We start from the raw sequence: 102,318 nt of genomic DNA on the forward strand, positions 1-102,318 counted from the left end.
GTTTCCATGAAAGATACTTTTACTCGTACCAAAGAAAGATAGACATTGTCATGTTTATCTATGTACATTTTTTTAAAGTTTGAGATAAAACACTAGTAAACTTTTTCGTTTTTTTAAAATAAAACGTTAAATTTGATATATTATAAGAATTGTTTGTTATTTATTGATGTGTATTTTAGTGTTAGTTTGTTAGTTAAAATAGATGTTTGTCAACATTTTGGTTTCTTTAGGAAAATATCGTGGTTAAGGAATCAATTTAAAATTTGTTTACAACAATCGTAAATGAGACTAGTGAGTTTGCATAGAAATTACATGATAAAAAAAAGTAAAAAGATAGAGAAGTTCAAGTAAAAATATATACCAAATAAGGAAATCACATTTATTATTGGTAAATGTATATATACTATAAAAAATTGTAAAATATAATTAACATTTAATTTAACTATTTACAAATTACTATTTTTAAATAGCACTTTTATAATGTAGAGAGGAGTTTACATTTGTGTATATTATTATATTCAACTATAACAAATAATAACTATAAAGTATGGAATTTATTTGATGTGTGAATATGTTTGAGATTAATTTTTAGATGATTTTTCGTCTTTCCTAGTAATATTAATGTTTTCTAGTAGTGCTTCAAGTAGCAAAAATGACTCGTGGGAGCTTTTTTTGTTGGGGGAGTATATTTTTTTTTGTCAAAGATTATATTTAGTGTAAGTAATGAAGAAAAACACACATTTATTTTATCGAGCACAACATGAGAAAGAAGACATAATAATAATAAAAAAAACCAACACCTAAACATTATTTATTTTATTCAACGTGATTTAATCTTTCATCCTATATATCTACATGATTTGAACCTAGACACAATCTTTTCACAATAAGTTTTTAAAATAAATTGGATAAACTTACAAACCTTACCTTCCCTCCACATGACCTAACATTCTAAATTTTAAATGAAAAAAAAAAATATAATTTAAAAATTAAATAATATCTTTAAAATCTAAACAAATCATAAAACTAAAATAATATCTTCTAAATCTAAATAATATTATAACGATTTGAAATTACAAATTTATCTCCAACATTAAGTACTTGTTGATTTAAAGAGTAAATGTATGCAAGTAAAAATCTATGTACTTTTTCAAAGAGTAATTTACTCTTTAAATTATTGAGGTATTTTTATCCTTTAGCTTGACAAGAATGCATAGATTGGTAGAATTTTTCATTCCTATGCACGGATGTCGTATTGGAATTCCAATCAAGAATCGGATCTTTCCACCCAAAAAAAATCATGAATCGGATCATATTAAGAATGGTAAGATCCATGATTAATAAAAAAAAAATATAATGTTAAGGCTATTTTCGCTTTAGTCTAGTCCTCTTAAAATTCCTCTTAAAAATATAATGTTAAGAAAATATAATGTTAAAAAAATATAATGTTAAGGCCATTTTAACTTCTATTCGTGTTCGCTGACCTAGACAAAATTATACATGTTGATAGATGCAACAATGGTATAAAATAGACATCCAAATCCAATAGCCATGTCAGCATTTAACTACATCTTTATGGCAAGGACCAATGGCAAAAAAAAGTATAATAGGAACAATGTAAAAAAATCCCTATATTACAAAGTTAATTACACCATAAAATAAAAATACAAGGCTAAAACACTTAAGAAGTTAGAACAGATATTCATTAAGCCTCCCTAGTCAAAATAATTAGGTACCAAGCAGCCTGCCTAAATCATTTGCCAAAAAATCATGCAAATTTTCAACCATCCATCATCAAAGTGGCCACTTAATTATATTTCCAGATAGGAAAAGGAGCAAGTGAACAACGAACCTCAGCAAATTTCCAAAGAAAACAATGCCAAAGTCAGAGAGAGAAACAGTGAAGGAAAAAAACTAAATACTCTCATGTTAGGGAATCCATAAGAACACATATCTACAAATTGACAACTCAAGTGCAAAAGATAAATTATGCAACAAGTTCAACATGACTTATTCTTCACCAGTGTTCCTTTGAATGTCAGCATGCCATTGCCAACTGGTCAACCTGTGTCTCAGTGAAATTTGCACCCCCTCAATGGCCCTTACCGTTTCAGCAGAACGGTTCTATCAAAGATATGATGAGTACAACCCATCCATCCCCATCCTTCTATATATAATAAGGAAACATGGGAACCAAATATGTCCTAAACCTGTACATGCTAACAACTACTGTGTCCCTACCAGCCACACATAGTAACAATTATATAAGCTCCCCTGTCAAGAAAAAGAAAAGACATGAGGAACAGATCAAGCCGGGCCCGACATAAAAGGCCTGATTGCAAATTTATCACAAAGCTGCACATTATGACAAGTAGACAATTAAGGGTGAGGCAGAAGCCTCCATCATAGATGCAACTCGGCAACTCGCACTCTCCACATTTAAGATTTTTCTCCAGATGTACTTGAACAGATCCAAGGTTGTCCTTACGACATCGGTGTGATCATCAACCTGAAAACCATAATCAACAAGTGAACTTCTGATGTAGATCCATCAACTTAGCACTGTTTCTGAGTTCACATGACCGCCACTACCCCCAGTGTTGCTGTTAAATCCTACCACAGGAACAGAACGTTGAGCAAAATCCAGCAATAACTTCCTCTGGTGCTCGTCAGTGTGAGGGAGGCTAGCACGCAAGAGTTCGACAGGCATTTCTCTACCAATAGATTTGGCAGCATCTGGTCCAATGTCATCCACATTGGAGGTACTTTGTATAAGCATGGATTGCATGATACTATGATATTTATTCATGCAATACTTAGTGAGAAGGCCAAAAAATTCATCAAATGAGGCCTGCCAAAATGAACGATTACCCATATTGAAGTTGCAAGCAGCATGTGGATCAGTTAGAACTTCAGTAGCCCTCTCAAGAACGGATATTAAAACAAGGGAAGCACCATCTCCAGAGGTGCTTCCAATGGGGCGTAGAGGAGGCTGCTCTGCAGAACAAACAACTGCAGCAAGGCAGGCACTAAGAGCACCAAGATCCATTCCTCGGACACATTGGCAAACAACCTTGGCAAGGTTATTTGTAGTCTCTAAAGCTGCCGGATCTGAGGGGAGACCACCAAATAAGAATCTTAAATGACGAAATACGGTCATGCAGACTATCCTCATAAGCTCACTTCCAGGAGGAAGCAACTGAAGATACTTTGCAAGGAGCTTACGTCCCTTGGGAAGAGATACCAACCGAATGAAAACAAGATCATCCTTAGCAGCAAGCCCAACTTTGTGTCCATTCTTTCCCAGTGGGTCAACAAGTTGAAGTGAAGTTGCTAGTCCTTCCAACAGGACTTGCCTTCTTCGTCTTAAATGTGTTCCACCATCTTGTGGCTGATTAAACTGTAGGTAACGATCAATATCATCCACATCAAGAAGAAGACAAAGACCATCCTCAATTGTGACTCTAGCAGCAAACCTAGGTTCCTGCTCAAGAGGCTTCTCTGAAATCTTTTGATCAGAGCTAGAAGTGTTTGGAGGGTCAACCTCAAGAAGAGGGCGAGGACAGCGAATAGAAGAAAATGAAACCCTCCCTAGGGCATCAATCTGAACAAATGAATGTGGCTCAGTATTAGCACGGGATCGTGGAGGATATTCCCTTATTTGGCTTGGGCAAAATGGATGTTTTAACTTAGCCACATTAGGTTTTTTTGCCAGACAAGCTTGGTGGTAATAGTCATCTACATATGGGTCATTACTATGAGTCACAGCATGTTGCATTCTAAGAATGCTCTCTATTTCATCACTTGTCATATACTTGGACCGAAACTGAAATGAACCACTGTCACTCTTTTGGCTACTGGCATCAGAACCATGTAGGGAAAAACGAAGACTGTGTTTACCTTTATGAGTTGATTTTGGTTTATGATCTCTACCATCGGTAATTCCATGCATATGTTCATATTTGCTGATTACAGATGAGCCAGAGGAAGGGCGGGGATTGAATAAATGAGACTGGAAGCCTGATAAGTAGCCTGCAGATCGCTGACCAGGATGATGCAGTCTATGCTGCTGTTGTTGTAATTGAGTCATCAAGTGAGGAGCTACTGATCCATTATGAAGGTGTAATTGTTGCTGTAACATATTATTAAGGAGATTTGAATGATCTCCAGGATACAACCCTGCCTGGTTGACCAATTGATTCTGTATTCGCTGATTATGATGGGAACCAGTAGGAAATTGGCGTGTGCTTACACCAAAATGTGACCCAAGATTTAATGCACTCGGCTGTAGTGCAGAATTAGAGAAATGAGAACGATTTTGAGATGATAGCACCATCTGAGCTGCTCCAGTATGATAAGGAATGTTCAAGTGTCCTGTACTATGGCTTGGAGAACCCAGCTGAGATAGACCACCAGGGGGAGGATAAGAAGTGAATGAAGACTTTGGTACCAAAATTGGTTCACTAGAAAAACGAGGAAGCTCCTGTTGTTTTTCAGGATATGAAGATGTTCTGTACAAGGGCTTTGATTCTTGTAAATGCGCAACAGAGGAATGTGGCTGTGATGACCATCGTTTGCCATCATGATCATGAGCAGTTTCTGTGTCGTAAATATGCTGATCAAACCAGTTAGGAACTGGTTCACTAGAGCAATGTTGGAGGTGGTAGTGTTGCTCCTGCCTTTGCTGCTCGGGATAAGAAGATGTTCTGTACAAGGGCTTTGAATCATGTAAATGGGCTAGGGAAGAATGAGGCTGTGATGACCATCTTTTGCCATCTGTAGAACCTTCACTATCATAAGCATTCTGATCATACCAGTTAATACTATCTTCCCTTTGTGACCATTCAGAAGTAGAATCTGCATAAAACATAAAAATATCAACAAATCACTCAACTAAAAAATATTGCATATATTGAAAAAGGAGGAATAGAGTAGAGGTGCTAAAAACCCTGGAATACATAGTTAATTTGATAGCAAGACACATAAGTGACATAACCCCATCTTAAAGCATAATTATGAAGAGAATTTTACACACACAAGACCAGACCTTCTGAAAATTAAAGATACTAGAGGCAATCCCTCAGATGAAATGTCACATATAGCTTACAACTACATGCCCTTCCTCAATTATTAGTGTGATTACTACATAGCACAAGGAATTTTAGTAAACTTACTACATATTAAGTTGCCATCACGTTTGCCAGAGGAAGTTTTCTACTTAAACACCATCAAATAAAGGATAAGCTTGTAGCAGAAACCCCACTCCCTATCCATTAGGCATAGAAAAGTTGTACACATGCTATCACAAGTTGTAAATATATGCTTGTATTCATGATTTTATACATCCCCCGGTCCATTAGCATATGCCCACTAACTTAAGGTAATTTGCTATATTTGTCTATTGGAAAATAATATAAGTTGTGGCCTTGTAGGTGTGTTTGTAAATATAAATATGCCATGCTAAAACACTATTTAGAAGCAATATATAACCATAGAGTATGATAGTAGTATTGAGTCTATTGACAATGCAATTCTTACAAAAAAAATATAAAAAGGATTGCTTACATGCATCAATTTTTTTCTCAGCAAATGATCAAAATATAATAAAAATCTATAAAATAAATTAATAATTATAATTATTATTAAAAACGGAAGCACTTGATTTATTGAATCATAGTTTTCCCACAGCTCATGAATCACTATGTCTATTAACCTCATAAGAACTAAAGAGTAACAAATAGTGTATATTCAAAAAATCTATGGATATCTGTTACACTTGCACATAAACGAAATCACAAGTTTTCTTGCCATTAAAAATCCATTAAAGAGAGAGGGGGGAGTCTAATCTAGATTAAAAGTGCCAAACTGAAAGTATAAATCTGATATCGGATATCCAAATTCCAAACAGATAGTTTATAGTTTACACTTAAACAAGCAACACATCAGAGTATAACGGAAAAATATTTATTAGAAATGATAAATAAATAAATTAAGAAAGATAAAAGCAAAAGATATATTATTTTTATTTTAATAAAAGAAAGAGAAAATTGGTGAGTTCTTTACAATTGTTTTACTCACTTTCTCTTGATCCCCGTTCACCAATAACACCAGCACTTCTTGGTCCACTCACGACCTTGTTCAACTGAAATGAATAAAATAAAAAAGATTCTTAATCTTTGTATTGATTTGCATTAAGCAGAATTAATAACCATTCATGGAGACAACCAGACAAGCAGTATGATCAAAATCATAAAAGACGCTGAATAATAAAATAAGTACAGGTGGGGCATATATAATGACAATATAAAACAACTACTGTGATGCCAAAAACAATCAAACAAGTTTGAAATGCCAAAGGAAGCAAGCTAATCATATTAACCTTTCATTTAACTACCTCTTCCACTTTTCCTTTCCTTTTTCTTTAATGAATGAGAAACAGCTACATTTAAAAAATTAATGGAGTTACCAACCGCAGGAACTTATGTGCCAGTAAGCATAAAAAGGGAACAGAAAAAACTAGTATGCTGCACAGAGAAACTTAGAAATACACTATAATACCGACAGGCTCCATTAATGTGGTAGCACAAATAACTTTAACCAACAACTTCAGAAACTCAAAATTCTCAAAAATCTAGAGCATTTTACCAATATAGTTTCTTTTGGTATTTTTCTTTAACTTTCCAACTTTCAAGGTTAATCACAAGTGCAAAACAATTTGTTTATTACACTATGGTTCAAAAGCGGGGGCAGGAAAGGAGGGATTTTAATAAAGGGGGGCTGAGGGAAAGGGGAGGGGAATGAAGAAGAGGACCACCTTGTTTAGGGCGTATGGTTGAAGGGGAGGCCGAGAGTGAGGGGTGGAAAGGGGCCCCTTATTTGGTTTTTAAGAGGAGACGAGGGAAAATAATAGTATGATACTGTTAGATCCTTATAAGTATTAATGGAAGGGACAGGAAAGGATATAAAACCTCATCAAAAACTATAAACCACTTTCTCTCGCTCCACAGCCCCCAATACTAGAAAGGGGACAAAAATGGGAGGGGGGGGACTTTTTTAGTCCCCTCTCATTTAAAATAGAATAAAAAAGTTCACACTATTTCTTTCCACTGATCCAAACAACTAAAGAGTAAAGAGAATTTTTTTCCACTTCTTCCTTATTTTTATCCATCCAAACAACACCTCTTTTCTACTCTATTTCCCTACTATTTCTATCCTCCCTATTTCTTCCCTTTTTTATTTCTTCTCTCTCTATCTCACTTCTGATCCAAACAGAGCAGTCTTCCAAAATTCCCCTTAAACCTCAAAATTTTCAGCTGGGTCATGGCAGAGATATTTTAGTGATTTTCATGAAGGTTTTCTAAAAGAAAACTATACAGATTTTTTCGTATCTGAAATGAACAGACCTCTTTGTGTGATGCTCTGCCTCCTGTGTTTGATTCAGGCTTCTTACCCATGTTTACCAGCCAGCACCTGCATTTTCTGGCAAGCACATGACTGTTTCCGGTGAATCCAGATTCTGTTTTTGTTTTCCCCTTTTCTGGCAAGCACATGACTGGTTTCTGAATTCATATTCAATTTTTTTAATTACAAATGTTTCATGAATTTTGAGCAATTTAAAAAAAAAATAGCATTTATATGTATACAGTTACAGTATTACTAATTAGTTAATTAATAAATACTATTATGTGTAAAAATTTAAGAATCAAATAGCATGTGCACTATCCCACTGTAATATTTGTGATAAAGTATAATGTATTAATTTTTATTTAAAAAGTTATCAAAGTTTATTTTGGTCCCTCCTTTAGATGTTTTCTGGATCCATCCCTGATGTTGAGTGCAAAACATATTATGAAATCTGTCTATACATCCTGCTCAGACCAAAAAAACTAACCAATGGAAGGAAACCAAGATAACCTTCCAAGTTTCTGCAAAGATTCTAAAGTTGCAAGATCCATGAAATATAAACACACAGAAATAACAAAGGATTTGGATTTAACATCAGAAGACATACTAGCCCAGTAGCCCATCACTTATAATATTTTATTTTTCTTCATTTTTGAAGAAAGCATGTGCTGTACCAAGCAAAGGAAAACTCACTATGATCAATGAAGAATAAAGGGTAGTCAGTTAAAAAAAACAAATAAAACTGAACAATCAAGGAAACCAGAGGTTCAGAAATATTATTTAGTGTGGAATATTCACTTTTTTCCATGTCTTAAATCATATTTGAAGCATTGCATCAATCATATTGCAGAAGCACAATTCCTTTTTCTCTAAAATTTATAAATTCAAACATGTAAATTTTCTATTTTTAAATGCATTAGCGCAAATTAAGAAATTATCATCATCGCAAAATTTGTCACATCTAAAAAAATCTCAAGCATTAAGAGAAAGCATCATAATGGTGATTTAAAAACCCTACCTTCCAAAAAGTGGTAGTAAGATCATCAATATCAGAAAGAGATTTTACATCCTCAGCCTGCAGAGTGAAAGTATAAGTTAGTTGATATGAAATTTTAGCACTGTGTCTGTAAAGAGCTGCTGGACTAAAAGCATAAGCTCAACATGTTTATACCCAAAAATATTATAACCAAAATTTGAAATCAAAAACAAAAAATCGTCGTCATAAAAACTAAGAAGATTGAAAATTAAGTAATTAACCTCTTCTCTATTGAAAAAGAACTCCTCCTCATTAGACTCAACAATAGGCAAACAGCCATCATCTTCTAACCCTCCCAACTCAACTTCCTGGACAGCTTCTTTACCGAAGAATGCATATTGCGATGCGTCAAAAACAGCACCTTCTGCAAGACAAATAATTCCAGTCAAAGACCTAACAATATCTCAGAACAAAACTTAGATATGTAAAGCCAAGGAAAATAGCAAACATCATTGCAAGTACAACAAGTTTATTTCACTCTAAAAATTGGGAAACACATCAATGCAAATAACATTCTTTGACCTCAATCATCAACAAAGAGTAAGCAAACACACTACACAATACAGAGAGAGGTTATGCAGTCATGAAACACTATGCTCAATCAACTAAAGCAGCAAACAACGGCATAAACCTGAACATAACAAAAAATATTCTCAAAAAAAAAAGAAACTTAAAAAGCTTCATCATTAAGCTTCTGGGAGCTGAAGCTGAAAACCAAACAACCACCTTGAAATGCATCTTAAATCTTTTCCCATAATTCAAATTAAAACAAGTGATTAAACAACACCAGATCTACAAGACCAAGCTGAATCAAAGAACACAAAAAAAGACACCCTTAAAGAAAAGGGTAAGAAGAAGAAAAAACGAGATTTGAAACCTGAGGAAACATTCCCCAATTCCCTAAGATTCTCTGCGTTGGGAGCGCCACCAACACCACCCCCACCTCCAAACCCATCCATATCCAGCATAAAAACGAAGGAAGAACGAACCCCAGAAAACAAAAACCGCGAAAGATCAAAGATTTAGGGAGAAAAAGAGAATTAGAGAACCCAATGAGAAAAGGGTCGTTGTTCAAACTTGAAAGAAACCCCCTTTTTTTCTTCTTCTGTTTTTCTCAGAGCGAGAACGGTAGAACAAAAGGGGGGAGAAGAAGATCTGTGCTGACAATTGAACACATGGAAGAAGAGAAAAATGGAAGAAAAAGAAGAAGAAAAAAAAAGTTTGAGATTTGGATCAAAGAGAAAACAGAAAGAAAGAGAGAGACAAACAGAGGAGAGAGACAAACAGTGAGAGGAACCCTACAGAGGAGATATTATTGAGCCAAATTTATTACAGAAAAAAAAATTGTTCTTTGCTTTTGTTTTTTCTAATTTTATTATTATGTTGCGTAAAAAGCAGGACGAGAACGGGACATCTTGGCTTCGGAAAAATTAACTTTGGACAACTAAAAATATTTATTTATGAATAAAATTTGAATAAATGATTGATTTTTTTATTGGTATAAAGTTGTCCAATTAATAATTATTTTTGTTTGGATGTCAGAGTATATAGTAAATATTTTTACCAATATAATTTATTTTATACCAAATATCAATCAGGATTTTTATAATAAGTGATTTTTCATTTTCCTGTCTTTTTTTAATTTTCTTATCTTATTTCTTAATTAAATTTGAATTTAGTTTTGATAATCGCGCTAATATTACATGTTATTAAAAAAAATTGTTCAGCATTAAAAAATATATAATGGTAACTTTAAATTTAATATTAAGTCTAAATGCATATCTGAAATCTGAATAGTATTTATAAAAATAATAATATATTTAATGCCGTAATATAGTAAATAAATTTCATATTTTTACATAGTAAATATGATTTTTATTAAAAATATAATTTTTTTATATTTATATTTAATTATAGATTTATATATGGTAAATTTGTTAATTATTATGATAATTATTTTATAAAATGTAATTAAAATGATTTCTAATTAATAAATAATGTAAAAAAAAGTTGTTTTAAAAATTAATGTGAAAAATTTACACCAATTACATATGAAAATTAAATTCTAATATGTTTTTATCAATTTTTATTTGTTTCTTAGTATTTTTTAACTTTTCTTAAGTTTAATTATTCTACAAGTATTTATGATTTAGTTTTATATTATAAACTGGGACATATTTGTTTCAAATTAAAAAGTGTTTTTGATGGGGAAAAAAAAGATGATAATTGTTTTTCTAGAGATTTATATAAAAAAAACATAAGCTAATTTTTTTTAGTTATCATCATGAAAATTACTTCTAAGAAAAACAACATTTGTTTTTTTAAGAAATTATTGAAAATAACTTTGGATTTTCATTAGATTTTATATTTTTTTGTTTTTAATTATTTTGAAAGTTTTGAATAAATGCATAAAACATTAAAAAAATGAATTTAAAAAAAAAGTATGTTTTTCTTTTTATGGAGAAAAAAAAGTTACAACACGCTTTTTTTTTAAGAAGTTACAACACGCTTAAAATACATAACTTCACTCCCACGTTCTTTCAATTAAATATTCTAATTATTTTATATTTTCTTACGCTACTCTCGCAACTAGTAAAAAAATAGTTACATTAATAAGTAGGCTTTGGAATTATTTTTAAATAAGTCCTTTAATTATTTTTTTAGGCCTTTCAATTAAATATAAGTAGGTGCCTGTAATTAGTTTATGACTGGTTGAAATTACCAGAATATAACAATTTATGACAGTTTTAAAAAAATTGAAACTCAATTAAAAAAATTAGATGATTAAAGATTACTAATTTAAAAATTCTAAAATAATTAAAGAACTTACTTAGCAATTTAACCTAAATGTTTTTCTCTCTCAATCTTTTCAAGCTATTTTTTATTAGTTTTTATCACTAAATTGAATTGCAATATTTTTTTAAAAAAATCTACAATTAAAATAACTGTATATAATAAGCTAAGTTATTTATTATAAATCTAAAATTGTATTATATAGAATAAATATTATTTTTATACATTTAAAATTCATAATATTATTGAATATATAAGTTATACTATAATTAAAATTTATGATAAATAAATATATATATATATATATATATATATATACAATATTAGACTACTTTTATTAACTTTACAAGATAATTATTTCTATGTCATTTTGAGGAATCAAAGTCATAAAAAAATATACGGTAAGAAAATGCAACTAAAAAACATGATTACATGTAGTGGATTATTGATTTTTGACGTGGCTACTTTAATAATTATATCAAGTCTATGTGTCTAAATGAAAAAAAAAAGTCTTATGTGAATGCATTTATTAATTTTGGTATGTAGAATTGTAACGTTAATTATTCTCTTAAATTGAATTAGTATATGTTTTTTAACATCGGATCATTAATTAAGAAGTTGACCAAAATATCTTTTTTTTATGCAGTATAATAAACATTTTTCTTTTTTTAAAACCATAATAAACATTTTTCATTTTGAAGGGACTGTGCGTCTGTGCGAGTAAATTGATAAAATCAGCAAACAAGCTTTAGTGAACAATGAATTAAAATTTGTCTAAGGGAAACAGGATCAAATAATTTAGGATTTATTATTTTTTCCCCTAAACTTATTAATACTTGCATGGGAAGCAATTCTAACACCATTTCAAGGGAAGAAATGTCATAATAGGTGGTTGCTTATAAAAAAATTGCAAAAACACAACAATATAAAATAGACTTCATATGATTTTTTTTTTTTTACTAAAAAATAGACCTTGTATGATCTAAAGTACTCTTTATGACTTTTATCATATAATCTGGTGTACTCTTTTTCACTTTTACCATCCATCGGTATTTTGTATATATTAACTTGAGTGTGAAATTCTTGTAAATACTAAAATTTCATGCAAGTCAGATTGAATTAAATTTGATTATGTTTGATATTCAATCTAGTTAAATTTTCGCACATCATATAGATTTGAGTATTTTCATTGGCATACTAAATCTAAATCAAACTAATTATAAATGGGATAAGTCAGATCAAGATAATTGGACTCAAATATTTTTTTTTTATTTTGTAAAAAATATTTTTTAGAATAATTTATTTTTGTCTAACTCCTTATAAATATAGAATGACAGCATGTCTTAAAAAAAGATAAAATTAAAACTATTTGATTAATAGAATTAACCGTTACAATGTTAGTAAATATATATTTTTAGCATAAAAAAACATAAGCAAGGCACCTAGTAAATACATCATAAAAATTTGGCTTATGCTTGTTCAAGTATATTCCATTCAAATATTCCATCTTTAAGATTTGGTGTTGAACACATATATTACTTTCTTTTAGGGAGAACACATATATTACTTAAAACATTACGTGTCAGTATTATTTTTCTCAAACTATTCATATTGTTCTCCCAAATATAATAGTAAAATAAATACTTCCAGATTTCAGGCCAGGGATTATTTTCAAATCTAAAAATGTCTTAATGAACTTTTTAAAACTGTATATATAGGTATAATGGGTTAATTTTAAATTTATGTGTGTAACTTTATATATACTTGAATCTATAAAATGAACCAAGTGATATGTAGTTTAAGATTAACGTAACTCAGCGAAAAGAAAATAGTTTAAGATTAATCCAAACGGATTACAATACAAAAATTCTTTAACTTCACCTCATTTATATATATTTTTTTCAATTTCTTTGCTCCGTTGCTCTTTTATTATTTGAAATAGATAAATCGCTCAAAAAATCAATGCTTAGTATTTTTAAAATTGCCGCAGGGACTGAATATATTTTAAATTATTTTCAGTGAACAATTTAAAATTAATATAAAACTGTGTATATTTGAATGTTTCATTTTTTTTTTTTAATATCATCCTGTGACATTCATGGCAACTATAAAACTACAAAAGTAAAGGTCTTGGCGTCTTGCTATATTTAAGCTAAAAGAAAGGCTATCTGAAGCATTGTTTCAATGTTCGTACAAAAAAAATTGTATTTTTTTTTTATTGATGATTGGTTGGTGCTAACGTAGACACATGAGCAAGAACATGAATTTCACACTTTCGTAACTTGATCTTTAAGGCATGGCTTTAAGCACAGAAAAACGAAATTTTAAAGCTCTACGTTCATATAAAATTAAAAACAGTTGGAATACAATTCTGGCGACAAGAAAGTGAAATTTTACATTAAATAAAAATAAAAATCTGAACATCATATAAATAAATAAAAATATTTATAATTTTGAGTCTTATAAATTTAAACTAAAATATAATATTAAATTTATTTATGTAATTTGTTCGAGACTCATTGATAAATAAAATATTCTCTCTTTTTATGCACAACATAACTAGAAGATAATACTAACATAAATTTTTATTTACGTATGCTTAAATAAATCAATCTATTACACTTAATTTTTATTAATCCAAACCTAATTTATTTCCTAAGTCTAACATTTTTTAGGGAAAAAAAAAAGCTTAATATAAACTAGACCATAAACTCCTTTCAAACATCATGACTCAATTTTTCCCAGCTATGATTCAACCCAAACGGGTTGAGTAAAGCCAAAATTATCTCACTTTACAACCAAAAAAAAAAATGTATCACTTTACAATTTTGATGCTTATCTGAACCAGGATGCAAAATTAAAAACACTATAATGATAAAGACACTTGGCTCTATTTAATAAGATCTTCTTTTAAAAACTTTTATCGTTATTAGGTGACTAGCATAATAAGACAAGAGTACAAAACAGATTCCTGTATATTATCCAGCCTTTCAACATTTCTCATTCTATATTTCTTCTTTTTATTTTTATCCTTCATTTTATGATGACACGTAAGTATATGCAGATCAAGCTAGTCACGTCTAAAAGAACTTCACATGCTTCATAAAATGTTCAAAGAGACTACCATATAGTCGTTGTTTTTTTAGGGAAGACTATCATATAGTTATGTTCGGTCAAATAAGATTGATAAATTGGTTGAAAGTTAGGAGATTAATTTATAAATAAAAACTATAAAGTAGTTAAATAAATTATAGATTAGTCGAAATAACTAATCAAATGTATTTATACTTCGTTATAATACGATTAAATCATTTGTTTAAATTTGGAATATTTAGTGCATGCTTGATATATGTTAAATCAAGTCTTGGACATAGTGACCGAGGAGGAGAAGTTTTTTCAAGCTTGTTATCTTTAGTATTCCAATCAAATTTTTGAAGATAGACCTAGTAAGTAGTGTTGTAATATTGACTTGGTCGAGATGAGATAATAGGTTAATAGATTAGTAATCAATTTAATATGTCATTAGTTGATCTGATATATATTTAAAAAATTAAAATTTTATAACCTACTTTAAAAGAGTTAAAAAAATCATATCATAAATTAATATAATTTCACTCTAAAACATATTGGTTTAATTTTTTATTATTACTCTTCTTTTGTTTATTATATTATATGTTTTGTTTTATTTCATTTATTTTACAATAATTATTTGTTATGTTTCAAGTGAATTATTATTATTATGATTAAGTTTATTAGAATTTGTTTGTTATTTAATTATTATTTTGTTTTGTTATCATTCCTTTCACTATGTTAAATCTTTATATATATTAAAGTTGTCAGTAAACATCAGTTATTACAATTAGGGTTAGTGTCAAACAGTGCTGGTTCTTGTTAATATGTGGGAGCATTGCTTTGGGCCATGCATGTTTTTTGTATTTTTATAATTATTAAACAGCAACTTTTCTATTAAACTATGGGCCACGTTCTACTTTCCATAAACTCCGGTTAGACCACTTTCGAGTCCACCAGTTAAATTAAATTTTATTTTGTTTTGCTTTATAACATTTTGTAAGATATTTATGATTATTATTTTTCATAAGTCGGTAATAATACAGATCTCTGATCACATATTCTCAATTCTCTCTTCTCTTTCTAGTTTCTAATAATTTTAATGGAAGAACTAATGATACTTAAATCACTTCACTTTGCAGTAATGTGGTGACTAGACTCGAATACGTGTCCTAATAAAGAGGAAAACAATTCAAGCTCATAAAATTTGCTCTAGTTACACCATGTTTGCTTCAACACGTAGACAAAACATCCTTTTAGAAACAATGATTTGATGGTATTGAAATATATGTGTGCCTGTTTCTTTTTTTACTTGCTGTTTATTGTGTTGACTTACTGTATATATTTGAAGTTCTTGTTGATTCGTTTTATGACATAAACACTGCAATATATCATATGCAGTGTGAACAGCAAGCTCTTTGTTCCCAGAGCCTAATAATCCTTCTGGAACTCTACTGCTCATATCAATAAATGAAATTAATCGAATATGGAACCATAATAAATCAGAAACATGTGTCTGAAAACCAGGAAAAGCAAATGCATTTGTCAAAGATTATAAGTATTTGTCCCAAGATTAATACCCATCAAAATATATTAAAATTAAAAAAAGAGAGAAGAATATCAAATTATCAATACATTTGTCAAAAATAATTTTAACTTTTTAACTTTTAAATGTTGATGTAAAAGAATGACGTAGAAAACAGTTTTGAACAAGTCATAGAAATCGAGTAGAAATTTCTTCGGTTTGTTATCTTTAGCATTCCAATTTTTTAAGATAGAGGCAGCAAGATTATATGCATCATCGTCCTTTTGTTCAATTAGACACATCTAAGAAAAATATATATAAGCTAAGTTTAAAAAATAAAACAGAAAATGACTTGTTGGGATACAATCAAAATTCCACATCGGATAAACAACGGATTGAACATGGGTTTATAATCACAAGTCTCTGTTGGTATGATGTATTTTGGTTTCTAAAATTCGAATGATATCTGATTTATTTTCCCTTTTTACGTGTAAGTGATTTGGATTAAGTTGGATTTATTTATTTATTTTTGTTCACCCAATTTAACTCGATCCAAGGTTGGATTGAGTTGATTATTAGGTGGGATTATTAAAAAATTGTAACCTCTTTAATTATTGACAAAAATTTAAAAATTCATAAAACTCAAAAATAATAAGAATATTTTTTTTTACAAAATAATAAGTAAATTATATTGTGTCCAATTTCAAAGCTAGAAGAAGGTCGGATATGGATCTCATTGATGAAAGGCAAGCAAGATATAATAATCTCGACACCATCCTCAAATTGTTCAATGACAATACAATCCTTGGTGTACTGGACAGGTCGGATATAGGAAGAACCATATTGATATTATATGGTCTTTAGGTCCATTTTTCATAAAACGATTAACAACATAGTTAGTGGATAATCAATGATATTGTAAGGCTAATCTAACAAAAGTCGTGGATCGTTTAAGGTATTCTCTAGAAACTTTAAACGAAGTGGACAATGAATACGAAGAGATGGTGTTTCTTAAGTCTACTTTGGATCATTTGTTACACTGTACGGTGTCCATCGTTATTGGGAGGAAAAGTAGGCATCAAAAGTTAATCATTTTTTAATTGATTGATGTTGGGTAATTTTAAAGCAATTCATTTTTTAACTGTCTGATGTTGGATAATTTTAAAGAATTTCGTTATTTTTAATTGATTGATGTTGGGTTTGAGTTTCATTTTTTGGGCTCCAAAGTGTGGCAAGGACGTGTTAGGAGTGGTTGTTGGGATGAGATTTTTGCAACGGGTGATTGTATTTGTATGTCTTTATAACTAAATAAGTGAGGACCTTCTCACACGTAATCTGCATTTTGAGCCGAGAGGCAGTTTGTGTGATGATGAAGTAGCTATTGATAATGTTGTTATAGAGGAGGTTACTAAAGGATATTTTTTAAATTTAACAATGGGCGAATGTATGATGTGAGTGATTTTGTCTCTAGAATAATCTTGTCTTTGCATACGATTTGTGGCATATTTTGGTAGCTTACCTTGTGTAAACATTGGGGGGGGGGGGTTATAGCATATAGGCAGTGGAGAATAAATTTCATAATTTATTCATTTTTATCAATTTTTGGAAGCATGTTGGTTGTAATTGGATTTTGTCAACCCCATTTTTAAAATTTAATCCAATTTTAATTAAATTGGATTGAGTTGGTTATCGGATTAGGTCATTAAAAAACTATCACCTTTTTAATTATTGTAAAAAAAAAGATCAAACTAAAAAATAATAAAGATATTTTTTTGACAGAATAGGAGGAATATTTTCAAAAATATAAAGTTTCCCATGGCAATATTATTCTTGACCAAAGGGACCAAGGTAGAACCTCAATCTATCCTCTTCTATGTCATTGTTGGTTTTCCCCATCGGGTGACTTTTGCATGTTAAATGCCTACCACAATTTTCTTCCCTCGAAAATCCTTTACTTTAAAAAATAAAAGTAAAAGTAAATAGTGTTCAATGTAATACTAGAAGCTTCTAGAATAATATGAGTCGTCAAGAAAAGGGTTAAGATTGTGCAAAAAATTATTTCCAATTTCATTTCATTGCTCCTTGCATCACCCTCATACATAAGTTGTTCCTCTTTCCACCACCCTCCATGGATATGGGTTAATGCTCTTCTGCAATCGATGTCAAGTTGTGATCCCTTTCTCTTTCACACATAAGACAATCAGAGCATGCTTTCAACGCAGTCACTTATTTTGTCACGAGGGTGAACAAGCTGCCAGGTTTCGACGTTGTTGCTTCTTCTATGATAAGAGTGAACGAGTCGTCAGCTTCCTATGCAAAATATGATGAGTCAACGCCTCTTCAGACAGTGAAAAGTTATTCTTCCCTAAGATTGAGGGGTTTTGCCTCAAAAGTGGCATTGAGATCTGCCTCCCAAGAGGGAGGGATGGTTCCAATGTTGCTTCCACAAGGGGTTTGACGCTTAGCATTTTCAAGTGAACACCATCAAAGGAGACACTCATTCTCCCCTCTTCAGTTAATCTTTTATTTGGAAATAATCTTTGATTTCTCTTTTCGCTATACAAGGATCTTCGCACCATTCCCCACCTACCACAAGCCTTTCGATGCCATTGTATTTTATCCAATTAACCACCTTCTGAAAGTACTTAGTGTTTGCATCTCTATCTTTCAACCATTTTATTCTTCATTTTTTGGTGCAGAATATATTCAATGATTTTGATACATAAATCCTCTCATGGGTGTAAGTGGCCTAGTCTTGATTGAGTTTTATCTATTTTTTAACTCAATCCAATTAAACTTAATTGGGTTAGTTGTTGTTGAGTCATTAAAAAACTGTCACTTCTTTAATTATTTTTTTAAAAATAAAAATAATCCTCAAACTCAAAAATAATAAGAATATTTTTTTGGTGGAATAATAAAGATATTTTAAAAAATCAATATTCATAAACATTGCATTATTCGTATGATAAAAATAAATTATAAATATATACTCATAGTACCATTCAAAAAATAATGTATTATCTCAAAATAAACAAAAAAATAAACTCTAAGACAATTTATTACCTAAAAAAAACAATGTATTACTTGAAGAATGAATTAATAATTTAATTGTATGTAGATTGGATTAGGTTTTGTTCAAGTCTAAAACTCTAAATCCATCACCCAATTTAATTTTAATTAAATTCATTAAACTAAAATTAGTCCAATACAATGACCCAATCCAATTCACAAAATCTAACTAGGGTGGTTGGATTAAGTGAGTTTACATATTAAGTTTGATTGCCTAACAATGATCCAATACATGTCTTAAGAAAGTAAGAAAACAATTGAATTTCATAGCAATTGCTATAGTTAAACCATGTGTGCTGCTCCAACACAAAGACAAATATGTCAAACTCAGGGGTTGTGAGTTATATCACCGAATTCTTTAGGGTAATGACACCAAAACACCCTTTTACAAATAGTGATTTGAGGGTATTAAAATATGTGTGTGCAAATTTTTTTCTTGTTATTCATTGTGTTGACTTCATGTGTATTTTTTCTATTTCAAAATATATTTGAAGTTCTAGTTGATTCGCTTGATGACATAAGCAATGCAACAATTGTGCATGTTATTGAAGTATTAAGAACTTGGCTACATCCAAGTGTTGTGTCATCATGCTACACATTGATGTTTGTGTACACCTGCTTTTAAGATTGCTCATAATTTTATTTTTTTTCAAATTTGCAAGAAATTTTATCATTGTTATTTTTTATCATTCAATAATATGGATCTTTCGCACATTCTTAATTCTTTGTTCTTTATGATTTCTTATAATTTTAATGGAAGACTTAATGATGCCTAATCTACTTTGCCCTTTTTCCATTAATATAGTGACTAGACTTGGATACATGTCTTCCATAATGAAAGGCATTTTGAAAGGGAGTTTAGGCAAAAAGGATTTGGATATTAAGTAACTATTGGAGGTTATTTTAAGCAATTATTTGGATTTGGATTTTAAATAACGTCTTTAACAACAACAACCTTAATAAATTGAATGCATTTTATTATTTACTTACGTTTAAAACATGGGTAAGCATGAGTGTCTTTGCACAAATACTTTAACATAACAAATGAGAAATTAAACAAAAAGAAACAACACCACTCTCCTAATGGGGGCTACAAGAGGGACATAGGATTTTTCTATGTACCAGTCTCCAATTGAGATAATTAAGTCATTTATTATGTACCTCTTTCTTGTGAAACTAAAATATGATATTAAAATATTAAAAATTCATCCTCACAAAATTAAAATATATCATTACCTAAGTGTATATTGCCTATCCATAACGTCTTGAACACATGTACAAATTTTTTGACGTCATTTATTGTTATATTTTTTCGACAATACCTCTCCATCCAAACAGTTCCGCATCTATGAACCACTGTCTTTGTCCACCCCTAACTGGAAACCACCACCGACCACCATGCAACCAAACCCAACGACCACCATCAATCCCCCACTCAACCTTGATTTTTTATTTTTTTTATAAAGAAAAGTGATAAAGTTAGAGAACAACGGGTTACAATAACAACTTTCTAAAAAGTGCATGCTTCCTATGATACATGAACCCCACTGCAATTACACTCGAATCGAATATAACTTATACCAGAAGTAACACATAACTAAAAATGCTAAAATTTGGCCCTTAACTCTTCCCTAAGTCTTGATTATTGTGTCTACCTATTACCCCCTACCTGGCGTTTGATAAAAGGCGGAAGACAAGATTCAAAGCCACCTATTTTGTAATAAATTTGTTGAACCATCCTCTTGAGACTAGAAGCTCCAATCGAAACCCATAGACCAGTATCGTACCACTTCCAATATCCACAAGACCCCTCACCTCAATTTCGTGAAGCCAAACTCAAATCTAGAAAATGGAATTGAGCATTTTGGAATGTTTGGGCATGGAGATAGATAATCAACATGATGAAGCTCGAGGGTGCGATCCTCAACGTTGAAAACCCCTATGACACTGTCACGTAGAAGTTGGAGGGTGCAATCCTCAATGCCATCGTTTTCATCGAGGAACACATCAAGAAACATATTTTAGCTTCTTATTATGATTATTTGGGGAATAAAAAAGTGAGATATTCTTACTTCCAGGTTGACCCAATTTCCCTACACTTTTGAAAATAGTTTTTGGAAGAGCACCATTTTATACTCTTTGAGAATTAACTTAGAGTGTATTTGGATAGGATGATTTAACTAGGTAATGTATAATTGTTTGGATATTTTAGTAAAAGGAATTCAAAATTTTAGAATTTTAAAAGAGATTTTAGTTAGTTGAAAGAATAGAATTTCAAATGTTATCTTCAAGGGAGTGAATTTGAAAATTCCTCTCTTCGTTGCCGCCATGCCCCTCCTCTGCCACCTTCACCTCAGAGGCAACTTCTTCTCCAGCCATATCCCTTCCGAGTACGGCACCTGGCAGCACCTCGCCCTCTCCGGCAACGAGCTCGCCAACAACATCGCGCCCGAGCTCGGAAACCTCTCCGCCCTCCGCGAGCTCTACATCGGTTACTACAACATCTACTCCGACGGCATCCTGCCCGAGATTGGAAACCTGTCCAACCTCGTCCGGTTAGACGCCGCCTACTGCGGCCTTTCTAGCGGGATTCTGATGAAGCTAGGAAAGCTCCAGAATCTGGACACGTTGTTTCTTCAGGTGAATGTGCTCTCCGACTCGCTCACCCCCAAGCTGGGGAGCCTCAAGAGCCTTAAGTCCATGGACCTCTCCAACAACATGCTCTTCGGCGAGTTTTGCGGAGCTAAAGAATCTGACTCTGTTGAACTTGTTTCGGAACAATTCCTGAGTTTGTTGGAGAGTTACCGGCTTTAGAGGTGTTGCAGCTTTGGGAGAACAACTGAAGAAAGGATAATTAGGGGAGAGAGGAGAATTTGGGTTGGATTTGTTGGTTTTGGTTTGAAATCTAAGGTTTTCATTTAGTGATAATTCAGTGATTGTTGAAGAGAGAGGTTGTATCCAAACATACAATTTTAAAAATAAAAGAATTTAAATTAAAGCATATGAAATTATTTAAAATTTTAAATTTCTCCATCCAAACATACTCTTAGGATTAAGTCAATAATTACAAAACCATCATAATCATTCATTTAAATTGAATTTAAAGCTTTAACTTTTTTTATGAATTACTTTTGCCAAACAAAATGAACATAGGAATTAAAAAAAAAAGAAACAAAAGATAAAGGAAAACAAATACATCATTCGATAGTGTTGCGTACGTTGTCATAGGTCATATTTCTTTTCTTTAAGCCCTAAACGATGGAGAATCCGACATTACTAGTGTTGCATGATGCTTTTGATTGATGCACTTGTTCCTTGCACATGTGCCCATATAATTGCTCCTACATATCGCCCTCTAATTCGACGTACGTTGAGCTCCTGCATGGCCGGCTTGATGTATACCAATAGGATCTATTTCTTTAGAATTGTGTGTATCAATGCAAGCTGGTGTTTATGACTCCAATCACCTAAAGGTCATCATTTTTTTTTTTCTATAGTTAATTTTTTTTATTGTTGTTATTTAAATATTTGGTTCGTAATTTTTTGTGATAATTTTTTATACATTTGCAATGTCACGTTAAAATACAATAATAAACGTACTATAGTGAATGGAATTCGTTTTTATTTCTCCTTGCTCCCTTTTATTTCAGTTATAATGCAAACCGGTAGAACACAAAATAAATTTTCAAAATATACACATCCACGTAAAACAAGAAAATAAAGCCGTATATAACATTAATTGACAAATATATAGAACTAATGGAAGTAAAAATATTAACGGGGTGAGGGAACCCCGAAACGAATCAAAAGTTTTTTTTTTCATGTGGCAGGACGTTATCTCCATCGAAAATCATGAGTAGAGGTATTTATAAGTTGATAATTATAAGTCTGGATTTCCTAATGATGCAATCCAATTTAAATAAGTTTAATTATATTAGATTGAATTTTTAAGTGTTTGAATCAAATTCGATCTAATTAAGATCCGATCATATATGTATTTTGACAAATTTTACTTTTTTATTTCAACCAAATTTATATCATATAACTAAATTTATTATTATATAAATTAATTATTAAATAAAAAATACACTAATTTACTGCACACATAATTTATTAAATTAAACCATTTTTGAATTTTTTCTTTTTTAAGTTATTTTTATCTTTGTCTTGATTTTGTTTATATATTTTTATGTTAATACAATACTTTATTTCTATTTAAAATAAAAATATTGTATTAGCATTGAAATTAATAATTCTATTAGTTAAATATAATCATAATTTGATATTTTTAGTATATTTTGTCATTATATACTTACAAAATTTAATGTAAAAAATAAATTATTATTCTAAGAAAATTAATTTTTATAAAATAAAAAATAATTTTCAAACATTCAAACTCGATTAACTTAACTTGACCCAACTCATTTATGATTGTATTTGTTTGGATTGAGTTTGAAAAAAAAAACATACATACACAAACTCAACATGTGAACCGTCACTAAAGATAAATATTAATCTTCAACCATGATTTCATACTAAAATATGATTCAAATTTTAAACCACTTAATTAAAATATATAAATCACTGTCACTTATTTTAACTCTATAATAAAACTGTTATTTTTAACACTTTTTTTTTACAAAACAAAAGTGTTATTTGCCACTTGACGACTCTCATGCTCCAGTTGTGTTAATTAATTGTGAGTGAGAGTGAGTGAAGAATTTGTGAGGAAGAGACATAAAGAACAAATTATAATTTTCTGATGAAAGTTTAGTAGAGGAAATGTTACTTCAGTCCAAAGTAAAAGAAGAAATTATAACAAAACACTAACTATAAAAATGAAAAGAAAAGAAAAAACAACTCAAGAGTTTATATTATAAACTTAAACACTGTATAAAATAAAGTTTCAACATAAAGAATTTTTTTAACTTTTTATGTTATTAAAGATTTATTTCATTTTTTAAAAGCAGAAACAAATATAACAAACACTTGCCCCTACTTTAAGGGAAGGATGCTTTTATAAGTGCTCTATGGTGGTCTAGTTTTGTTAACCCATTGAAATTACAATTTCATCTTTAAAAATAGTGTTTTTTTTCTTTCCCACTTTTCTTCTTACAACCAACAACTTTTTTCTTCACTTCTCTCTGTAATCAACAAGCTTCCACTTCGTTCTACCATTTGAAGCCCGTCATCAATGACTCCGTCGCAGATCTACCAAACCATCGCACAAAGACGCTATCAATTATATGTTAGTGATTAGGTTTCTATGAAATCTAGGTTTTGGTATTCTTGGTGCGGGGTTAGGGCGGAGGACGCAGGAGTGGAGGGAAGCAGAAGAAGAAAAAGAAGGTAGCGCCGCTGTTGGGAATCGTCTTCGGCGGCGGTGCACGGTGGAGAACGCTGACGAGGGAGGAGAAGAAGGGTCAGGGAATAATAGAAAAAGGAATAATGTAATAAGGGACAAAACAAATATTGTGAACAATAATTTTAATTACTAAAATCAGTTAAAAGTTTAATCTCAACCGTTTCATATTTTATTGATAAATCTAATAGTGAAAAATAACTAGACCACCATACACCACTTAGTTAACTTCACCATCCTAAATATAACCATTTCAGACATTAAATGTAGCTATTTTTCTCAACTAATGTAAGAATTGTTATACAAATAATATTTCTCATATCATTTTAAAAATAATCTGTTATCACTTTCTAATATACATTTTTACTCTCAAGATTTATAAACTTCCATTTTTTAGTTACATCTTTTTAAATATGTCACACAAATTACATGTTCATTTAGTATTATTTTTCTCAAATTAATATAACAAAATATAAATAGTTAAATTTGTTTTTCTCAAATTAATATAACAAAATATAAATAGTTAAATTTGTTTTAGAAAGTATGATATGATGATAAATTAGGAATTAAAATATCAAAAATATAAATTTAATTTTTAAATGTGTACAAGTTAATCTTATATTTAAAATTGTGAAATGATTTTATTAATAAGTAATAATATTTGAGAACTAATTTAACAATAAGATGTATTTTTAAGTATTAATTTAACATTAAATTGTAATATTTAAAAATTATTTATTAAATTAATTTGTCACATTTTTAACCTATTTAAAAATTAAATTTTAATTTTTTATCTTTTAATAATTAATTTATTCACCTATCGTATTTGTTAAAAAAAGATCAACCCCTCGTATTTTAGAGAAGAATTTGATTATTTACCTTAAAAAAAAGACTGTTCATGATAGAAAGAAAGTCGAAATAATTTCCATTCCAACATCATCATTATTATTATATAAAATAAAAACCACACGCGCACACACCAACACGAACACCAACAACTATAGTATACACACTGAGCTTACTTTACTTTTACTACCCCCATTCCTATGCAGCTTCATGGGATTGAACTGCAATCACCACTTCAAACACCGTCTCAATTCTGCAACTTTTTCTCATTTGGGTTGAACTCTCTGTCTCAATGAGGCTCTTCTTCCACTCTTCACTCTGCTCTTAAACTGGTCTGTCTCTCTCTCTTGTTTATTTTTATTTTGGTTGTTTTGGGCAACTGGGGTTCTGTGGAAACCTGAAAAATCTTTGCTTTATGGTGTTTGATCGTTGAACTGAAGATATGAAACCATGTTGGGAATTCAACAAGGGCATGCCTTTTTGTCTGTTGGAGGAATACTAATTGTGTTTTCTTTTTTTTTTTTATGGATGAAATGTCTTAGACTTTAATCATGCCCTTTTTGCACTGTTTGGGATGCTTGAAACGTTGCTTAGCTTGATTTAATTGCTTTTGTTCATCATGGTGTATTGCTAAATTTGAAACTTTCCGTTTGCTCGAATCTGAGAATTAGAAGGGTTGTGGATGTCAGATTCCGCATGCTAGAGGAATATTATTTGTTTTATCGTGCCTCTGTCAGGTTTTTAAATGTTTTCATTCTTTGACTTGTTGATTGGTAAAGGATTGAGTGGGGAACGTCGAGGTTTTACTCTACCTAAAAGTGTATTACTCCTTTTGTTGGTGCAATTCATGGTCGTGAGTAGTGACTGTATCTTGTATGCTTTTCTGATTATGTAGTGTGGTGTTCAGTTTTATTTAAAGCAATATTAATTTCATACATATTGACCATAGATATTAAGTATAGAGTAATGCCGTGGGATCATTTTCTTACTCACCGTGTTACATATTGGACTAGTTCATAGGTGGTAGAGTAACCTTACTACAGCTACACTAATATAATCTGGTTTTTCCTTTAATCTTCCTTACCATTGCTTGTTGCTTCCTTTTCCTTTCTATTACTTGTTCTAAAAGCAATTTAGAATTTGATATTTTGATTTGTTGTTTTCTTCTGTGCTTTCTCCTTAATTTCAAATAACTTTTATTTATATATAGATATTATAGGCTTATGTGCTAAATCTATCCCATGCGGGTCTGAATTTTATTTAGTCAATTAATGGCTAACTTTTAGTTCTTTTGACCTAAATTGATGCCTGTTCTCACTGTCTTTTGAAGTTTGAATTAAGCTAGAGGTCCTATTTGCTGTCTCCTATGTTGCCAGTTTTTTTGCATTCTGAGTCCCCTTCTTTTTAAATTAAACATTATTTCAGGTTAATCAAAAGATGGAGCGCGCGAGGCTAAACATGAGAGGCCATTGCTCTGGTTCGACTCCCTCAGAAGAATCTGCTCTGGATCTTGAAAGAAACTGTTGTAGTCATTCTAATCTGCCCTCACTTAGTCCACCAACGCTTCAACCCTTTGCTTCAGCTGGACAGCATTGTGAGAGCAGTGCCGCTTACTTCTCATGGCCAAGCCGCTTGAATGATGCTGCCGAAGAGAGAGCAAACTATTTTTTAAATCTACAAAAGGGGGTGCTACCTGAAACCCTTGGTCGCCTGCCAAAGGGTCATCAGGCAACTACATTACTTGAACTCATGACAATCAGGGCATTTCACAGCAAGATACTACGTTGTTACAGCCTTGGAACAGCTATTGGTTTTCGAATTCGGCGAGGTGTATTAACAGATATTCCTGCCATTCTAGTGTTTGTTTCCAGGAAAGTTCACAAACAATGGCTCAGTCCAATCCAGTGTCTACCTACTGCTCTTGAGGTTCTCAGAGATGTCCAAATTGAACCCGCTTGATTTAATTTTGAAGTTTGAAATATTTATACATCACAAACAGTTTTAGGTTGTTCTCTAGTACCTAGGATGCTTTGGTAATCAATGTTCAATTTGTGAACCAGGGGCCTGGTGGAGTATGGTGCGATGTAGATGTGGTGGAATTCTCATATTTTGGTGCACCTGAGCCAGTTCCAAAAGAGCAGCTGTACACAGAGATTGTAGATGACTTGCGTGGGGGTGATCCATGCATTGGTTCAGGATCTCAGGTGTTTCTGTGCTTTCTTAGTTAATGTTTCGTATGGAAGGACCAATCCGGTTTACAAAAGATTATCTTTGATTCAATGACTATTTTGTACATGCGATGATTATAGGAGCATTTTTAGGCTTTCCACTTAAAAACCAGTGTAACTACTGTCCTTTAATTTTTATCAAAAATCATATTCATTTGCTTTGGAGGTTTGTTCTAGTCAGTCTTTTCTGCATGAGTCTAACTTTGCAGTTTGTGCTGTAAATTCAATAAAGCATCTTAAGTTTTCTAAAGACTAACTTTGACCTCAAAGAAGTTCATGCTGATATCTTGATATGTTACTGGGCTTGATCTTCTATTGTAAACTCTTGGTGATATAACTACTTTTGATTCTTGACTTCTTTAAATTTCAGGATCTTACATTTCAAGTTTCATAATTTTTTATGTACTAATCTAAAACTTCTTATGTGGTTAAACTTTTTATTTATCTTCCCTTGTTTTAATTCTTTACCAGTTTCTGTAGATGGATTTCTGTGCTTCTAAACAATGGTTTAAATATTTGATTTCCTCCCTGATTTGCATTTGTGGAATTCACGCACGCACACACAAAAAAAAACCATTTCAAATGGAATTTAACCATAAATCTGTTTCTGAATGTCATTTATTTGAGAATCTCATTATTGGAATGTCAATGGCCAGACCTATGGCCTGAAGTAGCTATAAATTTAGGAAAACCAGAAATGCAGACCTTGTGGTTTTGTTGGTCTTTGAAAGCAGTGATTTGAGATATTTGAAGTGTGAAATAGTAGGATCCTCAATCTCCTGTGATTTTGAGCTGGTAGAGTAGTAACAATATCTCATTCTTGCCAGGAAAATATTATGGTGTGCAAATTCAATGTGTATGATAAATTAAACTACTGGACTCTCACTTGACCATGATCCACCTGATAAGTAAAATTTGTGATGAAATTGTTAAATATAAAGTCTTATCTAGGCCCCCACAAATCTGGATTGTTGCAAAACTTTCCTTCATATACATCATCTACCTTTACTGTTCTTAAGTCAGCTAAATGTCAAGTTGTCAACATTCTAAGTCATCCATCATTATCTTAAAATAGCTATCTTGTTATGAGAGAACAGTTCACTTGGTGTTTTCAGAAATCAATGCAGTTCATAAGCGTTTCTAGTAGAAAATTTCTGTAGTGCTCTATTTGGTGAATATATTGGACTTCTGACCACTTACTTTCTTTGTTTAGGTGGCAAGCCAAGAGACATATGGAACTTTGGGTGCCATCGTGAAAAGCCAAACTGGCAGTCGGCAAGTTGGTTTTCTCACAAATCGTCATGTAGCAGTCGACCTAGATTATCCGAACCAAAAGATGTTTCATCCTCTTCCACCCACTTTGGGGCCTGGGGTTTATCTTGGTGCAGTAGAGAGAGCAACTTCATTTATAACGGATGAGCTTTGGTATGGCATATTTGCTGGAATAAACCCAGGTAACATAAATTTAGGAGTCTAATTGATTTACTTGGGTTACTTGCATTTTGTTCCCCACGCATGCTCCTTAGTCCTCGCTCGTCATGAGTCATGATGTGTTTCTTGTGCAGAGACTTTTGTGAGAGCTGATGGTGCATTCATTCCTTTTGCTGATGACTTTGACATGTCCACTGTTACTACTTCAGTGAGGGGTGTTGGAGATATTGGTGATGTGAAAATAATTGATCTACAGGCTCCAATTAGTAGCCTTATTGGAAAACAAGTGGTGAAGGTTGGAAGAAGCTCTGGCTTGACCACTGGAGTTGTTTTGGCTTATGCCCTAGAGTACAATGATGAGAAAGGTATATGCTTTCTAACGGATCTTCTTGTTGTTGGTGAGAACCAACAAACTTTTGACCTTGAAGGAGACAGTGGAAGTCTCATCATGTTAAAAGGTGACATTGGTGAGAAACCACGACCAATTGGGATAATATGGGGAGGAACTGCTAACAGAGGCCGCCTTAAGTTAAAAGTTGGTCAACCTCCTGAGAATTGGACTAGTGGGGTGGATTTAGGGCGTCTTCTCAATCTACTTGAACTTGATTTGATAACAACTGATGAAGGACTTCAAGGTTTGTCACTCGTTTCCTAATAGATCATTCTTGGGTTCCTCTACTCTCTCTTTTTTCCCTTTTTAATTTAGCATTCTCAAATAAGGGATTAGAATTTACATTAGGGTGTTCCTTTCTCACTTATGAGTTATGATATACCAAAGGCTGCTTCTACATAAATGAAGCTTAAAAGAAGTCCACAAAAACATCTGGTGCTATTGATGGTTGGGAATTATGTTGATGCTTGAAGGGATATTAGTGATCTTATTAGGGTTATCTTTATTTGCGTGTCTAAAACCAACTACACAAAATCATTTTCTTGAGATCATTTACTATATTACCAATTTACTATAGTACTGTTTATTTACATTGAAGATAGTGTGAAAATATGGACACAACTCATGTAGGAATAGTATGGGGACAGGGCTGAAAGATTGGTCTTCATATTGATTAGGATTATTACTAAAATCTGAAGTTGTTTTCTGCTGTTGTTTCTTGTAGTGGCGGTGCAAGAACAAAGAGCTGTGTCAGCCACAGTAATTGGCTCTACCGTGGGCGATTCCTCACCTCCTGATGGTGTACTTCCAAAAGATAAAGCTGAAGACAAATATGAGCCACTTGGTCTTCAAATTCAGTCCATTCCCTTAGGAGTTGTACCTAGTAGCCAAGACATGAAACCATCAATTATGGAGACTGAATTTAAATTAGAAGATGGAATCAATGTTGGTCCCAGTATCGAACACCAGTTTATCCCGAGCTTCATTGGGCGGTCTCCGTTGCACAAAAACAGCATACAGGACAGAACTGCAACAGAGAACTTGTCTTCATTGAGGAATAACTGTGATGAAGATTTGTGTGTTTCACTGCAGCTGGGTGACAATGAAGCAAAGAGAAGGCGTTCTGAAGCCTCCACTAGTACCGAGGAACCTCAGTGAAATGGATTATTTGCATAAGCTGGAAAAAGTGACTTATAAGTCTAATGACCCCAGAATGTGTTGTTTATGACCACTGTGGTACTGTGTTTATGCTTAGCAACTCTGACAATGTGCAATGATGTGATTGGAGTTCACATTGCGTTGAAGTTCAAGTAAATTTGTGCCTTGGAGGGCCATTTAGTTCCTGAAAGACTTGAATTTCTGAACTGAAGTATGTCACTTTTTAATTAACATGGGCATACTTTGCCAATTAACTGTTGCTCACATCACATGGCAATTACCATGGTTTATATGCTGTGATGAAACTGATGGGAGTTGGATTTTTATCATGTCCTTTTGCTTCCCCCATCCTAGGTCTGCAAAACCTTCCACATAAATAAAAAGAGTAGTGCTAGCAATTTTTTAATGCACAAAACTTAACATGTAATTCCATAGGTGCTGCTGGTGCTATTTTCCAATCAGAATTAGAAATTCACCTTGGTAACCTGCATTGGCATTTAATAGAGTCCTTTGTTACGCGGATTACTGAGGTGAATTTCCAATTTTGATTGAAAAACAACACTAACAACACCTATACAACTACATTTAAATTTTGCCCCTTTTGACGCATTTCTTCTGATATACTATTGTTGGTAAAACTTTATTTGAAACCACAAGCATGAGTGAGACTCATTCAATAAGAGGTGCAACTTAGAATTTTTGTGCCTTTTAATAAGTTTCATTTAATAATAAAGTGTATAAAATATGTTCTTTACTTTTCTCTAATAAAGAAGGGGGATATTTCCAAAAGAAAAAACATTTAATAGACTTAGTATGTGTTTGGTAAATTTTTATAGTTGAAATTCTTCTGTGAAGTTAGTAAAAAGAATTAATTGTTTTTTTTATATAAAAAAAGCTGAATTAACCACATTTCAAGGGAGAAAATATCTACTACTTTGTTGAGTTTTATTTTATTCTTTTGAAAATGGATCTTCCAGCTACATCCAAAATAGATTATTTGTCATACCAGCCTCGTAATTAGCCTATAATTTTCTTTTATTACTATGCTTTTATTTTATGTGTACTTCCTCTACTCTATTGATTATTTAAAATTTATTCTTTTTTCTTTTTCTCTTAATCATATTTTTTTTATTCATAAGACATGAACTAGAGATCTTATTTAATAAGATCAAATTCACTATCACTCAAATCAATGATTTATTTTTTATTTTATTTGAATGATATAAAAATGAACATTTTCTTATTAAAGCACTTTCTAAAAAAAATCTTATTAAAATACTAATACTAATCATGATATATATATAAAAATAAAAAAGGAAAAAGGCCGGACATGAAATATTGCCACGATCCGATTAAGACCCGAAATCTGACCTGCTCCAAAGGTATACTCCGGATTCCGGGTCGGGGCAAATTTTCATGAAAAAATCGTATCGTATGACGTATTACTTTGTATACGGTATACCGTATACGCTGTACGCATCGTTGCTAAACACTGTTCCCGTTTTTATCTTTTGGATTCCCTTCACAATCACATTCACTCCTTAGTCTGGTTCGAGGCGCGAGCTAGGGTTTATCGAGGGTTTCGTTTCTCTCTGCAACAACGATGGCGAAACCCGGGCGAGGTCGTCGCTCTCACTCCGGCTCCGTTTCCGGCTCCTCCTCTCGCTCCTCTTCCCCCTCCGACTCCCGCTCCTCCTCTCGCTCGCGCTCCGTTTCTCGTTCCCGCTCTCCCTCGCGCTCCAGATCCTCCTCTCCCTCCTCCTCGTCTCCCTCCCGAAGTTCTCGCAGCCGCAGCCCTCCCCCACAGCGCCGCCGAAGGTAACGCTTTTTTCCTCGATCGGAGCGCAATGTGTCTGTGTCTGTTTTTTTTTTTTTTCAATTTGAAAGCGTTCGATGTTCTCTTGGCTGTTGAAGTTTGAGAATTCTTTTTTAAAATTTCTGGATTCCTTGCTGATGAATGTTTTCGCCTGTGGTATTGATTTTTGAGTGCGGTGTGATTAGAGAACGCAGAGGTTCTGAAGGTTCCTCTAATTTCTGCGATTGGAGCGCGAAAAAGCACTCCACTTACTGCAATCTGATTTCAAAGCGTGCTTTGTTCTCTTGGTTGCTGATAGATGTTGAAATTGAGATTTGGGGACTCTTTTGTTTTTAATTTTTGGATTTCACGCTGAAAGTTTTTCTATTCGTGTCTGTTAAAGCGTGGACCGCACTCGACGTTCCGGGATTCGTGTCTGTTCTTCAAGAAAGCATAAGATGTTCTCTTAGCTGGTGATTGATGCTGTTGAATTAGGAACTCTATTTTTTTTTCTTTTTTAATTTTTAGATTTCACGCTTGAAGTTTTCGAGTGTGGTGTGATTGAGAGATATGTGGAAATTGAATCTTGTTGAGTCCTGCCGAAATCTTTGGTGTGCGAGATTGATTGTTCATTTTGTGTTGTTTCTGAAGAGGATTTATGGTCAAAGTTTTGAATTGTGCTGCTGTTGTGGTTTCGCCACAATAAGTTGCTGACATTTGTGGTTGCACTTGCGTTAGCCACATGGTCATGGTGACTCTAAAAAATCGTTTGACCTTGCAGTCAAAATTGTTGCAGTGACTCCAATATCTTTGACGTTGTACTGAAATTGTGGTTGCGGACATTTGAAACCTTGTCCATGGTCTCTTTGATTTTCTTTCTGCTGTTTGTTTTTTGAGTTGTGCCCTGTGATATAATTAGGTTGGTAAAGTGGGTTGGAAACTTGACTGTGGTAGATGTGGAAGTACTTTGTTTTTTATCTTTTGTCTATTATTTTTCTTTGTTTTTGTGTCCATTTGGTTTTGAAGACCACATTGATATGATACTACTATTTCATTTTTTTGTTCTGTAGTCCTGCTGATGCAGCTAGGCGAGGTCGGTCTCCTCCACCTCAATCTAAGAGAGCTTCACCTCCCCCAAGGTAGTGTGATTTCAAATTCTCTGTCGGTATTACTTTTTGGTGATAGTTCTTGGATATGTTGTCATAGAGACTTGAAATTTTTATGTCAATGTATGTTATTTGAATGCCATTGTGGTTGTGATTCTTGTTTAAGTTTGCTTGTGATTATTGTTAAAGTTTAACATGGTATATTGTGCAAGCAATGTTGTTAAATGGTGGTACCATGGTAGATTTTTTTGCCAACTGCCATAGGCAATTTGTGAAGGGAGGCCTGCTATGGCGGTGCCATTGGCTGCAATGGTGTGTTTATATGACAATTTTGGCCTTCCACTATTGATAACACTGTGTGCAAGTTGACACAGTTCTGTAGTGTCTGGTATTGACAGTCTCATGTTCCTTTTGTCCATATCATATCCTTCAAACTGTTGTAATAATTATAAATATATATATATATATATATTATTTTTAATTCTGGATGTGATCTATTAACACACTTTTTTCCCTTTTGTGTTACTTGTACTCTTGCTTATGTATTTATCTACTGTTTTTGAACTCAGGAAACCTTCTCCTGTACGTGAATCACTTGTTCTTCATGTAGAAAAGCTCAGCAGAAATGTCAATGAAGGGCATTTGAAAGAAATTTTCAGTATGCTTAATTAATTCTACCTTCTAGTTTTATCCTACATTGTGAATGCAATAATATATTATAGGCTCTCCATTATCCTCGTATTTGCCAAATAGTTGTAAGAGTTATTATTTGGCAATGCACATCAGCACATGTAATTGGTCTGGTCCTATTGTGGAGTAAGCAATGTCTCATGGAGGTAGAATCCATGAATTAAGCCTGGTGCAGCCTCTCTTTTTGTTCCATTTTCATTTATTTCTGTCATCAAACTATGACTTTCAATCATTGAGGCTTCAACTTAGCAATTTTAATATTAATAATATTAACTGTTGAGACATATTGGCTTGATGTCTTATTGCCTAATTAAGGAAAGAGATATTTTAGTGACCTTAAGGAATTAATATCAGTAATGAAAGAAAGCTCTCAGTACCCTTTATAAATTCAAAGTACACGTGCTTTTGTTGGCATTTTAGTAATCCACCTTTATGCATTAACTTTTCAGGTAACTTTGGTGAGGTTATAAGTGTGGAGTTGGCAATGGATCGAACTGTAAGTTTGCATTTACTTTGGCATCATAGTTATAAAGGAATTTAATGTGATATGACATTGTCATTTTTTTCTCATTTCCAGGTCAATCTTCCAAAAGGGTATGGATATGTGCAGTTCAAGACAAGAGGGGAGGCTGAAAAAGCATTATTGTACATGGATGGTGTAGGTTTCTGTGACTGAATAGGACTGATATCAATAATCAAACTTGCTGGCGGCTACATTTGTAAATTGATGCCTATTCTTTTTGTAATGCAGGCCCAAATAGATGGCAATGTCATCAAGGCAAGATTTACTCTACCTCCAAGGCAGAAAGTTTCACCACCCCCAAAGACTTCTGCTGTTGCTCCAAAGAGAGAGATCCCCAGGACTGATAATGCTAGCGCAGATGTTGACAAGGATGGACCAAAACGGCAAAGAGAATGTATATATGTGGTGGTGGGAATTTTTTGTTTGTATTTATAATATTGGTGGCTTTTATGCTTACTCAACTTTTGTTCGATGACACCAGCTTCTCCTCGTAGAAAACCTCCTCCCTCACCACGGAGGAGATCTCCTGTACCTAGAAGAGCTGGATCTCCAAGACGACCAGATTCTCCACGCCGTCGTGCAGATTCTCCTGTCCGTCGCCGAGTAGACTCTCCTTATCGTCGTGGAGGAGACACACCTCCTAGGAGGCGGCCTGTGTCTCCTGGAAGAGGTCGTTCTCCATCTCCACCTAGACGCCTTAGATCCCCTGCAAGGTTGGCTTTCAATTGAACACACACACACACACGCACATTAACAATTTCCTTAGTCAAGTCTACTCAGTTATATATAATCTCTGTAGGCTGTCACCTAGAAGGATGCGTGGAAGCCCAGGTCGAAGACGTTCACCTCCACCTCCTCCCAGGCGCCGGTAATTTTATTTACTGATTATTTCCCTTGTTTATCACTTTGCATTTTGCAATAGATTGTACATTCAATTGATTGCCTTTTTAAAAAATGAATATTTCCCTCCAGATCACCACCTAGACGACCACGTAGTCCTCCTAGAAGGTCTCCAATTGGTCGTAGACGTACTCGCTCTCCAATACGTAGGTCTGCGCGCTCACGCTCAAGGTCATTCTCACCTCGCAGGTAATTTTCTAGCATGCTTATGTTTCAGTAGTCAGTTTGCTAAAACAAGCTACATTGTATTTTTTGGTTCCCTATATGTCTTAATTTTATTTTTTTTCCATTTTTTTGGTTTTTGTGGAACAGAATATTTAGATAGAAGGCAAAAAAAAACCGTGAGATACTTGTGAGAATGTGAAAATATAATGCTTGTAGCTGGTGGATTGTGTAGTTATCCTGATCCTTTCGAATGATCATATATGTGCAGAATTAATGAAATTTGACATGATGTTTAATGCTAGTAATGAAGGGTTTACCCTTGCAGGAGTTAAAAAATGACTTTATTACCTGATAAATAATAGCAGCAGTAGAAGAGATTTCAGAGTAACTATTATGCTGATTAGGGAGAACCAAAGAAATGTTATTTCACAGAATACTTTCGGTATTCTTGAACATCTTATAACTAACATCTGTATGCATATGAACATGAGAAGTTTTCTGGACTTGCTATTTTTTATTGAATGCTTGAATGCAATTTGAAAATATTTGAATACTGCTTAAACTTTTTTCTATTGACAGAGGTAGACCACCGGTTAGACGGGGAAGGTCATCATCCTACTCTGATTCCCCAAGTCCACGCAAGGTATGTGTCTTCTTTCTCATTTACATGGACAAAGTTCTTTAAATTTGGAATGTTCTATGGCTTAGTCCTTTGTAACTTTGACAGGTATCCCGTAGATCAAAGAGTCGGAGCCCAAGAAGGTAATGCATACAGTATTTGATATAATGTTTTCTTGTTAAATATTTCTATTGATTCCTTCTCTTTTTTCGGAACATTCACTGTTTGATTTTCCTGGCAAGTTTTGATTTGTTTAAGAGCACTGGTCCTTTGTTCTTTTTATATTGCTGACGTGTTTTTCTTCTTTTTCAACTTACAAATTAATCCAATCATTTATAGTCTAAAGTAATATTAAAATAATTTCATGAAGAATTTCCACTGTTAACTCCCTTGGTACAAAGTTAAAGATTTGTGCTCCTTCAAAGAAAGACACTTAAAAAATATCATAAATGAAACACTGCCCACTGCATTGAAGGGTCAAAAGTTGTTTATGCCTTAAAATCTGCCACCTTGCATCTGTGCTTCACAAATGGCACATGGATGCTATCTTGATATGCTTGATGTAAATAGGATTGGTAAATCTTATCAATTTCTCTTGGTCAGTCTGATATTTTTCAGCAATAGGATTTTAGATATTAGATGATTATTCAAAGTGCATATATCTCAAGGACAAACTCCTATTTTTGGTTGTTGCAATAAAATTGTATCTTTATAGTTCATTTCAGTTATTTGCTAATGTGAATATATTTCCTAATTGTAGGCCTTTGAGAGGAAGAGGCAGTAGCAACAGCAGCAGCAGCAGTTCACCACCACCACCACCACCACCTCCACCTCGCAAGCCATAGATAATTCTTGTAAATCTGTTGTCTTTTTCCGTTTATGTATTTACCAAGATTCTGTGCCGGCTGAGTTCTAGCTTGATGTGCTTGGGGGTATATGTTGCTTTTCATTGTTGTCTATTAACACTTTTTTCTTTTCTTATTAGCACTTAATGTTGTTTGGAAACTAGGCGTTCCGTTTTCGTTTGGATCCTACTTTTGCTGTTACTTTGCTCAAAAATGGAAAATTTGAAAGATGATAGGTGCTCCGCTTTATTGTATTTCTAGAAATTCAGTGGAAATCCATTTAACTTATAGTTTCTTTAGAAATTTGATTATGCGAATAAAGTAGTAAATGTTCCGTTTGATTTAGTTTCTTAGAATTAGCACGAAATGCAAAACTGAGGTAAGCTAGATTTATCTTGCCACAATTATACAATGAAATTCCTTTTAAACTAGGTTATGATTTAATATCAATCCAGGTCTGATATTGTGAAGGCAAATTTTGACAAAAAACAAGGGGGGCCATTCAACAGATGTCGAGTGCAATTTCAAGTTCCGAAAATGCTAATAATCTGATTGGCTTCTATATTTAATTTTTACTCGTTGAAAAAGTTTTAAATAGATGATCAACTATGATCTTCAAATGAAAAATCAACTGTTAGTGTGTATTTATGTTCGCTTTTTTTATTCGGGCAGCTGAAATTGGTTGTCAATTTTTTTGAATTAGTATTATACGTGGCTAATTAAGATTCAATAATGATAAAGTAATAACTTTACCTTTCATGGAGCCGGATCCTTTGCATTTCAATTATAACTCTTCAGTAAATAGCTACACTTTACCTATAACCGGAGAGTTGAGATTAATTTCAATGCAAAGTGCGAACTTTGACAAAGGGCCCGTAGTTAAAATCCATAAATTTAACTGCTATAGCATCTTGTCAAAGCGCACAAAGTCCTTAGAAGATTGAATTTGTCATAAACACCATAAATTTAAGGGATTACCTCCTTCATATACAATTCTAGTAAAGTTTTCTTTGATAAGACCTACCTTTAATCTTTGTCAGATCATCGTTTTCTTAACTATAGCCATATACCTAAAGGAGTGATGTGTTTCTCCACCATATGAAAGTTTGTGACCTAAATCAATACCGCTCATAATTCCTAGAGAAAACAAAAGCATGAGTTTGAGACAATATTAATATCACGATCAACCAACACTTGGAGATCGACATGGAATTGAAAAGTAAAGTTCTGAATTAAAGTCTTGTAAATGAAAAATAAAATTAATAAAAAAAAAATCTTACTAAAGGTCACAAACTAAATTTCTTATTAAAAATTTGTCATCAATAAATTTTATGAATATTTTACATTAATATTATGGTAATAAAAAAAATATACTGGTCATTTTACTTGATGTTGAACTTATTTAAGATAAATAAATGAACAAAAACCATGGATCCAAAAAGTTGAATTCAATTGATATCACCATTAATCTAAAGGTCTGTTTGAATAAGCCTTTTTGTAAAAGTACTTCTAGGAAAAAAACATAAGAAATAAAATAAAATAAATTTTTCTAGAAGCTAAAATGATGGCTCAATTAGTTAATCATTAATTAATTGCATGTCTTCTTATTTTCTTTTTTCTTCTTCTAATTTTTTTCTTCTTAGAATTACTTTTAGTAAAATGCATCCAAACAAGCCTCAACTAGAAACTGCACCTCGACCCGATCCATTTCTACATCTCCCAGTACCATCATCTCTCTCTCTCTCTCTCTAGGGTTCAGTTTTGCTTTCAATTTTCGTTTAGGTTTTCAATTTTGAAGCATCGTTCGAATAATACTCTTTCCCAAATTCTCTCTCTCTCTCTCTCTCTCTCTCTCTCTCTCTCTCTCTCTCTCTCTCTCTCTCTTCGCGATCGCTGCTTCCAAAGAGAACAAGTTGAAGAGCGCACACTCGTCGCATAGCTCTTAATAATTGCAGAATGAAGAAGGCAGACACAACGAGGTAAAATTTGGGTTACCACAAAATTATATATATATATATATATAAAAGCCCTTCTTGAAGCTTGGATGTTAGTTGTTTGTCAATATCTTTTTTCCCCCTCAAATTTTGAGCTTGATTAATCTCCAATTTTACTGAAATTTATACAACTTCAAATTTTTATTTGGTTATTCCTGACACAGTTAGGTTCCTATCCATATGCAGTGTGTGTATGATCATAGTGTTGTCTCCTGTGCAATAGTTCAGCAGAAGAATTGATAATTCAGGTCCCAGCCTGATTTTTGAACCTGCTATTTTTCTTTGTCTCAACTTAACTCAATTTAATGTTTTATGTTTGCACTGTCTTGTCAGAATTTGAGGACCCATATGATGATGGTTTCGTTCGTTTGGCTCCAAAGCTTTTAGTGCTCATGTTACACTCATACATACAGATTTAACTTACTAGATGAAGCATTGCTTATATTTTTTTTTTATCTCAGATTTGCTGCTTTTTTCTTTCTTTTCTGTGCTGACAGTTTGTTGGTTGCACCTGTCTAGATTAAGGTAGCTGGCAGACTAAAGGGTTTCATGGCAGGCAGTGGCCTGCCATCTTTGGGTCGTGTGAAGCTTACTGATTTAGTCCCTTCAGACGGGTTGCCATCTGATTCCTATAAAATATCAGTTTCAATTTTGTCACAATCTCTGGCTCAGTTTTCGGCGGTCATCATCCAGTTTCCAGCAAGTGATGGGGCTCTTCTGAGATCTAGTTTAGAATCTGCTCGCCTCTATTTCCACCAAAGGGAAACATATCCACCTGCAGATATAATCCATACTAGCGAGTCTCGTGAGTGGTGCAAAACATCTGGTTATTATGCAGATCCTCATTTGTGGCAAGAAACTTATGACTATAGACCAGGATTGACTCCTTCAGAACCTAATAATTCAATTGAGTTCCCCCCGGCAGGTTTGCCAGACATATTTGCCTTATTCGGAAAAGCAGCCAGAGATATTCTGGATGCAATTAGCTACCATTTGAATTTGCGAAGCTCTCCTTTTGTAGAAATACTGGATAATGTTCCCCTGAGAAATAGGGAAATTTCATCTTCAGTCTTGTCTGTTTGCTGTCATGCAAGGCCGTCGTTCCAGGGGCCACAGCATCATAATATAACTACTCAAGAGGATGGCCCATTGATTATGTATCCTGACCATGACCACCAAGTTGATAAAAGCTTGCTATCACTTGTTAAGTCTGACAGGGCAGGTTTACATGTAAGAGACTTTCAAGGCCGGTGGATTCTTGTGGACGGAGATCTGGGACCTCAGGAAGCTATTGTTTATCCTGGGCTTGCTCTTTATCAAGCAACTGCAGGATATGTAAACCCTGCATTGCACAAAACTGAGATTAATATGGAGGCTAATATGTATGGACGATGTTCTTTAGCCTTCAAACTTTTGCCTAAATCGATGACCAATTTGGATTGTTCAGAAATGCGAGTGGCAGGTTACGGGATTGAAGCTCAGTTTCAGCTTCCTGTCCCAGTGGATGATTTTATGCAAAGATCTCATCCAACAGATCATCTATTTAACAGGCCTAGTCTTCAGTGCTTCAATTTCCAACCAACACATGATGGTATATAACATTCTAATTATATTTGGAATATAGGATTTGTTGTATACTAGTATAGGATGATAGGGCACTTGTTTATATTCTTCAAAACTTCATTTAGGAACATGTTTAATTTTGGATGATGCCTTTGTTGATTCGTAAATTAGGGGATGAATAAAAGGATACTGTCCATGAAATACTGGGTGAACAAAAATAAGTATATTAAAATTTTGTATCCTGCTCGATGTCTGTTTTAGTCAACATTTGAGACTTACATAGTGTTGACAGTAGAGTAAAAAACATTTTGAACTGATAACTGGTGGTGTTCTTTAAGCTGCATGCTTCCATTGCATTTATTCTCTTCTATAGTTTATTGCCATTTTTACATCTCAGGTGTTTTATTCATGAAAAAATGTTCCAAAGTGTCACACTCAACTGCAAGCTAAATTTAAAAGTTATAATCGTTTGATCAATTTGCAGTTAGATTCTTTCATTTATTATTGATAGTTCTAGGCTCAAAGGAATGACCAGATGGTAACATATTCAGATGTTTCTAGGAAAATGCTTATTTGCCTAAATAAGAATAAGGAAAAGGTCAAGAATTCATAAATTTTGCACTTAGATTATTTTTCTGGCAGAACCGTACCTTATCACTTCCTGATTGTCTGAAGTTTAAAGTTTAAACTTACTTTTCTGTATTTGGTGTTTCATGAAAAATTTTCATTGTTTTATGAGTATGACTGTATTGAGATTGAATCAGTGTCAATTCTGCTTTGAGAGTAGTCCTTAGTGGAAAGTTTTTAACAGCAGGTCCTTGGATCGATGAAATGCTGGTACAGGATCTATGAAGACTTTGATGCGGAGAAGGAAGCAAAATCCCAAAAGCAAACCTTTGCCACCATCCAAGAGGTTAAGGCTTGAGGCGCAGAGAGTTTTGAAAGAAAGGGTCCAGGATATTGCAGATAAGAAAGGCATCAAGCTGCGGTTCTGTAATCTTAAGGAATGTGAAAGTCACATTCACAGCGTAGATAGCCCATGTGCAAATATACGAATGGAGATAGGGTGGCCACTTGGCGTTCCATTTGTCCATCCTCATGACTTACCTAACAAGGCAAAGCTGGGTTTTCTAGAAGCATATGAACCTGGTTGGACAGAAGCCCATCAAAACTCAGACAGGCTAGTCAACACTCGGCTAACTTTAACTGTAACTCTCCTTTTGCAAGTTTCATGTACATATGATAAAATAGTTGTGGTGTATCTAAAGCCGAGAATTTATATATTTTTTTCAGGGTGATGAAAAGGTTAAGGGAAGTTGAAGCTTAACATAAATGATTAATTTACATAATTATAGTTTAGGCAAAATATGTTCATTAGCCAATCAATGTGTTTAATGCTATGATTAGTGACATGAAGAATGTTAAACACATTTAATTACATATTGAAAGAAACATGGAGGTTGCTGATCCTTTGTCATACCCTTTCGTCAGAAGGCTGTGAATCTGTGATCCTTGCCTCATCACATCCTTTTGTGTTTACCTAGTAACTTAAGACTTGCAACAATGCCAATTTCCCTAGATACTGTATCCTTTCTTAACCTGGAGTAACCAAATTGCCGTGAGTTACATACATCTCAGTCATAGAACATAAAATTCCAGCAGTGTAGGCGTGTAATGTGAAAGATAAAAAATAGGAAGTAGAAGTTTGCTAATGGGCACCTGAAATCCAGTTATATAATGATCGGTGGTTGATAGAAGAACCAGAACTAATGTTTTGGTAGTCTAACTTTGATATAATGATATACATTGCCTGTGTATTCTTGAATTGTGCAGAATAGTACGTATTGTGATGCACTTGTTTATAGGTCCACTAGCATCTGAGGAGTTCATTGTCTATGTTAATTAATGATAAATTTAACAATTAAGTTTAACAGATTATGTTCATGTTTTTGTGTCTGCAGGAATCAGTCCCCCTGATTTCCAACGTATGGGCGACAATGGATCAAGTTGTGAAGATAGCCCTATATAGTTCTCAGGGGGCTCTGAATCTATCTGTAGCTAGGCTTTAGAGTTTTATACCTGCTGTCTGTATATGCAACTTTTGAAGCTCTTAGGATTATGAGACGCTAATCCAATGAAAATGAATGGTAGACTCAGCTCTACAACTGATGGAGGTGTTGCTTACTAGTATCAACCATATGTAAAATGAAGACTATAAGCCTCTCTTGGTCATGAACATGCACGAGTCATGGAGGAATGCAGTCACTGTCACATGGTCTGCAACAAGTTTAGTTGTAACTTTTTTGTCCTTAAGTTATGTCAAGCTGGTTGAAAGTGTAAACAGGATAGCATTTTGTCACAATGTTATGTGAAGCTGTAGATTGACGTGTTTACTTATGCTGCGTAATTATAATTGTGAAATCAGAAGCGGTTGATACCATTACACTGAAATGCATTCACACAACTCGAATATATTATCTTCCGAAGAACTACCTACAAACGTATTCAGTTATCAACATATATCAATCAATAATAGTCGATCAAATTTTAACCAAATTCATCATACGTACACAAACTTTTAAGCTTGCTTGTTTATCAACCTTCAAACCTAGATGACTATTATTTTTACAATTTCTTGGCGTTGGCAAAATTTGGAAAAATACTTGATAGTTGACTTTTTAGTCTAAACTAAAATTAGAAAACAAAAGAAAAAGTAAAAAGTTCCTCTAAATCATAAACTTTCTTGTGTTCTCTTTCTCGTTTGAAATGTTAGAAGAAAAAAAAAAATACAAGATTTCACAAACCCCACCTAATTTTAAACTAGTTGAAATCAAATATAAGGCAGACAACTACAATCGTCTCTACTCCCATTTGCAACAGTTTTTTTTTATAGAGGAATTACCACTCTAATGTACAAGTTCAGAAAACAATTTCTGAATGCGACGAAATTGTGCCTTCACGCTTCCCATTGAGTGATTCTCCACTCTCATCCCAGCTAAAAGAAAGCTCAAAGTCTTGGGCTAATAAGCACATTCGAATGTTTACAATATACTCAAGTAAACAAACCAAGACTGGCAGTGATTAATGACCTTCTCAAAGATAGTCATCATATGTCTAAACCATCTTGAATTTTTCATTACCGACAAACCAAAGGCTCCGTCAAATGCGATATGGTGGCGGTTGATTTTCAAAAGGCAGCTCTACTTGTGTGGCATTACCATAAAACTCTTCCAAATTGTAGAAAGCTCTCTGTGAGGGAAGGAAGATGTGGACAACCACATCACCTGTTATCAAGAAACATTCACAAGGCCAACCAGGATCAGACAGTACTTAACAATGTTACCAAACCATACATTCTGGATATTACAGCCAAATGCAGAACTAGTGAGGCCATGTTTCCATTAATATATATAGGCTTTTTGGGAATTGGAAGCAAATTTTGGTTGATTGGTTAAAACGGTTTTAGTGGGATCAAAGAGGGTAAAATCTTCTTGAGGTATGCTGTATTTAGAATGCTGACTATGCATTTTGTTGGAGTACAATGTAATTTTAACTAGTTTTGTCTTTGCAGGTGTATCTTTGATACATATTGTAGAAGTATAATGGCCAACTTCAAGAGATTTCTTTGGTAAAAGGCAGGCAATTAAAAGGCTTTACTGTATTGATGTACTTCAGGTAGATATTTTATCCTTCTAGGAAATACAGTTCCTCCTTTTGTAAAAGTTTTCTTCTTTTCATCATAAAAGAAACTAGGTTGAAATCTGTGACTGAGAACTTGGAAACATGTTCTATAGTGTAAAATAAGGGCAAGTACCCATCTGGGTCAACTTGAGTGGCAGCACCACATAGCACCTGTTTGAAGGGCGGTTGGAATGTGATGGCACCTAAAACTTTATTGTTGAGTGAAATTGTGATTAAAGAATTTCTGTAGGCAGGTTATGCTATTACGGTGTAAAATCACTTACCGAAGTCCAACAGAGTCCATGAGTTGGGTTTTGTGTCTCCGGTTGGAATTTTTCCATATTTCTTCTCAGCTCGATCTCTAATTCTGGACCTAAAATGAAAATATCAACACATGAATATATCCTGCTTTCAGCACGGCAAAAAGACATCCTCAAACATTACCTGCTAAAAATAAAAAGATCAATGACACAGGCCATACCCGATAGCATCAATTTGGGGACGAGAAAATGCTGTAGCTATGATAAAAAATCGAGTCCAGTAAACAAGTGGCTTCACAAACAAGACCTTTATATCTCCTGCCTTAACCTCACTTGCAACCGTGGCCAATTCCACAGCAACTACAAACATGACAGTTAACACTTAGATAATACTTAAGGCAAAGTATATTTCTCTCTCTAAAATAGATTCATATAAACAAAAAGTAACTGAACTAGTTTTCTAACTGTTGAACACACAAAAGTATGATAACAAGAGCAAACCTAGAGATAGTATGTTAGTATTCAGATTTCAGAGGAAAATAACCTAATATTTTCAAAAGGATTCCATGGTACAGAGCAATTAAACAGAAAAGTAAAAATCAATGCACCCCAACTGAGAAGACATATTTACAAAGTAGGTCTTCAGCAGAGAGGATTTTCCATTGAGAAGCACGAACAAAATCACACAAATAAATGACAAAAGTTAAATTGTCCCAGTAAAGTTTCCTTGAATATGTTCTAACAACTGACATGGGCACAGCTTATTTTTAAAGTGTCCGTCCTTAATAGAGTTTCCACCATATCATTCAAATGTTTTATATATTTCTCTTTGACAATTATTATAGATGTACTCAAAATAAATTTCTCAAATGAAAATGCAATTCAAAAAAGAAAGCAACAACCAGTTACAGTGCCTGATTCCAAAAAGGACCAATGGCCAGAACATAATAGCATCTTTCTATCTACTACACACTATCTTTAATGTTTGCCATTAATTGAGGTCTAGGTTCAGTACTCAGGTAAAGGAAACCTCCATGTGAGGTTTACATAATTTACATTTTTTCTATTTCCTCTGAATGAATAATCAATCTAAACCTTTTCCATCTATCTTGCACTTTTGGTCTCTGAAGATCATATAGGTCACAGTTGAATCCCAAATTACATGCTCCTAATTCCTAAACCACTTAAACCTTAGAAAATTCAAGGATGTAAGTTTAAGACTGTGCTTCGCCTCTTGTCTCTCTCCCTTTTGTGGGTTAGGTATAGGGAGGGTGGGAGTTCAACCTAATCTCATTTACATACAATCAAAATTCATTCCTGGCTACAAATGGTCAATATTTGTTTTTGCCTAGTTTTTAACGGGATAAAAAAACTGCAAGCAGTGCAATGTATTAACTGTGTTCACATAATGACATAATATTTTTACAGAGCAGCTACTTACTCAACAATATGGTGGAGAGTGGCCGTCTAAACTCAGATGGAGGCATGTGAAATAGCATGATTTGTTTGCAAACACACATGATAACAATTACATTTATTAGTTGAAAAACATATCAATAAAAACCTTAATTTATCATCCATCAGATATTCTGACATGATTATTCTTAAAGAAGAAACCTTATATAATCCAAAATGTTGAAAAGAACAAAATTGTAAATAATGTGGAAGCAAAATCTTTGACAAAACTTCTTTTAGCTTACATGACAGGCTTTCAGCATCATCATCAATCTCTGCGCTAGCAGGCTTTTTGTCTTTTCTACTAAATACCACTTTTCCATAATTATTAATTAATTCATCATACATTTCATCGGTGTCTCCATTTACATCCTGCAAAGTATACAATTTATGTTACTTAAGCACCCCAAATGATGATCATCAATCACAATTCACTTGACAGAATTTACAGAAGTATCTAAATTTACTTAGAAGGGGAGCCAATTGAAATTTGATACAAGCATGAACCGTCACAATTATAAATTTGTTCTGCACACAAATAAAATATGAAAAACAGTCCTATAAAAGACACTGAATCCTGTATTCTCAATTGTTGTAAGTATTTTACATCCTCTTACACTCCTTTATAATTATTTTCGTAATAAGTTATAAACCTTATCATTGTCTGTGGATATGTACCTAAGCAAAAAACCTTAAACCTGTCGTCTCATTCTGTATCTACACATACCAGATAAATATTAATTATTAATATATATATATAAAGTTTACCAAAAAAGAAAACTATATCAGACAAAGGGGGATTCCTCAAGGTTTTCTAAATTGCACAAGTTAACATTCTATAAAAGCATGCTTCTAAATTGTCAGTACCTCACTTTTCTAAGAGGACAAAACTTAGCTACAGTTCCTTAGATACATTTGATGTTCTCCAATCAAAATTAAAGTTTTACATCCTATTATTCCCATAATAAAGTTTTGCATTAAAGGTTGGTACTAGGTAATCAACATAATTTACCAAGGTAAAAACTCCAAATTTGAAAAGAAGATAATACTTGCATCTAAGTTTTTCCTCCTTTGAACCCCACAATTTAAACTGAACCCAGAAGATCTTTTTTTAATATAGATACAAAAAGTTTTTTTTTTAGCATGATATTGATGTAAAATAGCCTTGCCGAAAGGCACAAAAAGATGGATACTCTCCTCCCAACTCCCAACACGATCTATGAATGTCCCCTAACTCATTGGGTCAGAAACTAATTCTGCTCACAATGCGTGCCACTAGCCTAAGGAAATTTTGCACACGGTGAGAATCAAACACGAGTTCTTCTGCGCTCAGTGGAGCCTTACACTACTTCGCCAACTCTATGGGTTAGCTGTTGTGCAAGTACATTAAATTAACCAACATAAAAGAAAGGAAATTGCAAAGAATAATATTATACTATACCGAGAAAAAGCTGTCTTCGGCTTTTTTACCGAATGCGAAGCTCGAAAGTGAGTTTCTGTTCTTCGAATTCAAACCATTGATGGTGTTTTGTTGTAAGGGAATCCCCTTTATGCACGAACGGCTGAAAACCTTTCTGGGTCTTGAAGAAAACTTGGTTTCGAGGTGACCCAGTTCGCCGGAAAAGCTCACCGGAACGCCGGCGCGGGTTCCGGCGAGAGATAGGACAGTGGATGATGGTAGCATTTGTCGCGGCAAAAAGAGATATCTACGAACAAAAGATAGGGAAATGAAAATGGGAAACGGGTCTCGCGATATTATTGTAATTTCAGTCATTTTATTTTATCATTTTAAAGAAAGAATTCAATGTTTCTTACTTTCTTCCTGTTCTTTTGGCCAATTTCACCACCACGAATCTATGAATTTATTTACTTATTCAGTTCTAAAGTTTGAGTTCTGAAGTGGATTAAAAAGCGTGTATTATGTGAGAAAACAATTTTGATAAACAAATGTAAATGATAAAAATGCATTTTAGATTAAAAAGATTGCTCTAGAAGCATGTTTACTTTAAAATTTAATATAAAATTTTCAACCAAACATAAAAATTACTTTTTATCATTCTAGTCCAATTGAAGCTTTGAGACAAAATCAATTTTATCTAACAATAAACCAAATATTTATATTTTTACTAAAATAAAGTTTTTTATCTAACATTTGTATAAAGTATCTAACAATAAATCAAATTGTTTTTCTAATTTGTGTCAATAAATTTGGTTGACTATTTTAATGGAGTATCATCTTCCCATTACATTTTTTTCATTGATAATATTTGAATTTTGAGACTTTATTTAAAGAAATTCTTTTGTAGCTTTTGTTGGATCCATGCTAAAGGATAAGAAAGGAGTTAACAAACATGTTATTAGTATGTGTTTTTTTATTCATAAAAATTAAAAATGGTACTGAAAAGTTTACAACATTCATATTTCATATGTGTGTTTGAATACACACAAGAATTATACATATATACTTTTTCCGTTACTAGATGGTAATTATAAATGCATGTAACATTGGATGGATTTCCAAACAAGGGTTAAATTTTCATTTCAGCGCTACAACTGCACAAGTTATAACCGTGGAACCTTAAAAAAATGGATAAAGTAATAGAATTGCCCTTTTATAATAGAGAAATTATTTTTATAGATAAATTTTGTATAAAAGACTATGAAATAAGGAATATTATCAGAAGAGAAAATTAGTAAAGTAAAATAAAATTATAGATGTAATGCAACGAAATAAAAATAATGTTATAAAAATATATTATTATTTTTTAATACATATCCGATCGAAATCAAAGGCAATTATTTAGATGGTAATTTGCTCACAAAGGCCTAAGAAAGTTTCTGGAGCTATTTTGCATTTATTACAAAAGAGATAGTGTTCAGCCACTATTCCACGTTAACATTTCTTTATTCACGTTTCAAAATATATGACAAAAAAATATTTTAATTAGAGTTTTAGTGCAAATTTAAATGTTTTTAAAATATTCAAGATAAGAAAATTCGTAAGAAGATATAAAATTCCTCTTATATACAGCTTTCCATTCTTCTTACGTAATGCGTGTTAACTTGCCGTGATAGAATAGAATCCATAACAATTAAACCACATTTGATGTCTTCATTTGCTTGCTCATATACATTACGCAATGATAAAGTTGTTCTGTTTCAAGGGATCAATTTTTTTAATCTTCTGCGGAAGTGCAAGAATTGCTTCAATGAATTAATGGATATTATGGCATTGAAGTATTATTAATTTAATTCATGACAAGGGTGTGTATGAGACTGGAAAAAAAATACTAACCATATAATAATTTTAAAAATTATAATATAATAATGAGCAATTAACAAATACATCACGAAAATTTCAAAGTAAGATGAGAAGAAAAAAAAGAACAGCTTCCAGCTTCCATCAAATGGATAAATACACACACACATATATATATATACTTATTCTTCTACCACTACAAAGAATACAATCCAAATGAGAGAAAGGAAAAAAAAATGTATATACTAATAAACACAAATCTGTATCTTGATTCAATTAGAAGACACAATCCAGGACACAGCAGCAACATAAAGCAGCACAACTGCAAGAAAAAGAAAAAGTCAAAACAAACATTAATTCAATGTTATGAAAAAGAAATAGAATTTAATATGTTTAGTGATTTTGGCTATATATGAACTTACCATCCCTTCCAGAAGCCATCACCCCTGCTTGTGGTTTCCTCTGGAACCCTTTGTTCTATAGAACCATTCTTAGAAGGATAACCCATAGGTGGTGGGGCAGTGACATATGGAGCTGAAGAATTGGCCTGGCCTTCTGGTAGATATGATACTGCACCATCATATAATATCATGTCACGTTAATCTTGGTTAAGAAAAAATTAATAATCTTTATTGATTTTGGAGACAAAAATATTCAGCTTAAGTAAAAATCAAGAATTTAACATAATGCGCTAACATTATCATTCAATCGTAAATCACGATTTGTATGAGTTTTGAAATAATTTTATATAAGTCGATAAATTTATCATAAATAATAATTTATGATAAAATGAAATTGTAAAACTAGTGTATAGTTTTATTTTCTGATTTTTTCAAAAACCAATTTGAACGTATATTTAAAAAGAAAAAAAAACACAGAACATTATTTATTATTGGGCATGCAAACATAGCCAATTCATCTTCATTTGGAGATAGAAGCATTTGCATAAGGTTTGTAATTAAGAAGAAGAACTCACAAGGGGTTTCTTGCTGATTGTTGCTAGAGTGATTCATGGTGATGATATGAAGTTGTTCTCTTTTCTGCTGAAGAAGTGATGATGATGAGAAACTGTGGATGCAAATATGTGTCTATATAGGCAAGAACGTGTGGGACAAACGCGTTGGATCAAATCAAAGGGAGAAAGCTAAGAAAAGACGGTGTCTCAATTAGTTTGAAGTTTCTAAGCAATGTGTCATGAATTTATTATCCTTGCTCATTTCAAAGTTGCACGCGTACGTTGCCAAACATATTAATTCGGACTTTCTATATGGATTGGGTTGAAAGACAGAGGATAGGAATTTGTTTTTTTTTTCCTTTCTTTCTACGTCAAAGTAAAATGGAAAAAAATAAAGTTAATTAAGTTTTTGATTTCTTAACTTTTTTAAAATTTTTATTTTTACTCCTTAAAATTTTAGTTTGACTAATCAAATCTCCGTCATAATTTTTAGTCTTATAGCTAATGTGTGCCATTAAATATCACAACTTTTGTATTTTGTCATGTGTCATTTTTTAATTATTTAATGTGATTTTCCTTTGTCCATCAGAAAATGGGTTGTGTTTGACCCACTACAAGATACGTTTGTTCTTCCAAAGCAATCAACCAAAATTAACGAGAAATGATGTGCTTGATTCGTCTAAAGAAGGAGAATAAAATCTCTCAATCAATTTTATATTTCATTCAAAAATCAAAGAGAAATCGAGGAAGAAGGCGTAGAGGAGAATCACATTTGGCAAACATTTTTCCTGATGTTTCTACAAATTCTCTATCATTTATGAATGAAAATTCATGTTCTAGCTTGGGTTCTGCTTGAAATTGATTGATCTACAGAGGTCCTTAATCAATTTTACAAATTGTTTACGAATGGAGTAGAAACCAAGGAAGAAATAAAACACGTTTTTGTGGACAACCCCAAAATCATTTTTCTTAAAATTCTCTCAAATTAGTGAAAGAAAATTTGTGTTCTTCAATGGCTTTTATTCAAAATCAGTGGATGTAAAACACGTTTTTGGAATTTTGGTTCCTTCTCACGTTTTCTTTTTGGAACTAATATTGACTTTGAAGATTGTAGAAACAATTTCTGGCGATTATCAATCGTATAACCGCCACAATTTTTTAATATTTGTTTAAAAACACTTATAAAGCAATTTTGGGTGTTTAAAAATACTACAAAATAAACCGCTTCAAAATGTAATATAAAATTAATGTCACATTATAATTTAATGATAAAACCTAATGATAAGAACCAAAAGTGTTAACAAAAGAAAAAATAAAAGGCCTTGACCAGTCAAATATTTGCTGGAGGACCAAAATCCAAAATTAAAAAAAAAAATCAGAAACTAAAAACTTAGTTAATCCAAAACATTATAAAATTTTCAGGTAGCAAAATAAAAAAATGATGTCACATACTAATAGAATATAACATCATCACTTAACGAACCTAGTTGACAACATATACTAAAATAAAGAAAAAGTAATAAAATAAAAAATTTAGATAGCAAACTCAAAATAATCCTAATTTTATTTTATATATGTTTAATGACATTCTATCCATTTATCTATACTAAAAAAATTATTTTAGCATAAAAATAATATATATATATATATATATATATATATATATATATATATATATATATATATATATATATATATATTACACAATTTAATAATATAGACGTCGCGATTTGGCCGTGTTAAGTATCAAAACAGAAATAGAAGGAGAGCAAAGTGTCCTTTTGTGCCTGCTTCTAAAAAATTAACAGGTGGGAATAGCAAAATTTGAAGTAGTAATAGCAACTCTCTTATCTTATACATTCTCAGCCCATTCAAAGCCCAAAATTCTTTCCAAACCCAAGACCCACTGGCTCACCTTCTGCACGCAAAGCAAAAACCTAACTAGCCACTCTCATCACTCTCAAACCATAAATTATTATTATACATTATTATTTAAAACCCATCTTTTAATTATTATTATTCATAAATGCCTTATTTATAATTATTGTAATTTATAAAACATTTTAAAATAACCAAATTATAAAAAAGTAAGTAGATTTGGGGTTGTTGCATGCTTCACCCGTATTATAATTTTGTTCAAGAAATTAATGCAGTTCATTCTTATCCAAGGAATATCACTTGAAATCACATTCTTCGTGAGACAAATCAATTTGCGAATGCTTTGGCCAAGCAAGCTGCTATGGCTTTAGTCCATTTTCAAGTTTTTGAGGTTCTTCCTCATTGTATTAGTAATGCCATTAGAGTTGATGTAGCTCATATCTGTTTCCAATGTTTGTGTAATTAAAAAAATAACATAAGTGCGATTACTTATCTAGTGTCCTTTTGTCAGATTTTGAAAAATTAACTGGTATGAATAACAACACTTGAAGTAGGAATAACAATTCCCTTATCTTCTATTACATACTCAACCCATTTACACTGGTAGACTTTCCTCGCATTTGGTTATTGTTATTATTGGTGTGGTACATGAAAAACTAAATGCTACAAAGACTAATGAATATAGAGCCAAATGTGTGTAGCTCAATAGGCAACACACTCTAAGTTTGTGGTGGAGGATCGAGTTTCATCCCCGCACAATATACTCTTGGAGAGGAGTGAATAGCTTAAAGTGTGATTAAGTTGTAGACCGATAATTAATCTAATAATCGGCCTAAAGAGTCGAAGTTTATGGGGATACTTCAGGGTCCCATCGGCAGTCAAATATCCTAATTATGGTGGTTAAATAAAAAAATATTAAAATAAAATAAAAAAACAAGTTGTAGGGCTCAAACAGATTAGGCCCAACCATACAAAACAAAACAAAGATAAAGAAAGACATCTAAAACCCTAAATGCAATAAGTTAACACCGCTAAAACAGAAAGGATCACAAAAGTTTAGAGAGAAGGAAACCAAGAAGGATTGCGGAGGAAAAGGTGTGGGACAGTGAAAAAGAAGAACCCTAATCGAGTCTTCTCAATTGACAAAGTAGGTTAGTTGTGCCATTGGTTTATGTGGAGTATGAACAGACTTACTCGCGAGTCTAAATGAGTACACACAATTATTATTATTATTATTTTCCTAACATGTGCAACTCCCAATGGTATAACTTTTTAAGCTATGGATCTCGACCATCATCGTTGTGGTTGGATCTCCTTCGTTGTCGATGTGACTGAATCTCACCCATCACTGTAGTGATTGGATCTCCTCTGTTGTCAATGTGATTAGATCTCCTCCACAGTTGTCGTGATTCGATCTCCTCCATCGTCATCGTGATTGGATCTCACCCATCATCTTCATGAGTGGATCTCCTCTGTCGTCGACGTGATTGGATCTCCTCCATCCTTGTTGTGATTGGATATCACGCATTAACATGACTGAATCTCCTCCATTGCCTCTGTGATTTGATCTCCTCCATTGTTGTTGTGATTGGATCTCACTCATCATCATTGCGATTGGATCTCACTTGTTGTCGTCGTGATTGGATCTCCTCCATTGGTTTGCCATTGCTAAAGTTAAAGTATAAAGCAAACAAGGTCATAAAAAAGGATTTAATCGAGCCCTATAGTGGGTGCCAAAGTGTTCTATAAAATGTTTCCTTGCAATGAAGGCGACCTAATCCATAACACTCAAGAGAAGTGTAATGCTTAACCTATATGTCCTAGGTCAAAGTGAGGGCCTTTTATCCTTTAGCTACTTGCACCCCCTCTGATATTCATGGATTAAGGCATTATGGCATATCAAAATGTTACTTCATACCCCCGAGAACTTAGGTATGTGATTATATCAATGTCAACCTAATGGCACATTTAGTACATATCATGAGGGGTGATCAGATCATATTTGGCCAAAAAGAGATACGCCATGCTGCCATGCTACCATACCCCATAGATGAAACATTTGATGAGGAACATTAGGCATGTGGAGTATGATAATTTATCCTTGTAGTGGTTGTGAAAGTTTGTTTTTCAACAATTTTTTTTTCCGAACACGACTAAGTTGTTTACTCTTATACCTTTTACTTTCAAAAGCAACTGTTCAGGTTGGTCAACAAGGGTATAGATTCAAGTTGGGGTGGGAGATTTGAGTTGGGGGGATTTGATTGGTGGCACATATAACATTGTCCTTGGTCGATACAAGTTGCACTTATTTAACTTCCACCACTTACACGCTAAACGTAGAATTGACTATTTTTTTTGTTTGTTTAGCTACCAATTTGCTATTCATTTTTGGTTGACGTCACATATCATTGGGGGAATTTGGACATTGAATGCTTAGCTTCAATCTTTGTAGCGATAGATGTTTCATAGATGCAAAGTCAATTTAGCGCTTGTTTTGTGTTTTAGCTCAACTTTTGGCCGACACATGAAATTCTCTTAGAGTGTGTTTGGATGGAGGAATTTAAAATTATGAGAAATTTTAAATTCTAAGAATTTCAAATACTTCAATTGAAATTCTTTTATTTTTTAAATTTTGTGTTTGGATAAAAAAAATTAAAATTACGAGGGTGAAAAAAATGAATAAAAAAAAAGAAAAGATATGATTGGTGTGCTAGTTATACGTGTTCCTCTATGTTCTCAGGCCCGATCGATGTTTCACAATCTCAAACGGTGTTTCTTGAAGAAGACGGTAAGAAGAGAATTTCAATTTCTCACCTTTTAGAAGGAAATTGAAATTCCAGATTTTTAGTTGTAAATTCTTTACAAAAAATATCCAAACAATGAATTCTAAATTACATAAATTCAAATTCTCTTATAAATTACTTTCTTCAGTTAAAATTCTCTATCCAAACATACTCTTAGTGAATTATATATTAAAAAAATACATTAAAAGTGAATTAGTTGAAATTCAAAATAAATTTTCTCTTATTAATTTAAAACTGTCCAACAGAAAAATATGCACTAAAATATCATTTTTGGTCCTTTATCTTTTTAGTAACACCTATTTTGGTCATTTACTTTTTAAAAGTTTCATCTTAGATTTCTTAAGTTTTTAAGATTACCGAAAATGATCATTTTGTTAGTCCAACAATATCACTATTAGTATTTTAATTTTTCAAAAAATTTATTTGAAAAGGTAAGGAACAAAAAGCAAATTTTAAAAAAAGAATTTGAAACTAAAAATACCATTAATCCAAAATTTAATTAGTTTCTATTTCACATAACATGATGTCCAAACTTCAAGAGCCACACACAAATTTAATTATTTTTATGTCTTCGATTAGACACAAATTTCACTATTAAGCGAAAATCTTTGTTTTATATTATTTTATCATGAGTGCCAAGAATATACTATCTAACACATTTTTTTTGAACCCTATGTTAGTCTACTAAATAAATAAAATATATAAATCAACCACAATTAATTTTGATATTTACTATAAATTATTACAACTATTATTTTGATATTCAAGATATAGGAATGCAATAAAATACAAATATAACATGATCTTTTAGCAAACAAATTATAAAGAAAAAGATAAAAAAAATAGTTAAAAAAAAGAGAAGTAACAGACAATGAAAAATAATAATAGACAAGTTATGATTATTTTTATGTTATTTTATTTTATTGGTGAAGGGATTATTTTTATTGTTATTTTTTACTTTCAGAAGTGTGTTGGGGGATCCAGAAATTTTTCAAGTTCTCTCTTATCAAATAGCAGTATATTTATTCACTTTGCCTCAAATATATTTTTCAATATTACAATTTTGCCCTCCTGCAAGACCCGACCCGACGACCCGACCCATCAAAGGGGTTAGGGTTTCGCATTTTCCACTATAAATACCCAAACAAGGGGTTTGTCGCCACACGTTCACATTCAGGAATCGTTTTCTTCAGAAAATTTGCCATCGTTGAGGGAAGCGCGAGAGCCTTCGTTGTTCAAGATGAGAGCTAAGGTTAAACGCTTTTCCTTTCATTATTATTCATCTTTCTTCCATTATCGCCCTCTGTTTTTTGTTTTTGTTGATTTTCTTTTTGTTTTAATTATCGCAATTTTATTTTTATTTTACTTTACCTGTTCCGAGCTTTTCAGGATCTGAGTACAATCGTGAATTAATTAGTCCACTCGATTGTTAAATGGGACTGATATGATCTTTGCAGTTTGTTGTTGTTTTCGATTTGAAGGAATTTGATGCACTCTTTGATTTTTGGAATTAAAATGAGATAGTGTTGATTTGGGTGTTGGAAGAAAGTGAATTGTCACAATTATCTAATTTGAAATTGATTAGATTAGTTTTTGATGTGATGTGATAGATAGGCAATGTTGTTCCCTATGGAAGCCCCGTTTTTTTTCTTGTGCTGCCTTTATCGGCGGAAGTGTTTGATTTCATAAGGAACAAACTTAGGTTAATTAAACATTTCTAGAATGCCATGGTCTGTCTTGTGAATTTGGTATTTATGCATTTGAAGTCAAATGTTTCTGATTATAAATGGAGGGGAGGGTATGATAAATTGAATTTTAAGGATAATTTTGTCAACACATTCCATTATTATAAATAATTTTTCTTTCGCTCTTAATTCCCCCTAATATCGAAGGGAGTTAAAAACGGTTGTAGGGATTTTAGCCCTCTTTTTTTCCTTCACTCTCTAAATTTTTTAACCAAACCATGTAAAATGTAAAAATTCTTCCCTTCCCCACCCTTCCTTTCCACTTCACTCTTACCAAATTCACTGTAAAGGAATGGTGAGGGATTTGTCATTGTGGAGAGTATTAAAAGAAGGATTTGGCTCCTCTAATGTGATGAGTTATAATTGTTGGCAGGGACATTAAAGGTTGGGATTGTAAGTAAACCCATGCACATATAGAACAAACTATGCAGTTGTTTAAAACTAAAGAGTTGTTTTTTTTTTTTCAAACAATGGCTGTGAATCATAACTTTTTTCCCCTGGCTTGAGTGTCTTATCCTAGAGGAGCTAAATTCTAAAGATGGGTGCTGCATTATGTCCGATATAGTTTAGCCATGTGTGATTTTTTGAGTAGGTCAGTTGTGGCATTAGTTTGTGTGTGAAGTCCTATAAACATTGCTTCATCAGCAGTATTAAAATTGTTTCGTATCATTCTATGCATGATCTTTTTGTACTTTACCTATTGTGGTTGTTGCCACAAGGTTCTATATTTTGCCTTTTTCTACAAGACTAACACCATGTTGCTATGTATCAGTGGAAGAAGAAGCGCATGAGGAGGTTGAAGAGGAAGCGCCGAAAGATGAGACAAAGATCTAAGTAGGTGCTTGAACAAGGAGTGGAGATGATGTGCTTTTCCATCTGCTACCAGCTTCATGACATTTTATGCTGTCATGGCTCTTATGATGATCTTGAGGTCTAGTGGCGAGGGGAGCTTCCATCTTGACTTTAGTTTAGCTTTACTGGTCTAAAGATTGCTGTTTTAGTGTGGGTTAAGTTATGATATTGAGAGTTTTGTGTTATCTAATTATGTACTGGTACGTTTTGTATACTTTTTGGTTTATCTTAATAGCTTAAATATTAGTATTTTGAGACGTGCATGAAAATTTGATCCTTTTTATGCATTATGTGACGACGCCTAAATCCTAATCATCAGCTCATATTAAATCATGTTTTGTGTGTAATTAGTTTTATGTAGTGTTATAATTTCTTTTTTGAGATAGTTATGCATAATTATTTTGTATTAGGATATGTATCAATGAATTTTACGCTGAAGTGGGTGTCATGAATGTAAAATATATTTTGCACACAACCAAACAAAATTATTGCCCGTTTGATTTAGTGGTGGCATAAAGTTGGATATGATTGATTTTGAAAAATAAGAAATAAATTGTATTTTATATTGTTTTTATACAAGAACTAATATTTTAATGTAAAAAAAAAATTGAAATAAAGAATAATTAATTAAGAATATTTTTCAAAGAAAGAGGTTAGGAAAGGTCGAAATCATTAGTTTAGGATCGTTATAAAATATGTAAATCACCCCCACCAATATACCCTTACAACATATTAGCCCCTTTCAAAAGCTGCTCAACTCAAACACGCTCACTCTCCCACCCAAAAGCATCAGCATCCATGTTGCATATTATCATATTTAGAAAAGAACTTGAGACTCACGTTTACTTTTTAGCATATTTTTTTTTTTCCTTATGTGAGGCACACTCATATTTCTTAGATATTAGTCCCTTACTATAAGCTTGAAGAGTGATCTCCAGTCTATTAAACACGTGTTCAAGAATCATTTAGCATTTTTTTCTTTAAAAAAAAACTTGGTTCCTTGTTTAATTTAGTACCTAATTTTCTTGATTTCATAAAAAAAGAACTATTTTCTAAAGTATCCTTAATCATATGTTCTAGATGATGCTTAGATTTGAACTTAAGATAATTTTGGATTAATGACATTAACGTAGATTAAATTAGTTGAAATTTACTTATATTTAAACTGTGTGTTTTAGAAATACTAAAAAAACTCAACAGATAGGTTAAACAAAAAATGGTAAAGAAAATTAGAAAAGATCAATTTTAATCAATTTTTTTTAGATCAGTTTGCAGTTTTTCTGAATTGGATTTAAACCCTACTTTTGAACACAAGATACATAATACTATGTATATAATTTTATTTTTTGGAAATAATATAAATTAGTATTAAACCAAACTAAGCGATAAAAACTGTTTACGTCTTTGAAAATTAATAAATATTTTATATCACTTTATAAAAAAAAACATAAAGATAAATAACATTGATTCATTATATTATTAACATAAACTTAGGTAACTTTTGTTTTAAAATATAATATTACATTTCCAAGAAACATATTCGCACAGATACTATATTCCAAAAATTAAAAATGTATTTGATTAAATTTTAATATTTTTTAAAATTAAAAGTAATTGGAATAAAAAAGAATAAAAGTGAAAGTTATAATTGAGTTTTTAGAATAAGTTCATATTCCCATAATATATAACTTTCTCATTCCTTATCATGAAAATAAAAATGACTTCTATTTCTATTCCTGTTATTTTATTCGAATAATTTGAATTTTCAAAATTATCCTTAAAAATATCAAAACTTAACCAAATGTAAATTTAAATACACCTAAGAATAATATTATCTATAATTACATATAAAAAAATACCAAGTTTTGATATACACATTTTTTTATCCCAATTTACTCTTTATAATTGCCTTTGTAAATCTCTTCTACCGTTCAACAACTCATACCAGAAGTTACATCCTGCAAATCACTCGCATAAATATCAGTTGTTGATTATAGCATGAACAATAAGTGTCAAGGCAATGTCAAGGCAAACTCCTAGGATGCGCTTAATGGTAGAAAATTTGAATAATATGCATAATGTCCCAGATTTGAATTTCAATTGTTGGTTATAGCATGAACAATAAGTGTCAAGACAAACTCCAAGGATTGACTTAATGGTAGTGAGTTTAGATAGATTATATTCAATAAAATATTTCAATTAATTTAAATTTTTTTATTAGCTGAAAAATTCATTTGACTATTCGGTAAATATTTTTTTTTTTTAGTAAAATTTCAGTAATTTCTAGCATTTTTAAAACAGTACTTGAAATAACAGTTTTAAAACGTTAATTTCTAACTTCTAACTTTTTATATTTTCTTTCACTTTTATCAACGATATATTTATTCATTTTTCTTGTTACCTTTTTCAAATAAATTTTGATATTATTATTTTTCTGTCATTTTACACTTTTCAATAACTTCAACGGCTAGTTTTATCAAACACTTCTAATTTAATAAACTAGTTTTTCAGCTTCTAACTTTTCAACTAATTTTGTCGACCATAACCATGCATAAGGTCACATATTCAAATTTACAACGTTGATTATAGCATCAACAATAAATGTCAAGGCAAACTCCTACAATTGGCTTAATGGTAAAGAATTTGGATAGTATTCATATGGTTACACATTCAAATTTCAGTTGTTGATTATATAGCATGAACAATAAATGCCAAAGCAAACTCCTAGGATCGGCTTAATGGTAGAGTTTGGATTGTATGTATAAGGTCACAAATTCAAATTTCAGTTGTTGATTATAGCATGAATAATAAGTGCCAAGGCAAACTCCTAGGATCGTCTTCATGGTAGAGTTTGGATAGTATGCATAAAATCATAGATTTGAATTTCAGTGCAACTATACACCAGCGCTTAATGTATAGAAAATGACACAAGAAAGTGGTTCATTATGTGTCTATTTACTGCTGCATACTCAATTAAGAAGCGAAAAGAAGGGGAAATTAATTTAAAATGATACGCATTCGAAGTCACGGTGAGGTCTGAGTTATATGTAAATAATAACATTACATTAGGTTTTAAGACATTTCAAAATCACCAGAAAATAATGGAAAACAGGGGATAATAACCTGTTGAGATTCATTTATAGTTTGCAGTAAGTGATAAGTTTCAACTGGAGAGGATAAGAGCATGTATTCACAAGGTAATCAGAATGGCATGGAAAGAAATTTATAAGCAAGAAACAAATCAACAAATGGACAATACAAAAATCATTAAAAGAACTCAGTTCTCCAAAATGGTGTTAAATCTAAAGCATGGGAGAGAATGCAGTCAGCATTAAATTATATGCTCGAACCTTTTTCATTATTCATCTCTAAACATTATATTCAGCCAAAATTCCAAGCATACGGGAACCTTTTGTTTACCTGACTAATAAAAAATCTAAAGGCAATCTAGTTGAGAAAACAACTCCATTCATATATGAAGTCAGTGATGTACCTCTACTTACTTTCTGTTATATACTTTGGGAGTACAGGTCACTGCCCTGTTGCTATTAATTCCTTGATGTCGTATTGCATGCAAAGCCTTTCAACAGTACTTTGGCTCAGAACCTTTTTCAAATATAACTCTTTCATCAGATCAGCTGCTATATCTGTCTCCTCTTCAAAAGCAAGCCCTTCCACAAGAATGGTATAGGTATTCTCATTAGGCACACATCCTTTGTTAACCATCATCAGAAATATCTCTATTGACAAGTCTGTTCTCTGAGCTTTGCAAAAACCAAGTATAAGTGCATTGTAGTTATCAATATCGGGCCTGTGGTCATTTTCTTCCAAAATCCTGAATATCTTAAGAGCCTCATCTAGCATTCCCTCCCTACACATTCCTCTTATAAGAGATGAATAAGTGTAAGAATCTGGAGTGAATCCATACTTTGTCATTTCATATAACATCTGAAAGGCTGGATATGTGTTCCCTTTCCTACACAGGCTTGCAATCAAATTCTTGTAAAAATCATGCATAGGGAAGTTTTGTTTACTACCCAAGCTTTGAATAATAAAGAAAGCCTCCTGCACCTTACCTTGCTCACTCAGCATTGAGATAGCACTGTATGTTCCTTCATTAGGATGACAGCGTCGGTGAATCATTTGGTCTAGACACTTGAGAACAAGATCCACCTTCCCTTCCTTGCAGAGGCGGGCAATGATCGGATTATAGCTAGTAGCACTCGCCTTGAACCCGCTCCTTGTCATTTCATCCAAAACCTTGAAAGCTTGTTCTGTTCTTCCATTAAGCGAAAGCGAAGTAATCAATATGTTGTAAGTGACCACTGAGGGAGGCTGGTCCTCTTTATCCATCTCCGCCAGAAGCTCATTCGCTTCCTCCCACCGCCCTTCATAGCACAAACTCCTCAGCAAAATGTTAAAACTCACAACACTAGGACTGAACCCTTTCACAGGCAATTCCTGGAAAAGCTTAATAGCCTCTTCGGTTCTCCCTTCCTTGCACAACCCAGTTAACAACACATTGTAACTAACCAAATTAGGCTCCCCACCCTTGGCAATTATATCATCCAGAAGCTTCATGGCCTCATCCACTCCCCTCTCCTTATATGCCGCTTCAAGAAGGAATGAATACGTGAATGCGTTTGGGATGAGCCCCTTCTTCGTCAACCTATCCAAAAGCTGCAAGCTCTGGTTTAAATTCCCATGCATGCAAAGCCCTTTAACAAGAGTGTTATAGGTAACAGTGTTAGTTGGAAAGCCATGCCCCTCCATCTTCTCAACCAGCTGAATTGCATACCCAACATTGCCCCTCTTGCACAGAAAATTGACCAAGTGAGTGTAAGAGGCTGCATCAGGTATAATACCTGAACCCACCATCATCTCCATCACCCTAACAGCTTTTCTAGCCTTGTTGAATTTGCAAAGATCATACAAAAGCTGAGTTGCTTGATTTACCTCAGGCTTTTGGCCCTTACCCACCAAATACTCCAAATGGAGAAAGGCATCATAGATCCTCAGCTCTTTACCCTTTTGGTCATTCCTCCCAACCCTCCAATTGGGGAGATTAAAAATGGTATCTTTTGGGGATATGGCAATCTGGGTCGATGCCGAAACCCTAGAAAAACCCTTGTTGAGGGAAAAAGTGCGGAGATTTGGAAACTGGGAGTGCAAAAAACCGCCACAAGTGGGTCGTTTTGTTTTGGGGGACAAATTTGCGGCTGGTGACACCGTATTCAGAAGTGAAGCCATGATTGAAGTAGGCAGTGATGAACAATGATTGTGAATGAATCCTAGTTAGTCAAGTTTTCAACCTGGAACAAAAATCAAGAAACATTGTGGATTGGTTCTACTAGGCAATGTTGCAACTAGTTTCACTGTGATGCTAACACTAGAGATTGATCACTCAAGAGAATTAATAAGCGAGTGAGAATGGAGAGAGAGGTACCAGTGAGGAATTTTGAAGTAGGGATTTGAATTCAGAAGCGTCATCTTCGTTCCGACCACAACTACGTTTTTTTTTGTGTGTTATCCTAACCCAAATGGTTGCGTTATTTTCACATTTGACCTAGACTTCTTTTTTTCATTAATAAACCACTAGTAGTAGTGTAGGACTACTAAGTATCCATTTTCCATTTTGAGGGATTAGTCTCTGACAGTGAGATGATGATAAATATTTGAATCTTTGATACAAGAATATTATTAGTGAAGAGTTAAAATTTAATCTCTTAAGATATTCAAATTTATTTAAAAGATTGATATCTTTTAATAAATATTTTTTCATATGAAAAGATTAATAATTAAATCCAAAATTATATGCTCAAATGATAAAATTATCTATCAATTATGTTATATTTTATTGATAATGATAAGATGAATAATATAAATAAATGAGATTCAAGGGAAGGTGTGTTGAGGAGGTATAACTAAAGTAAAGATTATTTTATTATTGAAAACAAAGACAAATTTTGATAATCATTGTAATTAAGTTTTTTTTTGGGATCTCAAAATATCTTTACAGATTTTAATTATTTAGATGGATTAGGAGACTACTTCACAATTTGAGACTTAGTCATTTAAAGCTAATTTTTCTCCCAAATCGAACATAAGTTTATAAGAGAAAGTGTTACTAGATTGATAACAAATTTTACATTTATTTCTATATATAAGAAGTAAATGTGGATATTTTTTTCCTAAATATAAGAAGACACTTACAAATTAATGATTGATTTTCTTCTATATTTCATTAAAAAAATTATTGTAAAGACTACTAAAAAAATTATATACATGTACACTCTAATAAATTACATTATTCTCATTTAACGTATTTAGATTTTTTTAAAATAATTATCTTCTTAGTTTTTTTCTGAAAAACTTTGAACAAAAAGCAATTACCTTTTTAGAAAGCAATACTGTTTTAAATTTTCTGGCACAATACAATGATATCATTTTAAATTTACCCGACCCGAACGCCGAATCCAACTACAAAAAAATGGATCCAATTGAAGAGTGTATAGCTGTTTAGTAGTATTTGGTTTTGTTTTGCCACCTTTCTTCAGCATCACTCACATCACACTCTTAAGCAAATCCTCTTCCATCTGGAAGCAGCTACCTTCAACAAAGGTGGCTCCTTCTGTGCCCACTAACATCCCATCTTACTTAGGTCTCAGGCTCCTCAAGGCAGCTCTAAATGTGGGTGATTTCAGGCGTGCCCAAAAACTGTATGATAATATTACCCAACCAGACCCCGCCACTTGTTCCACATTAATTTCAGCTTTCACCACCCGTGGACTTCCAAATGAGTCCATAAGACTCTATGCTTTGCTCCGGGCACGAGGGATCGAAACCCACAGCTCGGTGTTTTTGGCCATTGCCAAGGCCTGTGGTGCCTCTGGTGATGCCTTGAGAGTCAAGGAGGTTCATGCCTATGGGAAGTGTAAATACATCGAAGGGGCAAGGCAGGCTTTTGATGATTTAGTTGTGAAAGATGTGGTTTCTTGGATTGCCTAGGCAAGGCCTGACTGTATTTCGCGAAATGGGGTGAAGCCGAATTTGGTGTCTGTGTCTAGCATTTTGCCCGCGTGCTCGGTTTTGAAAGATTTGAAGTCTGGAAGGGCTATTCATGGAATTGCAGTGAGACATGAGATGATGGAAAATGTGTTTGTTTGCAGTGCACTTGTGAACCTGTATGCAAGATGTTTAAGTGTGAAACAAGCTAGGCTAGTATTTGATTTGATGTCTCATCGAGATGTTGTGTCTTGGAATGGAGTTTTAACAGCATACTTCACAAACATCTCATATGAGAAGGGTCTTGCCTTGTTTTCCCAGATGAAGCTACATGGAATGCTGTTATTGGGGGCTGCATGGAAAATGGGCAAACAGAGAAGGCAGTGGAGATGCTTAGCAAGATGCAAAATATGGGATTTAAACCTAATCAGATCACAATTAGTAGTTTCTTACCAGCTTGCTCTATTTTAGAAAGCTTGAGGATGGGCAAGGAGATACACTGCTATGTCTTTAGGCATTGGTTAATTGGGGACTTAACAACCATGACAGCGCTAGTATACATGTATGCTAAATGTGGTGACTTGAATCTTTCAAGGAATGTCTTTGATATGATACTCAGAAAGGATGTTGTTGCTTGGAACACGATGATCATTGCAAATGCAATGCACGGGAATGGAAAAGAAGTGCTTTTGGTCTTTGAGAGCATGCTTCAGTCAGGGATCAAGCCCAATTCAGTCACTTTTACTGGTGTTTTGTCTGGTTGTAGCCACTCAAGGCTAGTAGAAGAAGGACTCCACATATTTAATTCAATGAGTAGGGATCATCAAGTAGAACCTGATGCTAATCACTATGCATGCATGGTTGATGTCTTCAGTCGTGCTGGTCGGCTTGACGAGGCATACGAGTTTATACAGAAAATGCCTATGGAGCCAACTGCCAGTGCTTGGGGAGCACTTCTTGGTGCCTGTAGAGTTTATAAGAATCTGGAGTTGGCAAAAATTTCAGCCAATAAACTCTTTGAAATTGAGCCCAACAACCCTGGAAACTATGTTTTATTATTCAACATCCTTGTCACTGCCAAATTGTGGAGTGAAGCTTAAGAAGCCAGAATATTGATGAAAGGGAGAGGAATTGCAAAAACACGTGGCTGTAGTTGGCTTCAAGTGGGAAATAAAGTTCACACTTTTGTTGTTGGAGACAAAAACAACATGGAGAGTGATAAAATCTATAAATTTTTGGATGAATTGGGTGAGAAAATGAAAATGGCTGGATACAAGCCTGACACTGATTATGTTCAGCAAGATGTTGACCAAGAGGAAAAAGCTGAGAGTCTTTGCAGCCACAGTGAGAAGCTTGCTGTTGCCTTTGGGATACTAAATTTGAATGGATAGTCATCTGTATGGGTTTTCAAGAATCTGAGAATTTGGGGTGACTGTCACAATGCCATTAAGTACATTTCCAAAGTTGTTGGTGTGTCAATCATTGTTAGAGACTCCTTGAGGTTTCATCACTTCAGAAATGGAAATTGTTCTTGCCATGACTTGAGGTGATTATTTGAACCATGTTACTGGCATTAAGTGGTGACAAAAATCCTATCCGAGTGCGTCTTTTCAAAATTTCAGTAAACTTATAAATACAATTGTAAAGTACAATTCATGTGTTTGTTGTGAGATGGGAGACAGTAACTATGACACTGTTTTATGATCTTTAAAAAAAATTGGGTCCACCTGCAGTTTGATCAGTCAATGTACCAATGTCTACAGATTCTTAGCAATAAAACCAAATTTCTCTCAAGAAAATATCTTAATAGGGATGCTTGCACTACGCATTCTAGCTGTTAAAATGATATCAGAGGAGCTTGTTTCTGATTATTCTCCGGAATTTGTGACAAAGATATGCTGATTGCTTCAGTTGTATGAATAGAATAGAATAGAATGAATTTTTTTTCTTCTTTTCAATGATAAACTTCATTGTAATTTACTTTGTATTCCTACTTAAAATATGGCAAGCAAGAAATTCATTTGTATAAGATCAGTGTAAGGCAAAGAATCGTGAGAAAATTTATGAAATTATTTATTTTAAAATACCCCTTCCACTTAGTGCTTAAAATGAAAAATCGAATAAAAATATGGCAACTGCTTACACTTAACGCATTGTCTGTTAGATATAACAAATTAAATATATTCATATGATGGGTTAGGTGAAATATTAGAATCTGCTAATGACTACAAAATATTACACAAAGTGAACGAATGTACAGTATCAATCTCCAGCAAACTGAACTCTGATAAAAAGATACCAATATTCTTCTACAAAGATGCATCTAGGAAGAGACCTAATTGTCCTATCCTATCACTATCAGAGCAAGTCTCATTGGGGCAAAGAGGTCAAGACTAGATTATACCCAGTGCAAACCACACTATAGAACTCTTGTTTTGACCATTTAGTAGCTTCCCGAAATGCTTCCACTTCAGGTGTGAAGGCACAATTTACTTGTTGAAAAAGAGTTTCTGCTGCCAGAATTTCCCCTTGACTGAAAGCCAGCCATCCTACAGCAGCCTCAATTTAGACTAGCACAAGGATTGATGAACCGCAATGATTACTCTCGCCATTGAAAACTGCAAGCTGTTCCTCTACAGTTCTGATAGTTGCAACACTTGCCAGCTTCATAATCTTCATGCAGAGTTGGTGATATTTTCAGAGTGCCTCCAAACCAAAAACCTGTATTCAATCTACTCCATTTCATCCACAAGCATCATACTCATATTTCTCTGATCCTCAGTTACCAAATTGTTGAGAGGCCAATGCTAGCTTCAAAAATAGTTTATTGACATCTTTCCTGCTCCACCTCATATTTAGCCATACCTGCAGGATATCTGTTACAGGCGTATCACTTCTTGGTTACAAAAAATGGCCAGCAAGAGACATGCATACCACACATAACTGGTAGAAAATTCAAGAATTCATTTTGTAGAGAATTATAAACCCAATAAAAAAATCTTTCATAAATTTGTCAAAGTTGAGGCTTGGAGCCAAACAGGACAAACTTAGACACGCATCTCCAATTACAGATTGACTGCATGATTGTCTCTGCTACTTTTATGAAATAATGCAGCAATATATATGGAACTAGAATAAGTGAAATAGGTCATAAGATTTTGTCCTTAACATTTGGCAATTGGCACTAGCATTTAACATTCAGTTATACACATCCAACATCAAACATATTCAAAACATATCATTGAATAAATAGCACCTGAATGAGAAAAATTGTAAAAGCAAAATATTTCTCCACTGACGTTGGTTGGTTCTTTCCCCCTAGCACCAGCAGAAGAATGGTCCTCTTCGTCTTTCTTTGATCACGAGTACCAACTACAAGATGAATTGAAACAGAAATATGATGTTGATGGCATTTCATGAATCTTTCCACTCTTTAAATTGGAACAGGAATCATGGGGGAAAAGGGTATTTACGTTTCAGTTCAACTTATGCCATGGTAACATAAAACGGGGAGCAAGGATTCAGGAATTAAATATGGAATGTTCAACTATTTTCAGGAAACAATTGTCAATCTCATGAAGCACGGTAGCCAATTTTTCATATTGGCTTTGTGCATATTGAAAATGCATGTGATAAAAATAGAGTATGACATACAGGATTACTAACATGCTTAGATTAAAACATTAATACCTGTAGGATCAAGCTCTTCTTTCTTTAAAAATTGCAGCAGTGTCATATCATCAGAAATCATGACATGTTTGATGCAATAGGGAGTGTTTCAGTTATTCCAGTAGAAGTCTTTTTACAACTTAATTCAACTTTTAAGTCATCAATCCATTTCATCACTTTCTTGAAATCAACATCAGTATTTACCCCCATACAAGCAACTTCCTGAAAAGCATTGCACATCTTATCAAGTCGTTCTGCTTCAGGATTAGCAATTAAATCACCATAACTACTTCTGACTAATGTGTGTTTCCGCTTCAAATCTTTCCTCCAATGCGAGAAAACATACTTAGATGGCACTGACTCTGTTTTCCTTATGAGCTTGAGCAAAGAGAGGATATGTCTGCATAAAATACCTTTAAACTCAAACAAATGACATTCACATTGCACTTCAAAATCTTCTTCATTAAATTGTACATTGAAAGTTACATATTTGATTGCTTCTTGAATCTTTTTACTCTCCACAACAGAATATGCTGAAACCAAGCCTTCTTTCTTCTCAAAGGCAGCATTGCAATACATGATACAGGCTACCTCTTCTTGAAACTCTTTGAATTTCCCATTGGTATAAACTTTTTGAAATTGGTACTCAATACCAAAATGGCTTCTACAAGGAATTAAATTATTAAAGGAATTAAAATCTGCTAAGCACTCTTTTTCAACTTTATCTTTCATAGCATTGTCAAACTGCTTAAAAAACTGCTTTAAACTTGTTTTTGAGCAAACATATCCGTCAAAAAATGCATGCACACTTTCATTTCTATCTATTGTAGACATTCCAGCCCAAAATGTGTCTTTGACATACACAGGAACCCATCGGTGGCGCTCATTATACAGGCTATTCAACCATTCATTGTCATGAAGGTTATGACTATAAATTAATTTTTTCCAACTCTCATTGAAATCATCTTTACTAAAAGAATCATATACAGCACCATCAAAATCTGTTTTGATTGACTCATACCGAGGATATCCTCTCAACTTTTCAGATACCCTTTTCATTATGTGCGACAAACACCACCGCTGACGAGCTTTTGGGAATACAATCTCAATTGCAGTTTTTATTGCTCTATCTTCCCTTGTGATGATGGCAATTGGCGCATGTCCAGTAGACATGCATGCCAGCCATGTCTGAAATAACCATGTAAAAGTTTCAGCATCTTCATTTGACAACAAAGCAATACCAAGTAATACTGATTGTCCATGGTGATTCACTCCTAGAAAAAGAGCAAGAGGAATGTTATACTTGTTTGTTAAATATGTGGTGTCAAAAGTTACAACATCTCCAAAATACTCATTTGCAGCCTTACTTCTTGCATCTGCCCAAAAAACATTTCTTAGTCGGCAGTCATCATCCAAGTCCATCACATAATAGAAGCTACTATTTATCTTTTGCATTCGAACAAAATAGCTTTGAATTGCTTCAGCATCTCCACTCTCAAATCTTAGGCTACTAGCTTTCTGAATGAAGATCCTACGATTTTTATCAAAAAATCCTAGGCTTCCATGTTCTCCAGCTTCCACACCTGGAGATTGAATACTTCCATCCCCATTGATCCCAGCCAGATTGCTAAGATCATGTTTCCTTTTTCTTTGAGGCTTAGATTTTTTAGTATATTTAATAAGCCGTGCTTTGCCTGGACACAGCTCATGATTATGATCAAGCGCAACACTTAAAACTCTGATCTTTCCATCCAGACATAAACACGCATTAATTCTTGCCTTACACTGGGTTTTTGTAACAAGATATGGATTCAGAAGATGGCTTCGCTTGTTTTCTGACCTCCTAGAACAAACGCAAGCAAGTGTAAAATATTTCTTCCCATCTTCTTCCATTTTCGAAGTTCTTCTATACACTTCAAAACCCTTATGCTGAGCAAAATTAGTGTAATAATTGAAAATCTCCTGCTCAGAAGGGAAAGTCATCCCAACTTTAGGTTCTTCAACTTCCTCATTAAATTGTACCAACTTTTGGAGACCGTGCTCTGGCGCTTCCCCATTCCCATCCTCCATGCCCTCATTGAGAGACATTTTCTCTATGACATCATTTTGTGACTTACTTGAACTTGAAACACTTTCTCCTTCCATTCCATCAAGGATACTGATGCCAGGAGAAAAGTGCAACAATGTATCAGTAAACAAGTGCAGTAAGTAATAAACAAAGCTAGAAAATTAGTAAGCTAATTTGAGTATCTAACATAAAACATTAATCAATGCTCAACAGTCATCAACCAATTACTTCTTTTCAACCAAAACAGAATCTGTTTACAAAATTAACAGCAGTTTTTTTTTTTAAAAAAAAAAGAAGACTGGCTTAAAATCAGAACACAAACAAGAGTAATCGAACTGGAAAAAAAATAGGTATCAATCAAAATTAGATAGAATGGAAAGCATTAAAAAAAATTATCATCTAATATACAGGTACCCACCAAACCAAATTATTCAATCCAAATACGCTCTAGATTCGGGGTTTTCCGTTAATGCCCATCAAGCAAAATTACATTTTTCACGCATTTTATGAATAATTATTCATGTGGGGTGTGTTTGAATGAACCCCATTTTCTTTGCCTTGTTAGAAGTTAAGTGTAAAGCATAGATCTTGTGCATGGAAAAGCGTGCAGAATGTGTACTTACCAAAGACAAACCAACCCAGAAGCAGAAAGAAGAAGAACAGATGGACCACTGTAGAAGATGCAATTTCGGTGCGCAGAAGAAAATTCTTCCCAAGAAGAAAGAGAAATTGATGCCTTCGTAGTTCCTTAATGCTTCAAAGTTCAAACCCCAATTTTTCTGATCAGAATATCTCCCCAGTTTTTTTCTTCTTTTTTTCCTGAGAGTTTTCCTAGTGCATATAGTTTTGTTAAATACAATTGAGAGTGCACAGAAACGGTGACGCATGCGGTGTTCCGGGATTTTTAGAAAATATTAAATAATATATATATATATATATATATATAATAAAAATCATTTAATTTATCAAATATTTCATTTATATATCACTGTATAACTAATAATATATTTATCCATCTTAATTCAAATAGGTAGTTAAAAAAGTTCTTTAATCAAATGTATTTTTCATAGGTATAATTTATATGATAATTTTACAAATATATAGAAAATAAAAATAAAAATATGAGGGACATTATAAATTTATGAATAAAAATATATTCAATTTTGACGGGATTGAATCAATTTTTAAATTCAAATCTAAAATTCGATATAATCTAATAAAAATTTATGATTTCTCAATTTTTGATTTATTTGATTATGTTTTTTAGTCCACATTAAGTTGAATCGATTTATCATTGTCCTAGTGACACATTTAATAAAAAAATCTCTAGTTTAATTACAATTTTTATTCCCTTAAAACAACAAAAAATGTATTTGTTGTTCTTTTAAAATAGTTAAAATTAAGATTGTTTTTTAAAGCTTTTTTATCAATTTTTTATTCCTTAAAATTTAAAACATGTTTTTTTTTTATCTATATGTCTAACACCACATCATTAGCAAATTGGTAAGGTGGTTGATGAAGTGACACGTGAATATGATAAAAGCGAACATTTTAGATGAAGTGATTGCCCCCTCCCATCAATTTTATCAAATGCAATGTGGATGCCTCTTTTTCTAAAGATGGCAACACTACCAGATCTCTTTTTCGAAGGAGAAGTATTGGGTGTGTTCAGAGCTCTCAATTTTGGATGACAGATCTTTGTCTTTCTCATGTCATTCTGGGGGTTGATTGCAAATTTTATAGAGATATAGAGATATCATTTCTAAATATAATGACATACTTGTGCAAAATCAAAATTAGAGTGGAATTTGTAAAGAAGCAAGCTAATTATGTTGCACATTTGCTTGCAAAGAGGACAATAGATCATGCTAGACTCAAAGTTTATCATTATATTCTTTCATGTATTTATCTAACTATTATGAATGAAATACCTTAATTTTGTTGCTCTAGAAAAAAGATGATCTGACTGCCATGTAGCAAGTAAACTTATTTCGTTCATAAGAAAAGTTTAATTTCAATTCCTATAAATTTAAAAGTTTGATTTTAAAATTTAAATTTTGATTTTAGTGTTCACAAAATTTATGATTGGGTTGAATTTGATATCACATATAAGACCTTAACAAAATTTTAGGTTACAAGAGAAAAAATTGTCACAACCCATCCATGCATGAGTATTATGTTATTTTTGTTTAATATTATATTAAAAATGAATGAAAATATAATATTTCATGAGGATTAAAAATTAAACTTTTGAATTTTATGAGAACTGAAATCAAATTTTAAAAATTTATAAGGGCTAAAATTAAATTTTAAATTTAAAGAGACTAAAATTAAACTTTTAATTTTTTTAGGGACAAAATAAATTCACTTCATCCAGAATATCCATGTGTGTCATGTTGGTGTGTCACTCTATTTCACATCATCAATTTGTTAATGACTTTAGATATTTGGACCAAAATCAACATGTTTTGAATTTTGAGGGACCAAAAATGAAAAAAAAATAGAGACAAAAATCAAACTTTAACAAGGAATTAAAAACATATTTTTCTGCCAATTTGTTGTTTTCTCAAAAATTTTGTTCCCAACTTTTTATTTTCACACAATTTTGCCCCCTACTTTTTTATAATATCACGAATTTGACTCTTGTTAATTGTCTTTCAATTTCATTAAGTGGTCATAGACATGACTATATTGATTGTTAACATGACAATGCATCTGACATTGACACGGATAGATGACATAGCAATGTCATGTTACTAACATGATGACATGACATTAGGGGCAAAATTCATATTATTTTAAAAACGAAAGGCAAAATGTGTGGAAAAAAGTTGGACTAAATAGTTTTAGAAAGTAATAAGTTTGGAGTAAAAAAATCAATTAATTCAAAATGATAATTTTTTTGGTATTTTGTTGTCTATGAACCTCTCTGGACCATTCTAACTTACAAACACTACCTTATTACATATCAAACCTTGTCATTGTCAATTGCAAACCAACATTTGACTCCTATCTCCCAAATTCATGAATGCAAGTCTCATTACATAATAAATAACTTTACATTTTAGCACATATTATTATCGGATGCTAGAGAAAATATTTGGAAACGAGAATGAGGGTGATAATCTAGATAACATGACGATGTCTAAGGTGGAGCACCTAAACAAGTCTTGCATGGTGAGAGACAGATTTGAGTCATCAGATTTGTTTATTATTAAATTCATTGATGTTTTTTTAATCTTTTTTACTTTTTTCTTGTGCTGGATTGTAATTTTTGTTTTCCTAGTTTTTTAAATCCATGATTTTAGTCCCAATGATTTTCAATTATAGTATTTGGTCCCCCTAGTTTTATAAATTTACGATTTTTGTCCCCCCTGATGGATTATTAATTAATAATTGTGATTATTAGAGATATTAAATTATAAATTAAATAAAAATTACCAATCATGAAAAAACTTTGATAAAAAACTATTAATCTTAATATGGTGTTACTATTGGTGAAGTCGCCTACGACAGTCGAGGTAGAAGAGGTATTTGCGGAGAAGACAATGATAGTGTTGTGAAAAATTAATTTTTATTTAATTTTTTAATATTTAATAGCTTTGATTAATTTTTAATTAACTTAATAACTTAATGCCTTTCAAAAAAAAAGTTAATAACTCAATTAATCATAATTATTTGTTAATAATCTATCAACGGAACCAAATGTTACAATTAAAATCCAAGAGAACCAAAATCATGGATTTGAGAAACTAGGAGACCAAAATTGCAATTTAATCATTTTCTTATTATCCCCATCTTTTTTATGATTTACCCTCCTTTCTCTTTTAGTCTCAATCTCTCTCCACTCAATTCTTCTATTGTTGATTCCACATTCACCAACAATGTCACATGAAAGGCATCCATTAGCAACCCATGTGCATCATCACCTTCACCAAACCATCACTTTAAAATTTCTTCAAATCAAATCCCTAACTTTTACAATCACTACCACTCATTTCTTCTCCAATTGAATCCTTTAACTGAAGAGTGGGTACACACAAACAACTAACCAAGCAGAGAAATTGCATCCCATCGATTTCTACAAAGTAGAAAGGACGTGTGACATCTGATGATCAAGGTAGTCTTCAATGATGACCTCCCATTGTCGCTGTAGCAATATCACGTACCATTGTCAGTGGTGATCCACGATGAGAGTAATGACAATGACCCTGAGGTGAACGTGAACATGCTCTCTCATTGGCCTTCATTGTGAGATGGACGTGTTCTTTAACACCCAAAATTCCAACAAACACTTTTAGAACTAGATATACGCAAAGATGCAAAAGAAATGTTTTGATTGTCTTCCCACCAAGTCCGTGATATATGGCACAACCTATTAAAGGAGTTCGAGAAGGCAAAGCATTGAAATGACACTTACATCAAAAAAATAATACGTCATTGGTGGTTTCTCACTGACATACACTACCACATCAATAATACGTACCAAAAGACAAAGGTGCGGGATGAGAGTCGTGGAACATGTTCAAGAACCAGTGGATAAGATGTTGAATTGTTCTCAACATAGAGAACCCTAGGGGTGTTCATTGACCAATCAATTTGATGAATCTAACAATCTGAACTGAACTAATTAGATTGGTTTTTGTTTGGGTTGGACCCTAACCGAACCAATTGAAATTTGACATTGATTGAGTTCACACTTTCCACACCTAAACCATCTTGAACCAAACCAACTATATATTTTTGTTTTATTTTTTAAATGCTTAACTTACTTTCTATTGTCTTTCGTTTTGAATCCTTTTGTGTTTCACTTTAGTTTGCCTTCAAAATCACGGTTTGTGTTAGATAATTTTGTTTATCTCCTTTTTATTGTTGTATATTAATGGAGTATTGTGATTTAATCAATTAATTATATGTTATTTTTTTATAATTTATGTTATGATTTAGTTGACATAAGTCAATTACACTTTAAAATGTTGCTTACATTATTTTATGATGATATTATTTATTAAATTTTGAGACAAAACCATGTTGTTTAAAAAAACATTTTTTTAAAAATTTTTTAGGTTGGATATCCCGTGATTCAAACCGAACTAACCCGTTCATCATTAGGTTGGTTTTGTTCGGGTTAGGTAAAAAAAAATACTAAAACTTGAACCAAACCGAATTGTGAACATTCATAAAGAACCCTAAAAAGATGTTTCACTTGCTTGAGGGTAAAATTGGAAAAGAAAAAAAGAAAAAGAAATTGTGGCCTAGAAAATAATGTGTGTGTGTGTGTACTTTATAACTAGAGGATTTTTTTCTTTAAAAAATCTCTTTAGTGGAGGGATACAAAAAAGATAGGCTACGAAGTTCTATGACAAGAAAACTAGTTGATCAATGAAGGGAGAGAAAAAAAACAAAATTTAACAATCTAGTATAACATAATTATAATAAATATAATTAATTATGCTTAATGAAATATATTTTCAAATTGGAAGAATATTATTGTGTTGGGAATAGCAAATCGCAAACATCCACGAGAAAAAAAATTCCAATCAAAGGATTCAAGTGAAAGTGCATAACATTATGTTTAAAAACTACCTTTGAAGTACGGAAACCTTGTAGTTGAGTAACAACAATCAAACTTTTATAAAGTCCACACAAACAAAATCTTGAAATGTCTCACGTTCAAGAGAGAAAAGTTAGTTGTATAGTTTTAGTTGTGAAGGAGGAAGCATCGCAACGACAATGACTTTTCACTCACAATTTGAGTGCAGAATGTGGCTAAAGTATAAAAGAATGTCTTTTGGAGCTTTAGGCACCGCCTTTTATAGAAGAACTTAGCCATTTTATCATAACAATGTTGGACTTTTTGCAATAAGTGATTGGCCCATGAGAACATACTAGTTCCTTGTCATTTTAACTTTTCTTTTCACATGTACTTACATAATGAGTCTAAACCCAAAATAAATATTATAGTCATACTTAATATTTATTTTCTCTTATAATTTGCATTATGCATATGACGTTATAGGTTCTCATAACATGGGTAACAATATTAAATCTTACTTAATATTACATTTTGTTATTATCATAAGGTTCAAATTAAAAGGATGATTTAATCCTTTTTATAAGGTCCAATCTAAAATGTCTCCTACATTAACTATTTTCTCACACCAATATCCTTCATTAAAAGGGAGAGAGAAACATAACCCATTAATGTTTGTTAGTTTTGTTCACATGGATAGTTTTAGAAGAAAAATATAATATTAATTTAGGACAAATTTAATACTCTCAACTAAATTAACCAAATTCTTTAATCCTAATGAATTAATTAATTATACCTTATAATAAGAACTAGAGGTTGTACTATAAATAGTGAGTTATATCTAACATGGCATTGCTTATTTATTTGTTGTTAATTGAGCATACATAACAATAAACATGTTAATATTCCATATTGATTCATTTTAGCACGACCATGCATTCCACTTTTTACTCTATCGAGAAGACTCACATATTTCACTCCTCTTATAAAGAAACAAATTTTATCTTGATCGCTCACATCTTTGCCCACGATATATTGTATTTCCAATTACAAACTTTAATGAATATAAAATTATTTCACATGGTGGAAGACACCTAACCCAATCAATGGAAGAAATTAACTATCCATAACCATGGGAGAAGATGCTCCAACGGAACAAGGAGGAGCTCCTCTCCTCAATAGAACCGTCCAATTGGTGCTCTAGTCCAAAATTATTACAATTTTTAGTGACTTTTCGCTCAGCCACTACAGGTGATTTAGTGAAATTACAAAAGTTCAAAGCACAAAAACTAGATCTGGCTTAGCCTTCTGAGGTTGCTTAGGCCAATTTCCACTCTGGTGTTTGCGCTCACAATTTCGCTACAGCCACTGGTTCTAGCTTAGTTGGCTGACAAATTTTGCTTCTTCATCAAAAATGTTGTTCAAGGCAACCATTTAAGGCTTCAAAACTTCATAATTGAGCTCCACAATGTGATTGTCATCTCCAATCTCCCTTTCTACAAAATATGTAGGCAAAATGATAAGATGTAACCAAGAAACTAAACAACTAAACCAAAAATTAACTACTTACGAATTTAAAACAAATTGAGTTAAACATCATTCAAAATAAGGATAAAAGAAAGATAATAGCCTAAAAAAAAACTCAATTAATAAGTAATTAAAAGCAATTATCATTATATTAACAGAATCATCATACATCTAGCGTAGCTTTACATCGTTGGGTTAATGCACTGCATTTGCTTCTCTGAAATTGACTGTGACATTCTTTTAGATAAAGCTACTAATTCAGTTGGGCCAGGGGATATGATTGTCCAAGACTACATGTAGAAATGAAGTTGTACCAAAAACTTTCTCCGTAGAGAACGTAGTGAGGTTATAACTTAAATCTCAAGGCCACCATCTGCACAAGCCATGACAAGCCAAATTAGTTGTCTAAATATCAATACATCGGTCATCAGATGAACTTTGCAATAAAAATGTGAAATAGAAAATTAAATACACGCACACATATATATATGCTACTTGCATGTTTCAACTAACATGATCAAACTGAAATGTTGTATGTGTAAGAAAGTGACAATTGAAAAGAGAATAAGTGATTCATAAATAGAGTGTTCAGGGGAAATTCTTGTTAGTGTATGTATGCACTATGCAGTATACAGTATATAATGATATCTACCACCAATGAAATGCTTTGACCTTCATTACTCAATAGTTCAATGTGATTGCTCAATACTTCAATGTGAAGTGGTAGATTTTTCTTTTAGTTAGTGAACTCTTGTTAGTGTGTGTATACACTATACACCAGATACATGATATGCTTTAACCTTCAGTACTCAATAGTTCCATGTGAAGTGGTATATTAGCACCTTGCAAACAGCAGAGTAATGTCGCAGAAAAATGCGAAACAGTCCATGAGGAAACTGAAATTCAAAATTATGCTATTGAATATAAACATCAATAGCTTACCACCTATATAGATACTAAAATGCATTTGGTGAATTGATCCTTTATTTATAAACACAAACCATAACATTGTCACAAATTCATCTAAACAGTTCTTGCAACTATAAGAATTATAACATTTCCTTGGAGATAAAACAATTATACGAATTCCAATCACACAATACAATAAATGACTGAGGAAGAATGTTTCGGGGTTACAAAATTGACTTGGTGGTGAAGGGAGAAGGCATGAGAAAGAGGTCATGGGTTCAAATCCTCCCGCCAACAAAAAATTAACAAACTAACAATTAACATTTACTGAGAAAAAAAATGACTGAGGAGGATCTTTCCTCTCTAGTTATTACAATCTGGATGCTTTCCTCTAACCATTTTGGTTTAGGGGCAAAATGTGATGGAATAGTTCGCTCCACCAGAGCAAGTAAAAGTGCTAGTCCTATCATCATAGGCATAGCTATAAGCCTGAGGGCACATATTCTTAAAAATAATTGAATAAGGGGTTGGTGGGCATTTATCAGCTGAAGCAAAGGGTCCAGTGCAACAATACTCAGGTTGGTTCAATGCCAAACATGCACTCTTGCAAGCAATGACACTTCCATCTGATCCTTTGACAGAAAAACTTGGAGGATAAACTTTGTTCACATCACTAGGGCTGCTTGTTGTGTTGCAACCCCTCAAGCCTCCTTGAGGGGTCACTAACACTGGCAGATTGAAGCCATCAACAAGGCTAACAACATAGAAATCTTGTCCTTTATTTGAGGCCAAAGTGAATTCCACTAGAGAAACTGGAGGGTTCCACCAGCTTGCATGGCACTTCACCTGATCCACAGTCACCAGTGGCACAAGTGAATTTCCCATGTGTGTCTGTTGAGCATTGAGACCTTGCCCAGAATCTGCCAGACCATGGAGCTGTGACATCAATTGTGGATGAGGCTTTAGAGGTTAGTTCAAAGCCTGTTGAAGGTAACTGTGAGGTGCCACCTCCTGTGAGAGTTGCTGGCCATATTGTGAATGCACAATTGTTTGTGACTGTGAATGTTGCTGAATAAGCACCTGCATACATGGAAATGTGTTAGGAATTCAAAATGTAAATTTCTCTAAGGAGATATATAACACATAACAAATGTAGAACATGGTTTGAAATTAGAACTTGCCATAGAGAAGTGTGGATAAGGTGAGAACAAAAAATGAACTAAATTCCATTGGTTAATAATGCTTTTGATTTTGCTACTTGGAATACTTTGTATCATGCTGAGTTATAATTTTTTCTCAATATATATAATGAATAGGCTAATGTATCATGATTGTTTCAATCATTTCCTTTGTCTTGTACAATAGTTTGTTTTGATTAGTTTCAATAATAAAATAGATAGTTTTTTTTATAGAAATAATCTTCCTTATTTGTTCTTTCTTACAAGTATTTTTCATAAAAAACAATCTTTCTCGAAACACTATCAAACATATTAAATGTAGTATTTTTTATTCACTACATATATTATCCTTCCAAAATAATCCAATTCAAATACTATCAAACACTAAATGTAAATACTTCTCCTAACTAAAATTTAAACCTTTATTTGTCATAAATCATATAATAAAAAATAACCATCAGTATTTGATGTTATTTATTTTACTTTTTTTTTTTATATTTTATATTTTAATTCTATATAATAGTATATATCTCTACTATTAAATTAACAACTAATTTAGAGATAAAAAGTCTAATTCAATTTGTTGAAGATGTTTAAATTATTATAAATTCTCTTATTTGTCTTTATTTTTTATTCTTATGGATAAAAACATAACTAATTTAGAGCATCATTAAACTAATTTTAAGTAGCACTCCGCGAGTGACTAATCAATCAACCTATCGATAGGAGTAGGACCATTTCGTTAACCATTTCAATTTTCTTCCATTTATTTAATGTTTCTTTTGCTTTCAAGAAATTTGATGGATTCATTCTGAAGTAACGAGTATAATAAACCCCATCCAGCCATCCTATATTCCCCATGCCTCTATCATTCACAAGATATTCAATATAAAAACTGTATCTGGGTCCATTAGGTCAATTAATTGCTAAACATTAAAAGATTATCATTCTGTTTCTTTTTGTCTTTGGTTTTATCATGTAATCTTATAAAACACTTAATGGACCCTTGTCTTGTCACTCTTGTGCAACATTCTTCTTGACTCAAGTGTGAACTCACTTTAAAGGGTTCAAGTTCAAATCAAATCTCAGTGCAACAAAATGGCCTTCCGGTTTGATGAAGACAAAAAAGGCTTGCATCTAAAATTAATTAATCTAGGGATTTTTTTTAACAAAAAATCTGATAAAAAAATGCAATTTATACATTTTAGCTCGAATAATACGGAAGTATGAATAAAAATTTGGACATATCATATATATGCATGAATCCTGGTTCAGTGAACCACAGAGCTAGAAAATTATTTATATGCATCAGAGGAAAAAAAAAAGGAGTTATTGAAAATATAAGTGACCAGATAAGGCTTGAACCTTGAGCTCGATTGACGCAGATTAGTATTAGATTCTTCCGATTGGTTTTTAATTAATACGGAACTATATTTTCCTATAAGATCATTCATACTTTATCCATAAAGACAAAGTAGTGTGTTATGAAACAGATAAAGGTTAAGTACTTTCATGGGCATATTCAATCAAGAAAAAATTAGAAACACCTGTCATGGGTGCAATGCCTTATTTATGTATCATGGGCCATTCATTTTGGAGATCTACATCGATGTATGAGAATATATATTATTTATAGCATAGTTGAGTGGTTTTTATTTTTTGTGATTTTAAAAAGCATATATTAAATTAATTTTCATGTATATTAATATGATATTAAAAATCATTTTAAATTAATCTAAAATTTTACATCTATAATTTATGTGATATAAATTTTTAATTTAATATTAAATTTTGAAAATAAAAATATCTAAAAAATATTAAATGACGTAATATATAAGTTTTGAAAAATTTAGGGACACGACGTCCACTCATAACTGTCAAAAAACACCCCTATATTATAAATAAATTATAAAAACTGAAACAAGAAAAAAAATTAAAATAAAACAAAAGCAAGCATATATTACATAGATTAAAAAATAATTTAAGCTAATAGCATATTAAATAAAGCCTAAAGTAAGACTAAGGGTGTATTCGTTTCAGCATTTAAATATTTATTGTCGGAAATGTGAGCTTAAAATAGTGCTATAGTTTTATTTTATGATGAGAAGTGGTAAAATTACATTCTTAGAAAAATATAAAATACTTTATAATTCAATTATCATTTATATTTATATTTATATTTTTTATTTTAATAATTTTGAATTTAGAAAACAATACTTTTAAGAACATTGAAATCTTCTGTTTATAAAATTCCTATATGTAATTCTTCTGAATGCAATCCTACACCTTTAACATGACCAAAAGTTATTTTAACAATCAATAATGTTAAATATAATATATTATTATATTAAATGTTTAAAAGTAGAATTTTACCGCTCTTAATTATCTTAGATACATTATTAGAAAAAGAAAAATATCAAACATCTCACGTTTCCTAGCTCTAGAACAAACTTAAATTGATTTCTAGACCTTTGCTTATACACACTTGTCATCACTTACGACGTCCTAAACCTTTGCTTATACACACTTGTCACTTAACCATGCAAAGAGCCAGCCACGCATCACAACACCCTTTGGGCCATAAATCCATCTGTTTTTCACCACCCTATTCAAATCTTCACTCACTACCACCAAAGACTGAGAAGAGGGGTTGAATTAACTGCTTGCAAGCATGGCGAAGAGCAAGGAAGACATAACCTATGCAACATCACAAGCAAGGCTTTCAGAAGATGAAGCAGTGAGAGTGGCCTACGAGCATGGCTCACCCCTTGAAGGAGGAAAGATTGCTGACTCTCAACCAGTTGACTTGTTTTCAAGTGCACACAATATGCCAAAGAGTGGCCAAACAACAATGGATTCAAACACTAGTGATCAATCTCAGATGCAACGTGATACACAAGAAGGGGGTTCTAAAGAATTCACCACTGGAGCTCCTGGATAGCCCCAAAAGGGGCTCCTCCAGCAATGGGTCATAAATTTTGAAGGCAATAATATAGACAACCTTATAAAATATGTTTACTTTTGTGTGTTTTGTTCTGCCCTTTGTTTCTTTTTTATGGCATATCATCAATCATGTATGGGGATGACTCCCTAAGTTTTTCTTCGTCTAATAAAGTTGAATATTTTTTGTAAGGGGTTGAAACTAGATGTTTTCATCTCACATCCTGACCGATGTGATTGAAAAACTTCTTATATAAGATGCATTCGTGTAGCCACCATATAAGTCTCCCACTGAAAGAAACATCTATATGTAAAACAATGGCCAAATAGAAGATAGTTTTTTCACATCAAATAGTCTCAGAATTTGTTTGTTTGACAAGACTTACATGCTAACAGAATCAGAATATTAGAAATATTATGCTGTCTGCATATTCTTATAGAGTTTCACAACGTACTCTAGTATACAATGCCGCAAATCTAAGACTGTTTCCACCAAGTAGGCATACATTCATTAAATCCGGCACATAGTATTTCACTTCAATGGATAACAGGTTTCAAAGGATGAGCTCTGAGTTTTGACAAATCCAGACTAGAATCTAGTTCTTCATCCAGTTCACCAACAACACTTCTGCAATGACCAAAGGGAAACCATACATGTTTTAGTGTATATAAATAGTGTCACGATATGAAATATATATGATACACAAATTGAAAAATGGAGTAAGGGGGCATACATATTGTCACCCCTGATGATGTACAAACCAAGAACAAGTTGTTGCACACCTTCCTGTAGTTAGAAACAAGAATGATGATGACATCAGACAGAAAAAAATTGTGCAAGGCTTAAACTGTGACTTTAAAGAAAAAAAATCTGCAGCTAATATAAAAATTCAAATGAATCAAAGATTCAAAGCCACAGTTATGATAGGGAGAGATGGTAGAGCGAATTTAAGAAAGAATTGACAATTCCTAGTATAGCGATCTGTTCAAAGCAAGAAAGTTGACTCTTCCAAAGGAAGTAAACCCATCTTTCCTGTTCGATGTTTTAATGGCACTGATCACCACTTTTTCATTGTAATTTTTTAATTTTTTCTCAAAAAGCACAGATGAAGATTATCCTTCACCCCAGTCCCTACCCATTCTCCAACATGTTCCGTCATTACACAATGAGGCGTCAGGAGACAACCAAGCTAGACTTTGTTACCCCAAAATCAAAAGGCTTTAGTGCATCCTACTCATTGTTAATCTAACAGTCCCTCTTCCACTTCATTTTTCTTCACATTTGTTGCACTATAATTCCCTTAAACACAAAGTCACTTGCACTCAGGGATCCAATTATAATACAAAATAGAGAAGAGCACAATACAGAATAAAAAACAATGCTACAACCATTGCTGAAGCTGAGGCAAATATTGCACAGAAAATTTTCAAGATAGAAGTAGCAATAATAATGGACAAATATTTATCAAATGAACAAAAAAAACTCAGTGAAAACATTGATTTAATGCAAAAGACAGTAAAAAATTTTAAATCAAATGGATGGAAGTTTACAACTTCTAATGCCTGAAAAAGTGGGTTAATTTTTGGGAGTTAGAATTATAGAGCCAAAGGGTTTTCACTTAAGTATTAGTAAGAGTAAGAGTGAGGATATACATTTCAACTTAGAAAGAAATAAAAGAAAGTGACTTCGAGGTAAAATTTGGAATGTCATACCACAAATTTCTAAGTATTTGAGATCAACATCACAAAATCATGGAAAAATTAATGATGTTATATGCAAGATACAAGTTGGGTTGTTAAAATGGAGAAAGACATAGGCCAATTTATGATTGCAAATTACCTACCAAGTTCAAAAGAAAGTTTTATCATATTGCTATACGATCACTATACTCTAGAGTAGCAAATGATGGGTTTTAAAGGGACAATAAGAGGGGGAAAAAAAAGGGAGTAACCCTAGCAAAAATGAGTGTTATAATGGATTATATATGAAGGATATTGGTATGGCACTTATTGAGGAAAAGATGACAGTTAAGGACTTAAGGTAGTTTGGGCAAGAAAAAATAAGACAACTAGAGGCATTGATGAAGTATATTGCATGAATTTTAGCCCTGTGAAACAGGGTAGAGGGAGACTAAGAAAGACAATTGAGCAAATTACTAAAAGGGGTCATATGATGAATAGTATGCTTGAGAATTTGGTTTTTAAGCAAACTCAATGGCATAATATAATCCATGTAACTGACTCTCGTAAGAAGATAAGGCTGTTGTTGTTGTTGGGATTACAAACCAGCTTCGCAACAAATGGTCTTTCTTAATCATAGACAAATGCCTCTTGGTTTCAGATATATCTAACATCTACCATAGTAGACATGGATCTTGCACCCATCGCCTTATGCAGAATCTAATGCTGCATGGTAACCTTGCATGTCATCTAATAGAGAGAGAACAAGTGGCAAGAGGTATAAGTTTTATGTGTTTTATATTTAATATTTTAAAGAACATTATAATGAAAACTGACAATCTTAGCCGTGAAAACATTGAATGATAAAGATGTGAGCTTACTTTACCCTCAAAAGTGAGAATGTTCATTTTAGGGGGCCAAGTCTCAAAGCTAAATATAAATATTAAGTTCATTTAAGTTATGAGTCATGAATCTTTGAAGGAATTTTTCTGCAACTGCATAACTTCATCATACCTTTGTAGAATAAACCCGTTCATGGGACTCATCAAGAATAATATTTGTTGCCTGGTCAAAACCTTTCAGGACTCCCTGAACAAAAAAGCATTGTAATTAGAAGTTAGAGCAATGACACTTATTAACACACAAACAGTAATTTTGTTCATATACTAAAGCTTACCACTATATTTCGTCCATCATTTGTAATGACTGAAATTGTCTCTGTCAACAACCAAAAGATTCAGTAAAATATAGCAACTGCTAGCATGGTTTAAGGCATATCTAACGGAAACACATTTTGATGAAGAAATAGTTGCTAATGCTTCATTAACTTAAATAGTTGTTTTTAATACTTAATAAGCGCAAAAAATAATATGGCAATGCATACAATTCCAAACATCAAAGCAAAACATAAATATATAAAGGTGTCTTACGATCTACTAGAGATTCAAGTCCAGGCCCAGCTGACATCTTGTGTTTTTAGATAGATAACACACTTATCCTTGCACCTGTATTAGTTTCAGGGTCAAAACATCAATTAAACAAATTTAAGTATACACATTTAGAACCAGCTAAAATCTGGTAGAGCAAAATTATGATGCCACAACTCACAAATCAATCATGTCTACGTTAGTTATTTTGAAACACTAGTGTTGACTAAATGAGCCATGAAGGGGTGATGCATAATTAAGTGAAAGACAATTTATTCAATCTCTATAGAGTTTTGTTATCTCAAGTGTAGTTGAGGCAGGGCTCCACACGGCAACTTGGTCCTCTGACACAGTTCACTTTGATGTGACCATGTGTCCATAGGTAACAAACAAGCTATATTGAATGCATGGATATCAGTAGAGACAACAAATATAGTTAAAAAGATATTTGTTGTTTGAATAAAGAGAAAGCAGAGAGAGAAATAAAGAAACAAAACTTAAAAAAAAACATTTTTTTTCTTTATTTTTAACAGAAAAAACCTTCTCTCCCTCATTTTTTTTACTCTTTCTCCAGATAAGGGCTTAAGAGTTTAGACCACGTAAGCTTTACAACCAATTCGTTAAGTACAAATTATTATAAGGGCTTAGGCCTTTTTTCTACTCTCAAAACTTGTGGCCATAAAATAGTATAATTATTGGAAGTTGGCTCTCCCAATAACACAAGGCAGCAAATCACACTTTACACACAACCAACCAAATTTGAACATCTCGTTTGCATTTCCAAAATGGGACAATCTATTCTAAATTCAGATTCCAAGCCTCAGGTTGCACTGGTGCAAGCTCAAAAATGATATGCCTAAGGCACTGCTCACTAATAAAAAAAAAAATAAGAGCAAGATAATTTTGTTTACAAATTTTCTTAATTTTATCTGCCCATTTTAAGCTCAACCAAGTAAACGTACATTTGACATCTTTTATTTGCCTATTTTATACTTGTCACACAAAGGAACAAGAGCTCCCCTACGGCTCAATAACCTCGAACACACAAAACATCTTTCATTTTAATTCTCTAATCACTTTCAATATTTCTTCTTGTGTTATTCTGCACTTCCCAACTCTGATCTCTTTAACTCCCACCCAGTCCGTGTGTACTCTAATTTAGACTTCAATCTCCCATATGCAAAGTATGGGAAGAAAAGCTACACCCCAGAAAACCTAAACTTTGAAGTTCAATTCTTGAAAGTTAAAAACTGAAAATGAAGGTTGAATAAAAAGCAAACAGGTAAGGTAACTTGAGTCAAAGAGGAGAAAAAAAAAATTATTAGCAGATGGAGGTTGTGTAGCCAACAAGAAATTGTCATTGTTAAATGTCAATTTCAAACTTTCCACAGCAAATATTTGCTTCTCAGTTCTCACACACAGCAGCATTGTTCCCACAAGTCCACCACATAGGTGGCTGTCCAGTTTTAAACACACAAACTTTGGTTTTGGAAACCCAACCCAACTATTTTCCTCAGAAGCATTTTTACAAACACGTTATAGGCTTAATTATACTTGGTATGTTTTTCATCTTCCAAATCTTTGCATGCACTGTGCTTCTGCAATTTTCAATTTTAATCCACGATAGAATACTCTAACTATGAAAACAACTAGAAAAAAAAAATCAGGCTAGCGCTCACACAAAATCTACAAAGTGCATTAAATTAGGGGAAAACAAACACAGAACAGAGAAGACAAAACAATTGGAAAAGAAGAGCAATACTTGAAATTCGATACGACAATGAGATAGGAGATTACAGAGAAATGATTGGGAGTAAAGAAGAAGACCAAATCCGCTTGCACTTTGCAGCAGCGTCGCACTTCTCAGTCGCAGACTCATTTCGAACAAAGCCACGAACATTTGGGCTTAAAGAAACGTTTTTTTTTTTTTCTTTTTGAAATTACGAATATGCCATTTGGGGAAAACAAAAAAAAATAAAAAGTAAAAACAAACATTCAGAAAATGAAAAAAAAAAAATGATCTCTCAAACGCAAAGGGTGGCGCTCAGATTGAATGTTTATTTTTTATTCTTATTTTTTGAAAATAATTCATGTTCAATTTTCTAACATTTAAAAACATGTATCAATAAGAAAATATTTTAAGGTATTTTTGTGTTTTTATTTTTTCAAGAAAAGATTGAAAATATTAATTTATTATTTTAAATTTTGGACCTATTTTTTAAATATTTCAGAGAAAATATTTTTTAATTTTTTAACATTTTTATTTTCTGTTTTCTTTAAAAATGAAAATAAAAAACATTCAACCCCAAGCATCACCTTGCATCCCCTATCCGGTTCCATTATTTTCATTTTCGTGGAAGAGAAAAAAAAGGGTTAAATTAACTTTTGGTCATCTAATTTATATTTTTAGATTTAATTTGATCGTTTAACTTGATTCTTTAATTTTTAAAATTGACTTAATTTGATCTTATTATTCAGTAAACAAAAACGCATTTTCTAACACTAGACCAAATAATAAAAGTGAATCAATTTTAAAAATTAAAGCGCCAAATTAAACATGAAAAAAAATTAGAAGACCAAATTGAACAAAAATAATAAATTAGAAGAGAAAGAAAATAATTTAACCAATAAAGAAAAACATTTTGTGATTTTTTATTTTTCAGCTTTAAAAAATAAAATATAAAAAAACATTTTTCTATAAGACTGGTTATTCAAATCAGATTTTTTGTTTTTTAATTTGTAAAAACTCAAAATTATTTTTAAAACAATAAATTTAATTAATCCAAAAATTAAGTTGTATGATATTATTCAATTGATTTTCTATATTGAAATTAAGAAATTTATAAATTATCGATATATTATTTAATAATAAAAATACTTAATATTTTAAATGAATGTTTATAAATAAAAAATACTACGATATTGAAGTATTAATTATTTTTTAATCATATAAAATTTCATAAACTTAATTCTTTTTATAATAGCAAGACCGTAGACCCGTGCGATGCATTTTTAATGTCTTGCACGTATGTTAAGTTTATAATTCATGTTTCTAATGTATTTTTTAATTATTTTTATATTTATATATAAGTATATATGCATAAAAATATTTTAAAAATATATTAACATAGTTAAAATATTAATGTATCTCTCATATTATTTTTATTTATACCAATGTAAAAAAGTTTTCATGTAACTCTTGTTGGTTAAGGTGAAAATATTAACAGAAAAAATGATCCAAAATGAAATTATTATTTTATAATAGTTATAGATAAATATTTGTTTCTAAAAATATTATCTTTATATTTCTCTTTAAAGATGACGGAATATTCTTTTCTTCTTGTTATGTCCTTCTCTTAAGTATGTCCTTCTCTAATACTTGGTGAAATAATTCATTAAAGGACAAGATACTTACAAGAGATACTCTGACGTTCAAGTTAGGTCTCAATATAGAGAGAGAACAATGAGCGTAGTAAACGAGAGTAAATAGAATAATCTATGTTACCTTGAGAATCTAACTCTTTATATACACATATTTATAGGTCTCACGATCCATGGATTTTATCTCTTAATTAAGGGGATGCAATATAAGATTACCTGACAATATTAATTAATATTAAGATAAGATAAGCTAAATTACTTAACTTCTATGAGGTGGTGACTGAGTGGGTACTAGGTCATGGCCAAAGGGGTACTAGGTTGTGACCCAGAAGGTACTAGATCATGACTGAAAAGGTACTAGACCATGACCAAGTGGATACTAGACCGTGGCCGAATGGGTACTAGATCATGGCTAAAGGGGTCCTAGGTTGTGGCCGAACTAAGGTTTTGTCTTGTCTGAGAGGGTTGGAGGTGTTCAAATATTTGGCCTTAATCGAGTACTCGAGGTTTCACCTTTGTCAAACACAATCTTGAGGATTCAAGTATTCAGCTAGGTCGAATACTCGAGTTCTAATTTTGTCAAGAACATACACTAGGCCATGGTCAAGAGGGTACTAGACTATGGCCAAAGAGATCCTAAATCATACCAATATACTTTATAAATATATTTTGATTTACATACAATTTAGATTAGATTTAGATACGGTCAATTTTTTAAAAATAAATGTTAATAACAAAAAATATATGGAAGACTTGGTTGTCTGTTTTTTCCATTATAAATTCACAATCCATCAAAACATTTATTATCTAGAAAATGTTTATATTCATGACATATGGACACAAAACCCCAAATGTTTATAACTTCAAACTTAGTGTTCATAAAAATATTTTTAATAGATGGTGGTAAAAAGGAGGCCGTAAGTGCATTTTAGAGGATAAAACAACTAAAACTTAAGTTTTAAGCTTACCATCCGAAAAAAATGTTTTTTTGTTTTTATAAAGTAAAAAAGGACACATTTATTAGAAAAAAAGGTCTTCTATGTTGTACAAAGGCCCAATATAGTAAAACATTTATCTTATATTTGTTTTAAGTTTACTTGTCGCTTGGTCAATCCTGATGGCTTCAATGATAAGTGTCTGAAACAAGATGAGAATATCTGCTTCATCTTTTCTGCATAAAAGCATAACTCGCTGTGAATTACAATAATTTCCAATATCTTCTTCAGACAGACCAATTTGCTCGCTTTGCAAGCAACTGCTCCTTGAGCAAAATTACAATTAAATTAAATTCTTCATTTGGCAACAAGGTTTGCTTGCTTAGTTACTCGTTGAGCGATCCGTTTTTAAATTTGAAACTTCATATGCTCTTCTAGGTGCACTAAGGCTATGCAAAAACACATAAAAACCTAATAAAATTTCCTATAAAAACTTGCTCCTAATTATAAGTAAATCCAAACTAAATGGAGTCAAACATAGCAATAAATAAGAAGAAAGTGAGATAGTTTATGTGAATTTAAAATGAAATTGTAATTATGAACAACAATTATCAACAAACAATTAAATATAATATAGAGTGATCAATTCTAAAATAATAATAGAGATAGAGGAGAAATTTAATTGACTTGATAGCATTGAGAATTCATTATAATCTGCTACAAGAATATGATCATGATCATGACAAAAGTAGAAAACTCAATAAAGAACGTAAATCTAGAAAAAGAAATAAACTTTACAAGAATCAATCTCCATCGTGATCTCGAGGTTCCTGCTAAGGAACTCACACACTCCTTTTCTCTCTTAAAGTGCTCAAAAACAAAAAAAGAACAAATACCATCTAAATGCTAATGTATTCCTATATTTATAAAGACCTAATAATGTGACTGACGACACAGATTGACCACGAACATGATAAAGTCGTTGACGCTGATCAGCAAAACCTCAGCCATGGTAACGGTTGTTGTTCCCATGTTAGTGGCTCAAGTGCTCCAAAATCTCATGTCACTGGTTTCCATGTTGTCATTACTAAGAAACAAAACAGAAGAAAAAGAAGATTAGAGAGGGAAAAAACAAAGCTTGCATAAGTCGAAGGAAAAAAAAAAAAAGAATGCCGAGGAATAAAACGAAGTATGAACATGTTTAAAATTTTTAAATTCAAAATTTATTAAAAAAATACCTCATAAGACCTAAACCAGATAACGTCTATAGTAATTTGCTTCTTATTTTCTCCCACTGTCATTACTAAGAAACAAAAGAAAGAAAATTGAAGAGAGAGAAATAAAACATACATACCTTACACTGAAACTGAATGAGAAACATATTAGTGTGGAGAAGAATAAAACAAAGCATGAACGTGTGCATCTTTAAATAAGGTATCCACAAGAAGCATAACAAAAACCTCCATCGATTTGTATTCTGAATTAATGGAATAAAAACTTCTTAGATGAGTAATGGAAAGGGGAAAGGAAGAGGTATGTGAGAGACATTAAACCAATGGAAGGGGAAAGGAAGGATGTAATCATTAATGTATCAATGGTAGTATTATTTACTCATCAGTGTACATAAATATTTGTAATACCTAAAATAATCTTACTTTTATATATAAAAGATGGTTAACTTAATTATTAAAAAAGTTATTAAATTCATTTTTTAAGAATTATCCTTTTTTTTAAGTGGATTGTATTTCATTATTATTTTTATCATCATAATTATGATCTTTTCCTCTCAATGACAATGAGACTCAAAATATACTTATAGGTTTTAATCAATTTAATTATGAAATTAATCTTTAATTTAGGTTTAAACATATCTAAAGGTTAAAATTTTCTTTTTCCTGCTAAAGAATATAATTTGTATGAATTAAACTCATCTCTTTCTCAGAAACATTACATGTGTTATGTTATCAAATGAGATACACACTTTTGAGTTGTATTTTATCATTTTATCATTTAATGTTTATATAACATTTCAACATAAATATATTTTTAATCTTCAAATTTAGTAATTTATCTTTTTAGTCTTTCAAATTAAAATTTGTATTTTTTTAGTTCTTAAATTTGCAAATATTTATTTTAATCTTTTATTCACTATTTTTTACAGTTTAGTTTAAATAGATAATTTTGTATTGCAAGACCGATAAGAGAAACTAAAAAAATATATTAAAAATACAAATTTTAATACTAGGGACTAATAAAGACAAATCCGCAAATTTAAAGGAGTAAAAACATATTAAATTCAGTAAACATTTTGAAAGAAAAAAAAAAGATTCAGTAAAGATACCGTTCAATTCGGTTGTTAAGCACATGAACAATTCTTCTCAGTCACAGCATCACTTCCTTCCGCGCACCGAACTGAACCAAACGACAATGGAAGCAGAGGAAAACGACAGCGTCGTAGTCGAATCGACGGAGCCTTCGAGTTCCCACGGTTCCGACGGCGACGATCAACTCCGGCAGAGCTCCGACGTGTTGGCGAAAGGCTTGTCTTCGATGCTCTCTTCGGTTATTAACGATTTCGATTTCAGAGCTCAGCAAACTCTCCAAAGCCAGAACCATCTCTCTTCCGCCATCGATCGTCTCACCGGAGGTTTCTCTTTCGATTTCTCCGTTTTTTCTTTGTTGATTCTACGACATCGTGCTAAGTTTTCAGCATTATCAACTGTGTTATTTGTTTTTTTTTTGTGGAATTTATTCCTAGATTCGATTTGTATGAAGTGCATTGCAAGTAGGTTATTTCTTTTCCTTTTTGTTATTATCATTGTTATATATGTTAGTTGGATTGGTTGGGAAATTGAAGTTATTTAGTTAGATGGTTGGTTATAGTTAGTTGAATATAAGAAAGGCACTACCAACAATTCGTTGGTCCGACGAGTAATACTGGATTCGGTTCCTTTAAACAAGGTCTCGGGTTTGAGCCTTGTGGATGGAAAAACTTGGTTGAGAGGAAAAATCCAATTAAAGTGGTTAGTCAAGTTCTCCGGTGGAGATTAGTCATCAGCAAAGCCGGTGGTTTCGTACCAATAACATGGTAACCTAAAAAAGAGCGTCACTTATGTCTAATGGATAGTCTTCCTCATCATTTTCGTCAATAATACTTCTATAGTTTTTCTGATTTTTTTTCTCCCTTGGACTCTTCTACCATGTTTTATCGAAAACTATTATTATCGGAAGAATTTGCTGTTGTTCATATCACTGTTAACACTTTTAGTATACAAGAGTGAGTTGTGTTATGGTTTGTGGAAATTGAAAAAAATTTGCTTGTGGACATAGGCTTAGAGCATGTTTGGTTACTGGTTTTTGTTTCCTTCCTAAAGCTTTTGTTTGGACCTTAAAATAAGCTAATCTAATCCCAACAGACTAAATTAATTTACTTGGTGAATTGAAGTCCTTGTCAAATTGTATATTGTTTGTGTTGACCTGATCAAGTGAACTTGCACATGCTGAGAAAATCATTATGTGTGCTACTCTATAAACTTGTGAAGTAGTAACTTTGGCATCAAACTGTAACATTATTCTGTCCAACCTACTATTGTATCAAAGGAGCATATTCTGTGGAAGGATCTAATACAGGATTATTAACTTTTTTTGAATGTACGACTATCACTTGTGAGGTTTTGCTCATAGTTATGACTACCGGATGTGGCACATAGCAGCTGGTTTCAAAAACACTTTAACAGGATAGTGGTTAGCAGAATGGGTGCTATTCCAAGTATAGATACTAGTTAAATAATTTATCAAATATATATAAATGCTCAAAAATAAAAGATTACCAAGTGAAAGATATTTATAATCAATAATCAAAATTCGCATCTTAAGCTAAACACACAAGTCAATAACAACAAAATTCAAGAAAATAAGTGTAAGCCTTCAGGCATATGATTACTTCAAGGGTGAAAATGAAGTTTATGCAAAAAACAAACAGACAATAATTCAGAACCAAACACAAAGATAGGACAGAGGGGGTGAGCAATAGAACATAACAATAACTTAGGAGGACACAGGAAAAAAGAAACAGAGGAGTGGGTCGTGAATGACAGAACAGAAGCAGGGAAATGGCAAGGACCTTTCTTAAGACTTTTCTGAGAACTGATAGCAATAAAAGATGTGCAAACAATCAACAAAAAAGAGTATGTGCAAAACGGAAAAGTGGGTAAGCCTGGGCTTCTCTGAAAATAACTAGCTTGGCTGGAAATTAGAGATGTCCAAAACGTAACCAACCTGTCTTTGAACTCCCTAACCAATAAAAAAGAAGTTAAAAATTGATCTAACCAAAAACTGGAAAAACAACAATATTTTACTATGGTTTGGATTGGTTTTCACCTCCTATTGTAGTACTGTTTAAACTGACCTAAACCTAACCACATCATTAATATATTGATTTGTAGCATTATGTAACAGTATTTTGAAATTTTGATAAGGATAGTATGTGATTCAATGTTTGTTGGACAATGACATTGACAGTATATGATTAATTGCCTATGAATGGTTTGTAATGCACTTTCTTTTATGATAAGTTTGTAACGCAAATATTATCATGAGTGGTCTCTTACTACTCTATTAATTATGGTTATGTAAATATAATTTTCAAGGGTTAATCAGGACTCAATTGGTTATTAGATTCTACTTTAATTTGTTAGTTGTTAAATTGAAAACAATTTAAAAAGTCATAAAAATAAGTTAAAAATAAAAAATTCAATCTGAACCAATTTGAACCGCAAAAGATCGGTTTGGTTTAGTTTGGATTCAATATTGCATTCAAATCAAACCAAATTGAACCATATATATTTTTGTTTGGTTCAAATGATTTTTTTGAAAAAAACAAACCCTTAACACCCATGTTAGAGACAATCCTGCGAGCACTTGGTGGTTTGTGACTTTGTGTCAAAACAGGTGAGAGCAGTTCATGTTGCAGGAATAAAGCTTTGAACAAGGCTTCAAACATGGTTTCTGAATCCCATCACTGCCGTGCAGTGAAATAATGCACTTTTGGCCTCAGTTTCAGGCTTTCAGCTATGACAGCCACTACTGAAAACTGCTCCACTATTGGAATCCCGTAGTGACCCAAGGCCGCTCCACGTTGCCACTATAGTGCGCTATTGACTATTAATTTGCTATGAGGTCATGAGAGAGAAACAGTTAATCCCACTATTTTGCATGTGTTTCCTAGGTTTGTCCCTTCCAGATGCTTTGGGAACAACTTAAACCTGAGCCTTGAGTGAGAAATGCAGGCAGCTTTAGTACTTGGTCAAAAGATTCCGCCAGAGTCTTTCTAAGCTTCATATTTTGGAAACTTGGAAAAGGCATAAAGAGATGAAAAAATATTTTTTATTCTATGTACACTGGGAAGAAAGTTATAATGTGCAATTTATGAAGATGCATTGTCTTGTGTACTGGAGGTACACGGGGATTTGATTCGGACAAGTATCTAAAGTTGCACAGCGGTTCTAGTCTTGGCATTCTTTGTATCTTTTTTGATAACCTAATAAATGCTAATTATAGGCATTGACGTGCTTTAGTTGCTATTGGAAGAAGGATTTCTTTTGTGGTGCAGCCAGATAAAATTATTGGAAGCTTTCAATTAATGTTTGCAATATGATTCTGTCATTAATTTGATATGATGCATATACTGGAATAAGTAAGTTATGCCGACAAGTTATATGGTCCTGATGGGCAAATTGTTTCCAGTTTTTTCTTTCTTAAATTACTGTTTGCAACTGACAATTCTGTTATTAATTTGGTATGATGCCTTTGTTTTAACCCTCATATAAAATTCTTATATTGGTATAAGTTATGCTGATAAGCTATATGGTCCATATGGGCAAGTTCTGTAAAGGGTTCATTTCATAGCCTCCTGGTGTGGGAATGTTTTACTAAGAAAAGTGAATATTAATTTGAATTAATGCCTTCGTTTAACCATTTTATTTTAAAAAACTAGAACAGACTTCATTCCATTTCCATCTCAGTGGAATAAGGAACTAAGCATCTATATGGTATGGTGTAGCAAGTTTTGTGAAAGATGCATTTCTTAGCCTCCAGCAAATACTGTTTTACTATGAAGTGTGAATACCAGAGCCAAAAGGTTAGATGTGCCATAAATCCAATTCAATATTCCACAGACTTTAAAAATATATAAACTACACTCCTCCCAAGACAACTAATCTGTGTCTGCATGATTACAAAAACTTTGTTCTCTGGCATTCTTCGTTAGCATTTCAAACTTGCTGCTATAGTATACTAATTAGGGTTTCCTTTGCTAACATGCAATAATTTCAGTTTTTCAGTTCAGTACTTCAGTTATGCTTAATGTTAATGCCTCTGCTAAAGCTTCTCCTATTTCTCTAGAATGTTTTAATTTCTTAGTACTCTAGGTTTCCAGTTTGCTGACCTGAAATTCCTGTTTTCTTTTGGCAGAACTTGATCAGTTACTTGAAGATGCACCTTTGCCATTCATAATGCAGCATGCTGCCAAGATTTCTAGTGTTAGGAAAAGAGTTTCATCACTGAATTCACTTCTAAAATCCATACAAGGGCGGATTGATAATATAGATCGTATGCTGTCTTTTGGCACCACTCATGGTATAGGCATGTCTCCACCAGAGACTTTATTTTATAGTTATTTTCTAATAATTAGTAATTATGAGTATTGGATTTTTTTTATTGTGTGTTTCCCCACTCATATGCTATCTCTTTAACCAGTATACAGTTTTACTGCTCTGCATTGTTTAAATAAAATTTACACTGATCAACTATCTCACCATTTTTGTCAGCAGTCTATATCTGAAAGGCTCCAGATTAAATTACATATTCATTGTTACTTATTTCATCATGACAAAATCCAAAATTGAGGCATGTGAGCTGATCGGACCTATTATAATTTCCTCCCTTCTTTTTAACTGTGGGCAAGTGACTCTAGTAAAATGATTTTACATATGTTCTGTTATATATAACATAATATTTGTTTTATTTTATGTAAATCACCTTATTATTGTGATTAGTTTATAGGTATGATTGTTACGTTTATTATCTCAACTAGATTTTGCTTTAGTGATTTTGTTAAGATGTTCAAGCATGAGGTGTCCAGGTTTACTAGCTTGACAACTGTCAGAATTTAGTCTTGTCAGCTACACTGGAACCATGACTACAAATTTGTTTCTCTATCAAATGAATTATTAAAAACTCCCTTCCACATTAATACCATGGAAAATTGACATTCTGTGCTATGTATTTGTAGTTAAAATTCTTGTCTTTCATCACTTTCATGCTAATAAGCTATAAGCTGAACTACATCAGTGTGAGTGTCCATCACTGTGACTTGAGGATTCCTCTTAGCCTAGCTGTGACCTGCTTTTCTTTTAGTTGGAGAAAGTTCCCTGACAACTTTTTCATTACTTTACAATCGATTTTTATCCTTTAGGCATAAAGAGGAACTCTTGAACCCACATACACTTGCCATGAGAAAACACTGGGAATGGGATCGATCACTCTAGCTGGCATATTGCAGATCAATCATGGAGTCATTGTGAATTTGTGATAGCTATCTTATCGTTTAGCCCAGAAGCATCATAGCTGCTCTGGCTTGATAAGGAAAGTGGCCTGCATGCATTATGCCTAAATCAGCTTCTAGGGCCACTGAAAATTTTGACATCCATATCAGTTATGATATCTACGATATGATTCTGACAAGAACCATAGGTCTTGAGGTACTTTACCTGCGAAAATAAAAAATAAAAATAAAAAGGCACCTTGAGCTTACTAGAATTGACTCCTACACAACTGATCAGATGCCCAAGCATGTGGCAATCTGAGTTAGAATATTGATAACTTGCCAAAGTGAACACTATGCCTTTGTAGATGACAGGAAGGTCGAGCGAGCGTGCATAAGATATTTTGTAACAAGCAGATAAGATAGTGATACTGTTTGAATTACAATGGTTAGTAGTTGGATAAATATTTTTGTCAAAGAATTTCCAAGGTTAAAATGATGAATGGCTTGTAGTTGTACCATACCTCACTAGTTAGCATTTATATGATTAATAATTTGTTGCTTACTTCAACCTTTTTTTTTATTCATATTCTTAGTACCAACTTGTTTTGTGTGTAATTTTGCAGAGAAAAACAACCACTGAAGGTTCTGGGTGAAATGTCATCAGCTTAATCAGCCTCCATTCTTTCCAAATGTACTATGCAATGCCCCCTTAACCCCTTAAATTGAATTCTTCTTGTTAGGCACATACCACCTTGGTGCCAGTTAAGGATTAAGGACTCAAGAATTGGGATCCAGTTGTATTTAGGTTACTTTTGATTATCACTGTTTGAAATTTCACAACTAAAAATTCATTTCATTCATTGATGAATTCTTATTTTAAATTGAAAATTTGTCTTTAATGACAAAGTTTAGTTTATTAACAAATAACTCTGTTGCATTTAAGAATTTGTATATTCTATTGCATTTGATAGTATTTACAAGTCCTTTCATTTCCAATTTATGCTTTTCTATACATATCCCACAGGGGACCTGTCATATATATCCCATTCCCTGCATTTAGGAAATGAAAAAGAAAAGAGGAAAACAGGTACCCATAGCATGGTGGGGCTACTTAGCAGGTGCCATCTAAATTTGCATTCTTTGTTTGTTGGTGCAGTAATTCTTCTCGTTTAATTTATTTATTGAACTTCTGAAACAAAGTCTGCAACCCAATTCCATTGCACTGTTGGGTCCACCATGCAACCCAATGCCTAGAAGGTGATATAGACTTGTAATATACAAAGGCCGTGCATGTTTATATATAAAATGCATAAGATTCGAACGATTCGGTGACACATGCAAAATTTGCCAAGCATTACCAGATTTTGTTACCCGAAGCAAATGGCCAGAATCATGCCTTTGTTTGCTGTTGTCGTTTTGTTACACCACTCATGGTGTCCATTCGGTAGAATAGAAAGAAATAAAATGAAAATAAATTAATATGAAACTTTTAAATTAAAGTAAAATATATGTGTGAATTTCACCTCATATTAGTGTTCATTTTCATTATTTTTTGCTCTTTTAACTCAATCAAACGGACCCTAAGGAAGAAGAAAAAGAAAGGAAATAATAACAAGTATCTCCATCCAACCACCTCTGGTATTGAGCTACAGTAAAACCGTAAAAAAGTTAGTTGTCCATGCAGTACTAAATTCCAAAGGTACCCAAAACCCAGTGCAGTTTTATGACATACTCTAACATAACAACAACAAATTATCCTTGGCAGTCCAGCTCATGAAGATACTGTGATGTGAAACTCCAGTAGTTCACATGCCCCCACACTGTAGTACGGACCTCACAGGTTGTAGTAAGCATTATTCTATTTCTAAAAACATCCACCCACCCACCTGGCCTTGAATCTTATAACGGGGACACTGCAATGTAGATGAAGATGAGGACAGAGATATGTTCCCAAGTCAGTCATATCCCCCCTCAAATTTCATGTCAAAAAGTAGAGGAACTAATAATTGATATCAAGTGATTAATTTACAGAAAGGCATTTTCATGGCTAAAAATTATGAGAGTAACCTCCGACACATAAAAATTACTAAAATGAATTTTTTGAGTTTTCTAAAAAAGTATTTTCAATACACTCGGTTAGGAAATTAAATTCCTATCGTCAACATGCTTAAAATGCTCATTTATTAATTGTATTAGACTTTATTAGTCAAGTGATTAATTTACGGATATCAAAGTATTTCACAATTATAAATTATGAGACTAATCTTAAAAGTGTAAAAATCACAAATGAATTTTGACTTTTCCAACAAAATCTTTTTCATAAATACAACCAGGAAATCAAATGTCATATTTAAGAAACTCTAACTATTTATCTAAGTTTGATTCACTTTGTTGATCGATCAAGTGATTAATTTAATCATATCCTAACTCATTTTTAACTCTTTTATCTTTCACTATACAGAAATTCTTTGTTATTTTTGTCTGCCCTCTTGATCTTAGATACTGACCTCACCCCTTTTTATCCGTTAGCATTTTGGCAACAACACCCTCCTTTTCTCATCCCTTTTGTGCACTGACCCACTCCCTATGCAAGAGAGAGATGGGGTTGGCATTGGCAGTGATGCCATATATGATAGGGTAAAAGGGATTAGATGAGGAGGAATCTGTGCAGAGACCCGACTGTACATAAGCACGTTCTCTGTTTGATGCCCCCAAACTCACCCCTCAGCCTTTTGCAGGGTCTCTTATTATCATTATTTTTATTAGGATTTTGCTAATCAGTAATTAGTAATTAGTGTCTTGAGGATATTTGTTAAAGATTTAAAATGAAAAAAATATTTATTATAAAAATTATAGAATAACATAAAAAAATTATAATAATTTTGTGTATTCTAATTTAAAAAATTATTTATAGTTTCTTAACCACTTTCTTGAGAAAAATAAACAATGGTGAGCATTTACCTTTTTATTATTATTCAACAGACAAATTGTTTTCTTTATGAGACACAGAAAATCAGATCAAGGAGATATCATGCTTTAAATACACCCCCCCTCCCTCCTACTGAATATTTTAATTAATGGGAGCCTCTGGCTAGTTTAGAATCTTTTAGACTTTGTGCTTCCATTAATTAACCTGGTGTTGCTTTTCAGCTGATCTACCTCGCAAGATAGAAATGATTGCACGTATCCTCAACTCCATATAAAGCTAAGAGAAAGTAATGACAAAGTTGAGCTCATTAACCAAAACAACCAAACTAGGGTAAATGTAGTCAATACAGTCCTTAAATTTGTAGCTCTTTGACATTTTAGTTTCTGAAATAACAAAAGCTTAGACAAATTCTTAAAATAAAATTAAGATTTCATTTAAGTTCATAAAATTTATCTTTTTTTATTTATTTTGGTCTTACATTTTTTGTTATTATTATCATTTAAGTCCTCGGCCTAGGAAAAAAAAAAAAGAGACCTTCAAGTCATAGACTTATTTGAGTTTATATAGTTTCACGTACTAAGTATATGTTTAGTTCATTGTAACACACATTTTAATGTAAATTCAATAGATAAAAACAAATAAAAATTTTGAACATTAATAAAATTATTTTATCTCAAATGTAATTTTACATCACAAGTGAAACATGTTCTACAATAACTAAAAATACAAATTTAACGACTAAATACACTATTTACTCGCCAAAGTATTATAAGTCACGTCACACCATCCTGACTAGGCTTTTACAAAGCAATTAAGAATAGGAATGAATTAGCAAAATATGGCAAGAATCTAGGGTTTAATTGGATTTAGGGAATCGCTTTGGGGGCATGTGACCCTGCATACAAACTTCCCTCCCTCCACAAAAGGTTATGAAAAGACAGAACTACCCTTCTTGCCCTGCTGTATTGGGACACAGTAAACAGACATTGGCAGCAGCATGGCTATGAAAAGAAGTGTTGTTGGTAGGTGCATCCATTTTCATGTTGTCACAAAGCCCAGACTCTAATGGGAACAAATGTGGTATTATAATGGGGACTACCCACTTAGAACTGGTCAAACACCAGACCCATATCATATCAAATGCATCAAAATTCGAGTATGGACGCAAAAGCCTAAAGGAAAAAATATACATACAGGAAAGGAAGGGAAGATTTAATATTACTTTTAGTTTATTATATTTAATAATTGTTTTGTTTTAATATATATTAAAATTTCATTTGTTTGAGGAGAAAAATGATAAAAATGAAAAGAAACAAATAATAAAATAATGTGAAATTTATATTTTTATATTTTATTTTAATTTATAATATTCATCTTAATTTACTCTCTTTACACTCTATTCAAGTAACTTAAATAAAAAAATATACATAAAAGAAAAAAATGTGAGTAGGGGATATGATAGGATGGTTCATGGCTCTGCAAATGCTGCCTAGGTAGATTTAGCTTCACGGTTTAGTACTTGATCTCTTTCTCTATCTATGCTATGGGGCGCAATAAATTGCTTCAATGTAAAAAGTAGAAAGTGTGCTGTAGCATGCCATCATCTATGATACCCGAGAAATATTAGAGTTATTCTAAATGCTTTTTTTATAATTTATATATTTAAACTAGAATAATTATATTACACAACATTTCTAAGAAGTCAATATAATAATAATATATTACACCAGAAATTGATATGATTTAATGAGACAATTTTAATTCTAAATCAATTTTATTTATATTCTTTAAAGTAATAAATAGTTTGAAATAAATTAAAAAATATCAAAAGGTTTATATAAGAAAAAGAAAAACGCTCATAATTACTATATTCTTTAGAGTAAAATCATATTAAACACCTTTAAATTTTTATGAAATTACACAAACTCTAGTTATTTTTTAGACCATTATTACATTGACAGGCCAGTATAATGTTCTTCAAACAATTGTATAATTTTACAAGACCATGAGAGTAAATTATCTTTCATCAGCGAATAGTCCAGAAAGAGTCAAAGACTGAAAATTATTTATTTGAATAGAATAGCAATAATAGCTATGGTGTGAATGAGAAAATGTCAAATCGATTAGGGAGGGCTTTAGAGACAGAGCCTCAAACCCCAAAGCATGCGCGCAAATGAAAAGATGGGACGC

At 32.6% G+C, this 102,318-nt stretch overlaps 11 protein-coding genes, 2 long non-coding RNA genes and 2 pseudogenes across 24 annotated transcripts; 7 read left to right on the top strand and 8 right to left on the bottom strand.

Moving 5' to 3' along the window:
- Nucleotides 1-1,604: 1,604 nt before the first annotated feature.
- Nucleotides 1,605-9,755, bottom strand: LOC100812450 (protein PAT1 homolog 1). Of its 2 annotated transcripts, XM_006585361.4 has the most exons (6): nt 9,318-9,755; nt 8,662-8,804; nt 8,423-8,479; nt 7,404-7,559; nt 6,079-6,142; nt 1,605-4,857 (listed from the first exon to the last, which is right to left on the bottom strand). In XM_006585361.4, exons 1-6 carry the CDS (start codon nt 9,406-9,408, stop codon nt 2,552-2,554), a joined length of 2,817 nt encoding a protein of 938 aa, XP_006585424.1. In that variant the 5' UTR covers nt 9,409-9,755; the 3' UTR covers nt 1,605-2,551. The 2 variants fall into 2 exon arrangements, with proteins under 2 accessions (XP_006585424.1, XP_003532940.1); XM_003532892.4 differs by lacking the exon at nt 7,404-7,559 and having other exon boundaries at nt 1,792-4,857; nt 9,318-9,754.
- Nucleotides 9,756-25,234: 15,479 nt separating this feature from the next.
- LOC100806376 (protein NARROW LEAF 1) lies at nt 25,235-30,718 on the top strand. Its single transcript, XM_003531454.4, has 6 exons — nt 25,235-25,436; nt 26,530-27,030; nt 27,165-27,308; nt 28,546-28,786; nt 28,898-29,398; nt 29,879-30,718. The coding sequence occupies exons 2-6, from the start codon at nt 26,542-26,544 to the stop codon at nt 30,310-30,312; spliced, it is 1,809 nt and encodes a 602-aa protein (XP_003531502.1). The 5' UTR covers nt 25,235-25,436; nt 26,530-26,541; the 3' UTR covers nt 30,313-30,718.
- A 1,083-nt stretch (nt 30,719-31,801) lies between these two features.
- LOC100804778 (serine/arginine-rich splicing factor SR45) lies at nt 31,802-37,183 on the top strand. The gene is made up of 12 exons (XM_003531451.5): nt 31,802-32,130; nt 33,178-33,246; nt 33,783-33,871; nt 34,353-34,399; nt 34,481-34,561; nt 34,655-34,820; nt 34,908-35,139; nt 35,226-35,294; nt 35,399-35,515; nt 36,071-36,134; nt 36,219-36,253; nt 36,871-37,183. The coding sequence occupies exons 1-12, from the start codon at nt 31,916-31,918 to the stop codon at nt 36,953-36,955; spliced, it is 1,269 nt and encodes a 422-aa protein (XP_003531499.1). The 5' UTR covers nt 31,802-31,915; the 3' UTR covers nt 36,956-37,183.
- A 1,418-nt stretch (nt 37,184-38,601) lies between these two features.
- On the top strand, nt 38,602-42,905 carry LOC100807442 (uncharacterized). Of its 5 annotated transcripts, none has more exons than XM_041018240.1 (5): nt 38,614-38,934; nt 39,118-39,197; nt 39,469-40,540; nt 41,356-41,692; nt 42,474-42,905. In XM_041018240.1, the coding sequence occupies exons 3-5, from the start codon at nt 39,499-39,501 to the stop codon at nt 42,487-42,489; spliced, it is 1,395 nt and encodes a 464-aa protein (XP_040874174.1). In that variant the 5' UTR covers nt 38,614-38,934; nt 39,118-39,197; nt 39,469-39,498; the 3' UTR covers nt 42,490-42,905. The 5 variants fall into 5 exon arrangements, with proteins under 5 accessions (XP_003531504.1, XP_006585427.1, XP_040874174.1 ...); XM_006585363.4 differs by having other exon boundaries at nt 38,628-38,934; nt 39,136-39,197; nt 41,356-41,720; XM_041018239.1 differs by having other exon boundaries at nt 38,628-38,934; nt 39,136-39,197.
- Nucleotides 42,906-43,239: 334 nt separating this feature from the next.
- Nucleotides 43,240-47,752, bottom strand: LOC100806910 (protein Iojap, chloroplastic). The gene is made up of 5 exons (XM_003531455.5): nt 47,350-47,752; nt 46,154-46,280; nt 44,675-44,813; nt 44,478-44,566; nt 43,240-43,796 (listed from the first exon to the last, which is right to left on the bottom strand). Exons 1-5 carry the CDS (start codon nt 47,680-47,682, stop codon nt 43,672-43,674), a joined length of 813 nt encoding a protein of 270 aa, XP_003531503.4. The 5' UTR covers nt 47,683-47,752; the 3' UTR covers nt 43,240-43,671.
- Nucleotides 47,753-49,207: 1,455 nt separating this feature from the next.
- LOC100306237 (cysteine-rich and transmembrane domain-containing protein WIH2) lies at nt 49,208-50,382 on the bottom strand. Its single transcript, XM_003531461.5, has 3 exons — nt 50,144-50,382; nt 49,590-49,737; nt 49,208-49,489 (listed from the first exon to the last, which is right to left on the bottom strand). The coding sequence occupies exons 1-3, from the start codon at nt 50,178-50,180 to the stop codon at nt 49,444-49,446; spliced, it is 231 nt and encodes a 76-aa protein (XP_003531509.1). The 5' UTR covers nt 50,181-50,382; the 3' UTR covers nt 49,208-49,443.
- Nucleotides 50,383-55,696: 5,314 nt separating this feature from the next.
- On the top strand, nt 55,697-57,670 carry LOC100814947 (uncharacterized). The gene is made up of 2 exons (XR_136738.4): nt 55,697-56,056; nt 57,322-57,670. It is a non-coding gene; the product is annotated as an uncharacterized lncRNA (long non-coding RNA).
- A 3,001-nt stretch (nt 57,671-60,671) lies between these two features.
- Nucleotides 60,672-62,982, bottom strand: LOC100807983 (pentatricopeptide repeat-containing protein At1g79080, chloroplastic). Its single transcript, XM_003531457.5, has 2 exons — nt 62,848-62,982; nt 60,672-62,713 (listed from the first exon to the last, which is right to left on the bottom strand). The coding sequence occupies exon 2, from the start codon at nt 62,649-62,651 to the stop codon at nt 60,933-60,935; it is 1,719 nt and encodes a 572-aa protein (XP_003531505.1). The 5' UTR covers nt 62,652-62,713; nt 62,848-62,982; the 3' UTR covers nt 60,672-60,932.
- A 307-nt stretch (nt 62,983-63,289) lies between these two features.
- On the top strand, nt 63,290-66,490 carry LOC100812988 (pentatricopeptide repeat-containing protein At1g20230-like; annotated as a pseudogene).
- Nucleotides 66,491-66,566: 76 nt separating this feature from the next.
- Nucleotides 66,567-70,980, bottom strand: LOC100813525 (protein FAR1-RELATED SEQUENCE 6). 5 transcript variants are annotated; one of them, XM_014779046.3, is made up of 4 exons: nt 70,767-70,980; nt 68,097-70,233; nt 67,706-67,778; nt 66,567-67,271 (listed from the first exon to the last, which is right to left on the bottom strand). In XM_014779046.3, exon 2 carries the CDS (start codon nt 70,218-70,220, stop codon nt 68,154-68,156), a length of 2,067 nt encoding a protein of 688 aa, XP_014634532.1. In that variant the 5' UTR covers nt 70,221-70,233; nt 70,767-70,980; the 3' UTR covers nt 66,567-67,271; nt 67,706-67,778; nt 68,097-68,153. The 5 variants fall into 5 exon arrangements, with proteins under 5 accessions (XP_014634532.1, XP_014634531.1, XP_006585429.1 ...); XM_014779045.3 differs by having other exon boundaries at nt 66,567-67,282; XM_006585366.4 differs by having other exon boundaries at nt 67,663-67,778.
- A 7,339-nt stretch (nt 70,981-78,319) lies between these two features.
- LOC100813338 (thaumatin-like protein 1) lies at nt 78,320-79,345 on the bottom strand (annotated as a pseudogene).
- Nucleotides 79,346-81,913: 2,568 nt separating this feature from the next.
- PM28 (seed maturation protein PM28) lies at nt 81,914-82,439 on the top strand. Its single transcript, NM_001251057.2, has one exon. The coding sequence runs from the start codon at nt 81,962-81,964 to the stop codon at nt 82,229-82,231; it is 270 nt and encodes an 89-aa protein (NP_001237986.1). The 5' UTR covers nt 81,914-81,961; the 3' UTR covers nt 82,232-82,439.
- A 118-nt stretch (nt 82,440-82,557) lies between these two features.
- LOC100809048 (sm-like protein LSM8) lies at nt 82,558-87,272 on the bottom strand. Of its 2 annotated transcripts, none has more exons than XM_003531459.5 (6): nt 87,135-87,272; nt 85,341-85,415; nt 85,088-85,128; nt 84,925-84,999; nt 82,965-83,017; nt 82,558-82,858 (listed from the first exon to the last, which is right to left on the bottom strand). In XM_003531459.5, exons 2-6 carry the CDS (start codon nt 85,375-85,377, stop codon nt 82,768-82,770), a joined length of 297 nt encoding a protein of 98 aa, XP_003531507.1. In that variant the 5' UTR covers nt 85,378-85,415; nt 87,135-87,272; the 3' UTR covers nt 82,558-82,767. The 2 variants fall into 2 exon arrangements, with proteins under 2 accessions (XP_003531507.1, XP_014634533.1); XM_014779047.3 differs by having other exon boundaries at nt 87,100-87,228.
- A 3,029-nt stretch (nt 87,273-90,301) lies between these two features.
- LOC106799640 (uncharacterized) lies at nt 90,302-92,131 on the bottom strand. Its single transcript, XR_001389328.3, has 3 exons — nt 91,995-92,131; nt 91,008-91,130; nt 90,302-90,740 (listed from the first exon to the last, which is right to left on the bottom strand). It is a non-coding gene; the product is annotated as an uncharacterized lncRNA (long non-coding RNA).
- LOC100527746 (uncharacterized) lies at nt 91,986-98,120 on the top strand. Of its 2 annotated transcripts, none has more exons than XM_006584475.4 (3): nt 91,986-92,300; nt 96,125-96,289; nt 97,823-98,059. In XM_006584475.4, the coding sequence occupies exons 1-3, from the start codon at nt 92,018-92,020 to the stop codon at nt 97,837-97,839; spliced, it is 465 nt and encodes a 154-aa protein (XP_006584538.1). In that variant the 5' UTR covers nt 91,986-92,017; the 3' UTR covers nt 97,840-98,059.
- Nucleotides 98,121-102,318: the final 4,198 nt, after the last annotated feature.

Source organism: Glycine max, chromosome 8 (assembly GCF_000004515.6).
Source record: "Glycine max cultivar Williams 82 chromosome 8, Glycine_max_v4.0, whole genome shotgun sequence".
Taxonomy (NCBI): domain Eukaryota; kingdom Viridiplantae; phylum Streptophyta; class Magnoliopsida; order Fabales; family Fabaceae; genus Glycine; species Glycine max.

Excerpts from the sequence above, each read along its gene's own strand:
- LOC100812450 (XM_006585361.4), bottom strand. The coding sequence starts at position 9,408 with ATGCTGGATATGGATGGGTTTGGAGGTGGGGGTGGTGTTGGTGGCGCT. Across the intron at positions 6,143-7,403 it reads GCAGAGCATCACACAAAGAG|TTGAACAAGGTCGTGAGTGG; the intron begins GTCTGTTCATTT and ends TATTCATTTCAG. Across the intron at positions 4,858-6,078 it reads TGAACGGGGATCAAGAGAAA|ATTCTACTTCTGAATGGTCA; the intron begins GTGAGTAAAACA and ends TGTTTTATGCAG.
- LOC100806376 (XM_003531454.4), top strand. The coding sequence starts at position 26,542 with ATGGAGCGCGCGAGGCTAAACATGAGAGGCCATTGCTCTGGTTCGACT. Across the intron at positions 27,309-28,545 it reads GCATTGGTTCAGGATCTCAG|GTGGCAAGCCAAGAGACATA; the intron begins GTGTTTCTGTGC and ends TTCTTTGTTTAG. Across the intron at positions 29,399-29,878 it reads AACTGATGAAGGACTTCAAG|TGGCGGTGCAAGAACAAAGA; the intron begins GTTTGTCACTCG and ends TGTTTCTTGTAG.
- LOC100804778 (XM_003531451.5), top strand. The coding sequence starts at position 31,916 with ATGGCGAAACCCGGGCGAGGTCGTCGCTCTCACTCCGGCTCCGTTTCC. Across the intron at positions 33,872-34,352 it reads GCATTTGAAAGAAATTTTCA|GTAACTTTGGTGAGGTTATA; the intron begins GTATGCTTAATT and ends TTAACTTTTCAG. Across the intron at positions 35,295-35,398 it reads CCACCTCCTCCCAGGCGCCG|ATCACCACCTAGACGACCAC; the intron begins GTAATTTTATTT and ends ATTTCCCTCCAG.
- LOC100807442 (XM_003531456.5), top strand. The coding sequence starts at position 39,499 with ATGGCAGGCAGTGGCCTGCCATCTTTGGGTCGTGTGAAGCTTACTGAT. Across the intron at positions 40,541-41,355 it reads TTTCCAACCAACACATGATG|GATCTATGAAGACTTTGATG; the intron begins GTATATAACATT and ends ATGCTGGTACAG. Across the intron at positions 41,721-42,473 it reads ACACTCGGCTAACTTTAACT|GAATCAGTCCCCCTGATTTC; the intron begins GTAACTCTCCTT and ends TTGTGTCTGCAG.
- LOC100806910 (XM_003531455.5), bottom strand. The coding sequence starts at position 47,682 with ATGACTGAAATTACAATAATATCGCGAGACCCGTTTCCCATTTTCATT. Across the intron at positions 44,814-46,153 it reads TGATGCTGAAAGCCTGTCAT|TTGCTGTGGAATTGGCCACG; the intron begins GTAAGCTAAAAG and ends TCATGTTTGTAG. Across the intron at positions 44,567-44,674 it reads CCCCAAATTGATGCTATCGG|GTCCAGAATTAGAGATCGAG; the intron begins GTATGGCCTGTG and ends TTTTCATTTTAG.
- LOC100306237 (XM_003531461.5), bottom strand. The coding sequence starts at position 50,180 with ATGAATCACTCTAGCAACAATCAGCAAGAAACCCCTT. Across the intron at positions 49,738-50,143 it reads CAATCAGCAAGAAACCCCTT|TATCATATCTACCAGAAGGC; the intron begins GTGAGTTCTTCT and ends ATGATGGTGCAG. Across the intron at positions 49,490-49,589 it reads GATGGCTTCTGGAAGGGATG|TTGTGCTGCTTTATGTTGCT; the intron begins GTAAGTTCATAT and ends TTTTTCTTGCAG.
- LOC100807983 (XM_003531457.5), bottom strand. The coding sequence starts at position 62,651 with ATGGCTTCACTTCTGAATACGGTGTCACCAGCCGCAAATTTGTCCCCC.
- LOC100813525 (XM_014779046.3), bottom strand. The coding sequence starts at position 70,220 with ATGGAAGGAGAAAGTGTTTCAAGTTCAAGTAAGTCACAAAATGATGTC.
- PM28 (NM_001251057.2), top strand. The coding sequence starts at position 81,962 with ATGGCGAAGAGCAAGGAAGACATAACCTATGCAACATCACAAGCAAGG.
- LOC100809048 (XM_003531459.5), bottom strand. The coding sequence starts at position 85,377 with ATGTCAGCTGGGCCTGGACTTGAATCTCTAGTAGATC. Across the intron at positions 85,000-85,087 it reads ATGATGGACGAAATATAGTG|GGAGTCCTGAAAGGTTTTGA; the intron begins GTAAGCTTTAGT and ends TTTTTTGTTCAG. Across the intron at positions 83,018-84,924 it reads AACGGGTTTATTCTACAAAG|GAAGGTGTGCAACAACTTGT; the intron begins GTATGATGAAGT and ends TTCTAACTACAG.
- LOC100527746 (XM_006584475.4), top strand. The coding sequence starts at position 92,018 with ATGAACAATTCTTCTCAGTCACAGCATCACTTCCTTCCGCGCACCGAA. Across the intron at positions 92,301-96,124 it reads CATCGATCGTCTCACCGGAG|AACTTGATCAGTTACTTGAA; the intron begins GTTTCTCTTTCG and ends TTCTTTTGGCAG.